The 136,649-nt window shown below is 37.6% G+C and overlaps 1 protein-coding gene across 1 annotated transcript; it reads right to left on the bottom strand.

Moving 5' to 3' along the window:
• Nucleotides 1-48,314: 48,314 nt before the first annotated feature.
• On the bottom strand, nt 48,315-88,970 carry LOC124364136 (protein wingless-like). Its single transcript, XM_046819364.1, is given in 5 exon segments — nt 48,315-49,872; nt 49,875-50,234; nt 54,191-54,492; nt 75,708-75,973; nt 88,745-88,970. Coding segments are annotated over 5 exon segments (1,176 nt in total). The 5' UTR covers nt 88,852-88,970; the 3' UTR covers nt 48,315-49,731.
• Nucleotides 88,971-136,649: the final 47,679 nt, after the last annotated feature.

Genomic DNA, 136,649 nt, shown 5'->3' with positions numbered 1-136,649 from the left:
AAAGTCGTGTACTGCCTTCACATATGCAAGACTGAGCTGTGATTGCTGAAAAATTATTTTCACGAAACGAAATTTCGTTATCCTTCAACTCAGTTGTTCGTACTGATTTGGTCAAGAGATTGGGTGGAATACTAATGATAAATCTCAAGAAAAGAGTAATATGGATGATTCAGAAATAGTTTATACTCTGTTACTATGGCAAGATAAAGTAATTGTGCAACGTAGTATTTTTGGTAGTCCATGTCAAAGGGTATAACAATTTCTACCAAAGATCATGAATCTCAAGAAAAGGGTAATTTGGGTGATTCAGAAATACGTTATATTCTGTTGCTGTGGCAAGATAAAGTAATTCTGCAACATAATATTTCTGGTAGTCCACATCAAAGACTATCACAAATTCTACCAAAGATCATGAATGTCGTCGCTCAAAATTCTGAAAACAGGAAGAAACAACACTTTGATTTTGAAGCATTCAGAATTTTGGGGAATTAGGAATTTCAGTACTTTGAGGTCGTGTACGTACCTTCATATATGCTACACTGATCTGTGATAGTTCAAAAATCATTTTAACGAAAAGACATTTCGTTATCCTTCAACTCAGTTGTTCGTACTGATTTGGTCAAGAGATTGGGCGAAGTACTGATGATAAATCTGAAGAAAAATGGTGATTTCGGTGATTCAGAAATACGTTATACCCTGTTACTGTGGCAGAATAAAGGATTTCTGCATTATAGTATTTCTGTTAGTCAAAAGGGTATCACAAATTCTACCAAAGATCATGAATCTCGTCGCTCAACATTCTGAAATCTTGGGAAAAGACACGAGTTACAAGTCCAGATGGGTCAGAGATATGGTGAGATACAAAGTACTGTCCGTTGTTGAGGAAATTCGCTACAGAGAAGGTAGCCGTTCATCAATGTTCCTTGTTCTGTGTGGAATTAGATTGAAACCGAGGATACAATGTGACGGTGGAGATTGCAGGCAGATTGCGTCAGTCCGGCTCCGGAAGATCACAATCGAGCCAGGACGCCCGAGGGAAGAAGAAGAAGACCAGGACCACTGTGAATGAGATGTTCCACGGAGGGCCGAGGACCATTGCCTAATTAGTTGACCCCCTCCAGCCTGTAAACAAAAGAATTAGTAACACGCGAATTGTTACACAATGTGATTTATTAATCAGCTGGTGGTAACAAAGCCTGTTGGGGCCAGCCATTAATTTATGATTAGTTCCATAATTGGGGCGAGGTGGGACCACACGCAGCTCCATGCCTAATTTATACCTCCTCCACCTCCATAAATAACTCCCAACATATTTATGAATTTCTCTCTAAATAATGTGATCACATTATATAGTATAGATATGTGAGGAAATTATTTAATGCCGCATTGTCAGTGGGCGAGCCGGTCCTTTGCGTGTCCTGAGATACTTGTACCGTCTTACTGTCTGCGAGCATTCATCGATCTGTCATCGATTACAACTCTGCATAACGTTACCAGTAAGCTAATGAAAAGTCTTTGAGACTGGTTTCATTCTTCTATTTAGATTGACTCACAAGAGATTGACTCACATAAGAACATTGCTATAAACACATCAATCTCTTCCGTCAGAAGAATAAAATTTAGATTTTCACAGATCAAAAGTAAGATTTTGCAAATTGATCTTTGAAACACTAAGAAATGTTTTGTGTCCAATTCGTTAATGAACTATTAACCTTAAAATGCTTTCTATTTTAGCTTTCCATGTTTTCGTTGATACACATGACTTCTTGTACCATCGGTCCTTCAACATCTTAAAATGCCAATTCGGGTTTGTGGTGAGCTCATATTGTAACCCCCTTATTGCAAAACATATCAAGTTCGGTTGAATCTTTAAAGGTGGAGATAAATTCTTCTTGGGAATGGTAAACTTCTTATCCTTAGATTCAGTAGTTACATTGACTTAACTGGATCCTTGCGTAGTACTATCCGTCTTGAATATCTTCGTGTTTTTTCCTGACATTCCCCATAAATTACTTGATCTTTCTGAGCAAAAATGATTGTACCCCAGTCTTAGCGCTATCTTCTGTCTGGTTGTTAACTCTCCAGGTGAGTATTGTCAATCAGTGCTGAGAAGCTTTGTAGATATCGAAGGTTAACATCATCTGACCCCCCCCTAATTCCAATTCCTCCTGGATGGTTTAGTAGTCTGAAGGGTTTTTTTTAATTTCGGGTGAAGATACCCAGTAAACTCAGAACTTCAACGGGACACTGGCTTGTTGTAACTAACAGGGCATTATTTGGCAACTTGATTTAGAATTTGGAATGCGACATGCTACTGAAAGCTCTTGCAGGGCAACCCTTTTACCAACCCGGCTGGTTGGATGGCTCAAAAAGAACTTTTTGATGCTGGCGGAAAGTCATGTTGCAAGTCCGGCTGGTGCTCATTTTGAATGCGAAATCTTCCGGTGATACCGTATTGGGCCTTCGACCTCACAAATCTCACCTTACTCTCATATTTTTCCATCTGCCTCAAGTTGTAACAAAAACCACTGATTATTTACCATCTAGGGTTGAAATTCCTATCCAAGTTTGTATAAAGTTCAACACTGGAGATCTTTATATCATGTTGTTCTGTAACTCTTAATCCTCTACAATTGTAAAACCTAGCATACTTAAATTCTAGCAAACTTTTGGTTGGCTCTTCTTAATTGTTATCCCCTGACCAAACTGAATCCCCACGTTTTAGATTGAAGCACCCTTAAGCTCCTGCTACTTGATAGCTGTATTAATAATTAAATATGCAAACAAATAACTGTTTATGTATATGTCGACCGAACCGAAATATTTCAAGAAGATGATTGATATTTTTGATTTAACATCCCATTAATGTGGTCTCCAACTACATTTGAATAAAAAAAAGATGTATCTACAAGCATCCTTTGATAAAATATGGTGGTTTAACTAGAGGGAATTGAAGTGCAAGCACTTCATCCACATAAAACCAACTGTACTTACAAGAACTACGTAAACTGGCAAGTCCAAATTAACCGATTCAGTACGCTTGAGTGGAACTTTATCGACAAACAAACAAATCCTGGAGACCACCGAGGACCTGAATATGAAAATGCGGCAAGGTCAGTGCTGACCTGTACAGAACTAGTTCTCTCCGGTAGTACTCACGGTATTCCGTAAACTTCCCGGCATTCCTCGGTCTAAATAAAGCCACTGCAGACAATAAGACCGCGAACTACCGATATTTTATTTCGACATTCTTACAAAACTACCGGTCCCGCCTGGAGTCGCGATGCCTCCGCTGAGATGGCCGCGGAGAAATCAGCTGTTCTGTTTCCCGCGGTATTCACTAATTACTGGCGGGAATGCGAGCAGCCACTGCGCATGCGCGGTACAGACAGCCGCCGTGCTTGCGCTGTTACGTTCTTCCTTTACCTTCACTTCATCACTTCAAGTGGCTTTAAAATTTAATGTGATAGTGTCTGGTTTTCGCTGACCTGCACCTGCAAGACTTTCAAGTTGTCTGGCTTTAATATACACTGTTGCCTTCACTAAAAACTAGTAAAAAGTATTACTTACTGCAAATTAGTTTAGAGATACAGTTTAAAGTGCGGTGACGTTTACAGCTCTGCGACCATGTTTAGTGTCGTTCTGAAATTCCAGTGTCACCTTCAATTTATTATATTGTAGTTTTAAGACGTTATTTTTATTCATAGATTTAATCTGACATCTCTTGATATATGCACATATCAACTAGTTCTCCCGTACCAGCTATATGTTATCAGCATAGCTCAATAAATTAGGTAAGTCTCGTATACTTACTTTCTACACTGTTTTTGTCGACAAATCTCGTGAAAAAGAGTGAGAAATTTAAGTAAAATAAGTATTAAAATTATCACCTTTAGCAGATATTATAAATAACATTATTAAACGCTATTATAAATGCGTTTAGGTATGAACGTATATTGTTTATTTCTCAAAGGAAACTTAATCTACTAATTTTTAAAACTTGTTCTTCGCACATTTTATTGTATCCGACTTAGAATTATGGCCAGTTTCAGTTAAGATCTGTTGATTAAAATTCCTCTCCATAGCGAGCTCCATACATTCCAAGGATGTAAATTTGGAATGAATTGTTTGATGGATACTGGAATTATCCGGGCATTTTCCATCGTTTGGTGATGCAAAAACATCAGTAACACTACGTTTCGAGATCTGCAATCTGATCTCTTCTTCAGGTAAAAAAACTAACCTAACAAATAATTACAAATAGGTTAAAATAAACAAATCATACCAGAGCATTGTGACACGCGTAAGTCAGGAATCACAACCACCATGTAAAGTTGTGTCGTGTGTCAACTTTACTAACTCTAAAACATGCACTTAGTAAAAACCAAACACAACACTAATTATTAAAACTGAACTACAGATTACAGGCCACAATAGGTCTGCATTCGCCGACCAACCACCTACGACTGTCGATGTTTGAAGAGATCTGATTGCAGATCTCGAAACGTAGTGTTACTGATTTTTTGTATCACTGAACAATGGCAAATGTCCGGAAAATCCAGTTTCCTTCACAATCACAAAGAATATTTTGACGCGGAGTTAACCTAAAACTAAAATTTCTCGTTCGCATACTGTGATAGCCCTTAACAGGTAACATTGGTTAGTCGCCTGTGCAGTATTGATATAAACATAATAGTCCTCTATAAATTTAATCGACAAACTGGTTCTTTGTAACGTCTCATCAAGATATCAACTTCTCATCATAACTGAACATTCTATAAAAATTGTGTCGATTTCCCAAAACGTTTGCTTTGAACACTATACAACAATATATAAATATAAAAAATTTAAGCCTAATTAGCTTGCACCAATTATCGTGTTTTATCAATTTATTTTCCTAAAAATGTCGTTTAATTTTGTCGAGAGTAATTAAAATACTGGAATGTGCATTTGATAAAATATAAAATTTAATATGATAAAATATAAAAATTTGTTAGTTATCAAGTGAGTGAACACGTGTAAATAATACACAACACGGAGGGGCAAACCCAAACCAAATCTTTGCTGGACTCACAGATAAATACAAAGTTTAATTCTATTACAGTTCAGAAGAACTGCAGTAATTGTCAAAAATAGGTTACGGGACCTTGCCTATATTTATGATTTGCTGCAGCTGGCCTTGCAGTTTCCGCATACATCTGAAACCACTGAATCAGTGTACTCTATTATTCATGCATGCATTATAACTGTGTGCATGAAACAGGGTTCAGGAGCTTCTAAGATGACGGACCGTCTGGTAGGGACGAGCTTGGTTTAATTGGCTGCTTCTCCATGCTCTGTATTCTTTCCTCCACAATCTTCAACAATTTCTCAAAAAACGAAAATCTGAGAAAATTTTAACATCCTGCAGCCAGAGTGTGAAGATGTTTCACTGCACTGGATGAAATAATTTAAGCCATAAACGAGACTTTCTTTTCTTTCTTATTTAATGGACTAATATCATCACCTGACGAAGAGGCCATATTCAAATCCTCGAAACGTTGTGTTATACATCGTGTAACCTATACCTATGGACCTTATTATCCTTTCAAACCTTCCATAGTTATTAACAACAGATGCACAAGTTGTTAAAGAGTGCAGCCACAGGAAAAATATGTCTTGAGATTCATTTCTCCCAACCTTGGGTGAGGTAGGCTCTCAGACTTTTCTATTCCTTGAGGAAGTGAATATTGGATTAATCAAGCATACTAGTAGGAGCTCTATATCTTTCTCCACTCACTTTTGTTCAGATATTTCCGAGACGGTTTCTGACATTTTGCCTTCAACGTATCACAAAGTTAAACATCTGAATTGCGATCTCAATGTGTCCACTAAATATATGTTGCATTAATTTCACAGAAACGTCTTTGGTCATAAACTCTTCAACTTCGTTTCTAAATCTAATCAAGTATTCAAAAGCATGCAAGGGCTCACTGAATCGGGAAGGTTTTCCAGAGTATGCAATAAACTCTAGTGAAACCAACCCTTTGATGAGATCTGTATTGTTTAGCAGGAGTGATAAATTAAAAACGATTTCTGTAAGATTTTTACGAAAATGTGTTCCGTTTTGTATTTAGGTTTTACATGCTCTATTATATGCAATACTGTTTCCTTTTTAACTTTCATAGAAAAGCATTGTTTTCGACTGAATGAATAAATGATTCTGATATCATCCTGAAAAAATACCTTAGATGTATATTCGTCGCTCTCCTCTGAGTATCTATACGTTTTTTGATACTCGGTGATACGTGAGTAATCATATGGTGCAATAAACCACGTTAAAGTGTAGTGACGTTGTTTTTGAGGAATTTCAGAGAGTGCTTAACCACTAAGTTCAACGGATACTCAGAAGCGTCATATTGGCACTGGCTACATATTTTGCCTTTCATTCATCCCCTTCTTCAGACAGTGTTATTGATATTGAATTTGTGCCTGTAAAAACCCTGTTAGCATTTTCGATTGTACGGGGATGTCATTCACCAACAATAGAGGAAAAGTTGGGTCAATGTGAAGCCACAATGATATGACATCCAGAGGCTTCAAGTTGCAAAGTTCTTACCAGTGATACAATCCATCCCCTTTGCAGCTACCCTTATTTTTATCTGGTTTGATAGAGTGGATTACATTGGAAAATCATAACTTGTCTTGTCTATGGAGCGTCATATGATTCAGTTATTTATACTCTTAAGTAATCATTAACATGGTTTGCTGATGGCTGGTGGAAATTCTATTATTCTTGAAAGATCCTCAAAATCCTCAACGACACTTTGGGCGACTGTCAAACGATTAACAACAAAATTAAAGAATCGAACCCACCTTATTTTCCAGTAAGGATAAAGACGCAAAGCAAGAGAATCCAGGTACTAAGAAGCTGTTAACTTAAAGTAAACTTGAGTCCATTATCTATCTTGCATCCTTCATAAAATCAGAATCCTTTTTTGTTACTTTATCAAAGATGTGAGTACTTAAATCTAATGAATTTCGGAAAAGATTTCCTGTTTTATATTGTCTACCGTTACGGTTAGATGCGGCCAGAAGGGCGAACGGCGCGGCAATATGCGGCGGCCGGCCACAGGTAGCGGCCTGGGAGGTATTATCCAACCTGGGATATGATTCAATTGTAACATGACACGTTTATGAGAGTGTTTACAAGAAGTAATAGTATCAGAGCCGCAGGGGGCAGGACAGGTCCGGAGAGCAAAGCTGTCCGACCGCCCGCTCCGCCGCTTGGTTCTAGGAGCTCTTCGACCTTTCTTTAAACAGTTTTATTTATCAAATTGTTTCATAACCGGCCCCTGTTAATTCGGATGAACCTGAGGTTTGTGGAAATCTCTTTATGTGGTGTCTTGGAATGGTAAATCTATTTAGAAACATTAGAATAATTAAGGAATACTTATTATTCCTAATAAATATCTGATTTCTAAAAGAATATTAGCAGAGGAACTGATTATTTTCAATTTTCGAAATGGATCTTAATTTATTCTTCAACTCTTTAAAACAACCAATACTCGAATATCATTTAAAAAAATCAATGTTTGAAGTCATTTTGGAATAAACACTAATACATTTTTAATTAAATGCCTAAGAAACCCAGATATCATACAACAAAACACGTTTTTCTATTATCGAATAAAAGGATTTATTGATTAGAAGTGAATAAGAACTACAGTAGAGAGTCGATTATCCGAAACAATTGGTACAGGGAGGTTTTCAGATAAGCGAACATCACTTTAAAAAATTTCCAGCTATTTTTGAGTACAGCGGAATGGGTTGGACAGCTAAAAACACGTTTTTGGACTAGTAAACACAACAGCACCTTATAATATTACACGAAAGTATAAAATGTTATGTGAAGTTCACACGTAAAGTACAATTTTGGCTCAGTAGCTCAATGGATATCACAGAAACAGTACAACATTTATTTAAAATAAGATAAAATAGGAACAGTAGAAAATCAACCAAAAATTAGATTCAATTTATAAAACAGTAGAAAACAACCTAAAAGAAAAAGTTAAATTTCGGCGGGACTTGGCTTTCGGTTAACCGACGTTTCGGATGACCGACCTTCGGATAATCGACGCTCTACTGTAATAACCATTAAATTTAAAATAAGAAAGTCTTAGACCTATAGATAAAAGATTTTAGGAATATTCTTCTAAGGTCGTACAAATTCAATAATTCATTTAACTTTGTCTTTAACTTTTAACTTGTAACTAAGAAACCAAGTTTCATTGAAACTAGTGCTGTAGTGTTAGCTAGACTTTTTTACACTCGATGCCTTCGATCAGTACACCTCTCATGCAAATTCTACGATTTCAACCTGCATACGATTAGCCGTGTACGATTAAACGTACAGACAATGACAACTATACAGGGAGTGACTTGGATACAACCTCCCCAAGAGCTGTACAAATTACAAACATTCATTTCAACAACATTCAAATTTGCTTGAAATAAATCAAAGAACTGTTTTTCTTTGTATTAAGCAAATCTAATTTATTCAAATTTAAATGTATTAATGCCCCCCCCCCATAGTTTACTCTTCAATCACACTGATCCCCCTTCCTAGTTACGACACTGGTATCGACAAGTTTTATAAATACAGTCAGTATACCAATCTGCATATTCACAATCAAAAGTTAAGTAAAACCATGGGAAAAGACCAGTGCACTTGGTTACAATCAGCCACATTGGACAATACAGAGACGCTTTGCATAGCACTAGATTTTCCCTTGAAGGACATTAAAGTCACAAAGATGGCAGATCTTAATCGCTGATATTGATGTCTCATTATTATCTTGTTTCCTAATAGATAGACATCCCTTATTTAAGTAAATCGGGCGACGAATTCATAAGGGATGCCAATAATCGTGGCGACGAGCCAATACTTAATCGTAAACGATGAGGAGAAGAACAGAGAGGAACGTCATATATATGAAACTCTGCTCGAGAAAGACTAATGGCAAAAAATCGAAGCTAATGGTCAATTTGGATCGTCTTAATCATGAGTTGGACAGAAAAACCGAGTGCCAATTGGACAGAAACATCTCACTGTACGAGAAAACAACAATCGCTAAATATAACAAGATATTTTCATCAAGGATCCGTCATACGAGGAGTAATGAACAGGTTATTGCGAGTATCAATGGGCGGGAGGCTATAAAGTTGATGAAGCAGGAGGGTTCCTCAGGGTCCGAGGTGTTACCACCGCTCTGATGGGACTTCTCGGAAACCGCTGACCCGCAGCTAATACGTACTTAAGTACAAAACCCACCATTGCTCTTTTGCGATTGGTCGATAGTTTTACGAGTGTACAGTTACGATTGTTCTCAGGTACATCTCTGTCTGGCAGCAAAAAAGATATGATCAAATCCATCCTGCTGTCTTTCCGCCAGGAGACTTTAACGCTGTCGGTAAGGTGGCGTCGATACCTTCTGATTTGTTATAGAGACACGCGATCTCTTCGCAGCATAAAGATTCCTCGATGTTCTTCATTACGGCCTGCGATCGCTTTAATATGTGGGAAAAACATATGCAATATTTTATGCAACCGGTAGAGAAATGTTCTCCTAACTGAACACTAAAACTACGTACACATGTAAAGACCTTCCAGGCTGATATTAAATACTAATTTACGATCCAATAACTCGAACGTATAGTAAAAATTTTAATTCGGTTTACCGGAAAATTACGTTGCCCCTGATAAAATGGTCCATGCAATTCACAACCGGTTTCTACTTTTATTAAGTCTCATCGAGTGGATCTAGGCGAGGCTAAAAAAGGAGGTAAAAGTAAAGTAAAGGATGTCTTACTTTACCACGCGAAGTGAGTGCTAGAAAGCCCTCTCTAACACTTAATCTGGGGACCAACGGCTTAAAGATGACTTCCGAACCACAACCAACGGCCGGGCAGGCGAGCTGCTTGCAAGGGCAGGATCGCTCAGCGGTCACCCATCCAAGCAGCGGCCACGCTCAAATTTGTTTGATTCGGTTATCTTGCAATAACCGCTCTGTCCCATCACATTGTGCTATTGACAACCTTGGAAGTTAATGATAGCAGAAATCATTAATCCAAGGGCAGTTTTTAATTTAATTCCGTTCCCATAAGAGCTGTGATGTTTCGTCACAGTCTAATGGTCTTGTTAGCAAACAATGTTAAGAACAGTGGTATAATTAAATTTTACCCAAAAATTAATTGTTTTAGAAGAATTAATATAATATTTATTAATAGAGTATAAGTGGAAATAACGCATTATTTAGTGATAATAGGGTTGTTAAAGCCTAAGAAGTGTCAAAATTTAATATATTTTTTCATTTTTAGATTAACTAATTTTTGCATCTTTAAATGTTACAGAATAAGGAACAGTAGTTCAATAATATCAAAGTGGCTTACCAACAATCATTTTATAGTACAAATAATCCTTCCTCGATGTAGAATATTTAAAATAAATAGTAAATACTCCTTGCTTTGTAACGTCATTTGTTTAAAATGTTTGAAAAGACTTAGAGTAAAATAACAGTTTTAAATCCACTATAATTCCAAATAATAAGAGCCTTTTCTTTAGTTCCAGTGATATTCCGGTGCCACCAATTTCAAAGAGTCTAGAACAATATTATTTATAAAGCAAACTCTTCCTGTTTTAAACTGGCCATTCCAATATCCTTCTGGAATCTTACTGGAAATGGTAAACAGCCTGTGGCTGTGGAGATAAGGCTTAATAAAAGATGATTTTCACAATATCTCTAGCTGCGGTCGATATTCTGGACAGTCAGAGATTCAATAAGAATCTAGATATTGTGTGAATTTCGTGATTATTGAGGATTGTATGTGGCTGCCACATATGTCCTTCCAAAACTTACCACCCTGGCGCCTCATATTATTCCATCATCCATACCAGTTCGTGTTTAAATATCAGTATGGTTTTAAATACCCAGCAGGGATCACTTTTGGCTGGTTTATACCTTCCAGTTGCACCTACCACTGGGCACAGCAAAAACCGATGTGTCATTTAAATCTGGGCAACCTCATGGATGTCAAGGAGCGGCACATCATTAACCGCAAATGTCGAGATTCTGGGGTTCAAGGGCAATTCTATAGGTCTAGTCTACTGAGGGAGATGACTTGGATTTGGTGGGGTTTGTTCCCGTACCTCAAAGATTCTTGCTAGCCTCAAAAAGGATGTGCCACCCCCTGCCTACTTTGACTAGAGAGGCTGGTTCAGAGCTGGCCTTCCTTTTTCCGAGGGGACATGACTTTGAGATTAGTGCCCTAATTCTTCCACATGGATCTCGATAGGAGGCGGCCCCTACCCCTTAACCTTATTCATCCTGAATATCCTGTCACTCCGGAAGCAGCGCTAAGGTTCTTATAGGACTAAGCGCAATTTATAAGCTTCTTGTCAGATACAATGTGGAATAGTTCAAGGAAAAATTCTCTCTCATAAGTCGTTATGTTTGAATCCTGATGGAGAATTCGAGTGATGTTATGCTTTCGAAAGGTTTCCTAGTTGAAAGTAAGAGGAGTATAAAGTTCCTTTCATTGGAGTTTCACAGTGGATTATGATCATTTAAGCACGCCTTCTTGAATTGGAAACCTTAGTGTACGTCATACTTTTATCGACGTAATGACAGTGATACAAGTCTACTCGATATATACTTTAACTTCCAAAGGATGCCAAAACTTCTTCTTGAAGATGACGGTGATAAAAATCTACTCGATATACACTTTAAGTTACTATCATTTACTTCCAAAGGATGCCAAAACTTCTTAAAGATGACGGTGATAAAGTTTACTCGATATATATTTTAAGTCACTTTCATTTACTTCCAAAGGATGCTAAAACTCCTTCATAAAGATGTTTATCTACATCACACGGGTATCAACACTTTCCATAATTTTCCATTATACCACTAATATGTCTCACAGCTTGATAGTTCCCAATGATATTAATGCCTGTGACAATCAATAGGTATGAACACGTATTCACTTCCGTATGTTAGGCATTCAAAGATAATCTTGTGTCAGTTGCATTGGTCGGTGAAGTATTCAAGATTGGTGTCATATTTGGATCATTCAGCCATCGCAACAGAATTTCCAAATGATGGCATTTATCTTTTGAATTAGTGGTGAGTTGGTCAGACCACTCAGAGACACCAAAGATGGAGAGAGGGGTTGTAGAGGAGATTATTGCTCTGCTTATCTTCTTAAAACTACCACCCTGCTTGAAGTGACCTGTGATACGGAAGCAGTTGGAATAACCCCCTAAGAGTGAATAAGACGAAGATGACGGCTACAGCACGCGAAAAATGATAATAAGAAGAGAAAGAGAGACAGGGAATAGTCAGATGCATGCATTGTGCATGCTGACACGAATATAAATCATAGCTACATGCAAATATACTCGAGTGGCCAACCTTACAACACTAATAATTCATTTAGTTATGTTTTCAGACACGATGACTTCAGGACGGGTGATTTAGCCCCGTGTTCGTGGTCAGATTGATATGTGCACCATTTTACAGCCTCTTCCATAAATATCTCGGACAAGGCGGCCTCACAGTGTATTACCTCGGGGTTTATTAGTGCTGTCATGCTTCTCAACCTCTCACATCACTGACCGTCCTAATATACCAGCTCTGTTTTATTGTGCGTTAAACGTCTACAAGGATGCTACTTTGAATTCCTAGTTGGAATCTTGGATTTGTATCGTTTCCCAAAAGTCTAACATGAAGAATTACGATCAGATCATTGTAATAGATAAAGACTACCATTGAAGGTTTTGGGTGGATTGAAATCAGTTCAAGAACAGAGGAAAGAAAAGTAGGATTCTTTCGGGATTTCGGTGGTTTTCTTTTCAGCATATAAACATTTGTTCCAGTTTGCTCAGTTACGTAAACTTTAATGTTCATATGAAATTTAACAGCTGGCTGAATTTTTAGGTTGTTAGTTATATTATATTTAAACAATTTTACTATATTAATATTTCGGGTAAATCTGTTAACAATATGCTTTTCGATGGTTTCCGTTCAAATTACAAACTAAACCAGATATTATGCGGACTGTTCAACCACGCAGAGGTTTTAAAATTTAAGACATTTAATAATTTCGCGGCATTATATTTAGAATTGAGATGAGTAGTCTTGTATAAAAATGAATACTGGATGTCATCCACGAAATTTGAGACCATTTCAAATTATTTAGACATTTCTAAATAAGTAGTACCGATATGTTTCAAGTTGTCTAAAAATGCACTCGGAAAAACTAAATTGGGTAAGTGTGACCTGAAAGATGATCTAAAAACAGTATTCTAACAAAGTTGTAGAGGTGGTAGGATTACCTGAACCCTCACAGTCTCTGCAACTTCCACATCCTGAAGTCCATGAGACCCCAGATAACCCTATTTATGATTCCTTTAAGCGCAGACCTTAGATCCAAAAGTTGCAAAGAAATCTGTGCCCACAATTCGTTCAGTCTCGTGTCAAATGAATGTGCCAAAGAGAAGATGGTGTTATTGATCCAGACAGAGACATCCGCAATGATGTAATATCACTGTTATCAACTGGTTACATTCGCGGTCACTTGCAAACCACTCCTCATAAAAACTCTCCTTACAGTCTGAGAGTTCATGATTCTAGACTTCTTTTACAAGTCCTACCAGGGATAAGTCCTTCATCCTTATCGAATAAAATTGCCCCTGCCGGTAGCAACTCTGTACCACGTGACACAACTCCAGTTCCCCTTGTTCCCCTTCCCCTCTTGGGTGAACTGAATATCAAAAAGACTCTGATTTCAAGGGGAAAAGTATACGCCCATTCAGTCAAGGAGAAATTTTCGAACACATCCTAAATTTAAAGGAGTCCATCGAACTGTGAAGTTCCATTAATGGCGGAACTCTAACACCACACTGAAGGAAGTTCCAATGTCAGACAATTCGCTAAGCCACTTGGAATTATACACCTGCAAAATGCCCGTGGTTAGTTAGCTTTTCTGCCGAAAATCGTCAAAGAAGGTTGGCAAACCCAGGAAGAAAAAACCTTGTCGGCAGCCGCAGGATGGCTTAGTACCACAAGCACATCCTTCCACAACTGCAATAGCCGCCGAAAACAAGAATGTACAAAACGGTTAAGTGATCTCAACTTTTCAAACTTTTCTCTACGAAAGCTAAAATAGTGATAAAAATTTATATCTATGACAAAAGTTCAAGCACTATAGGAATTCAAAACCTGTTCCTATTCCATAGGGCCTTCTGTTCCTGTTCAGTCTTGAAGTCAAAACCAAGATAACCCTAACCACGGAAGATAACATACAGGAATTCAAAACGTCTTCTCGCAAAGTGTACATACATTTGACTTCTCAGCTTTGCGGATGGGACAACAGCCCAAAGTTTGGTTGATTGGGGGTTGTATTGTTATGGACTGGGTTCCACTTACAGCAAATTTCAACCGTCGGAAATCAACTTATTCGACTATTATTAGTGTGCACAGACAGAAAGACAAATCAGATAAATTTCAAATTTTATACATTGCAGTGTGACCAATTTACCACTTGTATTCCAAGTGTAAATAGTCAGGTAAAGATGAATAAAATCTTTAACAAAATTCACACTATAATACTGTATTACCGATCACTGTTTCATGCATTCTACAGGTTTAGACAACTACCATGCAATCGACCCATTCTTACGATTACTTAGCAACAGATCACAGTACAATTTACTGATCCCAGCGGCTTGTCACGAATTTATCAACAGAACAAAAAACTGCCGACACTAGAAGATTTCTTAATCGAGCCTTGAAAATATTGTTACTTCCCGATTCTTTAATAAATTCCGAGAATTTATTGATTAACTTGTCACCATCACAAGATGGAAGTTGCTCATGAGCACAAGTTCCCTAGTATTGTATTCATGAACGGCATTGCCCTAAGGCAACACACATTTTTATCGTCAATACAGAGCCATTTTCACAATGTAGAGGCAGGGTAAAGTCACTAACTCCAAACTTCCAGAAGCATCTCCACACGACTCTATTGAAATTGAGTTTAGTAATAATTCTGATTGCTTTATTTTGGAGCCTAAAGGCCCTTTCAAATTTTTATTTTGCATATCCAACCCTTATTCCATTAGAAAAGTGCGGGCATATAAGACCAAATAGGCCAAGTTCAGGACAGTCGAAGACAATAATACTGTTGGAGACCCAGGATCGAACTAATTCGATATAACCTGTAGTGGGAAGTGTTGGTTCAATGTGAATCTTGAGTTTAGATCTCCAGTTCACCTTCCTGTTATTGCAGCGTTTGAACGACGCAAGGAGTTTGTTTTGAGCTTTTGAGTTTTGAAGTCGGACTTTCGAGTCAAGTCAGATTTCAGACGCTGCACTAAGAGGAAGGTGAACTGGATCTAAACTCAGGATTCACATTAAATCAAGATGATCACTCATGTCATACCTCTATCGGGATTCATTCTCAGGAATGTGGTAGAATCAGCTGCCAGTAGATTATCATTAGAGACTTCATTAAACATTCAGCCAGTGAAGGGGTCAAGGTATTTCGTGTACCTCAGGTGTTGCAGTGGTTGATATTGAAATGTTTAAGGCTGGTTTCACGGAAAATTCTGAAGCTGATGTTTCCTAGAGAAAACATATGAGATAAAATCAATGGCTGTGTAAAGTTAGTAATTTTTTTTGAACATCGAGATGTGAGAACCTAAAAATTCTTAAGGTTTGTAACATGAAATAATTTTTTTCAAAGGTCTACAGAATTCGGTTCAGTAGTTTTTGAAATGCAATGATCATCCCCGTGGGGTGGTCTCTTTTAACCCCACCTAAAAGTAATTATTTGCTTTCCTAGATGTATCTATTACTGAATAGTATTTTAAAACTGACGCAATCAATTTTGGTTATGGTATATATGGTGTTAAACGCGTAGTCCTTTAATATAACTTCGCTGAGAATAAAAAAGATGACAATGGTTTTTAACACTCGATGTAAAAATATAGGCATCTAAATAAAAAAATGCAAGGAGATAAGAATGTAACATTTTTCAACACGTTTCTTAAATTATATTTAAACAGGGAAATATAATTGTATTTAGTTATTAATTAATAACAGCATATCACTAACTGGAGTTATAACTCGTGTAAACGCCGTAAAATATTTAACTTTTTCAGTTCAAAAGATTTCGTTATCACTTTTCAAAATATTGCTTGTGAATGTGAATTAAGCAATATCTTAAATTTCAAATTGCATCAAACTACAACAATTAATTATTAACCTTTCAACCATGAAACATGTTCAACCATCTAAAGCTAAATTTACCACTTCAGCCTAAGAAAAAACAGAAGGACTCTCCCCTTGTAGTAATTCCTAAAGCAGACGACTGGGACTCTCCCCCTGTAGTAATTCCTAAAGCAAACGACTGGACTCTCCCCTTGTAGACTTTCCTAAAGCAGACGACTGGGACTTTCCCCTTGTAGTCATTCCTAAAGCAGACGACTGGGACTCTCTTAGTCATTCCTAAAGCAGACGACTGGGACTCTCCCCTTGTAGTCATTCCTAAAGCAGACGACTGGGACTCTCTCCCCTTGTAGTCATTCCTAAAGCAGACGACTGGGACTCTCCCCTTGTAGTCATTCCTAAAGCAGACGACTGGGACTCTCCCCTTGTATCCTATTCCTAAAGCAGACGACTGGGACTCTCCCCTTGTAGTCATTCCTAAAGCAGACGACTGGGACTCTCCCCTTGTAGTCATTCCTAAAGCAGACGACTGGGACTCTCCCCTTGTAGACTTTCCTAAAGCAGACGACTGGGACTCTCCCCTTGTAGTCATTCCTAAAGCAGACGACTGGGACTCTCTCCTTGTATTCATTGCTAAAGCAGACGACTGGGACTCTCCCCTTGCAGTCATTCCTAAAGCAGACGACTGGGACTCTCCCCTTGTAGTCGTTCCTTAAGCAGACGACTAGGACTCTCCCCTTGTAGTCATTCCTAAAGCAGACGACTGGGACTCTCTCCTTGTATTCATTGCTAAAACAGACGACTGGGACTCTCCCCTTGTAGTCATTCTTAAAGCAGACGACTAGGACTCTCCCCTTGTAGTCGTTCCTAAAGCGGACGGCGGAGTGCGTCTCTATGGCGACTATAAGGTAGGAATGAACGAAAGATTGGCAAACTCCCACTGTCCAATCAAGAAAGCAGAACTTCTACTAAACAAACTATGATACTCCAAATACTTGGAGTCAGTTCATTTAAAGTAAGTAATTTAAGCAATTGTTTAATCAGGGTAAAAGATGGCTGAAAATAAAATAATGATATTTTCATATTACTTACTGTTATAAAAGGGTTATCTAGAAAGTCGATTACTTTTTGTTTTGTCTGATAACGTAATCTACTTTCTGGATATCCCTCGTATATGGCTCCAGGGAGTACACGTTTTTCACGTATAAACAAATTTAATTCCGTTAAAAAAATACTAAAACGTGTCTTTTTTTAAATAAATTTTCATTAATAAACCACTGTGAAGGAAACAGGATTTTTTTCAGACATCTGCCATCGTTCAGTGATACAGAAAATTAGTAACACTACGTTTCGAAATTTGTAATCTGATCACTTCTTCAGGTGAATAACTGATCTAGCGCATAGTTATGTGCAATCGTAAAAGCAATTTTCTAACAAACCAGAATTTTTATTAGTTAAAAATGATCAAAGATGTCACACCATAAAGTTATCACTCGTATATTTCACACTCAAATTCTACTTTTTCGAATATTATTTTAATTAGCAATGAATCCAACATAAATATTATCCAAAAACGAAATCGATTGCCGTTAGAGGTTTGTGCTGCGAGAGAGACTGCGGTGTCGAAACGCCCCGGCTTATTTATAATGTTGAATGGTACACGCTGCGCGCTGGATGTGGTGGGTGGCCCCAGCTTGCGTGATCCCATAAACCATATCACGGCCCGATTAATATCACCATTGTGCGATCATTAGACACTCGCGTCACGAGGCTATTGCTTCCACTTTATTGAGACAATGCTCACAATTGTACATAATTAAGTGCTCAGGCCTGACAGACGGGCAGGATATTATTTCACGCAGGTTCTCGGCCCTCAGCTGGGGCCATGCCGCGTAGGGCTTCGCGGAGTTCCCGAACCTTCCAGGGGACTTGGTCCTGCAGGAGTCCTGAAGGTAGAGCACTCACAATCGCACCCTTCGCACCATAACATTGTTTGAGTTGCAATACAATCGTCTTAAAAATAAGGATGGATGCAGAAAAAGTAAAAACTTTGATCACTTTATGTGTTAAGAGTTGGAAACGAGTTTTCAATCCCTTAAAGAGGTTGACAAAACGAAAGGGTTTTAGTAGTAAGTAAACTACCGGCCTCAGTTCACACCTTTAAGGAGGTGCAATCGATTTTGAGTTTGGAAAATATTTTTATGCTAAGATCATCCTCTTAAATATGATGATGAATACAGAAAAAGTAGAATTGTTTTGTCACTCTATGTGTTTAGAGTAAACCCCCATTTTTAAATCCTTTAAAGAGTCGTCCTGTTTCGATTTACAACACGGAAAATTTAGTAGTAACTAATTTAATGTCCTCAGATTACACTCTTAAGGTGGTGCAATCAATTGTGGGGTTGAAAAAAGAATTTGCTAAGTTCGTCTTCTTAAGGATGAGGATTAATTCAGGAACAAGTAGGATCACTCTATGTCTTTATAGTTAAAACCCATTTTCCAATTCTTTGAAAGGTTTCCCTGTTTCGTTTACAAATCAATCTAGTAGTAAGTAATTTACCGGCCTTAGTGCAATCGATTTTGTGTTTAGAAAATATATTTATGTTAAATTCCTAGCCCGTTTAATTCATTTCCGTGAATACAAAAAAAGTTGAATTTTTTCTCACTCCATATGATATTATAGGCATTAAAAAAAGAAAATCAAGGTAATTTTTGTACTAAAGCCCAAATAAAATACAGAATTCAGTTCAGATAAACAGGGCCTTAATGGAAGCCTGTGTGAGTGAGTCACTTCCATCCTTGCAAGCTACATTTCAGGCACGTTATTTAATAACAAGTTAACAACCATCTAAAGCAGCGACACCTATTGAATAAATCAACCGACAAATTCCTTCTGCATTCCTGATGGGATTAGCCTAATCTGGACATCTAACTGAGGTATTAGAATTCAAGAGGTAATGGACCAGGTCGAAGTGCAATACTAGACCGACGCTGCCGAAGATGCTTTTATTCGTAAAGAGGTTTTGTGTGGAGTATCCGATCGGTTTTTGGTACTCTGTGAAAGATGAGAATTGTGACCATCGATGTTCGGCCATCGATGGTTGTGACTTTATGGGTAATTCGGGACCGATCCACTGAGTATCAGATCAGTTTTTGGTACTTTGTTAGAGATGAGAGTTGTGACCATCGATGTTCGACCATCGATGGTTGTGACTTGATGAGTAATTCGGGCCGGTCCACCGGCGACGCCGACAGGTTCCGAAGACAACGCCATTGACGCCGCCAACCTCTGCCTCCCGACCCGACTCCAAAGCGACGTGCCCCGCATGCCACGCGGCTCGTGAATGACGGCTCTTTGTCTCTACTTTCGATATGTATTTTTTGGCCGAGTGACCTTCGATTTATCGCCCGATCTATTCAATCACCGTGCTCGACTGACACCTCCTTTTTAGATGACTTTGCCAGTACACGTTCAAACAGGTTTCCTCGCATTCAACACTTTTTACGGTAGTCTGCCCGGGGTATTATCTGATATGGATCTGCTCAATCAGCGACGGTATGCGAGTCTACTGTTGGGTGACAACGTGTTATGTACATATGGACGTACGGTATTGTTGGTCTTTTCATTTTGAAAAACCACAAGTAGCCAGTGTCAAAGATTTGGGGATTTCAATTGTAAAGCTATTGCTGTGAGAGTTTTGGCATATAAAACCCAAGAACGTGATGTCTTTAAAGGCGACTGGTATCGTTCTGGAGTTCCTACTGCCCAATGATATGGGAACTATAGACACGTATGAGTTTAAGTGACAGAGTTCTCCACATATACACCCAAAAACTAGATTACTTTACAAGCTACTGGTAACGTTCTAGAGTTTCCTGCAGTGTAATGCTATGAGAACTTTAGGCACATATGAGTTTAAGTGATAGAGTTCTAGCATGATTACACATATAAACCCAAGAACTCGATGACTTTACAAGCTACCGGTATCTTTCTAGAGTTTCCTGCAGTGTAATGCTATGATAACTATAGACACATATGAGTTTAAGTGACAGAGTTCTAGCATAATTACACATATACACCCAAAAACTAGATTACTTTACAAGCTACTGGTAACGTTTCTAGAGTTTCCTGCAGTGTAATGCTATGATAACTATAGGCACATATGAGTTTAAGTGACAGAGTTCTAGCATAATTACACATATACACCCAAAAAACTAGATTACTTTACAAGCTACTGGTAACGTTCTAGAGTTTCCTGCAGTGTAATGCTATGAGAACTTTAGGCACATATGAGTTTAAGTGATAGAGTTCTAGCATGATTACACATATAAACCCAAGAACTCGATGACTTTACAAGCTACTGGTATCTTTCTAGAGTTTCCTGCAGTGTAATGCTATGATAACTTTAGGCACATATGAGTTTAAGTGATAGAGTTCTAGCATGATTACACATATACACCCAAGAACTAGATTACTTTACAAGCTACTGGTAACTTTCTGGAGTTTCCTGCAGTGTAATGCTATGAGAACTTTAGGCACATATGAGTTTAAGTGATAGAGTTCTAGCATGATTACACATATAAACCCAAGAACTCGATGACTTTACAAGCTACCGGTATCTTTCTAGAGTTTCCTGCAGTGTAATGCTATGAGAACTATAGACACATATGAGTTTAAGTGAGTTAAATAATTTCCTTGATTTTGAAACATCTGTAGAATTCTTCGATCTAATATTAAAGTTAAAGACAAAGAATGTCCTATTTTATTAGGCACAGTCAGGGGTTAAAAAGCCCTCTCTGACACTTAACCTAGAGGACCAACGGTTTAAAGGTGACTTCCGAACAACCATCAATAGCCGGGCAGGCGGGCTGATTGCAAGGACAGGATCACTAAGCGGTCACCCGCGCAAGAAACGACCACTCTCGTTATTACGTTATGTACGTTTCTTGTGAACGATTTGTTTACTTCTTTATCGAAAGTTTATCGTTAAGTACATTTAAAATATAACATCTTTTTAGACATTTGCCGACGTCAATAATAACAGGTAATTAAAAAAAAAACTGGTAAATTAATTCCTACTTTGTTAAAGTAGACTTTCTTGTTAACGTGATGTTATTTATCATTTACGAAAATGATTAAATCGCGCTTCGCATTCCTCTTGAGAATTTTTAAGAACTTTTTAATTTTATCCAAGCGTATACGCTTCTTCCCTCATGTTTCATTTTCAGGCGTTCTATTTATTTAAAGCGGAACAATAAAATCAATGAAACTATAATAGTCTATACGCAATGTGTACATCAGCTTTTTTCAGACCAGCTGGTATATTTAAAACGGATTATTTAAAAAACCACAGTAGTAATTCAAATTCACTTTGAAAATGTGACTACAATTCAGACAATTTATTCATCAATGCATTTCTTCTGGAGAATTATTAAAATTTAGAGGACAGTGGAGCGGAGAGAGAGAGAGAGAGAGAGAGAGAGAGAGAGAGAGAGAGAGAGAGAGAGAGAGAGAGAGAGAGACAAAAAATGTGCAATACGTTTAAACATACATAAACAAAAACTAATTAATTTGTGACAATGAACTAGTTTAAACCATGGTTGACAACATGCAATGTTTATAACAGTAAAGGTGGCAAATGGCTGAAAACCTGTTATACCTCTAGTGACTGAAATTGGTCCAATTTATTGTTACGTAAAATTTGCTATTTGTAAGGAATGGTAGATGATTTATATCCCGATAATCAAAGGAAACCAGAAGATCCATGTAACGTAACGTTAAATCCAAACTATTTTTATTCCAGCTTTTTTATTGTTATGTTACTGGTAGTCTACTGAAATCTATTAAGCTCATAGTAGGAATTTAAAAGATACGAACATTACGTTACGAGAGTATGAACGTTTCCTCTTCCTTGGGTTTAAAAATTAACGCATAAGGTTAAACATACTTAAAATACAATAAAAACTAATTAATTTGTTACAATAAACTGGTCTAAACCATGGTTTACAACATTTAATGTTGATAACTGCAAAAATGGCAAATTACTCGAAACCTGTTATACCTCTAGAAACTGAAATTAGTCCAATCTTATTCTTAACTAAAATTTCCTATTTCTAAGGAATTATATGAATGATTAATATCTCACACAACTATTGTGATTCTGGCATAGTTATACTGGTAGTCTACTGAAATCTATTAAGCTAATAGTAGGAATTGAAAAGGATAGGAAAATTACGTTATCAGAGTTTGAACGTATCCTCTTCCTTGGGTTAAAACATTTAGGCATAAGGTTAAGCATACTTAAAACACAACAAAAACTAATTAATTTGTGATAATGAACTGGTCTAGACAATGTTTGACAATATTCAATGTTGGGAACTGCAAAAATGGCAAATGACTCGAAACTTGTTATACCTCTAGTGGCTGAAATTAGTCCAATCTTTTTTTAGCTAAAATTTGCTATTTCTAAAGAATGATGTGAATGATTAATATCTCACAAAACTATTTTTAATCTGGCTTAGTTATATTGGTAGTCTGCTGAAATCTATTTCCAAATTTGGAATTTTACCGCCCAAGACTCCGGCATAGTGTACGGAAGATTACACCAGGTTACACGGTCGGTAGGGCGGGACACAATGACGCCTCCTCAACAGTGACTTGCATACGTCTCTTGACGGCTTCTTCAAAATGACTTCTGGCCCGTCTTATGATATACATTAATTTCTGGACAATAGAGAAAGCGGTCACAATGAACGTTCTACTCCGGTGTTCTGTTCGCACTGCCTGCCGGGTTGTGTGATTAATGTGGGGACAGGCCTCTGGAGCGGCCGCTGCCCGTAGTTCGCCGCTACTTCATTTACAAACAACGCTCCGCCACCTCTAGTCTCATCTATAAACCATCCATTACATCCACCCCCTCCCCCCCATCACGTGTCATCACCCGCGTCATGTTATGTTGACTTTACTTTCGGTTTAAGTGTGCGTGGATTCATGCATTGATTGTTATCTTTTGCATTTTTTTTCAGTCGACTCATCATTGCACAACGTGATGAAAATTCTGAACGGTTTTCAATTACCATAAGCATTCATAGGAATCTTTGTCTGTTTAATAGTGAAATTCATTTGTGTTTCTACACATAACGTAGAGATGGTAGGAAGGGTTAATTCAAGTTGAATGTGAGTTTAGCTCCAGTTCTCCTTCCTTTTGATTGCAGCATCGGGTATCTGGTGCTGTCTCAGACTTTACTCCTGGAATCTAGAGTCATGTTCGTTCATGTTTCTACCATCTCGAGTGATAGCATTCGCTAACGCTCAGCCAAATCCCATGGAGTGATTTGCACCATCTTCAAACTAGCCGTTGCTTATATAGAAATTAAGCTTTTTCAAAATTTCAAATCTGTAGGTTAGTTCGTTTTAGAGATATCGTGCAGACAGACAACTAGAGAGATATGAAGTTTTTCTACCTTCTCGAGTGATAGTCTTCGCTAACGCTCAGCCAATCACGTTTTTTTACTATTTTCAAACATATTTATCAGTATGTTTAAAAGTAGTAAACATTCAGATAAAATCAGATTTGTAAACATAAGTGATGCGTAGTTGTTCGCATGATAAGGTTTTATATTAAAATATATCGACGTGGATGGTTTCGCGGAATGTGTCCTCCACTGTGGAGGCGCGGTGGAGGAATGCACGGGGAGGAGGGACCGTGGGTCCGCGCGCGCTGTTGGATTAAATACGTAAAGACAAGTGAGCTGGATCGTGGAGTTCCGCCATAAAGTGATAGGGGCCACGCTACGCCAAAGTAGCTTTATACCTCTGGAACTGATTTTTGTGACGTGTCCGTTTCCCACGGTGCAGGCGGTGGCTGTGGCGGGAGCGCTGAAGAATGTGGCCCCGGTGGCAGTCCGGACCCGTTCGAGTACCGGGGAGTCGAGGTGGATGTCGTTTCCAACGATAAACCCATTGTCACTGCCTTAGACCCTCGGGAACATCGATGTTCGCAGTCAACAGAATGCTTCGGTACTACATGAGGTCTTCGATTGCATCAATTTTAAAAAGAACATTTTAAAAATATATTTTTATCCACTCATAAGAAGATTTAAAGGAACCTTAGCAATCTTAAAATCGTACACATTTTACAGTGCATTTTGAAGCTTGTTGTACAAGTTTGTTGAAGTTCGTCAAAGTACACACACACACAATTTGTAAATCCATATTCCCATAAAACACCGATCTCTTCAGTCATATTCACTGTAAAAAGTGCAAAAATTATGATACATTTTTCAATGAGCCTAGTTACAACTTCCAAAAGATGAATGAATACTCAACTCCAAACCGCGATCCTAGTAAAGCATAAACCGAAGTGGCCTTTTAAAAACTGAACGTTTATGCAAAAGTGTTTCATAATAAGACATAATCTCGGTTTCCATAATAGACAACTTTTTAATTGTCTCTTAAAATTTGAAAGGACCGTTTAATTTTAAAATCGCTTGATACAACTTATTTGCAATTTATCAACTCTTTATTTTGCGAGTATATTAAAGAGGAACCAGACTATTAAGAGTAGACATAGTCACAATGATGTTTATACAGGGTGTAAAAAGTTCCCCACAGGCTTGATAAATCCCGAACGATCATAGGTAAAGCAATAACACTCGGTACATCATTACTGAACCTATAAATATACTTTTTGAAGTAACTATCATTTTTTTTCCCGCCAAGGAGATGACCCGCAAGGAGTCAGAAGGAAATCTTAAATTGAGGATAGGTCGAGAAGTACATCAAATTAAAGGTCTCTATTAGTAGAGTACAACGACCTGAAAAGGTCCACTCTTTAAAATATTGCTCTGGTTTAAAGTTTGAAACATTTACAATTTCGGTCCTGTTCTACAAGGTTTAATATTCTTGTCTTTGCTCAAGTTGTGAAAGATAAACTTAGTGAATGAATACTGGTCTAACAATTCCCCCCCCCCCCCAACTCCTTTTAGACCATCCTCCATTGTATATGAAGAGTCACTAACCACCTTAAAAACTATTTCTTAAGTCCAGTATTCATTTACTAAGTTTAACTTTTACAACTTGAGCAAAGACAAGTATATTAAACCATCTAGAACAGGGCTTACATTGTAAATGTTTCGAACTTTAAACCAACGTAATTTTTTAAGGAGTGAATCTTTTCAGATCGGATTTACAGCATGGCACTCTACTAATAAAGACCTTTAATTTGATGTACTACTCGACCTATGCTCTCATTTAAGATTTCTTCTGACTCCTGATGGGCCATCCCACTGACGTTATTTTAAAAAGTAGATTTATAGGTGTAAAAAGTTTTATTACTTTACCTGTAATCGTTCGCGAATTATCAAGCCCGTGCAGGACTTTTTTACACCGTGTACATGGGTAAATGTCATGTAAAGTTTTTACAATGTATTATTATAATAAAGTTGTGTAAGTCATATAATCAAATAAAGAATATAAGATAGTGATTTCCGTTATTGTACCACTAATATTTTATAACTGTTACTTATAGGTCTATAAAATAGTGAAATATTTTAACTATGTGAAAATTCTTCTTCTCCGGCTACTAGTCGGTCACTGGTGGCAGGGGTTGGGGGGGGGGGGGGGGGGAGCAGGTGATTAATGGTCAATTGTTCCGGGCAGCAGCCGATTTGTCCGTCAAATAAACTGTTACAAATGGAGGGTACAGGGATAGGCCGACCAGCAGGGGGCAAGGATAGTGTTCCCAGTTGTGTCATCACTACGGATATGTACGTGTTCGGTACCGGTCAGGGCCAGGTCACTGTTGGGCAATCTATACTCGGAGTTTTTAAATTTCATCAACAATCCTCTAACAGGTTTAGTTGTAATTATTATTTCAACCAGTGGCGTACCGAGATGGTGGGGTAGAACCCCTGACTCCAAGATGCCTTTAAATTATACAATTTTCACATGAAACCAATCCAGCTTGTCTAACACGGAGGACTGTTTTAGATGTATTCAATTTTATTCCATACCACCCATTGTGGGTGCTCTTCAATCTTCCCCCCAAAGCCAAGTCCTAGTTACGGCACTGATTTGAACCCACTTTTGACGTATTACCCTCGAAAAAAGGATACGTGTACTTTTAAAAATGTAACTCAATACTTTTTCATATTTTTTTAAAAACTGTTAAATACCTATTGGTCTATAATCTCCCTGTAAGGTTTGACTGATAGTGCAATAACAACTAATAAGTATAGGGATGAATAATTACATATTTTTATAATTAAAAATTAAGGTAAATATTCGAAGCTTGAATCAGGGTCATTATTATTTAAGCCTACTTTGTAAGTATTTATCTGCTTGAAGGGTATCCAAAATATGTAATAAATAGGTAATTCTATAATTTTCGAAATACTTTCCTTGGAAAGGTTGTTTAAAATACCTATACCTCTATAGTCACCTTCTCAGGTTTGAGTGAGAGTGATAAAGTGTAACAACTAAGAACTAGCAAGGGATGAATCGCTCTATATTTTAGAAACTCACAGAGATGCGAGGCTAGAACAGTTAAAACTTAAGAAAACACGAAGCTTGTATCAAGGTAATTATCATTTGCAAGTATTTATCTCTGTAAAGGGTGACCAGATGCCTTATAAATAGTTTATTCGATTTTTCTACATCTTAGAAAAGTTATGTAAAATACCTATTGGTCTATAACCAACTTACTAGGTTTTAGTGTTACATGGATAATGACAGAAAGAAAATTTAGCAATAAAGAGTCTTACAGTACCTTACTTGGTTATTAGGAATTAAGAAAGTTAAAAATTATGATGAAGACGGTAAGTAAATAGGAAAGCTATGATAATCCTCCTGATTTGACTAAGCTTATAGTCCTTGCTCTAAAATATGTTATATGAGGAGGAAGGTCAAGTTAAAAGTAATGGAAAATGGGTTACTTTATAATGAATCTGGAGAGAATTCGTTTTCAGAATTAACGCATGTATTTTATTGCAGCTACTATTGAAAGCAGAAGTTGACTTTTGAACCCTGAATTGCGTCACTCGCCTCAAAGATGCCGATGACGCAACCGCGTACGCATGTCGTAATAAACGTACGAACTAAAAAACGAGTTCTCGTACAGTTTAATGGCAGAAAACTGAATAGAAAACTTGGTCTTTTCTTATTACTCGTGGAGGGGAAGTAAATAGAATCATTTTATCGACTAATGAATAACACTAAGGTAAGATCCAAATTTTAACGATTCACTGTAAAGATACACCCTTGGGCTTCATTAAAAACTGAAGAATCCGATTGGGTGAGAAGAAAGGTTATAGAAATTGTATGGCGCATTTAAAGGGTTTTAATATTTATCGACTGTGCTAGAATGTAGTAATGGTATACACGACAATAGGTGAATTTTATTCAGAAAATTATTACTTGTATTGAAGAATTTCTTAAACATTTTAACATAGCGGGGTTTTAAAAGCGGTGTGTTATTGACGGTTTGGGTTCCCATAACTTTCTACCCGGGCAATCAGACCCCGCGACGTTGGCTATCATTTATGAAGATATTAAGATCAATTAAAACGTCCGCAGAGGCAATGCCGGAGCTCAATCACATCTCTGGATGGCCGGAGTATTTGTATTGAAATGTAATAACAGTTTAGCAGTAATTATAAACTGCCGGGATGCCCCGCATACCTCGCCGGTGGGAACCGATTCAGGAATCCAACACACAGTTCTTTCGCAAATATTTCAACCAAACTCTCGGAACCAGGAAGTTTATAAGGTACAGAACATTCTTTTATACGCGAAATAATTTCTCCAAAGACAGATTGTAAAGTATCCACTTGTTAATTTAGAATTCCCGCATTCCCGGTAAAGTTGCCCCCCTCCCCCCCCCCGGCCGTTAATCTTAATCGTATTCGGGGTTAGTGCTCCGGCCGCGTTTAAAATGCCATTCTGGTGGCCACATAAAATCTGTAAGTGCATTTTGGAATGTTAATGTACCCACTAATCACCCCAACATTCTCGGGATCACAATAAAACCGGATTAGATTAATTTAAGCGGTGCGATAACATCGATTGTTGCTCTGGTCGATATTATTCGTGACCTTTTTCGATTGAAGGAAGCTGAAGTCGAAGTTACGTATTCCGCCAGATTTAAGGGTGTTAAACCTTTTCCCCGTTGTCGATCAAAAGTAGGCCAGCAGCCGTAAGCCAATCTGCTTTGTAAAGCACACAACCCTGGGTTACTTGAAATCGATACAAGCATTACCCCTAATACAGAGATCGATCGTCAGCCGTGATTGTTTGTTGTAGGTCAAAAAGAGAAGGTATTAAAAGGGTTAAAATATGAAAATTATATTTTTTCTCGCCCTACACACTTTTAATGTTAAATAAGCACCTTCCTTAAAGTGTTGACTTCCAGTCTTCTTGTCTAGCCCTCTGACGGTGGCGTATGTTACTTACGTGTCTGGCCGTTAGTTTAAGTTTGCAGCTAGCGAATATTTCGTCTAATAAATATCTTTACATATGTTTAACCTTTTTGATACCCTCCTATTTCGACCTCCACCAAAACTAGCGTTGCTGACGATCTTTTTTTGTTTTTTGAGCATATTCTTTTATTGATTTGAAAAAACCTCAGGTTGCGTGCTTAAACAGGGCTAATTCGCTCCTCGACTGAAAGTAATAGATTGTAAAAATTAAAAATTTGATATAATGAGGTATATTTTTAGAGTGGCAGAACGAGTGCGAACTCGGCCCTCCATGTCCATCGTTTAGCAAAGGGCAGTTAAACTCTCCATCTAAGATGGAACATCAGTTAGACTGTGGATGTGTACTGGACAAGGAACAATGGATGAGTCAGTGAAGTAGTGAGTGACAGAAGGAGTGCGACCTCGGCCCTCCATGTCCATCATTTAACAGGGCAGTTAAACTCCCCATCTAAGATGGAACATCAGTTAGACTATGGATGTGTACTGGACAAGGAACAATGGATGAGTCAGTGAAGTAGTGAGTGACAGAAGGAGTGCGACCTCGGCCTTCATGTCCATTATTTAGCGAGGCTGACAAACTCCCCATCTAAGACGGAACATCAGTTGAAGTATGGATGTGTACTGGACAAGGAACAATGGATGAGTCAGTGAAGTGGTGAGTGACAGAACGAGTGCGAACTTGGTCCTCCATGTCCATCATTTAACAGGGCAGTTAAACTCTCCATCTAAGATGGAACATCAGTTGAAGTATGGATGTGTAGCCTACTGGACAACGAACAATGGATGAGTCAGGGAAGTGGTGAGTGATAGAACGAGTGCAAACTCGGTCCTCCATGTCCATCATTTAACAGGGCAGTTAAACTCCACATCTAAGATGGAACATCAGTTGAACTATGGATATGTACTGGACAAGGAACAATGGATGAGGCAGTGAAGTAGTGAGTGACAGAAGGAGTGCGACCTCAGCCCTTCATGTCCATCATTTAGCGAGACAGATAAACTCCCCATCTAAGCATGAGCATATTCTTTTATTGATTTGAAAAAACCTCAGGTTGCGTGCTTAAACAGGGCTAATTCGCTCCTCGACTGAAAAGTAATAGATTGTAAAAATTAAAAATTTGATATAATGAGGTATATTTTTTAGAGTGGCAGAACGAGTGCGAACTCGGCCCTCCATGTCCATCGTTTAGCAGGGCAGTTAAACTCTCCATCTAAGATGGAACATCAGTTAGACTGTGGATGTGTACTGGACAAGGAACAATGGATGAGTCAGTGAAGTAGTGAGTGACAGAAGGAGTGCGACCTCGGCCCTCCATGTCCATCATTTAGCAGGGCGGGTTAAACTCTCCATCTAATATGGAACATCAGTTAGACTATGGATATGTACTGGACAAGGAACAATGGATGAGTCAGTGAAGTAGTGAGTGACAGAAGGAGTGCGACCTCGGCCTTCATGTCCATTATTTAGCGAGGCTGACAAACTCCCCATCTAAGACGGAACATCAGTTGAAGTATGGATGTGTACTGGACAAGGAACAATGGATGAGTCAGTGAAGTAGTGAGTGACAGAGTATGAGTGCGATCTCGGCCCTCCATGTCCATCATTTAGCAGGGCAGTTAAACTCTCCATCTAAGACGGAACATCAGTTGAACTATGGATGTGTACTGGACAAGGAACAATGGATGAGTCAGTGAAGTAGTGAGTGACAGAAAGAGTGCGAACTCGGCCCTCCATGTCCATTCATTTAGCGAGGGCAGTGATAAACTCCCCATCTAAGACGGAACATCAGTAGAAGTATGGATGTGTACTGGACAACGAACAATGGATGAGTCAGTGAAGTAGTGAGTGACAGAAGGAGTGCGACCTCGGCCCTTCATGTCCATCATTTAGCGGGTCAATTATCCTCTCTATTGTGCCGATTGATTCTTGTACCTAATTAGATCTTTGGACCATTCAGCCCCTCCCTCGACATTCCTTTATGTCGCCGATGGCGAATGAGTAGTAGACACCAACCTACTCAGGCACTTGTCAGACACTTAAATTTCACAAATACTTTAGGCGAACACGATCGAATATACATTCTTCACGATCTCTGTGTGGTTTATAATAGAGTTAATCGGGTTTAGATCATGATTTTATCCCTTATTAGTCTTTTGATAGAGCTGAGAGTTGCTTATTTGTTATTTAATCACATAAGCACACATTATGGAATTTTTGAAATCGTAGAGGGAGGTTTTCTATGAAATAGCCACACACTAATACTGGTGGACGTCGAAATGGAAGGGTATATGAAGGAATTAATTACTTTTCACTTTTCCTATCTATATATATACTTAAAAAAGATCGATTAAACCTGTAATAAAAGTTACTTATTCGTCACAGAATTAGGTAAAAAAAGACTGAGTCGCCATTTAATGTTTATTTACGTGGCTGGCAGTGGGTTTTAATTATGCCAATTAAAGAAAAATATTATGAAAGAATATATTATAATTACATATTTTATCCCTTTTAGTACGTTCCCATTACGACCTCCATCCAAAGTTAGCGCCGGTGCCCATATATTTTTCTTAAAAAAAATTTCTCTATTGCCTTGAAGATAAAATACGGTTGTGTGCAATGCAAATCGGCTGTGGGGTCCTGAACTATTTTATTTAAGACCAATAACGTCTCAATCGACTGCTATGAAATCTTACAGTTTATTAATATCCATATTCCACAGGGAACTTGTCTGATCCAGACATCTGCCAAGCATCACCATCTCAATGTTTATGCTTCCCACTGTAAAATGCTGCTCAGCATGAGCGTCTTGGGCTGGCACTTCAGCATCTTCTTCATCCGTTATCATCTTCAGCAAGCAAGTCCGTTTTGTCTGACCTAATTTATATCAAGGTTCGTGTATTTTTATTATTGCCTTTGTTATAATGGTTTTCCATTGGGATTATTAATTATTATTAATTAAGACATTGTTTATTATTGATTAAAATTATGCTGTCAATAACAAGTTGGTTATTACTGATCATTCCACACACATAATGAGAATGTCTGAAGAGGAGTAGTTGAAGAGCTAGATTACACTATGATTTTATATTTTGTCATCTAGATGTCTCTGAAGTCGAAACGATGTAAAGGTTCATTTTAAGCTTCTTCGTGGACGATTTTAAGCTTTTGGATCTCTTCAGACGAACATGACTCCAGATTCCAGGAGTCAAGTCGGCGTCGGGTTTTAGACTGCATTAAGAGGAAGGTGAACTGGAGCAAAACTCAAAATTCATATTGATTTTTATTATAAGTATCCTTTTAGCAAGTTACTATTGCTTCTTACTTGACATTTGGAAAGTTTTATGTATTATCGTTGAAAATAGATAAATAATTTTTTATATCCTCACCCTTACTAAAATGACTTTAGTAACACCACCCAACTCTGGCCATTAGGCTTTGGACCCATTAGTACAACATAAAATATGAGTATTGTACTACTAATTAAGATAAGGGCTGCGTAAGATAGGTAAAAAGGAAGGTTATGAGAACCACTTCATCTGCTATCGAAAGAAGTACAAAAAGTTGTTAAACTGCACTAATGTACAGCTACTTTGATATATAGAGAGCGATCGAAATCTAAAGGTCATATTTCACTTTCCTTGTAGTAATATATGGGGGATAATACGTAATTTTCGGTAACAGATAGAAGCTTCAAGAAGTTTTTCAGATGGCCAAGTACTTTCTTGGTCACGTTGCAAGATACATAACTTGCAGAAACAGAATAGGAATAGCATGCTCCAATTCCAATGACTGTACAGATTGATGAAATTCACTGCGTCTAATATACACAGCTCTGAGGTATTTCGACATTTTTCTTGGTATTTTTACTTTAAAGAGAAAAGCTTACTTAGTCACCAGCTAGCTTATCACCTTTGCCACGTCTTCACCAGACTACAAGAGGTTAACATCTCATTTATATATCATTCAAGCTCGTTTATTACGATTACAAATTTTTATAATTTTTTCTGTCAGTTATAACGATTTTCTAGTCTATTACAAGGTAAGATTGCGCCTCACTACGCGTTAGAGGATTTTGCTGAGGTTTCCCACAAAATATCAAGTCTACAGTCTACATTTCATTAGGCTACGTGAGTTACTTCATACGACTGAAATTTATTTATTCTGTTATTTTCTCTTTGCTATCATGGACCCATAAGACCAAGGTAAAAATATTCGCTAACGCTCAGCCAGATCCCATGTAATGACAAGCACCATCATCGAAATCAATGTTGCCCAATTTGTTTTTGAGATACGTGCGGACAGACAGACAGACAAAAACGAGTGATTATTAAGCAAATTAATTAAAAGCAAATGCTTTGAAAGCCACTGTTCACTCTAAACCTTAGTACAGTGGTAAGTATAAGAGGCGGTGTCAGAGGGAGACGGTAATTATGTGTGAGAACCAATCAGCTCAATAGTGTGGATAATTAACAACCCACGTGACTCGACATGAAGTGGACAAGGGTGTCTGATCGTAGGCTCTCTTCAGCTTACGTACGGATAGAGCTTACGACCGACTGTCTCACACTTTCACTAATAAGCTTCATGGTAGCCATCTCTCGCTTTCAATATATCTCAAACTACGATAAAAGTAACATTACATAGTATTTACAAACAGTCCTACGTAGGAAACAGGATTTTTCTGGACATTTGCCATCGTCCAATGAAACAAAAAATCAGTAACACTACGTTTCGAGATCTACAATCTGATCTCTTCTTCAGGTAAATAACTAACCTAACACATAATTACAAACTAGGCAAAAATAAACAAATCCTAAAATAAATTTGCTTACTATAGCCTAGTTTGTATTTATGTATTAGGTTAGTTATTTACCTGAAGGAGAGATCAGATTGCAGATCTCGAAACATAGTGTTACTGATTTTTTGATTCACTAAACGATGGAAAATGTCCAGAAAAAATCCTGTTGCCTTCAAAATCCTTCCATCGTCAAAAATAAACTTCAAACAAAGAATCCAACGAAAATAAACAAATCCTAAAATAAACAAAATAAATTTGTTTATTATAGCCTAGTTTCTAAATACGTATTAGGTTAGTTATTTACTTGAAGAAGAGATCAGATTGCAGATCTCGAAACGTAGTGTTACTGATTTTTTGTTTCACTAAACGATGGTGAATGTCCGGAAAAATCCTGTTTCCTTCAAAATCCTTCCATCGCCAAAAATAAACTTCAAACAAGGAATCCTACGAAAATTGTGCTACTGCGGTGAAATTATACATAATTAACATGCACTGTGTACAAATAATCTTCAAAATATAGGTTACTGGTTACCCGCGGCTTCGAACGCAATTTCGTAGGTTTTGCACCTGTGTGAGCATTTCTGGTTCGAGTTAATTATGTTTCCGACGCCAATGTTGACACGATCAAGAAAATAAAGTTGATAATTGTGGCGATTGTAAATTACTTCGGTCCATAATTTTATTCCATAGTTGGTTTTGTTTTGTTTCCCGATCAAGAAAATACTTATCACAGATCAGAGAACCCTACTTCTGAAAATTAAGAAATAATATGTCCTTAAATTTATAGTAAACATTTTTTGATATTTTAGAAAATTTGGATCTGGAATTGGTACATCAAATTTATTTTATATTTGATTTTGGTTTGTTTCCCGATCAAGAAATATTTATCACAAATCAGAGAACCCTACTTCTGAAAATTTAGAAATAATGTCTTTAAATGTATAGTAAAATTTTTTGATATTTTAGTAAATTTGGATCTGGAATTGGTATATTAGTTCAAATTGTCCTGCGAAATTTCATCTAACATAGTTCTTGTCGACTGCTTCAAAGGAAGTGTTCGGAGTCAAATTCTGACCTTATGTTTTAGGACTTTTTCTAAGATAAAATCGCAGTTCGCTGAAATCTAGAACTGCACAAAAAATTATGGTTACTATTTAGAAAACTTACTCACAATAAATGTAAACAAATAGAAAATAATAAGCAATGTTTATACAGAATAGTTGATTATGTTTGAGGGGCTCAATCAATTAATCCACAACTTTGGAGACCAATATGGGATTTTCGCTACTTTAAATACCATTGGGGAGAACCTGGAGAGATTTTCGAAATAAGAATAGACCTATATTCATTCCAGGAACCGTAAGAATGCCCATGTAAATTTTAGGTAGAATCGGTTGAGTAGTGTACGCGTGAAAACGAAACAAACAAACAAAGGCACTTTCGCATTTATAATATTACGATGTTCCAGGTTCTTGTATTTCATAAAAATGTATTCAATCTACTTTTTCTATATTTATATTCATGGTTGCAGTGTAACCTTTATTGGGGCATATTTTCTCAAAATGAAAGATATAAAAAATGTCATATATGTATTATGAATAGTGTTATTACAATTTACCCTGATGCATTTATATCAGATATTTTCATTATTGGTTTGCTTATGTTTACAGGGCGAAAAGCACAATACAAGCCCTTAAAAGAATTCCCTTTTCCTTTAATGACCAGTCCATATTTTACCACAGAAATACTGCAGGGATTAATTTACGGTGTACTCCTTAAAACACATTTCTAGCGGAGTGGTGTGAAAGAATGATAAGCATAAAGTGAAAATATTCCAGTAATCTATAAATAAGGTGGGTACGTCGTTCAATGACGACAACACTTAATGTAAAGGTTGTTCTGTCAACATTTATAACTCGTAGGTTGTCCCGCACACGAGTTATCGCCAAGCGAGTTAATTAATTCAAGTTAATTACACGAATTACTGGTAAATATTTGTGGTCTGGACAACATTCAGTAATTTCCCTTCGGCGTTTCATCGCCCCTATTTATGTTAATTAATTCAGAAGAATGTATCAGTTTTAAGAGCAGTGGGATGTTCCATCAGACCAAGTCTTACCAGAGAACGAATCTTGACCGGACCTATCGTATCAACAAGCACTCGTTAACGCTGTGACTCATTGTTTGTTTACCTCTACACATTCTGCTTATTCTGATTGCTTTAATTTCTCAGAAAGGCGTCACTCACTGGTATGGATGGATGATTAAGGCACAATCATGTATTTATGCACTGAGACAATTGTCAAGGGTTTGTAGTTTGCAAACTTTACGGTCCATATATTCTTCTTTAGTGCGTTCACACTTATGATATGAAATAAGCGTCTATGGCGGAACAACAAAAAGGAATCTGGATCAGTTACTAGCCCAACAAAAGACTGTGTTAAACAATTATTTACAGAAAATGGAATTTTAACGGTATACAGTTTATATATTTATGAAACATTTAGCTTTGCGAAACAAGAAGAAAACAACACTCCAATTCTAGTTAATAGTCATCGATACAACAAAAGGCATAACGGAAATGTCCCACAACATAATCTTGAATTTTCAAAAAGAAAACTGATTTTATGGTTCATAAGTTCTTAAAAAAACCGGTGTGTGTGTTTTTTTGTTGTCTTAATATAATTAATTAATTGGTACTTCAACAGCAAATTTGTGTTTTATTTAATTATTTATTTACATTCCCACGGTATAACCATTTTGCAAAATTACAATACTTAAGATGACTAAAACAGTAATAAATTCTCATAAAAAAAAATTATGGTTGCCTGTAAATTCGGTTTTACGGGCGAAGATTTTACGTGACAACGTCTTTTTCTCGGTAGAATATTTATTGATATGAATATTATTAAATTGCACAATAGGAACAAGGAATTGAATGAAAATAAGAATTGCACAAATTTTAACTATAGAAATATATTTTGTTTACTAAAAACATTGTACATAATTTGAAATTAATTAAAATTTGTTATTGTAAATGGTAAAGTTGAATAAAACATTTACTAAAATTGGAATTTGAAATTCTTGCTAAACACAGTTAAATTCTAACTCCGCGCGTGGTGATTGGTCGGTTTTAGTTCGTTTGTTTGGTCGCACTGTTATGACAGGTTAGAGGTTATAATTTGTTATTTTAAATGTTTGACTAGCAATACGCGCTGTTTCTTCTCAATCGACTGAATTACGATTGATTGCAGAGTGATTTAAACTAATAATTTACTTAACACTATCAACATTTGTCAATAGTATGACATAACCTATAAACTCAGTTTCTCAACTTTTGTGTCAATCTAACAATTAATCAATCAATCATAGTTTACGATAATGAAATATCAGTGTACAATTATTTACCTTTATTGTTGTAGTTGTTGTAAATGACGAATCTAAGCACTCCACATTTTCACGAATAAACATAGTTATCTGCTTTATCCCGTGCGGCGGACCCACAGTTATCTGCTTTATCCCGTGCGGATCCCGTGCGGCGGATCCACTGGACGGGCATCGTAACGTTACCGGGCGTTACACTTTTTCATGAGTGACTCCGAGCCGCAACCTAATTTAAGACGTTGTCACGTCAAAAGTACAGTATGAAAACACACAGTATTCACACACACAGTATTCTTATTATGTTATGTACATGATGTGCATTTCACGAACAAAGGCATTTTGAATCTTGAATCTTGAATGTGCTATTTCCTCTGGGGAAAACTCTTTACTTAGGACAAGGCTGTGGAAACCCTTGTTGAACGTAGTCCTGGAGGACCTTTGCGCTTCCTCTGTTCCAGCTTTTTCCAGGACTGACTCGCGTGTCAGGAACCACACCCACCATGTTGTGTGTCAACTTGACTTAGGCGTGTCACAACGCTCTGGTATGATTTGTTTATTTTGACCTAGTTTGCAATTATGTGTCAGGTTAGATATTTACCTGAGAAGAGATCAGACTGCAGATCTCGCAACGTAGTGTTACTGATTTTCTGTGTAACGATGGCAGATGTCCGGCAAAATCATGTTTCCTTCACAACAGTCAAAAACAAATTTCTAACAAAATATGCTTTTTTGGCGGGATAAGTTTGATTATAATTTTAGAGCATATACAGTATACGAATCCCTTTAATACTTAGCCTTTACACCTTAATTAGCAATAAAATTTTGTTATGGTATAATTTAAAAAGTAATAAAATAAAAGCAAAATGTATAGTTGCTTAACAGGCGGAAACTGGAAAACATTATTGTTCATTTTTATCTTAGGTTCAGCATGATTCTTAGATGGCACAAAAACTTTTAATGATTTCCAGGCTTTTACTTATGAGTTGTAAAGAAATCAAGTTTGGAGTCAAAAAGGTATTTTTGCACCCAAGAAATATAGCAAAGACCACAATTTCCATTATTGGTAATAAACGAGACAATGAAAAACTTCTGGATTGCTTTTCAATATTTGGATACAAAATTAATACCAACCACTTCACAAAATTGCACCTCAAACAACTTGTATTTAGTTACATGAGAGTTTCAAGAAGACTTTGGGGTTTATTTAAAATTATTGTATTCTAAATAAAATTGTGGCGGGGTAAGTTTAGCCATAATTTTAGAGCGTATACGAATCCCTTTAATACTTAGCCTTTACACCTTAATTAACAATAAAATTTTTTATGGTGCAATTTAAAAAGTAACAAAATAGGGGGCAGATGTTTGGAAAAATCCTGTTTTGTTAGGTATTAGGGCTATTTTCGAGTGGTGGTGCAAAGGACACGCCCAAACGTACCTAAACAAGGATCAAGCCGCGCTAATACGAGAAGAGATCCTGGCCGAGAGGCGAGAGGTCCGACCTGGACTAATGAGTGGGGGCTGTATTAGCGTCTGAGTCCGCATTACCGCATGAATAAGTTATATTGTTTAAGCCCAATATTTCTCGGTGAAGTCGTGACGGGCGAGAGCGGCCGCGGGAGGGTCGGCAACATCTCAATCGATTACGGACACTTTGAGTCCAGACCTGCCGCCCGTGTGGTCCCGGGATCCACCTACCGCCGCCGAGCTACAGTGGAGGGGCCTCTCTGGTGGTGAGTGCCATCCGCAGCCGCAGCCGCAGCTTCAGCCGCAGCTCTAGCCTACAATGTGCAGAATACACAAACTAGTATACCTCATACATTTCAGAATACTCGATTCGCAGCCAAACTATTGCCTACAATATGGAGAGTACGCAATCTAGTTATACCTCATACATTTCAGAATACTCGATTCGCAGCCAAGCTATTGCCTACAATGTGAAGAATACAAAATCCAATGTTACTGTGCAACCATAAATACTCAATTTGCATCCTAAGATTTACCTACAACATGAAGAAACAAAATCCAATGCAATACAACCAAAATCCAATACAACCGGGAATACTCGATTTGCAGCCATCTACAAAGTGGAGAATATCAATCCAACGTACCTTAGATAATTCTAAATACTCAGTTTGTAGACTAAGCTTGACCTACAATATGAAGAAACAAAATCCAATGTAACTATGCAACCAGAAATACTCACAATTTGTAGCTTACAATTTACCTAAAATATGAAGAAACAAAATCCAATTAAATACAACAAAAATCCAATGCAACCAGAAATACTCGATTTGCAGCCATATACAAAGTGGTAAATATTCAATCCAATGTAACTTACACAACTCGAAATACTCAAATTGCAGCCTAAGTTTTACCTACTATATGAAGAAACAAATTCCAATGTAACTATACAACCAGAAATACTCAGTTTGCAGCAATCTACGAAGTGGAGAATATTCAATCCAATGTACCTTACACAACTCGAAATACTCAATTTGCAGCCTAAGCTTGACCTACAATATGAAGAAACAAAATCCAATGAAATACAACCAGAGGACAGTTACCTCGCTGGTTCTGACAGCCTCGGCTCTCCAAGTAGGCTTTTCCTATCTCACCAGCCTCACCTTCAATAGTAGTGATCTAGTTTTTCATCAGGGAAGAATGATCTCTGGAAGAAGGATAAGCAAATTATTTTACTTCATTAGCCTCTCTTCACTAGAAGTAGCAACTACTCAGTTATGCTGCTCAGAGTAGGAGAATCCATGATCCTGACACTTTGCAGAATGATGTTTGCCCATCAATGTACTTTAGCACAACCACCTCCTTAGCATTAAAGTCACTTAGAGCGGCAGATACTCAGGTACCTTCCACAGGCTAAGAGAATGCATGATAATGACACTTTGCAGAAGGATATTTGCCCATCTATGTACACCACCTCCTTACCACTTAGTGCGCCAGATATTCAGTTACCCTCCACATGCTAAAAGAATAGATGATCTTGACACTTTGCAGAATGATGTTTGCCCATCCAAGTACACCACCTCCTTAGCATTAAACTCACTTAAGGCGGCAGATACTCAGGTACCCTCCACAGGCTAAGAGAATCCATGATCTTGACACTTTGCAGAAGGATGTTTGCCCATCCAAGTACACCACCTCCTTAGCATTAAAGTCACTTGAAGCGGCAGATACTCAGGTACCCTCCACAGGCTAAGAGAATCCATGATCTTGACACTTTGCAGAAGGATGTTTGCCCATCCAAGTACACCACCTCCTTAGCATTAAAGTCACTTGAAGCGGCAGATACTCAGGTACCCTCCACAGGCTAAGAGAATGCATGATAATGACACTTTGCAGAAGGATGTTTGCCCATCCAAGTACACCACCTCCTTAGCATTAAAGTCACTTAAGGCGGCAGATACTCAGGTACCCTCCACAGGCTAAGAGAATGCATGATAATGACACTTTGCAGAAGGATGTTTGCCCATCCAATTACACCAGCTCCTTAGCATTAAAGTCACTTGAAGCGCCAGATACTCAGGTACCCTCCACAGGCTAAGAGAATGCATGATAATGACACTTTGCAGAAGGATGTTTGCCCATCCAATTACACCAGCTCCTTAGCATTAAAGTCACTTAAGCGGCCAGATACTCAGTTACCCTTCACAGGCTAAGAGAATGCATGATAATGACACTTTGCAGAAGGATGTTTGCCCATCCAATTACACCAGCTCCTTAGCATTAAAGTCACTTAGTGTGCCAGATACTCAGTTACCCTTCACAGGCTAAGAGAATGCATGATAATGACACTTTGCAGAAGGATGTTTGCCCATCCAAGTACACCACCTCCTTAGCATTAAAGTCACTTAGTGTGCCAGATACTCAGGTACCCTTCACAGGCTAAGAGAATGCATGATAATGACACTTTGCAGAAGGATGTTTGCCCATCCAAGTACACCACCTCCTTAGCATTAAAGTCACTTAGTGCGCCAGATACTCAGGTACCCTCCACAGGCTAAGAGAATGCATGATAATGACACTTTGCAGAAGGATGTTTGCCCATCCAAGTACACCACCTCCTTAGCATTAAAGTCACTTAAAGCGGCAGATACTCAGGTACCCTCCACAGGCTAAGAGAATCCATGATAATGACACTTTGCAGAAGGATGTTTGCCCATCCAAGTACACCACCTCCTTAGCATTAAAGTCACTTGAAGCGGCAGATACTCAGGTACCCTTCACAGGCTAAGAGAATACATGATAATGACACTTTGCAGAAGGATGTTTGCCCATCCAAGTACACCACCTCCTTAGCATTAAAGTCACTTAGTGCGCCAGATACTCAGGTACCCTTCACAGGCTAAGAGAATGCATGATAATGACACTTTGCAGAAGGATGTTTGCCCATCCAAGTACACCACCTCCTTAGCATTAAAGTCACTTAGTGTGCCAGATACTCAGGTACCCTTCACAGGCTAAGAGAATGCATGATAATGACACTTTGCAGAAGGATGTTTGCCCATCCAAGTACACCACCTCCTTAGCATTAAAGTCACTTGAAGCGGCAGATACTCAGGTACCCTTCACAGGCTAAGAGAATGCATGATAATGACACTTTGCAGAAGGATGTTTGCCCATCCAAGTACACCACCTCCTTAGCATTAAAGTCACTTGAAAGCGGCAGATACTCAGGTACCCTTCACTGGCTAAGAGAATCCATGATCTTGACACTTTGCAGAAGGTTGTTTGCCCATCCAAGTACACCACCTCCTTAGCATTAAAGTCACTTAAAGCGGCAGATACTCAGGTACCCTCTTCACAGGCTAAGAGAATGCATGATAATGACACTTTGCAGAAGGATGTTTGCCCATCCAAGTACACCACCTCCTTAGCATTAAAGTCACTTGAAGCGGCAGATACTCAGGTACCCTCCACAGGCTAAGAGAATCCATGATAATGACACTTTGCAGAAGGTTGTTTGCACATCCAAGTACACCACCTCCTTAGCATTAAAGTCACTTGAAGCGGCAGATACTCAGGTACCCTTCACAGGCTAAGAGAATACATGATAATGACACTTTGCAGAAGGATGTTTGCACATCCACGTACACCACCTCCTTAGCAGTTAAAGTAACTTAACGGCAGATACTCAGTTACCCTCCTCTGCACTAAGAGAATCCATGATCTTGACACTTTGCAGAAGGATGTTTGCCCATCCAATTACACCACCTCCTTAGCATTAAAGTCACTTAAAGCGCCAGATACTCAGTTACCCTTCACAGGCTAAGAGAATACATGATAATGACACTTTGCAGAAGGATGTTTGCACATCCACGTACACCACCTCCTTAGAGTTAAAGTCACTAACGACAGATACTCAGTTACCCTCCTCTGCACAAGAGAATCTATGATCTTGACACTTTGCAGAAGGATGATTGCGCATCCAAGTACACCACCTCCTTAGCCTTAAAGTCACTAAAAGCGGCCGATACTTTTGGGTTTTAACTCTTGCAAAATCATTATTGTAGGTTAATTGATATTTAAACATGTAATTGCGTACTTCAAATAGTTTTATTATACTTAATTGTTTCAGAACGTCCTATAATAAACGTCAAAAAGGACCAAGTATGACACAGGAGCTCTAGAAAATGCTGTAAGAGATGTGAAAAATGGGTTGTCAAAAAAAGCAGCCTCTTAAAAATACGCAGCCCCACGAGCCACCATTCAATTTTACCTGAGTACAAAATTAATTACGGCTTCATGTGGACCAACACGTATGACGTCACATCTGACGAGGAAAATCTGTTGGGAAAGTGGATCTCAGAATGTAAACGCAAATGATTTCCCTGGAGAAAAGACGATATTTTCATTAGTGTTCAAAGACGATATTTGCACTAGTGGTACAAGAATTTCCCAGAGGACAAGGATTTCCCAGAAGAAAATACTATATTGTCCATTAGTGTACAAGGATTTTCCAGGAGAAAAGACGATATTTTCATTAGTGTTCAAAGACGATATTTGCACTAGTGGTACAAGAATTTCCCAGAGGAAAAGACGATATTTCCATTAGTGTACAAGGATTTCCCATAAGAAAATACTATATTGTCATTAGTGTACAAGGATTTCCCAGGAGAAAAGACGATATTTTCATTAGTGTACAAGAATTCTTGGTGAAAAGTGGAAGAGGCACATAGGGAGAGCGAGTATGTTACTAGGGCCAGTGCCTGCCTTAGTAAAAAAGACATCAGGGAGTGGTTTAAGGACACATAAAAGTACTTGGAAAAAGGTAATTTCATTGATATTCTTAGTGATCCTACCCATATTTACAATGGATATGAGACAAATCTTGTTATATGTTCCAAAACAAGTCCGTTAGTTGCTATCTGAGGAACACTAAATGTTTGTGAGATGTAACTAGAGATGTAAAAGAAAGTGAAAGCCATACAAATGCCTCATCTATAGTGCATGAAAAAGGAAACAACAGTTTCAAGTATTGGCTCAACGAGGATGCTCAACGAAATCGACCTATCCATCGAACTAGATAAGCATTGAAAATAGTTCTACAACTACTGAACTGAGTTACAAATGTTGAGTTAATTTCAAACTAGAAGACAGTAAAACCAAACTTGAATGTTACCTATGTGCCAAATATTGCACACAAAAAATGTCTTAACGATATAAATTTTGAAGAAAGTATACACCGATATATATATATATCTGTAAGGACTGCATTAAATTTACGATGATATTGCTTATAATCTCCATTTTTAAAGATATTTAAAAAGCGTTATCCTAAGTACAAATAACCCATTGTGCCTAAACCATTTCGCGTATGACCTACTCTATACTAAAGTATACTTTAACTGGGTTAGCTTTAAATAATTTTTTTTAATACAATTTCATAAATTTATAATTTTGTGCTGTGCCGATATTTGCAAAATATCTTGTGCACTTGTTAAATGATACGCCAAGCAACAGCAGCAATAAAGGGTGCCAATAACTGGATGTCTCTTGCTCCAAACACTACATTATAGGGTACCAATAACTGGATGTCTCTTAGTGCCAATAACTACAGTATGGGGTGCCAATAACTGGATGTCTCTTAGTGCCAATAACTACAGTATGGGGTGCCAATAACTGAATGTCTCTTGCTGCCAATAACTACAGTATGGGGTGCCAATAACTGAATGTCTCTTGCTGCTAATAACTACAGTATGGGGGTGCCAATAACTGAACGTCTCTTGCTGCTAATAACTACAGTACGGGGTGCCAATAACTGAATGTCTCTTGCTGCTAATAACTACAGTATGGAGTGCCAATAACTGGATGTCTCTTATTGCTAATAACTACAGTATAGGGTGCCAATAACTGGGATGTCTCTTATTGCTAATAACTACAGTATAGGGTGCCAATAACTGGAATGTCTCTTGCTCCAAACACTACATTATAGGGTACCAATAACTGGATGTCTCTTAGTGCCAATAACTACAGTATGGGGTGCCAATAACTGAATGTCTCTTGCTGCTAATAACTACAGTATGGGGTGCCAATAACTGAATGTCTCTTGCTGCTAATAACTACAGTATGGAGTGCCAATAACTGGATGTCTCTTATTGCTAATAACTACAGTATAGGGTGCCAATAACTGAATGTCTCTTGCTGCCAATAACTACAGTATGGGGTGCCAATAACTGGATTTCTCTTGCTGCCAATAACTACAGTATGGGGTGCCAATAACTGAATGTCTCTTGCTGCCAATAACTACAGTACGGGGTGCCATTAACTACTGATCTAAGTTAATTTTTTTATAAATATTAAATCGCTATATCGAATAAGGTGTCGATTTTATATCATTATCATGTATTATGTACCACCATTACTCTTAACAAAAACGTTACTAAATAATTTAAGTTTTCATGTACAGTGTAGATAAAATTTAATGAACATACACAGATTGCTAAAATTGCCAATAACTGGCGATTTACTCTACAAAACCTTCCGTAAAATAGTTATGTATTAACAGATTTTTACAAATTATGTATCCTTGGAAAGTAAAAGTTATTTAAAAACTTTTTTGTGTTTTATTAAATTTTGATGATTTCATAAACTAAAACTTAAATGGTCGCCATCTTGAAAATATTGAAATGATTTTTTAATATTTTTTCTCACATAATACCTTCTGAAATAGACCCGTTTACCAAGTTTTGTAACAATCGTTAAGATAAACAATAAAGATAAAATTGTTTTAATAAAACAAAAAACAAAATGTATAGTTGTTTAACAAGCGGAAACTGGAAAACATTATTGTTCATTTTTATCTTAGGTTCAGCATGATTCTTAGATGGCACGAAAACTTTTAATGATTTCCAGGCTTTTACTTATGAGTTGTAAAGAAATCAAGTTAAGAGTCAAAAGGGTATTTTGGCATCCAAGAAATATAGCAAAGACCACAACTTCAACTGTTGGTAATAAACGAAACAATGAAGGACTTCTGGATTGCTTTTTAATATTTGGATAGAAAATTAATACCATCTACGAAGACGCATTTCACAAAATTGCACCTCAAACAACTTGTATTTAGTTACATGAGAGTTTCAAGTTAAGAATTTTGGGTTTATTTAAAATTATCATATTCCAAATAAAATTGTGAACGTCAGATCTGCCTTACAGATTTACTATACGGAACAAAAACAAAATTTTAGATGATCCAGCTAGATAATTACTAGAAACGAATTTGTAGAGCTACAATAAAGGGTGTTTCATCAATCTTTAGCTTGTGTAATTCTAAATTAAGATCTATAAAACAGATCATTTACAAATAATAACTTCCAGTTATTATGGCGATAACAACAAAAAGGTATAAAAACATTTTTTTAGGTTAAACAGACTTAAAAATTAATTTCTCCCTCAAGTCTCGTTTAAGGTGGTGAGAAAAAACGTGCCATAAGTTTTAAATTTACGTTTTGACTCTAAATTTCGTCAGATCTCGTGAACACTTGTGAGGATAATGGAATGTAGTTTAATTATAGTAATTACATTCACAGTGGAATCCACTTAGAGATTTAACAGTGCAAGTGCGTCTAAGGAAAATTTTATTTTTGGTAGACCTTATACACAAAATCAGTTTATTTCCTTGACAACTTGGTAGCACTTAGAGAAATAACTTCACGGAACGTGGCCCTCAGAGCCCAAAACCACCCCTCGTTCGAAAGTTTACACATACAACTAGTGGGAACTATAACTCCCCCCCCCCCCCCCAAACAACCCAAACAAGATGAAGTCTTGTACAAATTTGAGCAAGTAAACATCTCGTTATAAAAAAGTTTCTTTCGTCAGCTCAACTAACATGGCGAACATTAAAATCTTCAAAATTCACAATACGTTAGTTATGAACCTATAGAAAAATTAAAATGTGTTCAGAAATTCTAATGCATTTTCTAAAATTGTAATAATAAACTAATTTCTTTGTTGATACAATTTTTAAGTCTTGATTACGTGTGATTTACAAAAGTATAATTTGTTAAGGAAACAGGAACAGCTTCTTCAGGTAGATTAGATTGCAGATCTCGAAACGTAGTGTTACTGATTTTTTGTTTCACGGAACGATGGAAAATGTCCGGAAAAATCGTGTTTCTTTCACAATCCTTTCATCGTCAAAAATAAACTTCAAACAGTCATTTGTATTTCATCTGCCAGAAAATTTACGTACTTCTCCCAACTGATCTGGAGTGGCTACTTAAATCAAACTCTATAGTATACATTGAATAATCTCCTGAAACAATGCATAATATGTTTAAATAAATAATAGGTTAGTTATTTTTATTTCTGTTCTGTTAAATTTTACCTCTTTTAAAATTTTTATAAACCTGTATTCTGATATATTTTAGTTACGGGCCTAAAAATTGTTATAGTACTGGTCATTATACAAATTTCAGGTCTTATTTTAGAATTTAACTGCCCCAATAGTTATAAATACTGTTTTAGCACTAGATAAAATATTTAAAAAATTGTTATGAATGGTTATTGGTGTTAAATTTTAACTCCCTTCTTTAAATTATCAATTCAGAGATTCACGTAAGTGCTAAGTTGGTTCATTGATAGAAATGGAGCCCCTGAAATAGGGGTGGATGTGGGCAAGGTTGCAAGCGTGTATTGAACTTGCCAAATTATTTTGAAGGCTCCCTTGCATACATTGCGAAAATTGCGAGTGATTAACTTTCGCAAATACATTTAAACATTACATTTTGACTTTTAAAACTTTTAATTTTGTGGTTATAAATTCACGTTTGTTAAATTTTTACGCAGTAGTTATATAAACTAAATGTAGTAAAAGTGTGTACGAATAACGTACCTTTCATGGGAAGGGTTGATTCAATGTGAAAAAGTTTAGTGTTAAGATTTTATATAATTATTATAAAAAGCAATGAAAACCCTTAACAATGCCATATAGTTTCCTAATATTTGTGTAATCCGTAGATTTTTGTACCCTTATTATGCATTAATTCACAAGTTTCTATGCAAATAATAATATTGGATATACTTAGCCATTAATTATTTATCAAGATTTCGTGGTTTTAATAAAATCATCTGTTCCCAAAGTAGGAAACAAGTGATGATTATATTTAAAACCCAAAATTATATATGTTCCCACTTACCATATTTGATAGTAAATATCATCAATTATTAATGCTGATTTTCAGTTTGCAACCTTTACTTCTTACATATAAAATAATAAAGTTAAAACTCCCACCCGCCTTTATGAAGGAAGGCATTCAATGATTTACAAAGTAAATAATTAACATGCATCAGATTTTTATGTATTTTCACTTTCTCTCTTCTTTATTCACTACATTCACAATAAGCCTCGATGATTTTTATTGTTTATCGACCACTTTCGACACTTCAAGAACTAATAATTTAGTATTTATCTACGTCGTTATAAACATTGAATAGCGAAATATTACCAAGCTAAAATAAATCATTCAAGTCTGTATGCACTAATATTCATTCACTAGAATTTTTAGTTGCGTAAACAGGATAGCAATATTGTTGTTTAACAAGGTGTATAATGGTATTTGATTAAGTTCAAAGGATGTTTCAATTAAATTGAGCAACATCGTATTTACGTACATTTGCATATAAATATTTCAATTATTACATTGCAATTGTCATTATACCAAATCCAGTCAAAAACAGTTCATTGCATTGGAATTTTAATAATTTTTTACTTCAATAGCTGTTTTATTTTGTCTAGTTTGTAAGCTATTCGATTGAAATATCAAATTTTATTTCTATACAAGTTCTAGTTTCAGAATAGTTGAAGTAGATTTGTAAATCTAACTGGGAGGAAAACAGGTGTGAAGTCATAATAAGTATCCAAACATGCTAGTCAGACTTTTGTATTTTATATAAATACCATCGTCATAAAACAAAGAACAATATCTACAATAAATGGAAAGGAAATTTAAACGTGCTAGCAAGTTTTCTAGGACTCGAAACGTTCAACTCTTAAAAGTACAGGCAACATAAGAAAGTTCACTTCCTCGATACAATTAATAATTAAAGCATTTTGTTCATCATAAAGCCCACTTGAGTAACAAGGTCAGTCTATTTAGTTAAAGTATTAACACTTCTGAAACCTTAGTCAGAACTTCCTGTTTAGGTTTAAAAGACAGTTACATTTAAGAATGTTATTTCATATTCCATAAATTTAGTTTAAGTATACAACACAGTAAAAATAAAAGTACGTAATTAAAGAACATTAAAGCTGTTGCGCTATCTTAAAGCTATAAATAATGTGCAATTTCTGTATTTATATCGTTGTCATTGTAAACTATTATGAAAAAAATTGAAAGAATTTTTGCCTGTATTGTCTATTATGTAAAAGGATTTTGTTCACTTTTAAAGAGAAAAAGTAACAAATTTGTTTAAGAAATCTTATTTTTACTAAATGACTTACGCAAATATATAATTGTTTATAGTAATTTCATTTAATGCTAGAGTACTAAATTGTATTTCTATTAATACGACATTTAGTTTCACTTTTATTTGATGCAATGCACCGTTGAAAATTGTAAAATAGTGATCACAAATAATAACAACATTTACAATACAATTATGTTGAACTGTAATGTACTCAGGTAACGACATTTTCGTTCAAGCTTTCAATACTAAGTTTATTGAGCATACGACTATAAAAATACTGTTATTCTTTCTCCATGGCAGAACCATTCAATATAATATAAAATACTCATTATAAAAAACTACTTAACCTATGATTACGTATATCTATATTAAAATAATACTGATAATTTACATACACAAATATTACATCATTCACTTTATACACTGCTTGCATGATAATACTTACAAAAGCCGCTAAAAAACTTCACAAATATTTATACAACATTACAAACAATTTACAAAATAAATAGAATAAATTAATTTAGGAAGACGACTGCGTTGACAGATAAGGACATTTGTACATAGACTAACGAATATACATCACGTGACTCTAACCTACTTTACTCTTGGACTTTTTGGTTCAAAGTTCAAAAGCATTGTCCGACCGTCTCCAGGACGGTTTTTGTTGGGTGGGACACAAGGACTTAAGGTGATAGCGAGGACTAATCGTTACTTGACCAATTCCACTTTGTGTCAGAAGGAACGGTGAATTCAAAAATTCTGTCGTTCCTTGGAATCGGCAAGGAAAGGCACAACCTGTTAGCGTACGCTAAGTTCAGTCTTTGTACAACTCAGGGGGAAGTATGTATAGGGGTAAGTATGTAAGTATCTAGTGTCTACAGGCAAGTATGGATGGTCTTTTTGGTCCTGCACAGTTTGCACTTGACTTCACAGCACCAGTGGAAGGTGCACGAACACCGCTCCACCACCACGATCTCCTGTGTCCTGTACCCGCGGCCACAGCACATGAGGTCACACACCCGTCCACCCCGATACTGGTGTCGTTACACTGTCTCCCGTGCGTCCCTTGGATGCCCAGCTTGGGGTTGCGCTCGCAGAACATCGGCGAAGGCTCCAAGTACACGAGGTCCTTCACTCCGGGAGGCTTGTGCTCGGGGTTGTAAGGCTTCAGCTGGAAGTTGTACTTCCCCTTCTTGCCGCCTCCTCCACGGAGACTCCCGGCGTTGCTCACCATGACCCTGGAGGCTCCGTCGAAGCGGTCCTTCAGGTTGTCCCCGACCACGCGGAAGCTGGGGAGTCGCATCCAGCACGTCTTCACGGTGCAGGACCCGGACATTCCGTGGCACTTGCACTCCTGCCGCATCTCGGCCGCGACGTGCTGTAATGAACGTGATCACGTTAGACAAAGACAGTGGAAGACGTGAAAATTAGACAGGAATACCATGCAAATGTTCTCAATCAAACTTCTACATTGAAGGAGGAGCTCTTCTTATTGGAAAAATTATTTTCTATAAAAAAAATTCACAGTTGTCTAATAATTTTAATTAGACCTTTCGACATGTAAGACTCCATCGTCAGGTGAAAATCAACAATTGGAAATAGTATAAGTGTTTTACAATTTAAAACAATTGTAAGCTGAATAAATCTTAATGCGAGATTGTATAATCAAAAGTAAAACTAAATAAATAATTTTAAAAATTAAAATTATTGGACAATTATGAGTGTTCTTTTATAGGAAATGATAGAAAACAATTCTACATGTGTATATCAATAAATTTTCAATTTGATCAAATAACTGATAATGGACGTATGAATAACGTATTATTATTTGTTATTCTTCATTTCAGAATCTATAGTTGAGAAATAATCTAAATAAGACATAGGGATTAGCTACATTTTCTCACATAACTCTTAATAGACGTAAGAGCGTTTATTATTTGTTCAGATTCCATATTTGAGAAATAATCTAAACAAGACGTACGAATAGACTTTAATTATATTGTATTTAATTTTTGGTAATTTTAAACTGTCACAAACATATTCTTTCTTCTATTAAAATGTTTTACTGCCCAAAAAAATATTGAAATTGTAAACAAACCCCTAGTTGAATATTAGTAGTTATTAACTGTATTTAAAGTTTTACGGTTATTTGTACTAATATTTAAGTTTATTACACATTTATTTTTTCACTTTGTAAATTTTGTCCATCGGACCGAATATTTTATAACGTGGTCAAAACCGCTCTAGTAACATAGGAATTGGATGAATAAGAAAAAGAACACGAACTACAATTTTCAGATCATTAATTATCTCAAAGAGCTCAATAATCGAATATTTCAGTTGGGAAGATATTGCGTAATTGTGTAAATATACGAAAGGAACTGAGCGAAACAATTGTGTCAGTACGTGTGAGGTGGGAGAAGATGGAGTTGTTTGTGTCGGACAGTCAGTGGGGTAGTGGGGGGGGGAGCATCTGCCCGAGAACACTTTGGCCACGGCGAATTTCAATGGTAATTTGTCATTAAAAAAGAAATTCCTCGAGAGGGGAAAGGAGATTAGTTCCCGAGAGTGGAGGTGTCGTTCTTTGTACCTTTGAGATGCGTAACGAACGAGCGCCTCTGTTACCGACCTGGGTGGCAGGTCTGGACCTCCCTTCTCAACCTTACACCTATTTCCCTACATCTCCCATTTGTATGCTTGTCTCCCGTTTGTTCACTCGACCACAAATCGTTCCGTGCTTTTGTTTCCTTTCTTGTCTCGCAATGGACGCCCTCTTTCTCAGCTAGCCTCGAAACCAGCCGCTTCTTCACCTCGTTTCTCTTCCAAACTCATTTTTCCGGAAGAACCACAGGGAATTCGGTTACAAGTTGCTATTTTTATAGCAAAACCACTAAAGTTTATAATTCACAATGAAAGCATGGCAGGATCATCAAAAATATTTAAATCACTTTTTCTAAAACACTTGTGACCCCATAACAATTATTAGGCCTAAGGGTTCTCCAATCTCCAGCCTCCATCATACCACTCACTAAGCCCACAGTCTTTAAAAGCAGAAAACCATATTCTACGGTGACCTCCACTTTAACATTCCTGGCCGTACATAAAGCACGCTCTCAAGGTGAAAGAGCTCTCCTGTTGCTGCCAAGGAAAGCCGTGAAAGATGAGACAAAGGGTTAGGGGTTGCGCAAGCATTGTTGTAGGCCATATGCATAAATACCGTAGTGATAGACAGAACAATCGAGGTGCTGCTGACTGCTTCATCAGCCTGTCCGACTATCAATTACCCGAGCAATTACAGCTTCTTGTCCATTCCACTCCCTCGACTGTTGTAAATCATTTATATGGACCGTGTGCAACCTGCTAACGATCCCTCGTTTTTGTCTATGCACTCGACTTCATTGCAGTTTAGTGCTTCGTTACCAGGGGAAGCCTGTGTTTTACTGGCAGCAGAGCTCTCAATCTGCGACACTTTCTTGACTCACGAGAATGATTTTCCAGTGGGGTACGCTGGGTTCGTTGTGGATTCTAGAACAAAAAGATCCACACACTGGAAGTGTTCTCGTGTACTTTGCCTCCAAGAGCAATTCTCGCAAATAAATTTGAGCACAAAATCGACACTCCAGAATACCAGAACTTCCACCTCGACGCCTCCTGGCCCGGACGTGGGCGCTGCCGAGTTGAGATCACCGCGTTTCATCACCCGGACCATACCTGGTTGCACAACGCCATGACTAATGTCCACGAGCAAACTCATTTGTTTCCCGTCCAAAAGGTAGAGATCATTTTTTGCTCGGTGGGCTGTAATTGTTAGGGTTATTAGCAGTCGGAGGCGTGATAATGGAGGGAAATGCCATCACTGGAGCGCCACGCCATCTATCTGCTGCGGTCACTAAATGAACCGTTTATCCTTAATCGCTAGCCAGAGCGGACCCGGCGAAGCGAGGCACGTCCACGCCATGTCGCTTCTGCGGTGTCCAGCCAGAACATTGGCTTTCTTCTAGTTCTACTTCATTTCTTCACAGACCGACAGTCTGCTTCGATGGAACCCCTCTTGAAATGTCCAGTCGGTAATTTCTTCTCGGATCTACTCCCTTTTTACAGACTGTTTGTTGCAGAAGGAGTTGCGAAATGCCATCCAAAAACATCTTGGGGCTAATCGTAACAGAAATCATTACTTGTGTCATTGTCAACTATGACAATTAAGAAAATCAAGGCAGTACTGCCCATTCTCACCTTCACGTGCTTCTGAGTTTTAAATTATCATGAAATGTTTTGATGAAAATAACGCTTGCCACCAACTCCATCCTCAATTCTCCTTCATGCATACAGGCTGTGCCGGAACTAGTTCGGCCAAAACTGCACATTTGGGTAAAAAAAGACTTTTCTTCCGCTCTAGAAACGTCTTACAAAAGTATCTGTACTTAAAACGGCATTGTTGAACGCCTACTGTCGCAGCTGTAGAACAAAGCTCGGCTCCTCGCTGAGCAGATAATATCGGGAAAAAGAACTGAACGCTACAATTACGGCACAAAGGCACAGTAGCGGGCCGTACAATCGACATAAGTGATTGTAAATAACTGGTTAGAGCTGTGAAGTGAAATGTCACGGGATGGAAGTAACTGAAAAGGTGAACAAGACGTCAGGTGTGCAGTTCGTCACGGCCCCATGTCGATGCCCCGCTGTGCGTCTTTCCACGCATTACAGTAGCCTGACGTGCAACTGTCACCGTTTAGCCCTGATTCCATCCATAACTGCCCCCCGTGTTGGCCTCGCCGAGCCTCGGACTGACCGCCGGTGTCACAGCGAGACTTGACAAACTGGGCTGCGATCATCTGTGGCCTACCCGGCTGCAGAGGTCGCGACCCTTTCTGGTCAAGCCTTTGGTGGCAGTGCCTACTAGGAGAATTGTATATTGGAAGAGGATCGTTCTAGCGAAATGAAAAGGAGATGTATTTACGTGGAGGTTAGATCTCGACTGGATCTCAAAAGTCAATTGATTAAAACAAACAATTTAAAGACCTTTTCTCGGGTATCGCAAAAAATGTTACATTCCCTTTCAAGATCTATATATTGTTTTGCCAAATTAGGTGTTCTCTAGTGGCTAAGAAGATAACTGTTCTCGGGTATCGCCAAAAATACTTATATTCCTTTTCAAGATCTATGTATTGCTTTGCCAAAATAAGTGTTCTGTCGTGGCTAAGAAGATAACTGTTCTCGGGTATCGCCAAAAATACTTATATTCCTTTTCAAGATCTATGTATTGCTTTGCCAAAATACGTGTTCTCTAGTGGCTAAGGATATTTTGGATGGTAAAGTGCTTCTAAGGATCCTTACCGCTCTCCCAGCCTCGTTGTTGTGGAGATTCATCATCTCCCTGAGGGTCCTCCCTCTCTCTCCCGTGTCGACGAACTCTCGGGAGAACTTGTACCCGAAGCCGATGTTGTCGGAGCAGCCACCCCATTCCCAATCCCGCACTCCTGTGGCGCTGTTGGGCCCCGCGGTGTTGGGTCCTCCACGGGCTTGGTGGCTGTAGTCGCAGGTACAGGACTCTATGGTGCCTTCGCTGCAGGAGCGGGCCACGGCGTGAGTCACAGCCGCAGAAGTGATTGCGTAAATAAACGCCGTCTCTCGGCAACCTGCAAATAAACAAAGAGGGTGAAATATCTCCATCGTGTTTTCGTTCGTTTCAAAAATACCCAACAATCCTAAGTATGACTGATGGTCAGTATATTTAATGATATGATAGTAAGTTGCAAATCAGAGAGTTATGTTAAGAAAAAAGATTGTGCATAAGAGGGTACATTGAAGGACCCCCGAAAGAGAAACGATTGATGGCCGTTATGAACGACTAGATTGACAGCAATATTTGGTATTTAAAATTTTAAAATAATTTATTTTAGGGGTCAAAAAAACACAGATAAACAAGTGATTACAGTTAAGAACGACTAGATTAACAACGATATTTGGTCGTTTAAAATGTTATAATCATTTATTTTTAAGAATAGTATTAAAACACGAGAAAAATAAGGAGTAAAATAAATTAACATGATAAGCAATCAAACTGTGTGGACGCACACATAAAATTGTATACTCAAATTAAAATACGTAATGTTCACACACGTCCCCATCTACTAATAACATTAAAACTACTAATTTTAATGGAGGAACTAATATTTAATATTAATAATTACAATTCAATCGTAGCATCTTCTTATGATTACCATACTTAAAATATTTGGTACAGTTCTTGAGTTTATAAACAGATACTATTAGCATTAGTAAATAAATAAATAATATTTTGAAATAAGAATATTGAAAACGATCACACTGACCTTGTTCAACAATCCCAATAATGGTGCAGAAAAACGTTACCCGACAAAGGCGTTGACAAAGTAAGCTAATATTGAAAACGTGTTTTAACACTTTCCTATATTGTTTATTTTGGCCGTGACCTTTCGACACCAAAGGTTTCATCTTAAGGCGGCTCCACAAATAAATGTCTTCAAAGCTTTTAATTATTACGATTAATATTAAAATCCCATATGGCGTAAGTATGCAGACTCAAAAATTTGGAAATATTTCTGCCAGAATGAAGAATTAGATAGGACTACAGTTTACTTTTTTTTAATAAATTGAGTAGAAAGTAGAATGCAATTTCCAACAGAGCTTTCTTCATTGTATATCAGTTTTTTATTCCTTTGTGTGTAATGGTTCCCGAGTATTTAAGTTGGTTTTGTTACTACTTTTATTAATTTTATATGTTTATATGATATTGTAAGTCCTGATTCAATGCAGTGCTTGGCTACACCATATGTTTCAACACTTCTATCTTGTGTGTGTGATAAATGCTTTTTGGAAATTTGTTAATTGGTCTTCTTGTTTGCGGAATATACATTTTGTCACAGTCATTGCATCCAATTGCATAAATACCTGGTTTATGTTTATTTGAAATTTTATTTTTAGGGGTTCCTAATATTTGGGATAGTTTGTTGCTTGTTCTGTGACTAACAAGTAAGATTTAGTAACTACTATTTTTAAATGTTTACAATTGATCAAGGGTCTTCAATAGTAAGCTAACCCTCAAACATGCAACTAATCAGATTACATATAAAGCAACGACAGCATTACTTAACTTACTGAGTTAAAATCCATTTAGTATGTGAACGGCTGTTTTCAATCTTTTGCAAAAAAGACTATTATTAACAGGTTACTTTAACAAGAACAAGTAGGCCTACGGTAAGTTTACTTCTTTCATAGTATGTTCTGCATCTTAGTATTACCCATTTAAAGATCAACGCGAATTTTCGCGCATTTTCAACGCAAATGCATTAGTTTTTATAATTTTTATTGTTTTTAATATAATAGGCCATTTTTTTATAAAGTTTCACTACAAACAAGCTGTATAAACAAATATAATAATGCATATACCATAGTAATCTGTACTCTATTTTTACTTGCCAATGTAACTATTTACAAAGGTATATTATTTTATCTGTTTACTCTACTTTAACATTGAATTTATTTTGTTTTCATAGCGGTTATAAAGCTGATTGCTAGTAGCTGATCGTTTTATCACTTAAGGAACTGGAGAATTTTTATTTCTGTTTGTCTGCACGATATAATGAACAATATTCGAAATTTTATATGAAGCTTCATTTCTATATAGGCAACATCAAGTTTGATGATGGTGCATGCCACTTCATGGAATTTGGCTGAGCGTTAGCGAACATTTTTACATCGCTCTTATGATGGAACGGTCTCATCTTAACACGGCGGCAACGAGAAAGTTGCGATATAAATAAATTTGTAAACAAATCGAGTACAATATTGTGAAATTTTATCATGTGACAAATAAAACGTGTAGCCTAATGAAATGAACTATAAACTTGAAATTTTGTTTTGTACAAACCGAACTTTTAAATTTGCAATTAATAGAAAAACGTTTCGCACAATTGAGATCTCCATAAAACGTAGAGCTTTAGAGAATGATTCTTCAACGAGGGTCAACGAAATGACTTCAAAACTAGCGTGTTCCCTCGGCTTTGTTCAAAAGGACTCTGGCACATGCCTTTGTACTAATAAGTAATTGGAGTGGACCAAGGGGACAAATTTGGAGGACCGGTACCGTATTACGAAACCACCCTCCGATTGAACCCTTTGACTGGACATTTCTCCAGATAATCGGAGCAGTGACTGGGGTGTATTAGCCGGGTGACTCGCTAGGGCGGGTGACAGAGGATCGCCCTACCCCTGGACAAGGGCGGGTCTCCATAGACGAGCCGTCTCCAGTGACACGCTCAATGAGGGTGAACTACCCCACTGACCGCTCTAGACAATCCTCATGCGAAACCACCTCTGTTCAACCCTTTGTGGGCCTGACAAGAAATTATTTTTTAATAATTATGGACCTCTTTTGTGCGCCCTGAAAGGAGAACCGGGGAGGGGTGCTTTGTACACCCTCCGTTGTTGTCAGATCGGAAATCGTTACCTGCTAATTATCCACTAATACAGGACCTAACTCGTCTTTTTCTTTTACGGAAACTTGTTTTCCGGTTACGCCCCTCCAAACCGCAAACCGAACCTATCCTCTTACCCTCCCTCCCCCTCGGGCACTTTCTTCCGGTCCCGTTTTCCAGATTTCACGTTACCGGCGCGCCCCGGATACGCGGCTATTGAAGAATCCAGCAGCCGCCGTCCTTGTAATTCAAGATTGGAACCAGAAGAAATCTTGGCAATTTCCAACACGAAGGGATTGTACTTTTGTTATTACTTGTCGTCGAGAACAAGTCTATTTTGCCTGTGTTCAGTCCCTCATCTCACAGTAATTGTAATTGTTTGGAGTAATTCCGACGGATCAATCAAGGACTTCGGGGTATAAAAGAGGATCATCAGGAGGATTCTTGTAAACGTCTTTTTCAATCCCTTATCATATTGACTCTGTCTTCATTGTATATCTTCGAGTAAGTGCCTTCAGTACGCTAAGCAATACCTTGATAAGTTTATGTCCAGAAACCTTACCCACACTACAAGGAATACGTCACTTCTGCAATATCATATCCATAGAACATTTTATGTAGAATCCCCATACTACTCTTGTATTACTAATCATCTGCCACTCCAATTGAAAAAAGAGCAATAGTATAAAAAGTTCAAGAAACTTCTCTTGCAATATCCTGTCAATGAATGTCTCTACTGTGTTTCACAATACACGACTTCGCCAGATCGTCCTGTAAGTCACTTTAGACTTATAATAGTCGGGGGCTATGTATGTTCTTCCTTCTTAGTATCTTAGTGATTCTGACTTGTGCAGATTCAATTTGCATGCAATTTTATCAATATGATGCTCGCCTTTATAATACAGTGACTTTGATAGAACTAGTGCTGCTGCTTGCTAAATGTGTTTCATACTTGTTCTTGTGCTTAACGATTCACGCGTGCTTGATGACGTAAATAAATAAATTAAATTTCATCGCTTAGCACTTGCTAACGAAAGGTCTTTGTTTACAATTAATGCATCAAAGTCGGTTGAATGTTGTAATTAAACCATGTTTGGGCATCATCGTTTTAATTATAGTTGTCAATATTCCCTGGGTGTATTGACACTCGACTGAGCTTGGTAATTTATCCGATGACTGTGTTTACAAACACAGCACAGTACAGGAATCCGTGACTGCACGAAGCGCCGTTGCACAGCTCGACCCTGCGCTGTGAACAAGTAACTCAACCTGACCTTATACAGGTGGCATTAGCCTTGCTGCCCATTATGGTGAAACCGTTTCCGAGTGATTCATCACGGTGATTAGCCGAAAGCGGAATCATCGCAAGTCATCTCATTTAAGATCACTCTGGAAAGACAATTGTGTTGTCGACGAGTCATCGATAATTTCCGGATTCTCTCCGGACAGAGTGTCTTCTGCCAGTTATTTTGTACTAATAGGAGTTCCGGCAAGAAGGGATGATTCAACTGGAAATCCGGCAGGAGTACTGTAACGAGAAGTCAGAAGGAATCTTTTGAAGGTCATAGCAGTGTCATCAGCAATGTCCGCTCGGACCTTGTAGAAGTGATAACCCACCGGCGCCCCTAGAAACTTCTAGTCTTCTCCTGCTGCTCCCCGTGCGACTGTCCGGTCCGGTTGACCTCCGCTCGGACCTTTCAGAAGTGGTAACCCACCGGCGCCCCTAGAAACTTCTAGTCTTCTCCTGCTGCTCCCCGTGCGACTGTCCGGTCCGGTTGACCTCCGCTCGGACCTTGTAGAAGTGATAACCCACCGGCGCCCCTAGAAACTTCTAGTCTTCTCCTGCTGCTCCCCGTGCGACTGTCCGGTCCGGTTGACCTCCGCTCGGACCTTTCAGAAGTGGTAACCCACCGGCGCCCCTAGAAACTTCTAGTCTTCTCCTGCTGCTCCCCGTGCGACTGTCCGGTCTGGTTGACCTCCGCTCGGACCTTTCAGAAGTGGTAACCCACCGGCGCCCCCAGAAACTTCTAGTCTTCTTCTGCTGCTCCCCGTGCGACCGTCCGGTCCGGTTGACATCCGCTCGGACCTTGCAGAAGTGGTAATCCACCGGCGCCCCCAGAAACTTCTAGTCTTCTTCTGCTGCTCCCCGTGCGACCGTCCGGTCCGCTTGACATCCGCTCGGACCTTGCAGAAGTGGTAATCCACCGGCGCCCCCAGAAACTTCTAGTCTTCTTCTGCTGCTCCCCGTGCGACCGTCCGGTCCGCTTGACATCCGCTCGGACCTTGCAGAAGTGGTAATCCACCGGCGCCCCCAGAAACTTCTAGTCTTCTTCTGCTGCTCCCCGTGCGACCGTCCGGTCCGCTTGACATCCGCTCGGACCTTGCAGAAGTGGTAATCCACCGGCGCCCCCAGAAACGTCTAGTCTTCTCCTGCTGTTCCCCGTGCGACCGTCCGGTCCGCTTGACATCCGCTCGGACCTTGCAGAAGTGGTAATCCACCGGCACCTCCAGAAACTTCTAGTCTTCTTCTGCTGCTCCCCGTGCGACCGTCCGGTCCGGTTGACCTCCGCTCGGACCTTTCAGAAGTGGTAACCCAACGGCGCCCCCAGAAACGTCTAGTCTTCTCCTGCTGTTCCCCGTGCGACCGTCCGGTCCGGTTGACCTCCGCTCGGACGCAATCATTCGCGTTACTTTGTAAATCTATTAATTCCGTCAGCAATAATTAAATCGTGCCCGAAAGACCGGTTCTGGATCCGGCCACTTTCGTTTTCTCGCCATTCACCGACGGCGGCTGCGGTTCGCTTGTGCGGTTCCTGAAATGTTAATTTTTTGTGATGGCCTTTTATGCTCTATTACATAACTCAGCAGTCTGTAATGAATTTGTCTGCTGTCGCCGTGCGGTTTATCGCTTTACGCCCGCGCCGGCTACCTAGGCCTGGAATTCTAATGAACGACCTCACTGTTTCCCACCGAACAGATGCGCTCGTAAAACGAATGGTTCGCTCATGATCGCTGAGATGTTCTCGAGCTTTCCGACCGAATGCGTGTTTGATTGATGTTGAAAGCTTTTTAATACTTTACGGTGACACTCTCTAAAACTGCAAACTTATCTGTGGGATGTTGTCTAGTCTAAGCCTAAGCGTGATATACCTAGCTGAGCTGTGATAACCGTATTTCGGAAATAAAATATAAAAGATTTTGTAAAGTAAGTTTAGCGTGACTGATTTCAAAATAAAATCCTTAAGGCAGATCACTTCTAGAGCTTGTTTCCAGAACTTTGTAAAAAGTCCGTCCTCATATCGTCCAACTTCTTTCTCTCCTGCAGTGAATTTTTCCCAAATATTCCCAAAACAAAAAATTGTTGTCTACTTATTCTGAAATAATAATTGTTGACTTATAGCGTTTAACTGCGATAGCTTAAGACAAGAATAGATATTACTGTACCGACGAATTTGGAATTTTACAACATTCCTAGCACTTTTTAATTTATCACGGTTGATATTCACAAACAATGGCAAATTCACGGATTTTCTGCAGTCATTCAGTCTTGCACTTATGTAAAAATAGCTTGTGTTGTAATAGCGTTAAGGGATTTGCAGGCCGTGAGAGCAGCAATATATTAAGAGTAACTGAGATGGGTTATGTGATGGAAATAGACTGTTAACTTAGTGAACAATTCATTAACACATGGTGCACATCACGTATGTTTGGGGATTATGTAAACGTAATGTGAACTGTATAGCAGGTACCAGAGCTGCGGGTGCTACTCAAGGTATCGCGTGGTTTGCCACATTTTCACATGAGGCTCGATTAATCGAGGTGATGCAATCGACTTTAGGGCTGGAAATACTTTTATGTTAAATTAATAGTTTTAATATGCACTACTTCTCTGAACACAAAAAAAGCAAAACCTTCTTGTGACATTACAAGTATGTCAAATAGGCAATTTTAATTTAAGACCAAAACGTGCATTTCATTTTTTGTCAACGAAATTTTAGTTTTATAACTAAATAAACATATCATTGTCTGCAGCTATAACTCAAATTAACTTATATAAATTTCAGATTTTTATCTTCAGCCACGATATTCAGCCATTTTTATTTAGCCACGATAATAAAATGGCCTAACTCGTCTACTTTAAATGCATGTAAGTTTTCACTGAGAATGATAAAAATTTTCCAAACCCAAAATTGATTGTATCGCTTTAAAAACGCTAAAACATGGAAATCAACATCCTGCAATTCTTCCAAATCCTAACTTTATTGCATTCACTGAGAATGATAAAAAGTTTTCCAAACCCCAAATCGAATATACCACTTTAAAAACGCTAAAACATGGAAATCGACTTCCTGCAATTCTTCCAAATTCTACCTTTATCGCATCGTTTACGTAGAAGGCAGTTAAGAAACCCCTTAGGTCTGCTCCTCCTCTCGTTGTATTAAAATAAGAACGATGGTACTCGTTTGTTTTCCAACGATCGCCAAGAAAGAGCAAAGATGAGCAAGTGACTCTACCACACGAGGGATTCCAAGCCCTTGAACACCTGTTATAGAAGACGGAGGGCCGCCCCTTTGTCTGTTATCAACCCAAATAGCGTTATCATATCTCGCCAGTTCCAGGAACACGGGGCAACACGCGTGTTCGGGTTGAGTACACCTTGTTTGCTAACGATAGCTGGAAATATATTCATCTAATATTTTGATACCATAAAGCGATAACGACACAACTATGTGAGTGTGGACCGAACGGCCCCTTCCCTTCCCACACAATCTGGGACCGTTATTCACGAGAACTCCTAGATTTATCAGAAAACGCTAAATCCCTCCTCCTCCTCCTAGTTGGGATATTTTGTTGTATTTCTAACGATAAATCTGTCAACACCGATCACAGAATGATTAACACAGATCTCAGTGTTGTGATGCCATATTCGTATAAGTAAAGGTACGTTTACACTAGTAAACACAAATGAGAAATGTGCAACATACTTGTTCGATTCGAAAACATTTGCTTACTCAAAAATTCAATATTTTGTGTGACCTTCAACATTATCTAATGCTCTTTTAGTGAATAAAGTTTTCATAAACATTGGCTTGTGTGAGGTGATAACTGAAGCTTGTGTGATTTATACAATACATTTTGTAGGTGTTTAAGTTTTGTTTTTATTGTGTTTAAATTGTGTTAGTAATTTTTATAACTTTTAATTTTTGTTGCTATTGAATTCGACTGGAGTCGATAAACAATACTGCAACTCTTTGCTTTAGTGTATTATACTTTACTTAAGTATATTTAAACTGTTAATACTTTTTTCTCTTTTTGCTGTCCCTATACTGGATAATTGGGTAGCATTTTTTTTCTAATAAGTACAATTAAACTTCTCTGCTAAAGAGATTAAGGTCAGATGTCATACTGTTAAAAAGCTATTTTCCTCTCTGTTGCTCTTTTCTTCAAAATCCTCCAAGAGTTATTATATTTACTTGGGCAAAGTTTAAAGTTTCTCAATATTCCAAGTCCAAATCGATTCTTGCTTAAAGGAATGCTTGGGTCAGTGATGTCGTTCAGTTTTATATTATAATAATGTATTATTTGACAGAACATACAATATTAAACTGAGAAATAACTTTGCCTCTTGTGAGGAATGATATTCTTTCCCGTACAATATGCACTCATTGCATATAAAGCTACTAAAGTTCTTGTACCAAAATTATAAATACATAATTGTACTAAAAGTATAAATCTTAGATGTTTTACAAGGAGCAAACATCAACAGTGATATCACAAACATATTGTGTAGTGTTATGTATGTAGTCATTCCCTGCAGTGATTTTGTACACAAACATATTGTCTTATTCGAACATTACTTTATTTTAGATTCTGAATAATCATCTCCCAAATTACCGTATTGGTTACATAGTTTAATTATTTATTGTATGAACCAATGTACCATAACACCCTGCCACGTATTAGATATGTAGCCTCGAAAAGTGTTTGATAAATATGTATACAATAATAAAACCTTTTAACACTTTTTTATGTATTTTTATTTTGTAAGATGTACATTTCAAATTCTAAGAATTTATCTTCAGGTACTAATTTTCATAGTATACCTTAACCTAATAGTACCTGAAGATGAATTCTTAGAATTTGAAATGTACATTGTACGAAAAAAAAATTAAAATACATCAAAAATTGTTAAAAAGGTTTATTATTGTATACACACCCTGTTACAGTTTTAACGGCCCTTTCCTAAGGGCCTAGAAAGAACAACAGCTCCCAAATTCAATTATAATAACTATACAAATCCTGTAAACTTGTAATGTATAAATAAATAATGTATATACTCCAAAATGCACATCACGATTACATTTTCATTATTTGAAATGTGTTTTTATTGACATCCACAAATACAGAATTTCAGCACCGGAGTTCTGATAGCTTCTGAGATGAAGGGACGTAAATTGATTTATGCGGGATAGGACTATAAGGAATTGATTGACAAAGAGTGAACTCCTGGCACGGTGAATATATGGATACATCGACCCTATCAAAATAATTTCAAGGAGATGTTGAAGTCTCCCGGATGGGTCGAGCAGTAGCTCTGACGTGATGTCATTATCTAAAATATTATCTTGTCCTGTCCGGGCCAGTCTGCAGTGACAGAGCCCGAATCCGAGCAACACGCTCTCGGATCTGACAAGAACTGTTTGAGCGTGCTTTTAACATTACAGATCGAATCTGGCACTCGGCCTCGCTGACAGCAATGTGTTCATTAGCTCGCCGCATAATGCTTTTATGTGCGTAGCGGCAGAAGACACGGAGAGAAAATAATAAAAGAGTGAGACGGGGTCAGAGGTTAGACGAGGAGCGAAGTTGTGGCGCCCTCACACCCAGGAGGCGGCTCTAACTGGCCGCTCGCCGTCCGCTGTTCTCGGAACAATACTACATATTACACTCCCTAGGTACGATACTACCATATTACACTCCCTAGATACAATACTACCATATTACACTCCCCAGGTACTGGTGGCCTACAAGAGAGTAATAATAATTCCCAAAAACACATTCTCAAGCGCTCATGATCTTACTGCGTATGCTGCACATTATTTAAAACATGGAAAGATCAGTGGGTCTAAAACTGACACTTGGAGGACTCCATAGTAATAATAGTTTTAAAGTAATTGGTGAGCCACATTTTAAATTTTGACACGGCTTTGGATATTTAGTGCAGAAATAACAATAAGTTATTTGGATTAAGTGGAATTGTTACTACCATGTTACACTCCCTAGGTACGATACTACCATGTTACACTCTCTAGGTCTGATACTACCGTATCACACTCCCTAGGTACGATACTACCATATTACACTCCTAGGTCTACAAGAGAATAATAACAATTCCGAATAACACATCCTCAAGTGCATTGATCTTACTGCGTATGCTACACATTATTTAAAACATGGAAAGATCAGTGGGTCTAAAACTGACACTTGGAGGACTCCATAGTTTTAAAGTAATTGGTGAGCCACATTTTAAACTTTGACACGGCTTTGGATATTTAGTGCAGAAATAACAATAAGTTATTTGGATTAAGTGGAACTGTTATACAGTTTTATAATACAAAGGGCGTTTATCAACTCTTTTCAATATACAACATTTGTGTTTGACACAAGACCACTGCATATTCTTTCACGTTCGTAGTACACACTTTTGGACGATACTGAAATGTAAATACACTCTTTATTCTAAATAAAGTCTATGATGCGGCTTTACTACCTAATTAATGTTGATCTTTTCCCCAATTATTTTCATACGTATTCCAATCATTTTCTGTGTTGCACGTATACACGTTTTGGTTACTCTAATTCAGTTTCAAATCCTAATAATCGTTTGTTGATAAAACGCAAGGATACTGCATATACGCAATTAGGTATTTGTATTTAGGTCGTCTTTATTTTTTATTTTGCGATCTGGTGAATTTGAATACAAGTATGGTACATCTTACGAAAGTAATTTTAGAGAACTGAACAAATAATACAAACAGAATTTAATGTAAGGATAACAAATCTTAAATAACAAATCTTAAATAACAAAACAAATATATATTTGCTTCGGTCAGTGCTTGGATAAAATAACATACCATGGTAGTCGTTGAGAGTGAAAGAATATATAATTAGGTTAAATATACTTAAAATGAAATAGTTTTTAATGTAAATAAAATCTGTTTCAGGTATTGTCGTACAAATAAATAAGTTTTTGTTACTCGAGTAACGGAACCTTTATATCTATAACTTCTTCACAAGCAATCTTTATGTGCACAAACTAGCATTAAATGTTTAATTTCCAGCATTATGCCAATATGTGACAAATAATTTTATTTTGAAACGTTAAGTTAATTTCATGCGTGTACAATTTGTTCAAAATTAACCAAACTGCGATTTCCGCAAATCAAAGCAGACATAATTACATTCCGTTACTCAATAGCACGAGCTGGAAGTTTAACGGGCCTTAAAAACCCTGGGATGAAACATCATTACTTTTGGAATTATTAATTTCATTTTTAAATTTTCGCCAATCACAGCACGAGCTAGCATTCTAGCAGGTCTTCAAAAAGGCCTGGGTGAAAGAAAGATGCGTGTTTCCTCAGAAAGGGTTTCTTCAGGTAAAGCTCGTTCTGATCTTTTTCAGCGAAAATTGACAGTTTGGGCCTGAGCGGTAGCGCATTACACCAGCACAATGACCGTTAACCGAGCCTAGGATGATCCAGGAAAAGACCACTCAAGTGCACTTGTACAATGCGATCACTGCCACGCTCGTCCTGCCTGCCTGCCTGCCTGCATTCACGCCGCCCATCCTCCGGAGTGTATCAGGGACCTTCATTAGGGACCTTTCTCGCACAATGACTATTTACTTACACCTCGGCATCTTTGTCTGCGGACCACCCGGCGGCCCATTGTCGTCCTCTCAACACCACTAACTTAAACATCACCACTACAAATGTGTCCTCTATTTTATCTCCACTGTGATATATAGACCATGAATTCGGAATTAGGACGACCCGAGTGCCCGGTGGACGCGACCCCCCGGGGGGGCCTGCGGTAGTTCCCGGAGACGTTTATGTGCCCCGCCCCCCCTGACAGGGAGAATCTTCAAGCTTGATTAAGCCACTTGTTAATGCGTATTGGATAAATGAATCCTAAAACTGTGTATTTACATAAATTTGATTATCTTTTGAACTGCCTTTGCTTCCTTACCTCCTACACCCAAAATTTTTGATGAACTTTCGCTATTAACTCGTACCATCTTTTTAGTCCATTCTACCTTTCACAGTATTAGTATACATCATTCAGATTGACGAGGTATGTAGAGGTCTGGAGGGTTATTTCGGTTAGTTCCGAGGTCCAACGCTAGGGCCGCACTACGCAACATTGTAGTCACTCGTTATTTAATTAAATAAACTACTTTGAATTATTTAAAAGCTATATATCGGCCTTTTCAGTGCTTTAGTTGTGGGTCCAACCAGAGGGACGAGCACATTGGTTGTAAAGGGTTTAACTCAAATAGTTTCGTGTGTTTTGAAATTTTGTACTTTTCAATTTTATAATGTTTTTAATTTATTTTATATACTTTTCATTCCGTTGCTCCTACTTTGCTGAGCGTTAGCGAAGCACTTGCCTGGTGGAGCCAAAACTATTTCCACATGACGTCTCGAGAACGAACTAAAAACTGTGCCCTGAAATTTTGTACGAAGCTTAATTTATATATAACCAACATCGATTTAGGCTGAGCGTTAGCGAACATTTTTACATTGTTCTTTTGAGTAATCACGGTGGATATGAAAAAATTATAGAATCAATAATTTTTTGAAGAAACCGACTACATTAATGTGACATGGTAAGAAATGCAGTTCCATGAAAAAAGCTAGACTTGAAATTTCGCATGGTACCTGAGAGAAGCCTATTTACTCTACACGTGGTGGAGCGTACTCCTAGTATTAAGCAGTGGTGCCAACGTACCGAGTCCAAATTACTGTTTGTAAAATTTACTTAGAGAAATATAATTTGTAAGCAAAACCGGTTACTCCTCAAAACATAGAAGGAGGTATTACTTTTCATGTGGTCCTCTACTGATTCCTAAAAGCTATCAAGTAATTCAGTGGCTGATAAAATCATAGCGCAAACTCTAATAAAAATAAACTTACAGATTTCTTAATTATAACACAATTTAGTTCATTATGCATTCATACATTTCCAATGTTTGCCATTAAAACTGTTTTGGTTACATTTTTAACTGACAAAAATATCATATTAATTTCATTACTTGCCTTTTTGATGTGCATATAATATGAGTTAATGTAGTTGTTGTTTGTTGTTTCGTAAAAATTAACTAACCACGAGAAAGTATTCCTTATTCTATTTCCTTAAAAAAAGAAAGTTATATGTATTTTTATTCCATGATTCTAGAAACGAAATCTTGCTTCCAGCCTTATAGCGCTATCTTTGGAAGGATATGCTAGCTTCAAAAGTCTTTGCAGTTTAAAAGTTGAGCAAAACAATTTATTCGACAAGATCGACCGAGCGTTTTAAAGAGAGTACAACATTACAAAATATTTCTTCGGTACTAAAAGCAGGAGACGGGTTTATTATTATGTTATTACAAATCTACATAAAATATTAATAGCACGACTATAAAATTATATAGCACGCTTGCATTGTTGGACTGTGTATGTCATCAGGAAAATAGAGTAGATAATGATCCTTCGATGGTAGACAAGTTGAATAACTATGCGTAGCCTAAACTAAGGCGGATGTGGTAGCTTACACATACCGCATTGTGGCGTATGTGTGCGCATGTGTGTGTGTGTGTGTGTGTGTGTGTGTGTGTGTGTGTGTGTGTGTGTGTGTGTGTGTGTGTGTGTGTGTGTGTGTGTGTGTGTGTGTGTGTGTGAGAGAGAGAGAGAGAGAGAGAGCCACGGCCTTGTAATTGCACTACGGTATGTTCCAACAATCCTATTATTGGCGGAGTAATAAATCCCTGCCTTGGTTGCCATCATTCTTCCCATCCGTGTCATTCGCGGATTATCCCCCCCTCCTCCCCCTCAAGAATGCCGGGAGAAATCACAATATTTACGCTTATTATTATCTGCGCGATGAGTTGAAAATCGCCTATTTAAATGGACAACTATGTGCTTTCCCAGCGGGAATGCAATTTTCTGACCTCAATTCCTAACTATCAGAATTACGAAGAGTTCGAATCAAAATTTGTTCGCAAATATACACGCAATTTTGAGGAAATTAAAGTTGTAAAAATCAAATTTATACGAAGACTTCGGTTTTCATCATACAAGGTCGTGTAACAGGCTTCGCCGAGGTCATATATACAATTTTAAGTCAACAAATTTTACTGTTTGTTTACAAATTTATTTATTCTGTAATTTCTCGTTTGAACACCAGTGTAAAAATGTTCACTAACGCTCAGCCAAATCGCATGAAGTGACATGCTCCATTGTCGAACTGGATGTTATTAAATAGAAATTAAGCTTCCTGCAAAAAGTCGAGTCTACACATTACGTTTTCGAAATATAATGTAGACAGACAAGAAATTTTTCCAGGTCCTCGATTGATGAATAAAGCAATCAAGATATGGGTGCCGCGAATTGAAGTAAACAATTGGAATTGATCAGCAAAATGAATAACTCACTTGTAGGCTAACGGAGAGTTTGCGCTTAGTTAAGGCACTTTGTCACTCACCTAGGTTTTTTTACAAAAGGGAGAGACCGATACCCTTTTAAGCATTATTCTGTCCGTCCTCATGGGCCACTGGACTGTGCGAGGATCTTATCAAAGAGAATAAGGAGGAGAGTCGGTACAGTACAAGGTCGATGTACTGATAATAAGTGCAACGGTCAGAGACAGGATTTGAACCTGCGCTATCTCTAACTTACGTAGACCTAAAGTCCAACGTCTTAGAACGCTCGGCCATCGGCACTCCCAAAGGAGGGTTTATGACCCTTGCCTAAATCTAACCGGGCCCTAAGATTTTAAAAATGGTTTTGGAATATATCCAGCAGGCCAGTACTAACGGCATTCAGAGCCAGTTCAACACTCTGGGACCCTCAATCCCATCCTCAATGGGTTAGGCTGGAGTGACAAGCTGAGGGTGAGTGTGGGTGGGGGGAGGGGGGACAGCGAGAGTGTCGGAACCTTGGACGGAAATACCCGGTAATGCAAGGTAGTCATCACGGGCTGATACGGCTCGACATCCTCATGACAAAACACTTTTTGGCCACAGCTCCCTGCATTAGCAGCGTAGTCAAAATATACCTTAATCTATAGACATTTATTACGAGATCTTGGCAGGGGGCCGGGCGGGCGTCGAGCGCTTCTGCTGGGCAACCCGGGACTCTGCCTCGCCTGTGCTTGAATGGATACTCTCGGCTTCTCTTTCTCTATGGGATTTCAGCCAAGGTAGTTCTGTCAGTCCTACTTGTGTAACTGAACAATGATATTTCATAGAAACTGTTGTAACTATCAATGAGAAAATATGTTTCTTTCTGCGGACTTCAAGTAAATCTGAAATAATATTTATACGTTCAATCTTAAAAAAAACTGATAAACTCAATATGATGAAGGATTTAAAATATGAACCATTTGGCATGAGTAAAAAAGTAATTTTGTTTGACGCGTCTTTTTTGTAAGTGTTAACACCACCAATATTCAGAACGAAGAAAAGTTATTGCCCTCAACATATATCAACAGTAGAAGAAACCCGTAAACTTTTTTGAAGGATTAAACATATTAACGGTTCTATCTGACATGATTAAAAATGAAATTTAGTTTGACGTGTTTTTGTTTTTTTTTTTGTTTTTTTTTTATAGTGTTAACACCACCAATATTCGGAACGAAGAAAAGTCGTTCCCCTCAACATAATATATAAATAGTAGAAACCCGTAAACGTTTTTGAAGGATTAAAAATATTAACTGTTCCATCTGACATGATTAAAAAGGAAATTTTGTTTGACGCGTTTTTTTATTATAAGTGTTAAGACCACCAATATTCGGAACGAAGAAAAGTTATTGCCCTCAACACATATCAACAGTAGAAACCCGAAAACCTTTTTGAGTAATAAAAAACATTAACGGTTTATCTGACATGATTAAAAAAGAAATTTTGTTTGATACTTTTTTTGTAAGTATTAACACCACCAATATTCGGAACGAAGAAAAGTTATTTCCCTCAACATATATCAACAGTAGAAACCCGTAACTGTTTTGAAGAATTAAAAATATTAACTGTTCCATCTGACATGATTAAAAAGGAAATTTAGTTCGAAGCTTTTATTTGGGTTTTTTTTGTAAGTATTAACACCACTAATATTCGGAACGAAGAAAAGTTATTTCCCTCAACATATATCAGCAGTAGAAACCCGTAACTGTTTTGAAGAATTAAAAATATTAACTGTTCCATCTGACATGATTAAAAAGGAAATTTAGTTCGAAGCTTTTATTTGGGTTTTTTTTTGTAAGTATTAACACCACTAATATTCGGAACGAAGAAAAGTTATTTCCCTCAACATATATCAGCAGTAGAAACCCGTAACTGTTTTGAAGAATTAAAAATATTAACTGTTCCATCTGACATGATTAAAAAGGAAATTTAGTTTGACGTGTTTTTTTAGTTTTTTGTTCTTTTTTTTGTAAGTGTTAAAACCACCAATATTCAGAGCGAAGAAGAACGAAGAAAATTTGTTGCCCTCAACAAACATCAACAGTAAAAACCCGTTAAAACTTGGTTAATTAATAAATAAATCATTTTTTAAAACTCAACTTGAATATTCATATTGTAACTACATTTGGCTACAGAGTTGCGGACGTGCTCCAACTGCTTTCACTAATGGGGGGGGGCTTCCTGTTGCATGATAAATTGAATAAGGAAGCAAATAAATCTGTGGACAGGGCAAATGCGGGTCCGGCGCGGGCAGAAGAGAGCGAGCGGCCGCCACAGCGCGATCCAGCGGTCGGTGAAGTGTTGGCAAGCGATGTAATGATGATGTTTAGGCAGGTAGCGTCCTAATGACAAGGTACCTCAGCCGCTCGCCCGCCTGCGTCTGTGTGGTCCCTCCCCACCTAGCCACCGGCAATCCTACAAATTATATACCACATTAATTAATTAAACCCCCAAATATGTAATAAAAATATTCACTTCCCAATATTATTATGGTAATGCGCCGGCGGCCGGTCGGCCAGAATTACAATCGATCATGACACCGACGCCCTCTATTACTGTAATTTTGTAACTGCCGTTCATCACACCTCTGGTAATTTTCGGCCCGGAATTTATTGGTTCTCGCGGTTGAATACAAATGTTTGTTTCAACAACTTGTGCATTCTCTCGACGAAGAACGAGCGGACGATGACGCCATTTTGGGATTGCCGCCCACAAATCAACAGTTTTCCTTGATGGTATTGCCCAAAAAAGATTAACCTTGAAAAACATCAATTTTTTGTTCTATTTATTTTTCTCCTCCTAATAGAAACTCTTGTCAGTCACATTTACATACACCAATTCACAAAATGTTTCTCCGAACCTCTGCAATCCCGGCAGTGTCCCCCAAAAGAGTCCACTTCTGGCAGGTTTACACCTTCCAGTTGAAGCTGCACCTGGTACAGCAAAACCCGATGTGTCACTTTCATCTGGATAACCATTTGGATGTCCAGGAGCGACATAACTAACCGCAAATACACTGGTAGGCCTCATGGTGTGCTTCCAGGGTGCGCAAAAGGCCCTTGAAGCTTAGTGCATGGCAATAGGCCACCCCTTAGAAGAAGAAGAATCGCAAATATTTGGGTTAAACATTATTTGGGTTATCTTACTGAGGTTGATCGACAGGTTAGGTTACTGAGGTTTATCGACAAGTTAGCTTACTGAGGTTTATCGATAGTTTAGGTTACTTAGGTTGATCGATAGGTTAGGTTATTGAGGTTGATTGGCAGGTTAGCTTACTAAGGAGGAAAACTGTTACACCAGAGTGGGCTTCCTTGGCGATAAAGGTTTTTGAAAAATTAAACATGAGAGAAGATCCTATCCTGCCTGCCTTGACTGGATGAGGTTGAAAAAGAGAATCATTTCTTCCATTCTAACATAACGCAGATACCGTTATCGCTCCCCATGATGGATGTAACTTTGGTAGCGCCTATCCCAATTTTACCCATCTGGATTGTCCTGTTACTCCGGAAGAAGTGCAAAATTCGTTTTTTAGGACAAAGTGCAATGGGAGGTCTCCTCAAGTTCTTGTCCCTGGGTGAACAGACCAGAATCCCCGCGGTGGATTAACAAATCTTTATTCGTCCCTAAAGTTTGGATTTGCTGTTGTTACGATATTTTCCCTGACAAGGGAAAAGTCACTTTGGAGTCCAACAAGATCGTTAAAGGCGGAACTGTGTGGACTTTGTTTTCAGAGCTCGAGATGTCCACAATCGAGGTGCAGAGATGATGGACGATGTTGACAAGAACCGCCGGCCGGGGGACAGCCCCGGGAAGCTGGAAGTGTTTGCTCCGTCTGTTTTTGTTTGCAGCTAGCCCAACATAACATTTCAATAAAGGTGTTTTAGTACTACAAACACTGGACGGCCTCTCGACTCGAAACTGGCACCAGCATCTAGCTCTAATCCGGTATTTACACTAGCTTGGCCTATCCTCTCTATTTTCGTCCAGTTGGTTCTCATTAATTATTTTGAAAACTGTGCCGCAGCAGGGGTTTTTATTCGGTATATCACTTCGGTTAGTGATTTCGGTATGTCATTTAGATAAATAGTGGTATAAATGTATCAATACGTTGACGCCTGCACAGATCAAAGAGTATCAACAAAATGTTCTCCAAGGAAAGGTTAAGGAGGAATGGTTAAGGCTAACCATTAAAACATTAGGCACTAAAAAAATTGATAAATTGATAGCACTTCAATTAAAATAATGTACTGAAGAAACATCAATCTGCTAAACAACTAGAGACAGGTTGTGCATTCAGCAATTTCACTTCACTGACTCTAGAGATAACGGATTTTCTAGGGATCCTGGAGGTATAGATTCTATTGCTTCTACTTCATTAAATAGCAATGCGTTATTTCAATTTCTCTCTTACCCAGAAATAGAATAGCGACATTTGGTTTTATCATACAACACTTGTTTTATTTATTTCAGGTCATTAAATAAGTTTCTATAGAGTATAACTGCAACTAGAGACAGATTGTGCATTCAGCAATTTCACTTCACTGTCTCTAGAGATAACGGATGTTTCTAGGGATCCTGGAGGTATAGATTGTACCGTTTCTACTCGATTAGATAACAATACGTTATTACAACTCTTACCCAGAAGTTGAATAGCAACATATGGTTCTCTCATACAACACTTGTTTTATTTACTCTAGGTCTTTAAATAAGTATAGAGTATTAATGCAAAGGTTATTTGATAGAGTCCACACTCGACTTGTCATGTCCTGCAACCCCTTCGATAATCTGTATCTCCCAATCTACAAAGAGCATTACCCCGCCTGTCAACACGATCACAAAGGGAGGACTAGGACGCTAAGATCGTATCTGCATGACAATAAAGGTACAATTGCGATTTGTTTAAATTAACTGGGAGCAGCGATAATCCCGGTGTAATTGGCCGAGCACGTGTGCCGGCCCAGGGGATGATAACTGTAAATAAACAAGTCCGCCAGGTGCTCCCCACCCCTGGGACATTTGCATGACAAGATATCACTGTCAGCTCAGCCCCCCTCGGGCTCTCGGAGATCTCTATCGCGGGGACAAATTGAAAAATAATAGTGAATCCAGCGGCTCCAGTGGCAAGTCTGATACGATGCTAATCTTCCCGGAATGTAGTGGGCCCCGCCGCGCCGCGACGTATCTCCTCGCTACCAACCCTTTATCCGACAATCTTACTTGACCGTTTATTGCATTTCCAACGGGTTCCCACTCTTTTCGTACTGCAGATGAGAGTTTTAGAATTAACGTACCCCGTGATGGTTACTCTAGGCTAGCCAGGCTGTGGAAGATAATTGAATTTTATTTCCGTGGAATGTTTCAATTTTCCTAGCTAATGTAACAATATTTTGATCAAACATAACCTCAAAAATTTCTTATTATGGTTTCCTGGAAAATTAGTAAAAAACACAAATTTAAAAACTACGACACGTATTTATTTACTAATACAAAAGCGTATACGACTGCTCCACTACTAATTCGGAAATAAAAAAATTACAACACCACATTATTACTGATTATATACACCGATTATAACACCCGTGTCAATCATTGAGAATTTATTAGACTACACAACGTGTTATTGATGACTGAGAAATTACTAGACTACACAACGGGTTATTGATAACTGAGAAATTACTAGACTACTCAACGTGTTATTGATAACTGAGAAATTACTAGACTACACAACGTGTTATTGATGACTAAGAAATTACTAGACTACACAACGTGTTATTGATAACTAAGAAATTATTAGACTACACAACGTGTTATTGATAACTGAGAAATTACTAGAATATACAACGTGTTATTGATAACCAAGAAATTACTAGACTACACAACGTGTTATTGATAACTAAGAAATTACTAGGCTACACAACGTGTTATTGATAACTGAGAAATTACTAGGCTACACAACGTGTTATTGATAACTAAGAAATTACTAGACTACACAACGTGTTATTGATAACTGAGAAATTACTAGAATATACAACGTGTTATTTATAACCAAGAAATTACTAGACTACATAACGTGTTATTGATAACTGAGAAATTACTAGATTTCAACTTGATAATATCACTGAGAACTAAGATTCCGCCACTGTTGATTAATCACTGCATAATTACAAGACTACTCTGCCTGCTAACCGATGACAACTCATTAGATAAAGCAAATTACTAGTTAATGAGATTGCATTAGACTACACCACGTGTTATTTATTTATCACCGTGAACTTAAAAAATTACCTACGAGGTTTTTATCACTGAAAACTCCCATTACAGACCACCTGTTATTAATCACTGAGAGCTACAAGATTACACGTTGAGTAATTAATCACTGAGTAGGCTAAATGCAGCATTGCATCACTAATGCTTCTTCCTGTTTTGTTTAGCCTAAGTGAATTTTTAAGAAGGACATTGTGCATGATTTGATGGCATTCATGTTTATGATGAACAAACTGAAAAGTATCAAACATTTGTAGAAACTCTTCTCGGTTGAATTTATATTGAATGATTTAAGAAAATTTGTACCTATATAAGTTTTTCTGAATTATTCTCATTATTGAAGAAAATCAGCCTAGTCATTATTAAGAGTCCACTTAATCTCTATGACATTTCAAGATATTTGACTTACCTCTATCGACTATCTTGCCGAAGAGATTCTTGCCTCTAAGGAAGTTCTTTGTGGAGCAGTTCCACCTCCTGTTCCTGAACTGGAATTGACACTCTTTGATGGCTTCGTTGGCACCTTTCGACACAGCGACCAAGACCCCGAGATTCTCGCGGGCCAATCTCCTCTGCTTGCGCCTCAGGTTGGCGTACATGGCTGGGTCAATTGTAGACAGCATACCGTTACTCAAAGGTAACAGGTTGTTGGGCTCACCGACCTTCGCGATCTTCCTGGAATCAGAGGGTATCCGTGAAATTCCATACGGTTAAAGGTGCTCTGGAATATATGTCATGGTTAAAGAAATGCACCTACCTGATGAAGAGGGTGGATTTCAATCGTCGAAACGTTACATTATGCATTTATTAAATGATTACACTCTATAAATTATAACCCTTAAGCTATATTCTTTGTGGAGTTTTTACCGAAAAGAAGCCACTTATTCTTTCTTTTCTAATTCCCTGATGTTCAGAATGAATTAGGAGTTTTGTTTCCTTAGCCTTATTTTCCCTTTAAACCTTTTAAAAGGAACCTTCGTCTTGTATTTCAACCTTCTGTTATAAAATAGAATGAGGAGGTAGTGTGAATGTCAAATCTTATCGGTCCACTAAATCTGGTGTCCGATTTGAACATTAGTTTATGGTGTAATTTTATAAAGGCTATTAATAATCCCATGTGCTACAGAATGGTCTATGGTGTAAGCTAAACATAGCAGTTATTATTATTATAATTTCTTAACTTAGACCTTACGGCGGTAAAACAATTATTATTTTGTGCTAAAATGGAGTTCATTTTAAAATGTTGATTTTTATACTAGCGCGTAAAGATATTTTGTATCCGACTTTAACAAATTGTTTATCGCTTCAATTCGTAATCAATTCGATATTAAACTAAATAAAATAGTCCCATTACTATATATCCTAAAAAATATTTTTTTACGTCATCGCTTAGTTAAAATTTATTGGGAAACCCATAGCGGTGAAGCTTTCTTATTTTACGATGTGTACTGAAAGGTGTGAATTTGAAACAAATAAAAGAGTATGTAGATAACAAAACCTTGATTGCAAACGCAGTAGGGTTTACTGTTAAGGTGGGCTTGGTAAACATTATGTAGCCTTTCTGGACTTTTATAGCCACGGACGGAGAAGCTCGGGCCCAAGTCAGAGGAGACCCCGGTTCCCGTGCCGTGCCAGTCCAGATAACATTCCCGGCGTCCTACAAGGTTTACCGATTTCACCCTGAGGACCGTGGGAGCCGTCCGGCATCCCGCTATCCCTCATCCTCTCCATTCATGTCCTGGCCAATATCGGGTCAGGAATGCCGTCTGAATTATGGAATTAGTCCGTAAACGACGGCCAGCGACGGGTATCAGCGCGGAGAATGTAGACATTAGAATTGTCGAGTTGCCTTCCATTCCGGACCCCGCTCCTGCTGACCCTCCGGAGTCTGGTCGTTCCCCGGAGTTGATGACAGGCCGCCGCGCTAAATATTCTACAGCTATATTACATTTGTCGACCGCCTGTTGCATAATGATATCGGTTTTCTACTTATATATTGTGTAAACGTTAATGGTATATGAAATAATATATTGAGTGTCCAATACTATTTAATTTTTTGTAATTATGCAACAAAATTATTAGTAGAGTACTTTTTAAAATATTAGATTAATCAATCACCTCAATGTTGCCAGCACAAAAGTAGTTCTAGTATTACAATTCAATTTTTAACGTTATATTTGGTACTGTAACTTCGGTAATAAAGTACGAGAAAATCAAGGTTGCCTGACGTTGTATAGTTTCTAAATATTTTCCATTAATAAAATACTGGCGAAAAATTCGTATAAAATCATTTTGAATTGTTTTTGACGTGAAGTGATTGTTTCAAAAACATCTTCAAAAGTTAAAAATCATACTTTATTACAGTTTTTGTAATAACATTTTTTTCAGTTATTTGTTTTGAAACATGGGTTTCAAAACAAATAAAGGTTTTAAACATGGGGTTCATGTATTGTTACTTGTAAATTGTCACGCTGTATCTTGGATAAAAGTTATAGGCTACCGTGGAAAATATCAATGTTTACTTGCCTGATAACTTACAACTTAGTTCAATATGGCTTACGTATAAGCACTTTTATGCTTTTATTTTAACTTTTTGATTTAATAAAAGATAAAAAAGTTTCAAATTTTATATTTTATTGTTAGAATAGGATTAATAACTTACATAATACATTTTTACTGTTGAAATAAACAAAAAACATTAAATAACAGTTTAATTACAAAAGGAGCAATTATTCCTTCCTATTATTGGTTACAGGCCTAAAAATACAGTTCGGAATAAAACTCGTATTTGCGTTTATGAAAACATTTATGGTGACATAAGCAAGTACTGCCTCACTGAAATGTCAGAATAATAATTACTAAAATTGTTTGAAAAGTATCAAATTTGTATTTAGTATCGCCTCACTTATATTTCTTCTAACTTCCAAAATACTAGAATGACACGCAACGCGTTCGCTTGAAGGACAAGAATGAAACAGCTGATTCCGAGAGATGTCCCGAAGTGGGGGTAACGTGAAGAGGCAGGTTCGGCTGGTGGAAATAAAATGTAGTGTTATTTTAGTGAAGAGCGGTAGATCGGCTGATAAGGTAAGTGACGCTGTGTCGTCGACAGAGGTCCTGCTCCAGCGCTCCCAGGACTAGAGCTACCGGGCCCTTGGTTTATAGCTTCGGGCATCGGTATATCTCCGCGGTGACCATCAACAAGATAAAACTTCAGTGAACAAAGTAGCTCGCCTCCACTGTCAGAAACAGTCTTCGGAACATTCCTTGATTTGTTTTTATAACCCGGGTCTAGAAAGTCTCCATTCATTCACCGAACAAACTATAAAAACTTGAAGACGAATTTGCGTAATGATCCTTTTACCAAAAGTCCTGCAAAAATGTAGTATGTGAAGTACTACTGGGAAGAAAAATATTCTTGAACTGAGCATTGCGTACTTGATTGATCGTTGAATGATTACTTTTCAGAATGATAGGATCAAAGAAAAGGTTTCATGATCATCCAAGAATATGATATGACAATGATTATTAGCAACCCAGTAATCAACAGTTCGCCCAATCCGAAAAACTCCAACACATCGGATTGGAAAGACTAGTGGGTCCCTGCTGCATTCTTGGATTTCATGGTCATCTGGAAAAGTTCATACTGTAGGACCATAAAGTTCAAATTTCAGCAGTTTTGATTTTGTTTACCCATAGAGAAATTATTTATTTATCGTATACCCCTTAATTCTGTCGAAATAAATAATGGAAATTCCGGAAATTCCCTAATGCCGCCGGACGGTGGGCGAAAAAGACCGAATCAAAAATTCACTTTAGTTCCAAATCATCTTCGAATCCCTATTTACAAAGCCCATCAACCATTGTCAACTATTAAGATCCGGATACCTTAGAAAGTTATAAATACGAAATCCTATTAGCATATTTGTCAACTCATTCCTTTATCTGCTAATAACTAATTACTTCAGGAGACTGTTGATCCACACTCGTGGGTAAATACTGTAAGTACGGTTGTATAAAGTGGCTGCCGAGCTATCAGCTGTAATCCTTATCAGTACCAAGATCCAGTTATATTCTTCTGACATCAGCCGATAACTTATCAGCTACAAAGACTGATGTTATTGTGTTGTTAACCGAACTGTACAGAATCTAACTCTTGGAACACTATCTTATCGTCAGTCAGTTACCTAATCCGTTGGCTTTGTCGTTACTGCCCTTACTGTCATTCAAGATTGTACTTACTATTTTGAAAAATCAGCACAACTTTATTTTATTCATGAGACCCCAAGAAATGCTTCTTTCTACTCAACAGGGAAGAGTTTTTCAGTAAATCTGTTCAAGTAATTTCTTTAGTAACTTTCCGTACATATTATCTTGTTTGATCTAGGACCTAGACCATATTAAGGATTGAAAGTTATTTTTGAAAATGCTCAAAGTTTGGGGTCACCAACCAACTTCTGATTGCTCTTGTTACCGGATTTTTAATATTCCCAAATCTTCTATGACCTTTCAAAAGAAAAACGCTAGAGGGCTCAGCAACATCGTTAAAGTAAGCGAGGGAAGCGACTACAGAGAGAAAGTAGCACGAGAACAATCGAACCCAAGACCGGTTCTATACTAGTAGTGCAAGCAATTGGCCGGATGGGTCATCGAGTCCGGAGGGTTCCAAGAAGTAAACTGCCAATTGGTGTTTACGATAGTGAGTCGTCTCCCACATGCCTCCCTTCCCATGGTCGTGAAGATGAATTGGACCGTTGTGGAAGAGTCTGGATAGAAGAACAGCTCCAAGGAAGGTCAGTTTAAGGAAATCATTATTACCTAAATAATTAAATTATAAATGTGTTGAAACTGTCTTAATAGTAAACACAATTCAAACTCGGATTCATTGCTTATCTTTATAAGAACCCTGACAAAACAAGGAACGATTTAGGCCAGACGAGCAATAACTGTGATATCTCTTATCAAAGCCGACAGTTGGTAACTGCTAATCCCCCGGCTACACCCGCAGGCGCCAGCCCACCATTGAAGCCGTTGCCGTAGTATTCTTCGTGGGAGACGGATCTTTCACAGTTTTCTCGATAGTGATGGTGAATCCAAGTCATGTAAACCACCGGACAACTAGAAGGCCCTCGCGGGCAAGCACTAATGCTAATCGGAAGAGTTAAACCCACCGAACGTCTCGTACCTCGGGAAGGCAATAGGCTCCAATCAAAACGTCAATGGGGCAGAGGCTGACGTGTGGTAACAAAATCAGATAATGGAATGCGAACAGAACAGAAGAGAACAGAGGAGATTAAGGTGAGTGTAAGATGTTGACCTGTGACCCCGACCACGCTCTCACGCTGGTCCCGCAGTCACTTTCTACCTGTCATCCACATCTTCTGACGGCAGTGACTGGACTTGCCTCCTGACATGCCACTTCAGCCTTCTCTCCGGCATATCTTTGCCTCCAGTGCTGTTACTGGTGTTGCTGTTCGTGTCACTTTTGTCAGTGTTTTGGACCCTCTTTGGGTTTGTTTTCCTCCTCCGAGAGAAAAGACACTTTTGTTGGGCCTTTTTGAACTTTTAGATGAGAGCATCCGGAGATCTGGCAAGTCATCGAGCCACATTGGTGGAGATGTAAAAGTATAGGGTTGTTATGAAATCCAAAAGAAGGACTAATGAAATGTTATAAATATGCTCTCTTGTTAAAGAATTTAATTCTTTTAAGAATATTAGATCATTAAAGTAAACACAGATAGAGCAAAACACAATTTCAAAATATTTTAAGCGATACGACTGTCGAAATGTGTAACCGAAGAATTAGTAGAAAAATTAAAACATTGTGTACTAAAAAGAAATGATAACACGCTATAAGTAAATTAATGTGAATAACGGAATAAAAATTGATTTTACTTAAGATAACTTAAGTATTATGTAGGAGTGTAGAATGCGTACCCGATTTGTATCAGTCGTTGTCACTGCTAACAAATCGTCCACTGCTCGTTTCGAGAGTAGTTTGTTCTATTCCCAGACACAAACAGTGAAAACAATCCCTTTTGATTGTAATAGAATATTTCTTTAATATAGTTAGGGCTTACTATTTCAACTATATTAGTATATTATTTATCTGCAAATTTGATAGATCTCCAATTGCAAAATTCATCATCCAAATATAAATCTTATAAAGAAATATCTAAAGTGATTGTTTGAAAGAATTAAATTTGCCCTCAACATTGATAACGAAAATCAGAATGAGAAATCGCTCTTCTATTACTGTTTCTTCATATATTGTTCACTCTCTACCATAAATCCTGATCAAAAATAGATAACTTATCATCAACATAAACCCAACTGTAACTTTTTAAATGGTAAAACTTCACAAAGTAACAATAAAACAATAAAAAACTGCATCAGGGAATGAATAAAGCGGGCAGAGACAAAGTGCTAAAGCAAAGGAAAGGCCTGAGGAGAGATGACAGTTGACTGTTTATATTTAGCAGTTAAATATAATCGCGCTGGCTCTTGGAGTGAGGAAAGTGTTTTGAGATCTCAGAGTGTTTATCACTGCTGTTTTGATAAAGAATGGCAACAGGCGGAGACGCTGGTCTTGACCTTCCCCAATCTGGCCAGAGTCCAGCCCGGCGAGCCGTCGTCACTGCTCCCGCTACTCCTTCGGGATCTTCCCCTTGTCTACGTTTGTGATCACAATCCAGCAACGCTTAATCGCAAATAAAAAGTGAAAGTAGACATTTTTGGCGATTGTAATCCGTAGATCTCTTGCAAAAATTAGGGGTTGATCAATCCAGCATTTCTACTCCTAGATCATAACTTCACCATCAGCTGTTCTAATTTCATTCATCAAATTCATCATCTTCTCAGGCAGTCGTAGGTTGTTGGTCAACGAATGCAGAGGTATTGTGACCTGTATTCTGTAGTTCTGTTTTAATAATAATTAGTGTTGTGTTTAGTTTTTTATTAAGTGCATGTTTCAGAGTTAGTGAAGTTAACAAACAACATGGTGGTTGTGATTCCTGACTCCTGACCAACGCTCTGGTATGATTAGTTTATTTTAACCTAGTTTGTAATTATGTGTCAGGTTAGTAATTCAAGGTTAGTAAAGAAGAGATCAGATTGCAGATCTCGAAACGTATTGTGATTGATTTTTTGTTTCACTGAACGATGTTAAATGTCCGGAAAAATCCTGTTTCCTTCATTATCTTCTGTTCCACGTCGATTGCCGAAGATACACTCATTGTCTTCCTTTCGTCTACATTACTGCACTGTCTGTAGGCAAGTTGAACGTAGATTCATATTTCTCGATTTTAAATTCGCTCAGTTATGGTCAGTCAAAGATTTCAACTCCTTGGTTCGCAAATCCAACCTTTCGCCACCACCATGATATGTGCCACATCAAAGTTGCACCTTCATCAATCAGTCTTACTCCACCATTATCATCCATCAAATTTCAATATATTGGATCCATCCATCAAATTTTCACCTCAGCTTATTTGGAACAAGCCATAGCAGAAGATTTCCATGTTGTTGAACACGAACAAACTGTACCCTTCATCGTGACCGTGGACTGAGCAAGATACCGTATGCCTGACCTAACCTCCTGGTACAGACAGGGTGGCTTATAAGGCTCTATGAATAATGGAACCAAGGAAGTGACTGCCCAGTTGACAAATTGCTCCTTCGCTCATTGCTAGGTGCTGCACGGTCGCTGGTTTATTAGCTTATTGAATGCTAATCGATGGAAATAAATTGAGAGTCGATCGCTATAAAATCGACCGGTCAGGCTGTGTTTTCATCGATCGTGGTTTTTCCACTAGCTGTTGTGTATGACGTGGACTACAAGAAATAAATAACCAGCTGGACCGCGCACTCCTCATGGCCTATTGAGGCGTTTTGGATTCCAGTTTGCAGAAATTGGATTTGTAAGTCCGATTAGCTCAAAATGCTTTTGTCGTGGCATCTATTTAAATCTTTTGATTATTATAACGATTATTTCTTTTTTTAATAATCAAATATCCTAAAAATAGCTGTTTATTTATCAATAACAGCTCAAAGCTCCAAAACTAATAAAATTAACGTTTTTCTTTCCTTGCTGCCTTCTTTCCAAAACAACTTAATAACTGTTGCTTGTAAAGTTATAGGCATAACAATCACAATAAACGCTAAACAATGTCGAAAATGAATAACTAATTTCCTACATTCGTTATCTTTCTTACACATAATTATTTATATTATTTTCAACGTCACCTGTTCATATTCGTGAAGGCAGTGTGTAGGGAAATGAATGACCACGCAGAAATGTAACAATAATACAACTTTTTGCACAGTATCTATCTTATAACGACGACTCCTCTTTGCTTCATTTGTTGTTATTCCGTCTGTTGTTTAAAATAGTGAATATAGAAATATTAAACACTATTATGAATACATTTTGGAAATATTTATGTTTGTGGTGATTTCGTTTAGATTGAGATTGAAAGCAATACAGCAGGTATTGGTCTTAAAATTAATTATATGTGCTTATAGGCTACACATCGAATTTTTTTAATAACAATATTTACGTAAAATTGGTTCCAAAACTTTCTGCTGTTCCAATTGAAATGTCAAATATTTTAGTTTTGCGAGGTTTATAAAAAAATTAAGTATGAAATACAGTTTTTCAAAAACATATGTCGTTAATATGTATGCTTGTTTATTGTGTCATCTGATTTTAGTTTTAACAGATTTTGTCCTTTTCTATAGTACGCGTTTTTCAACATCAATAACAGTTTTGTTGTTATTTCTTCCTCTTTGAATAGCCGAAAGTTTTCTTTGCGAAGCAGATAACGTCGCCACTCTCTGCCAGTGCCACCAATCCTAAGTGACGACGCTATCACGATAGCAGTGACGCAACTGCTTACTCTGTGTATCAGCTGTTGTCCTGTCTGTTTAGCGGGCCCGCGCTAACTTCTCTCTTCCTTCCTCTATGTCGCCTTCTCCCCACGGCCGCTATCTACTTCCTACTTCGACTCTCTAAACATCGCAATTAAACTCCTTGCGTAACCCTGGCGCTGCGCTGCGGCGAGGAAGGCACGATGCTGTGTCAAATTTAAATGTCACTTTCTCGCTTACAAGAGTAGTTTGAAACCCCACTTTTATTAGTTCTCGCGATTTGATCAATATTAACCGTGGACAATTTTATAAATTGGCTTACGTTTCCCTTTTCCTTCTTGCAGTTTGGTACATAAGTTTGTTAATTTTTGTCAAAACCCCTCTAAATACCTTTTGAGGGCGGTAAATTCATTAAAACACACTAGCTGAGTGTCATATTTAAAAATACAAATAATTGCACTCCTGTTTCCGACTATAATGGATTGCATTTCAGGTATCAAATCCGAATTTCTCGAATAAGTTGTTTTCGCTCAGATCTTTCTTTCATCAAATGTTGATTGAGAGTAAAGGATGTAATTTTTAAATTCGTCACAAACAACTTCTGGAAAGACCAGAGAGAAGAATAAAAATTTTAACATAGAAATACTATTTAAACTGGACAAGACAATTTCTTTGGACAACATTTTAACTATTTCAGGCTCACACTGACTGAACTATTGAAAATATTGGGGCTTCTATTAGACTAAAAAAGTAAATTATTTAAAGTCTGCTTAGAAGAACTGAATAAGTGTATAGTATTCAATTCAGAAGATACATATTGTTATATTTTGGGAAGCTGTATGTAAGAGTTAAGTATTCTTACAAGTCGGTATTAAAAGATAAAGCGTGAACTGGAGATTATTTTATTTGGTTATATCGCTGAGGGACGAATAACTATTCAAACTCGGCATATTTTTAATTTAATTTAAACAGGGTTTAAAAGTTTCTCGCGAATAATTCGTTATTATTTGAGCTGAACAATGCTTCAACAGTTGAATTTGTGTTGTGTGAACCCATGTGTGTTAGAATGTTCACTTTAGTTCTTTTCATCTGATCTACCATCTACCTAAAATTTTCTTTAAATAATTACGAGTGCGAAATGTGAAGAATTTTTTTCTCTTTACACGCATAAAGTTGAATCTACCTCGATTTTATTTCTCAGTTTTCGATAACGTCATGTGGTTTCGAAAGACATTGGAATCCTTACATTAAATATTGTAATAAACATTTACAGTATATATCCTAATATACGTGTTTTAGTTGTCCACCAGCCACCTAATACAAGCACTTTGGTATTTTAAAGGTTAAAATTTTATACATGTGTTTGTAATTAGGGGACCCAAAATTGGGAATTTGTACGTGTTTCAAAATGGCCGTCTCTTCGAATATTTCAAGTCGAATACTTTTTATGCATTTAAATGTTAAAATGTAAAACGGTATAAATCCACATTACAATGGAACAGTTGGTTCCTATAATCTCTAAAATCGAACAAAAACCCCACTTCTACTGACTAAAAAAATTAATTGTTTGAAGGATTAAATTGTTAGTAAAAAAATTAAGTGTCCTTGTTGGCAAGAAGTGATTTTCATTGATTAAACATATAGGTAAAATGGTATATAAATCCACATTACAATGGAACAGTTGGTTCCTTTAATCTCTAAAGTCGAACCCAAAACCCCACTTCTACTAATAAAAAATAAACAATTAAAAAATTAATTGTTTGAACGATTAAATTGTTATTAAAATAATTAAGTGTATCTTGTTGGCAAGAAGTGATTTTCCTTGACTAAACGTACAATTTACTTTCGTCGTTACAACGACATTAACGGAATTTCCAGATGCATTTAGGTTTGTAGTGATTAATATAACTTATATAACCTTATCATTACCATTTTATAAAACTCATTAATATTTTTTGAGCACGAAATAGAAGTGTTCAGTTATTTTGATTTGCAAATTTGAAACGGTTGCTACTTTGAAATCTATTTATTTAAAACCCAAGTATTTCCTACAAATTTCGCTCCGTTTTCGCGACCAACTTTTAATTTGTTACGATGTTTCAAGGTATGAATTTTGAATATAAGAAAGACAGAATACGTTAATACGGAGAACATATTTATGAATTGTGAAGATTTTTTCCTGTGATTTTTTTTCTGAAATTTAATTCTGCATGGACTGCCATCCTTATCAGAGCAAACCACGCGATCATTTAACGACAAACGCATCCATAAATACCTTAGCAGCGTGTGAAAGTACTAAGGACAGTACATTACTAGATGAGCGCCCCCAGTGTAACCCAGAGAACAAATCAACCTTATCAGTTCCATCTGTAGAGAACAATCCTTCTCCCCACCCCCCACCCCGTCATTACTCTCTGACCAGTTTATCCCATTGCCCAACACCCTCTATTACAGACGGCCCCTAAGGGATATCCTGACAGCCCTTACTTGTACGGAAAATAAAAATAATTGTATTGTGTTTTTTTTGTGTACGTGCAGTAGAGCGGATATGCGTTGAACACTCGCCTGAATAAACCATTCTGCATCGTATTCCTACCTTCGCGCGTAGTTCTGCTTCCATCGAGTCAAAAATGTTTCAAAATTATTTGAAATTTTGTGCAGACAGATAATATTTTCTGCTTGCTCACTTCTCTAAATCTTGATGGTGGGACATTATTACGTGAAGTTGGTAGGTAACAAATAAAAGGATCGACGTTTATGTAAAGGATTTAATTTGATGTGAACGGTTCATTTTAGGACACAATTTATGGAGTATCTAGCCTATTCCAGGATCTTAACTTTTATTATTTTTTAACTATACTTATTTACTTACTTTGGTGATTCGCTAATTTACTTATTAACTAATTAAGAAAACATGTTCAGACGCGTTAGTGGATTTTTCTTTGTAAGAAAACAGCATTACGCAAATCGAACTATTGTTGTAATATATCAGAAGTTAATATTACGTAATTTCAATGTGGAGTTAGCTAAGCTATAATGCAAACGTGTATTGTTTTAGTAGGTTTTTAACTACATATAATTTTACCACAGCTCTTTTACAAAGCTATAGTATATAATGTTAATTAATTACAATTAAAATTAATTCTTAATCGAAGCGGACGCGCTCTCTGCCTAAACGCACGCACGCAAATATACGTACAACGTGGTGTAATGCGCGTCTTTGAAATAATCAAAAACACATTAAATTTTACTTTTGAGTTTTTATAATCTACATTTTTTATCAGTTTACTGATAAAAGACATATTTTTAATATTTTAACATTTGTAATTAAATTTCAAGTTTGACTTACGGTTATATAAAGTGACATTACTTAGTTTTTTATGAGAGCTTTTATGGATGCATTTTACAGATGGATTGTGCAACCAGATTAAGGTGCTCACAACGTTTACTTCCACTGAAAACATTATCCTTAAAATCCTTATCTTAATCTTTCACAAAATGTATAATAGTTTCTAATTCCTATCCTTCAGCTAAGGTCATTTGGGGCACATAAATGTATATAAATGATCGTGAGCAACAGAGTACTAATAAAAATATATGGTATAACTTGCTCAATAAAGTTGACTATAATAGAATTAATGTGTTTACTTAAAAACCTGACATATCTACATTTATATTTATTCGTTACCAAGGTCTACAACTTTTTCTAAATAAAATATATCATTTACGTGACATTGTACACAATGACAGCTTTCTTTAACTTTACATCAAAATTTGTAACACTTAACTTGGTTTTAAAGAAATGTTTGATACATACAGTAATAGTTAAGGCAATAACATAATTATTACTAAGGTAAAAAAAAAACAAATAGAATAATAATGATTCTTCACTTTGCGCATGCGTTGTAAAATCAGAAAAACGCGCGTGACAAGTAACTGTGCAATCATTATTTGTAAATTATTTTGTTGGAATATATATTAATTGTATTTAAAGCGTAACCTAATTTTAAAAATGTAATATATCATTTTTTACACTGACGCAATATTAACAAACAATACTGATAATGTTTTTCAAACCTTTATCATACATAAATGTAATTATAAATTATACTCTAAATATTTTATTGACGATTATCACTTATATGTTATCGTCTTTGACAACATAACAATTTTTAAGCACGCGCCATAACAATTCATTCTATATCGATTTTGGACTGAACAGATTGTAATAAATATTTCGTTCAAACCGTTTACGAACCTCGCAATGAAATTATACAAAATAAAATGCGATCAGAATTGATACACGGATAAAAATACTTAGATCAAGCTGAAAAACTACAAAGTAAGACATTTGTTTTAATAAAAACCGTAAATTATTGCTCACGTTTAAAAATTTTCGAACACTGAAATCTAAATCATATTTCTAACTTTAAAAATATATATTTAGTAAAGTATCTTGAATCGACTGTGACGTCATGGCGCTTAACTGAAGTACAGCCGTGCAGGAGCGCGGCGTGCAGATACCAACAGAGCAATTAATTTGTTTAATGAGACATAATTGAGGAAAAGTTAACTCACCACCAGTTAGGTCCTCTTCCTCTACCGGGCTTGTGCTTGCTCTGTACTTGGGCTAGAACGGCCAAGGACATGAGGGCTAGGAGCACCATAGGCGCAGGCGACCACATCTTGGACTACATGAGACACGCACACGCACACGCACCGCACACGCACACGCACAAGGCACACGCACAACTCGACGGCGACAGTAGACGGCCAGACGAGCGTTCCAACGGAATCAACGACAGAAAATATATTAAGAAATTCCAACAATAAGTGGAGGCTAATGGGACACAGTGGCTCCCCACTCCGGACAGTGGAGGGGTGGGGGCGTGGCCTCTCTGGACCAATCGGAGCGCTCGCTCCGCCCCCCCACGTGCTCACCGCCTCCCACGGGTAACCTCCGGCTCCATTAAAATACCGGCCCAACTACCCGGCCGTGATACAAATAAATAAACCGGGCAGGCATTCGTCCCACCGGATGGCAGTAATTGATCACGGCCCTCATTCACCCGGTTGGGCTCCTCTTGTTTATCCGATCGTGTTCCCCGAGATTTACCGGATAAATGATAATTCTCCCCCAGAACCGGGAAGGTCGACGCCTCTACATGAGCTTCATGAATAGGGCACCAACTATGATCCATTTGACCTCCTTAAGTCTTTGAAATTCTACAATTGTCTCAATGCTAAGTATCTGTTGAATTTCCTCCTTTGACATTTCATCAGTTGATGATTGTTAAGTTCTTTAAGGTAGGAAGGAATAAAAAGGGCCAATACATGTTTTTGGAACATTTTAAGGTCTTTGAAATCCCACAATTCTCTTCATCAGTTGATCATTGTTAGGTTTGAGGTCTTTAATTGAGGAAGGAATATAAATTGAACAATACATGTTTTTGGAACATTTGAAGGTCTTTGAAATTCTACAATTTTGTCTCAATGCTACGCAATAAACGAAGTAACTATTGAATTTTCTCCTTTGACATTTCATCAGTTGATGATTGTTAAGGTGTTTAAGGTAGGAAGGAATAAAAAAGGACAATCCAAGTTTTTGGAACATTTGAAGGTCTTTGAAATCCTACAATTGTCTCAGTTTTAACCAACTGTTGAATTTTCTCCTTTGAGCCATTTCATCAGTTGATCATTGTTAGGTTTGAGGTCTTTAAGGCAGAAAGGAATAGAAATGAAAAATACATGTTTTTGAACATTTGAAGGTCTTTGAAATTCTACAATTATCTAAATGCTACATAATAAACGAAGTAACTATCGAATTTTCTCCTATGGCATTTCATCAGTTGATGGTTTTAAGGTCCTTAAGGCAGGAAGGAATAAAAAGGGATAATACATGTTTTTGGAACATTTTAAGGTTTTTCATATCCTACAATTGTCTCAATGGTACGGTATAAACGAAGTAACTGTTGAATTTTCTCCTTTGACATTTTATCAGTAGAAGATTGTTAAGGTCCTTAAGGCAGGAAGGATTAAACAGTTACAATAAATATTTTTGGAACATTTTAAGGTCTTTTATATCCTACAATTATCTTAATGCTACGTAATAAAGGAAGAAACTATTGAATTTTCTCCTATGAAATTTCATCAGTTGATCATTATTAAATTTGAGGTCTTTAAGGCAAGAAGGAATAGAAAGGAACAACACATGTTTTTGGAACATTTTAAGGTCTTTGTAATTCTACAATAGTCTCAATTCTAAGTAAGTATTGAATTTTCTCCTTTGACATTTCATCACTTGATCATTCATTGTTAAGGTCTTTAAGGCAGGAAGGAATAAAAAGGCACAATACATGTTTTTGGAACATTTTAAGGTCTTTGAAATCCCACAATTCTCTTCATCAGTTGATCATTGTTAGGTTTGAGGTCTTTAATTGAGGAAGGAATATAAATTGAACAATACATGTTTTTGGAACATTTGAAGGTCTTTGAAATTCTACAATTTTGTCTCAATGCTACGCAATAAACGAAGTAACTATTGAATTTTCTCCTTTGACATTTCATCAGTTGATGATTGTTAAGGTGTTTAAGGTAGGAAGGAATAAAAAAGGACAATCCAAGTTTTTGGAACATTTGAAGGTCTTTGAAATCCTACAATTGTCTCAGTTTTAACCAACTGTTGAATTTTCTCCTTAGCCATTTCATCAGTTGATGATTGTTAGGTTTGAGGTCTTTAAGGCAGAAAGGAATAGAAATGAAAAATACATGTTTTTGAACATTTGAAGGTCTTTGAAATTCTACAATTATCTAAATGCTACATAATAAACGAAGTAACTATCGAATTTTCTCCTATGGCATTTCATCAGTTGATGGTTTTAAGGTCCTTAAGGCAGGAAGGAATAAAAAGGGATAATACATGTTTTTGGAACATTTTAAGGTTTTTCATATCCTACAATTGTCTCAATGGTACGGTATAAACGAAGTAACTGTTGAATTTTCTCCTTTGACATTTTATCAGTAGAAGATTGTTAAGGTCCTTAAGGCAGGAAGGATTAAACAGTTACAATAAATATTTTTGGAACATTTTAAGGTCTTTTATATCCTACAATTATCTTAATGCTACGTAATAAAGGAAGAAACTATTGAATTTTCTCCTATGAAATTTCATCAGTTGATCATTATTAAATTTGAGGTCTTTAAGGCAAGAAGGAATAGAAAGGAACAACACATGTTTTTGGAACATTTTAAGGTCTTTGTAATTCTACAATAGTCCTCAATTCTAAGTAAGTATTGAATTTTCTCCTTTGACATTTCATCACTTGATCATTCATTGTTAAGGTCTTTAAGGCAGGAAGGAATAAAAAGGCACAATACATGTTTTTGGAACATTTTAAGGTCATTGAAATTCTACAATTGTCTCAATGCTACGAAATAAACGAAGCAACTATTGAATTGTCTTCTATGACATTTCATCAGTGTTGATCATTGTTAAGTTTGAGGTCTTTAAAACAGGAAAGAATAAAAGGGGACAATAAATGTTTTTGGAACATTTTAAAACCATATCACAATCCTGTTTCCAACCCATAACCACATGCCCTTAATGATAATAATCCAATTCCATGGAGTGTCAAAGGGCTTGACAGTTCGTAACAAAAGTCTTGCCCAGCAAATGCAACAAAGTAACTTCATCAATGTGTTACTGTAACACGTTAAATTTCACTTTCTTGTACTGGGTTTGTTTATTCTAGGATTTCCTCGTTCAATCATGGTCACCCATAAAATGTTGTAATTTTATCTTAACCTGTGTTCTTTCTTGGATATAGTAGAACCTATGTACCAAGTGTCAAGTTTCTAGGATATTTCTGTCAAAAGTTATTGACAGACGGACAGAAAACGACGCGATTTGAAGAAGACTCGGCCGGGTCCTTAATTAATTATTCAAAATGGTAGGAAACTATAAAGTATTCTGAACAACTAATACAAAGGATGAGTACCAGTATAAACATAAAATAATTATAAGCCAATTCATTACATCTAAGTACAATTCTAGAAAAAAGGCTTAAACAATATCTTCACAAAATGATTGCATCATTCAATTGGGTGCAGAATTGTACCTCAATACAATATACAGTATTACTTTAATCAGTTCATAGTGGGATAAAAATTTATAAATGACAGTTACGTTAATTTTTTAGTTTTATGTACATAACACCGAATTTGAAACACATTGTGACCTTAGTATTAAAGTAACAACTAAACAAAAACAAGTTTCAAAGCCTAGCCTGAACTTTATTGTTACTTCTTGGTGGTAGTAACGCACAAACTGATCTCGATAGAAGACTTCAACTCAAGAAGAATAGAAAGAAATAGAAGTAGTTTCACTACTATTGGATTCAAAATATTACTTCCAGATGTTATTTCGGTTATGTTTGTTTTTAATGAAGTTTATCATCGAAAAATGTTAGGATTACCTGAAAACTCTCTTTTCCAAGTACTTATTATAGAAATTGTATCGTCAAATTATCTAGGCTAGGTAGTTTTTTTTATTTATATTAAAGAGTATTAATAGATAAATGGACTTTTTATCTTGAGAGAAAACAACTTCGTGAGATACATTTTTTTTTAAATCACGGTATGTCTTAGATTTTATGTCGTCAATACTGTACCGAAATTGCTTAAACGGGTGATCTAACTACAATTCTAGTTATTCAGCGTAACTTGGTAAAAATTATTACGAACCCTCAGATATAAATTCGTCTTATCACACTCTAGGTGCGTAATAACGCCCATTACAACACTAGTGTAATAATAGTCCGACTTCTTTGATGACAGCCAATCTGCGATCAGAGGATTCTTCCAGAGTCAGGTTCCCCGGTGAATGTTTGTTTTTTGTTATTGTTCTATTATTGTTATTATTCTTTTATTATATACTAGCAAAATTTTGTATTCATACTAGTATAATTGTTGCTAATTTGCTATTTATCGTTATTGCATTCACATTAGCATTTATTCTTGTTAATTATTTGCTATATCGTTGTTGTTTTTGATATTATTATTGTTGTTTTCTTTAATATTATTATTATTGTTGTTGTTTTTTTTTCTATATTACTATTATATTGTTATTGATATTGTCTGTATTGATGCGTAAACTCTCTGTCTTTGATCATGTACTGAGATAATATATTGTGGCAAATCTAAATGTAGCAAATCAACATAATTTTGTGTTCTGCTGCCATAATATTGTATTAGTTTTAAACGTTGATGTTGTCTTAGATTATGATCACTTTTTTTGTGTCAGCCTTAGTTTTGTACTTATCTGTAAAATGGAGTTCTCCGTATATAAATAAATAAATAAAATTTACGATACTCTACGCTTCAAACAGCTGATCAATGTTATTAGCTGCAATAATAGATCTCTAAATGTGAAAATTACACAGCAATTATACCCTGACGTCAGAAGAGGACAGTCTGTGGTGACAATTTGAACTCGGGCTGATCAGCAAAAAGTAGTCCTACATGTTTTCTAAACATAATCTCGACCATTACATGTAACAAAATGAAAAAGTAGTCTCGTTTTTGGGATACCTCAAAATAGAATAATGATTGTATCAATTTTTTTAAATCTTTGTACAGCAATAAATTATTACTTTGCCAATGGCGTAGTGTAGCGGGTACAACGGTTATCGCAAGATAATCGGATCAAGCAACGTCGAGCGTGGCTGCTGCTTGGATGGGTGACCGCTGAGCGACCCTGTCCTTGCAAGCAGCCCGCCTGCCCGGCCGTTGGTGGTGGTTCGGAAGTCACCTTTAAGCCGTTGGTCTGCTGAGTAAGTGTTAGAGAGGGCTTCTTAGCCCTAACTTCGCCTGGTAAAATAAGACATTCTTTAACTTTTTTAAGCTGAAATCTGCTGCTTTTACACCCATTGTCTGAGGAGGCGAGTCGAGGTCGAAACAGGCCACAACACAAAAATCCTCAAGAGCTTGCATGCATCAGAACTTTTCGCCAAAGATTGCGTCAGAGCAAAGTTGGAAAAGTTGAAGACCCAGATTGCATGATTCTGTTTTTTTCCTTCGGAACTCATCTGCTTGGCGAAGAAGCCACGGAACTTGGACGGTTGTCTACGCCATCGTACTTGAGAGGTGTTAATTCATCAAACAAGATGTTTGGCAAAATGAAATATCAGTGGTTGTGGTGTTTTCTTACCATCACCATCCTGTCTAAATGTAGAGGACTAGGGGACTAGGTTAGTCACTGCAATGAGGATTCACTGTATTGCATAACGTTAGTTAATATTATTGCAATTGCGTAACTCGATTGATAAACGCGTTTTTTTTTTAAATAAGGTTTTGTCACCTACATTTTCAGTGAGATATATGGGAATTAAAAAATACTACGAAGGAGGCTATGGAAAAGCAAAAAGGCTTATAAATTGATGTTCAATAATTACGTTTGCTTCAAATAATTAGTTTTTTTATAAAATACTTTTCCGTTTAAAAGAACTGAACAATAAGATATATTTGTTTATTTAAACTAAAATGTAGTCCCTGGTAATAATGTAAATTGCTTTTTCTCTGTGGAAAAAATACTGACGATAATTTTTAATAGGCTACTATTTTCAACTCACTTTGACAGAATATGATTTGAAAATAAAAATTAAAGGAGAAATAGTTTTATTCAAAAATGTAATAATGAATAATGTGAGCTTTATGTCAGGAGGCAGACTAATCAATATTGTGTGCCTTCGAAAATCACAGAAGGTTTGGACTCAACGTAGAAGATTAGGACGTAACGAATACAATTTGGCAAAATATATTGTTTTGAACTCATGTTATCTTTCTAATATTTAGAAATGTTTAGTATCAGGAGAACAATCGGATAACGTAAATTGTCAACCACGTTTCAATTCAGGAATCCAAAAGTGCTCTAGAAAATCTTGTCAGGTTTCATTATTGAACTAACTTGAGAGATTTCCAAAAGGCTCAAGAGCATTTCAGCAGGAGCTTGGAAGTACCTAGGTCTGACCGTCAAATCGCGCCGCGGGCTGTGTCACAGCTACACTTTTGTGTTTGATCTTTTGTCTGTTGTTCCTTTATTTCGGACAAAGCGGTTTTTCGGCTTCAGCGAACACGTCTAATTATTTTTGAACCTGTAAGCACAAAGAATGTATTGACTTCATGAAGTGCCCTACTTTCTGCACCTTGTAATGTCAAAGATACCTGAAGTACAAATTCACACAACATCATTTGAAGTTGAGTTTTTCGGAAAATCGCGCACGCCTATTGGGGCATACGTGATAATGGGAATACCCCACATAAAAAGGGAATTAAGCTGTTCGTCACGTCTCTTCCAGGGAATCGAAAGCCCATCTTCTCTGAAGTACTGATATTTACCCAGCATTACAGCGCCTCCTACAGAGCACCGGTGCTACCTGAAGACCCTCCACTTTCACGTGCCTTTATGGCCACTTCCATTAACATGGACTCGCTATGGACCTCCCGGGCGTCACACCTCCATTCACCTCCTGCATCCGGCCACCTCCCCCGCCTCCACGATGGTATTTTTGTCGCAAAAACATGATTTATGCCCATTTATGACAGCACCGAGAGGAAAGTCATTCATGGAATCCTAGGTGAAATCATCAATGGAATTTTCTCACCATTCCATTCCCCACTCTTGAGCGTGAGATGTGTTTTTGTGTATTACAAATGTTATGGACAACCGCTTCCTTTTAAATTGCTCCAAATTTCTTGGATGCATCTCAAACCGAAAATCTTGAGACTGTTCTTGCAATTTTTATTGCTTTTGTTCCATTGACACTAATGTTTGTGATTTCCTAAGATAACATGTTTTAATTTCAAATTATCTTCAGGTTGAATCAAAATCCCATCATTTCTGGGATCGAAGAAATGGATAAAAGTGTTTCATTCAGATGTCACATTTTCTAGTCAATTAAATAATGTACCACCATACTATTTGGTATTGTATTCAGAATTCAAGTTTAGTACCAGTAATCTCAAAAAGATACTAAGTTAATATTTGGCAAATAAATACCATCAGATTTGACCACGTTAAAAAATTAATGCTTCGTTTTGACCTTAAACTTCTTAATTACTGGTACCAAGTTTCTTACAGATTTCCTTTCCTTGAAACTACTCTTTTGATTACCTAAGATAACATGTTTTTAATTTCACATTATCTACAGTTTGAATCGAAAGACCATCTTCTCTGGGATCGAAGAAATATTTCTTTCAGATGTCACATTTTCTAGTCAATTAAATAATGTACCACCACACCATTTGGTACTGTATTCAGTATTCAAGTTTAGTCCAGTAATATCTAACATCACTATTCAAAAAGAAATTAATAGTTAGTAAATAAATGCCTGATTTGACCACCTTCAAAAATTATTATCTATTTCGACCCTGGACTTTTTAATTACTGGTACCAATTTTATAAGCAATATATTCTTAACTTTATCAAGTAAAAGTGTAAAGGGAATTCAGACGGCTTTGCTTTTCCGTTCTTTAAAGAGAATTAGTCGAAGAGGCATTGGATTACTAATAGACCGGTGCCATTTCAGTGTTGCAGCTCATTTTTATTTATTTCCCTATGTTTGAATTAGATAGAATAGTTTTATTACTTGGCAAATATAATTTATTGTGATATATATACTATGGAAATCTACACTTACTCAAAAAAGAGTATTCTTTATTATTTATTTCCAACGGCTTAAATCGCCGCAATTTCGAGATCAATTACCATACCACATTTGCAAAACTAAGAATAAAGAAGCAACAGCAACAAATTTAATTTAATTTTGAACATACTGTTAATTCATAGTCAGTAATAACAAATTATAGGAACTAAAATACTTTTATATGTATCTAGATATTAAAGACAACAACAATGTAAACTAGGTTTAGTCCAGAGTAGGCTAAATAATGTTGAATAATAACAAGGATACATATTTGCGTGCATAAAAACAATGAATAGAATAACAACCCAATTAGTAAAATACAATAATTACAATACAAATATGTGACATGACCCTTAAATAATAACTAATTTTAAGAACTAAACAAAACAAAGTAAATAAAATAAATAAGAGGTGACAACTACATAGTGATAATAATGAATGCCAATCTTTTCAGTTAATGTGTTAACGCTTAAGAATATTCTAAATGCTTTGACAAGAGATAATTATGGTTTTAACTTAATAGAATGTTACAGTGTTTACCGAAAGATTTCCATGCGAGTGATCTTCATAAAATTAAATATCGATCGATATACATCATTCATATAACAATCGATATAAGCGATTCGAACGTATCTTTCGGTATATCGATTCAATCTTATATTCGGTCGAGAACGAGTTATAAGTAAAACTGTGCATCCAGTGTGCGATAAAATTAATTAAATTTTATTTCACAACAAATAAAACCTATTTTGTTTAATATTGGCGTTTACATGTTTTACAAATGGGTAAATTAAAACACAATCGAACACATATTAAGTACACTTAAAAAGACCTATTCAAAGTGACCATCACAAACTGCAGCGAAACTATCTCTGTTTCGTTGGTTCCAAACTTAGAAAACTCAAAAAGGTACCTGTAATGTATTTCTGAAAACTTAATTTTCACGTCTTTTCCAATAACACATGTTGTTTCAGGTTACTGAGGCTATGTCCTTGCAACCAGTTTAATAAAAAAACGTTGTCATTTTTTAATACAAATATGTGTTTATGATAAGTGAATGCAACATTTTTATCAGCAATCAATTTGGGATTTTAATATTTATCTCATGTATAGCCTATAATTTGAGAAAATCACCACATTTATAAGTGTTAAAAATGTCATTGGAAATGTAACTTCCATTTGACATCTACCTTGGTTAGAGCTACCGTAATCGATTATTATATCTCGAAATGATCTAATACATATATCGATAGTTAGAAGTGTTTCTCATTGAAATTAAAGTTGCTCTTATGTACAAATGTTAATGTTAAAAACTGGCATGATTAAGAGGGGTGATTTCAATGGTGTTATTTCTTTGAAAAAATTAGCATTGACTACAATTTGGATTGTGTACGTGGATTTTAAGTTATAACATGTCATATTCTATTAGTCACTTGATTTTCGTGACCACACTTATTTCACAATTCTTTTCTTTTCCTTCATTCATTATTACGGGCGAGTGTGTTATAAAAATTAGACATCCACAATATTTTCAAGTCTACCTGTCAACAAAAATCAGAGTTGCACACCAGAAGAAAACTGTCAATTAAAACTCTAATTGAAAAGTTACTATTACCGTATGAGAAAGCCAATATAGTTGAGATAAACATTTCCACTTCATCAACTGTTAGTGTTAGTTACCTGAGCATAACAAGTTATGGAATATGTACCAAGGTTCACACAACCTTATTTATCAGAGAAATATGGCAACTTCCGCAAAATTCTTGACTGAAATTATGATATTGGTTTTGGAGCCCCTGAAAGCGATTGTTTCTTAGTTTGAAGGTGGAGAAATAAATTAAATGAAATACACTTATGAACAGCTCTACAAAACATTATAGCTGATGTCTTTTTAAAAGACGTACGTAAAGATATTGAAAGTGAGATATCTTTAAGCTGTAACTATATGTACTAATATTTATTTAAACTATAAGATATAACCATATATGATTTTGCACAACTATTTATTGAATAAAAATACGATTTTATCCCAGCTACGAATGTATTTCAACGAGACGCTTTTGATATTTCAGATACTCTTGCAGATATTGTATGACGTTTCTCAAGCCTTTTCTAGTTATCTCGCGGTTTACGCAAGTCACAACATGAGATAATCCAGAAATAGGTCAAGGTATGTGAAATTATTGCATTAGACACTTTCATATTCCAGAACGATCTTGTGCTCTTAGGTTAGGAACACGTCTAACTTAAAACCTTGCTTACTTATAGCGATATTTGTATTATACACTAAAGTTGGTAGTGTGACAACCATTTCATTTTTGTTATTTCCTTATTTTCATTTATCCAGATTTTTATGCTCAGAAAATGTATTTGCCCTGGGGAAAATATATTATTAATCCGCTGTCTTTACAGAGGAACAATAATATGTTAATTGTATGAAGTAACGCATGTTCCCTGGAGCAAATGCGCAATCACCGAACCCGATGCTGCATACACAAAAAAGATCTGATGTATCAGTGAAACATGATGCCGTAGTTTATTAAAGCAACCAGAATGAGAATCTTTCATTTTTGTGATTCTCTTGACGCGGTAGATTTTCAGGTACATTGTTTTTGTTATTAACTTTGACTTCAGTATGCTCATCACTATTCTGTTCATTAATCTACGTTTGCGGGCTTAAACTTATTGTTTATTAGTATCTGACCCTTGAGGATGAGAGCTGATACGAATTCTCGAAACGTTGTCATATCGTGTAATGTTAAAATATGATAAAAATCGTGCTACCTACATTGTTCTTCCAGCATCAAAGAACGATTAGGATTCAAAACCACCATCGAGTTTTCCATCACCAAACAACGGTACTATATCCAACGTTTCTTAGAGACGAACAAGAGTGAAAATTGTAATACCTAATTAAACCATAATTTTCGCTACAAGATCCAACTGCTATTGAGTTTTTTATCGACAAAGAACTATACAAGATCTGAATATGCCATAAAATCTCCATCTTAAAGAACAGTGGTCCAACAATGCCAAGCAACTATCCAACATCAAATGATAGAAGAGCCAATAGTGCGTTCTAAGTTTTAATTATAAAACAAACTAATGTGTATGATCAAAAATGGCCATCAACTTTTCAGGCGTTAAAGAACATTGCAAGTTCTAATACTCCATTACAGTTTAAAGACAAGCTTCTGCATTGAATCGAATTTCCTTGTGAAACAATGGTGCAAGACCTTTCATTTCCACAGAATCTTAAAAAATCATACATTATTGCAAAAGCCTATTCTACCATCGAAATTTTCACACCAAGCAAAGATCTGATATTGACATCGATTTTCCATGCATGAAACAACAGTGCAAGAGAAAATACTTACATTAAGAAATTCAGTCTCAAAATAAGAAGCTACATCAAACAGTAACGCTAAAGCCAATTGTACCATCGAAATTTTCACCCCAAGATATGATGTGATATTGCCATCGATTTACATGCGTGAAACAACAGTGCAAGAGACAATACTTATATTACGAAATTTAGAATCAAAGTAAGAAGCTACATCAAACAATAACGCGAAAGCCAATTCTACCATCGAAATCCTCACCCCAAGCAATGATCTGATATTGCCATCGATTTTTCAAGCATGAAACAACAGTGCAAGAGCCAATACTTACATTAAGAGATTTAGAATCAAAGTAAGAACCTACATCAAACAATAACGCGAATGCCAATTGTACCATCGAAATTTACACCCCAAGCAATGATCTGATATTGCCATCGATTTTTCAAGAATGAAACAACAGTGCAAGAGACAATACTTACATTAAGAGATTTAGAATCAAAGTAAGAAGCTACATCAAACAATAACGCGAAAGCCAATTGTACCATCGAAATTTTCACCCCAAGCAAAGATCTGATATTGCCACCGACTTTTCAAGCATGAAACAACAATGCAAGAGCCAATACTTTCATTATGAGATATAGAATCAAAGTAAGATGATGCATCAAACAATAATATGAAGCCTATTCTGCTATGAAACTTGTTGTGTCAAATAAATACTTGGTATTGCCATCAAACTGTGAAGCGTTAGAGAATAACGCAATATTCAGTATTGGCATCCAGTTTTCTAGCGCCAAAAACAACGAAGAGCCATTATTACCTTGGAATGTACCGATCTCGTCTAGACGGCGAGGCGAGGCGCGAAGCTCAGACGACTGGAATAGTACAATAGATAGTCTGGATGTAGTGTGTAGCTCGGACCCAATTACGAGAGATGATGCATGCGATATTCCCGGCGACAATGTGTCAACTGCGGGACAGGTGCGGAGCTATGTGTGTATGTGTGAGCTATGTGTTTAGTGGAGTCGTGGGCTCGCGGCCCCTGGACCACGTCCAACCGCTGTCTCATCAGCTGTACACTGTAAACAACAGGGGTACCAACCGTACTCCGAGCACGACAAAAAAATATTAAATCCTTTTTAAAATGATATATGTATCAGTGTTTTACCAAAAATTTGGCGGGCGGAAATAGGATGTCACATTAAATGTAAAATTAGCGACGACTTGATTCCTGGAACCTGGAGTCCTTGCTTGTCTCTGAAAGTCAAAAAGTGGGGAGCAAGACTTTGAAAACGAACTCGGCAGAAGACCAATGGCTGGTTCTCCCCGCAGCCGTTCAATGTAATCTAGATAATATAGAGATGTTCTCATTGTCTCATCAGGAGCACAATTGAGTGTGATACGATTTTTAGACACGACCCCAAAGCACGGCGGAGTCTGTTGAGGCAACGATGCAAAGAGATCGTTATGAACTTCAAACGGACGTGAATTCCAAATACTGAGAGTTGAGTTTCTGGCTGTGTCGAATTTCAGACGCTGCACTTTGCGGAAGGTAAAATAGCGCTAAACGTAACATTCGCTGAGGAAACTTAGTTAAATTTTATTCAGCCGTCATGAGAAAGTCAACACCAGACAAGTAACATTAGAGGAATCAACAATATGCATCCTTTTTTTAAGCAACTGAAAGTTCATAAAGGCAAAAGGATTTCGATAATAGCCATTTTAAAAGTGATAAAAAATTAACAAAGTTTCGAAATCTGCAATCCGATCTCTTCCTCAGGAGGATAACTAACCTAAAACATAACTAACGTCTAGGTTAAAATGAATAAAGCGTTGCAATACGCATAAATGAGGACTTACAACAAACCTGTTGGTTGTCAACTCCATGCACTTAAAAAAATAATAAAAACAGTTAAAATTAATATCGTAAGATCCGACAGAACGTAATGAAAAGGTAGCCTACACACAGACAGGTGGAAGTAATATTCTTTTGCCTTTTGACCCTAAAATCAGTTGGGTTGTTCTTGGACCAAGAGGGGGTACCAAGTTTAAAGTATCCGTTCTTTCAAGTCATCATACAAACGACAGACGGACAGACAACGCACAATAAGACTCGTGTCCTTTATAACAGGTCACAATGTGTCAGTGACTACTGACCAGTAGCTACATCATCACGGCAGACATAAGTTAGCTGCACACATCTAGGACAATAAGACTCGGGTCCTCTATAACAGGTCACAGTGTGTCTGTGACTACTGACCAGTAGCTACATCATCCACGGCAGACTAACGTTAGCTGCACACATCTAGGACAATAAGACGTCGGTCCTCTGTAACAGGTTCACAGTGTGTCTGTGACTACTGACCATTAGCTTACATCAATCACGGCAGACAATACGTTAGCTGCACACATCTAGGAACAATAAGACGCGGTCCTCTGTAACAGGACATAGTGTGTTTGTGACTACTTGACTAGTAGCTACATCATCACGCAGACATAAGTTAGCTGCACACATCTAGGAACAATAAGACACGGGTCCTCTGTAACAGGTCACAGTGTGGTCTGTGACTACTGAACCTAGTAGCTACATCATCACGGGCCAGGACATAATTTAGCTGCACACATCTTGGACAATAAGAAAGACTCGGGTCCTCTGGTAAACAGGTCACAGTGTGTTTGTGACTACTGACTACGTAGCTACATCATCACAGGCAGACATAAGTTATAGCTGCCAACACATCTAGGACAATAAGACTCGGGTCACTCTGTAAACAGGTGTCACAGTGTGTCTAGTGAATAACTGACTCTGTAAGCTAACATCATCACGGCAGACCATAAGTTAGCTGCAAACACATCTCAGGACAATAAGACTCGGGTTCCTCTGTAACAGGGTCACTAGTGTGTCTGTGACTACTGGAATAGTAGCTACATCTTCAACGGCCAGACCTACGTTAGCTGCACCACATCTAGGAACAATAAGACTCGGGTCCTCTGTAACAGGTTCCACAGAGTGTCTGTGACTACTGACCAGAGCTACATCATCACGGCAGACATAAGTGAGCTGCACACATCTAGGGGTCAATAAGACTCGGGTGCCTCTATAACAGGTTCAACATAGCTGTGTCCTGTGACTATTGACTAGTAGCTCAACATCATCACGGCAGACAAAAGTTAGCTGCACACAATCTAGGACAATAAGATTCTGGTCCTTGTAACAGGTTCACAATATGTCCTGTGACTATCCTGGACCAGTAGCTACAGTCATCACACTCACGGCAGACATAAGTTAGCTGCAACACATTCTAGGAAAATAAGATTCGGGTCCTCTATAACAGGTCACAATGTGTCAGTGACATTACTGACTAGTAGCTACAATCATCCCCACCCACCCCCAACGGCAGGACATAAAGTTAGCTGCACCACATCTAGGACCAATAAGATTAGGAGCGTCATCTATAACAGTTCACAGTGGTGTGCCTGTGACTACTGGGGGCACTAGTAGCTTACAATCATCACCAGGGGGGGTCCAGACATAAAGTTAGCTGCACAAATCTAGGACAATAAGAATTGGGTCCTCTCTAACCGGTCACAAATGTGTCAGTGACTACTGGACTAGTAGCTACATCTTACACGGCAGATCATAAATTTTAGCTTGCACACTATTAGGACAATAAGACTTCCGGGTCCTCTGTATAACAGCGTTTCACAAGTGTGTCTGTGACTAACTGACCAGTAGCTTACATCATCACGGCAGACATAAGTTAGGCTCTGCACACCTCATAGGACAAAATAGGACTTCGGGTCCCTCTGTAAAACAGGTCACAGTGTGTCTGTGACTACTGACCAGTTAGCTACACATTCATCACGGCAGACATAAGTTAGGCTGCAACACATTTCTTGGACAATAAGAACTTCGGGTCCTCTAATAACAGGTCACCACTGTATGGGCCTGTGACTACTGACTAGTAGCTTACTTCAATCACGGCAGACATAAGTTAGCCTGCACACATCTAGGGACAATAAGACTTTTTTAGGGTTCCTCTGTAAACAGGTCACATCCGATTAGTGTGTCTGGCGTAGACTAAATGACCAGTAGCTACATCATCACGGCAGACCAGACTAAGTTATTCTGCACACATCTAGGACAATAAGACTCGGTTCCTCTGTAAACCAGGTCAAACAGTGTGTTCTGTGACTTACTGACTATAGTAGCATACAACTTCACGGCAGACTATAAGGTATAGCTGCACACATCCTAGGACCAATAAGACTCGGGTCCTCTGGAACAGGTCACAGTGTTTCTGTTGTACTACTGACCCAGTAAGCTACATCATCCCCGGCAGACATAAGTTAGCTGCACACAATCTAGGAAAAACAATAAGGACTCGGGTCCTCTGTAACAGAATCCACAGTGTGTCTGTGGACACTGAGCTAGTTGCTACATCAACACGGCAGACATAAGTTAGCTGCACACAATCTATAGGACAATAAGGACCTCGGGTCCTCTTGTAACAGGTCACACGTGTTGTCTGTGACATAATGACTAGTAGTACATTCAATCACGGCAGACATTTAAGTTAGCTGCACACATCCTAGGGACAATAAAGACTCGGGTCCTCCTGTATCATGAAACAGTGTTGTATGTGACTACTGACTAGTACTAGTAGCTACATCATCAACGGCAGGACATAAGTTAGCTGCACACATCTAGGACAATAAAGACTCGGCTGTCCCTCTGTAACAGGTCACAATATGATCAGTTGACTACTAGACCAGTAGTTACAACATTCACGGGCAGCGACATGAAGTTTAGCTGCACACATCTAGGATAATAAGACCGGGTCCTCCGACGCTGGAACAGGTGTCACAGTGTGTCCCTGTGACTACTGAATAGTAGCTACATCATCGACGCCTGCCGACATAAAGTTAGCTGCACACACATCTAGGACAATAAGATCTCGGGTCCCTTCTGTAACAGGTCAACAAAATATGTCTAGTGAATACTGACTAGTAGTTACAACATCATCACGGCAGTCATAAGTTAGCTGCTGCTCACTATCTAGGATAAGAAGATACCTGGTTCCTCTTATAACAGGCTCCCAGTGTGTCTTTTCTGTTGTGACTACTGACCAGTAGGGCTACATCTATCACGGCCGACATTAAGTTAATTTGCACACAATCTAGGACAATAAGACTCGGGTCCTCTATTAACAGGGTCACAATATGTCAGTGGACTACGTGAACTAGTAGCTTACATCAATCACGGCATGACCTAAGTTAGCTGCACACATCTAGGACAATAAGATTCGGGGTTCCTCTATAACAGTTCACAATGTGTCGTGCTGTGACTACAGGACTGACTAGCTAGCTAAATCATTCATCACGGCAGACATAAATTAGCTGCTACACATCTATGGGACAATAAGACTTTTCTCGGGTTCCTCTATTAATCAGGCTCACAATATGTCAGGGGTACTACTGACCAGTAGCTACAACATCACGGCAAGACATAATGTTACGCTGCACACATCTAGGGACAATAAGATTCGGGTACCTCTATAACAGGAGTCACAATGTGTCCTGTGACTACTGCTACTAGTAGCTACATCAGTCCATAGGCAGACATAAATTAGGCTTTTTTTTGTGGCACACATCTAGGGACAATAAGACTACGGGTTCCTCTGTAACAGGTTTCACAGTGTGTCTGTGACTACTGACTAGTAGCTACATCATCCACGGCATGAACATAAGTTAGCTGCAAAACTATCTAGGAACACATAAGAACTCGGGGTCCTCTGTAAAAGGTCACAGTGTGTCTAGTGACTACTGACTAGTCAGCTACATCATCCACGGCAGACCATAAGTTGAGCTGCACACATTCTAGGACAATTTAAGACTCGGCGTCTCCTATTGGTAACAGGTTCACAGTGTGCCTGTGACCTACTGACCTAGTAGCTACATCATCACGGCAGACATAAGTTAGCATGCACACATCTAGGACAATAAGGGGACCTCGGGTCCTCTGTGAAAACAGGTCCACAGTGTGTCCTGTGACTACTGACCAGTTAGCTACATACATAGGGCAGGACATAAGTTAGGCTGCACACAGCTAGGACAATAAGGACTCGGGTCCTCTGTAACAGGTCACAGTGTGTCTGTGACTACTGAACTAGTAGCTACATCATCACTGCAGACATAAGTTAGCTGCACCACATCCTAGGACATCAGACTCGGGTCTTCTGTAACAGGTCACAGTGTGTCCTGTGACTACTGACTAGTAGCTACATCATCACGGCAGACATAAGTTAGCTGCACACAGACTAGGACAATAAAGACTCGGGTCCTCTGTAACAGATCACAGTGTCGTCCTGTGACTACTGACTAGTAGCATACATCATCACGGCAGACATAAGGTTAGCTGCACACAATCTAGGACAATAAGACTCGGGTCCTCTGTAACAGGTCACAGTGTGTCTGTGACTACTGACCAGTAGCTACATCATCACGGCAGACATAAGTTAGCTGCACACATCTAGGACAATAAGACTCGGGTCCTCTGTAACAGGTCACAATGTGTCTGTGACTACTGACCAGTAGCTACATCATCACGGCAGACATAAGTTAGCTGCACACATCTAGGACAATAAGACTCGGGTCCTCTATAACAGGTCACAGTGTGTCTGTGACTACTGACCAGTAGCTACATCATCACGGCAGACATAAGTTAGCTGCACACATCTAGGACAATAAGACTCGGGTCCTCTATAACAGGTCACAATGTGTCTGTGACTACTGACCAGTAGCTACATCATCACGGCAGACATAAGTTAGCTGCACACATCTAGGACAATAAGACTCGGGTCCTCTATAACAGGTCACAGTGTGTCTGTGACTACTGACTAGTAGCTACATCATCACGGCAGACATAAGTTAGCTGCACACATCTAGGACAATAAGATTCGGGTCCTCTATAACAGGTCACAGTGTGTCTGTGACTACTGACTAGTAGCTACATCATCACGGCAGACATAAGTTAGCTGCACACATCTAGGACAATAAGACTCGGGTCCTCTATAACAGGTCACAATGTGTCAGTGACTACTGACCAGTAGCTACATCATCACGGCAGACATAAGTTAGCTGCACACATCTAGGACAATAAGACTCGGGTCCTCTATAACAGGTCACAGTGTGTCTGTGACTACTGACCAGTAGCTACATCATCACGGCAGACATAAGTTAGCTGCACACATCTAGGACAATAAGACTCGGGTCCTCTGTAACAGGTCACAGTGTGTCTGTGACTACTGACCAGTAGCTACATCATCACGGCAGACATAAGTTAGCTGCACACATCTAGGACAATAAGATTCGGGTCCTCTATAACAGGTCACAATGTGTCTGTGACTACTGACTAGTAGCTACATCATCACGGCAGACATAAGTTAGCTGCACACATCTAGGACAATAAGACTCGGGTCCTCTGTAACAGGTCACAGTGTGTCTGTGACTACTGACCAGTAGCTACATCATCACGGCAGACATAAGTTAGCTGCACACATCTAGGACAATAAGACTCGGGTCCTCTGTAACAGGTCACAGTGTGTCTGTGACTACTGACCAGTAGCTACATCATCACGGCAGACATAAGTTAGCTGCACACATCTAGGACAATAAGACTCGGGTCCTCTGTAACAGGTCACAGTGTGTCTGTGACTACTGACCAGTAGCTACATCATCACGGCAGACATAAGTTAGCTGCACACATCTAGGACAATAAGACTCGGGTCCTCTGTAACAGGTCACAGTGTGTCTGTGACTACTGACCAGTAGCTACATCATCACGGCAGACATAAGTTAGCTGCACACATCTAGGACAATAAGACTCGGGTCCTCTGTAACAGGTCACAGTGTGTCTGTGACTACTGACTAGTAGCTACATCATCACGGCAGACATAAGTTAGCTGCACACATCTAGGACAATAAGACTCGGGTCCTCTGTAACAGGTCACAGTGTGTCTGTGACTACTGACTAGTAGCTACATCATCACGGCAGACATAAGTTAGCTGCACACATCTAGGACAATAAGACTCGGGTCCTCTGTAACAGGTCACAGTGTGTCTGTGACTACTGACCAGTAGCTACATCATCACGGCAGACATAAGTTAGCTGCACACATCTAGGACAATAAGACTCGGGTCCTCTGTAACAGGTCACAGTGTGTCTGTGACTACTGACCAGTAGCTACATCATCACGGCAGACATAAGTTAGCTGCACACATCTAGGACAATAAGACTCGGGTCCTCTGTAACAGGTCACAGTGTGTCTGTGACTACTGACTAGTAGCTACATCATCACGGCAGACATAAGTTAGCTGCACACATCTAGGACAATAAGACTCGGGTCCTCTATAACAGGTCACAATATGTGTCTGTGACTACTGACCAGTAGTTACAACATCACGGCAGACATAAGTTAGCTGCACACATCTAGGACAATAAGATTCGGGTCCTCTATAACAGGTCACAGTGTGTCTGTGACTACTGACCAGTAGCTACATCATCACGGCAGACATAAGTTAGTTGCACACATCTAGGACAATAAGACTCGGGTCCTCTATAACAGGTCACAATGTGTCTGTGACTACTGACTAGTAGCTACATCATCACGGCAGACATAAGTTAGCTGCACACATCTAGGACAATAAGATTCGGGTCCTCTATAACAGTTCACAGTGTGCCTGTGACTACTGACTAGTAGCTACATCATCACGGCAGACATAAGTTAGCTGCACACATCTAGGACAATAAGATTCGGGTCCTCTATAACAGGTCACAATGTGTCAGTGACTACTGACTAGTAGCTACATCATCACGGCAGACATAAGTTAGCTGCACACATCTAGGACAATAAGATTCGGGTCCTCTATAACAGGTCACAATGTGTCAGTGACTACTGACTAGTAGCTACATCATCACGGCAGACATAAGTTAGCTGCACACATCTAGTACAATAAGACTCGGGTCCTCTGTAACAGGTCACAATATGTCAGTGACTACTGACCAGTAGTTACAACATCACGGCAGACATAACTTAGCTGCACACATCTAGGATAATAAGATTCGGGTCCTCTATAACAGGTCACAGTGTGTCTGTGACTACTGACTAGTAGCTACATCATCACGGCAGACATAAGTTAGCTGCACACATCTAGGACAATAAGATTCGGGTCCTCTATAACAGGTCACAATGTGTCAGTGACTACTGACCAGTAGCTACAACATCACGGCAAACATGAGTTAGCTGCACACATCTAGGACAATAAGATTTGGGTCCTCTATAACAGGTCACAATGTGTCAGTGACTACTGACCAGTAGCTACAACATCACGGCAAACATGAGTTAGCTGCACACATCTAGGACAATAAGACTCGGGTCATCTATAACAGGTCACAGTGTGTCTGTGACTACTGACCAGTAGCTACATCATCACGGCAGACATAACTTAGTTGCACACATCTTGGACCAGATGTGGACATTTTTTTATTGTTGGGTCATTCAAGACGAACATTTTAAACTATACTGTACTAGAGAATATAGTTCTGGAGGTTTAATTTTATTCTATTTTGTAGTATTATCATTATAAATATGTAATTTTGAACCATAGAGAAAGTAACCATATACTATGTAAAACCTTTTTTTTTTTTTTTTTTTAAAAAATACTGGTTAATGAAAGCCATTAAAATTTATTTAAATATTAAAAAATTTTACAACATTAAAAAAATTATCAATTTTATTTAAAAACGATGCTGCGTCTTCTCTGGCAATCAAGCCATCACAATAATTACAAGTGCACTCTCCATTCTGTTTGCTTCTTTAGGTTTAATTTTTACTTTATTTTTTAGTATTATCATTATGAATATGTAATTATGAACCGCTGGGAAGTATGTAAACATAAACCATGTAAAACCAATGTTTATTTCTAAAATTAAAGATTAATGACAGCCATTTATAAAAAAATTATTTATAAACTAAAAAATCGTGAACACTAAAAAACTAAAACTAAAAAAACACTAAAACAATACCTAAATTCATATAACTACAAAACAAAAACTAATAAATACTAAAAAAACTAACTAAACAAACTAACTACAAAACGAAATAAAAAATTTTAATTTTAATTATAAACGATGCTGCCATCACAATTTAGACGTGAACTCTTTTTTATTCTGTTTGTTTCTTTAGGTTTAAGTTTTTGTTTTTTTCTTTTTTTTTTTTATCTTCATTATGTATATCTAGTTATGAATCGTAAAGAAGTAAACATAAACCAGGTAAATCCAATTTTTTGTAAAGTTACAGAATAATGAATAATGATAGCCAATTATAAACAAATTTTCCAAATTAAAAAATAAGAAATTGTAACAACTTTAATTGGAAAACGAAACAGCGTGTTCTCCGGTTATCCACCCATAGCGTGGGCAATTTGTGTGCGTGTGCTAATCTTACTCATCGGCGAGCAAACTACAGTTCGCTATTCTGCTCCGATCGGCTATTTGCCAACCGTATCTAACAGATAGGAGCAAATGGGGTGAAAGTCGGAGCGAGTGGACCTTGCCACCATTAGCTTATTATACCATGCCATTAGACGCGGTCTGTGACAGTCGGGGTACATGGGTGCTGAGTAACCACGAGACACACACTTCACCACCCCTGGGGTTATCGTCGAGGGATGTTTGGACCATTTTATATGTTCCCTTTATCGAGCAGTCTAATATTGTTTCAGTCCAAATCTGACATTGACGTAGTTTGCATACCGTTCTAGTTGTATCACATTGGTGCAGTTGGTCTTTGGTTGGGTTAGTTTTTTTTAACATAGCCCTTTAAGTACGCTTTTCAGAATACAAAAAAATCCCTTGGTCAGCAATCAAAAAATTATATTTTTTTAGAAAGACTTGTTTCGATATTACCACATCGTTTTCAAAGCAGTACTGAAGACCTGAAAATGTTTCAGGATATGGCATCTTTACAAATGAAAAACACAAGCAGAGACCGTTCCGGTACGGCTGTGGAAAGCAGAGACTGCCAAAACATTTAAACTAATTTAGTTCTGCTTTGGCAATGATTTTGTAGCATCGAAAAGCGTAAGATCAATATTGTTTTTGGATTGCTTACTAAAGTATCTAAAACGTTATTTAAATACTGATATATTATAATCAGACCAAAAAATGGATAAGGGAAGAAAATGCAATTTTATTAATAATGCATAATTAGAGGATTAGAGGAATTTTTATTCATAAATATAGGATTTCCATACTTTGTTAAAAATAGGTTATTTTTAATTAACTCAAATGAAATATAATTACCTTCAGTTAAGTTTTAAATGACTTAAAACACATTAATCCCTGAAATAATAAATAATATACATACTGTAAAATTCAAATTTTCATATTCAACCATTTTTATTTCGACTGGTTACAAAACTACCTGCATTGAATGCCTATAATTATTCCTCGAGAAATTGACAAAGATTTAATCCTGTTTTTCTGTTTTCAACAAAGTTGTTTTTAAACGATTTGACTTCGTAATTCAAAAACTCCTACTACTATTGCACCACCTGGAATAAACCAAGTCATAAAAATTATATTCACAATAGTTTTGTGATTAAATCAAATGGTTTTACAGTTTTAGAAAGGTTATCTGTAAATAAACAGTTCTAAATATAGTTTATTTATACATTTGTTTGAAATTTGTTCTTTTAGACAAGAAATTTTTAACAAATAACTTATACTGTTTATTTAGTATATAATACATTTCTAGATGAGTTGTTAAGCTTAAATCTTAATCTACAATTGATAACATTTGGATAACCATTATTTTTTTTTTTTAAATTTTTTTGGCAACGTTTTTATCAAATCTTGACGTTTAAAAATAACGTCAATGCAATTTTATTATAGTTGCAATTATTTGTTTTACTTATTTTTACTCTATTGCGTCTGTTTTGTCATACGGCGGAACTAATAAAATGTTACTACTGATGACTAAATGATAAAAATTCCTCTATAAATTATAAATATTTATATTCTTAAGGTATCTCTTGCTGATTCCTTTCTTCCGATGACACATCAGTTCTGGTCAAAGATGGAATGTATTGATAGAATATATTACATAGATGTACGCAATTTTATTATAATCCTGTATTTTTACAAAGGAGATGTCTATGGCATACATTGCAAAAATTGTATGACAGGCTTTGGGTAACAGCTAGTTACCCAAAGGGCAACACACAGCTGTTATCTACCTCAGGGTAAGGTAGATTGCCCTTGCAGCTATCGCACTAACTTAAATAAGTCTGACTTTTTTATAAGTTTGGAATATTCACTAAGAAAGTGCCCTTACTACACTTTTACAAAAAGAATATTTCAATAATAAGCTTGGAACAAATTTAAGCTCTTCCAAATTGAGGCTGACACATTACCTAAGTTTAAAGGCATATTTTGAGACGTTGTGGTACACTCTGTAAATACGGTTAAAGAAGATAAACTTTTGTTTTACCAGTGTAAATAGACCTTTACATTAACGAATCAACCAACTCGTGTATCCAAAATTCCCGAAAAAGCACCCCACCTCCCAAATTGGACCTTTTTGAGACATTTTACAAAACTGAAAATCATTTCAAATCATTCATTGGAATCCGCCAGGTAGTTAGTGTTGTAACTGCACATACTGCACATCTGGTCTACCTCAGCCTATATAATACATGCAAATTTCAAAGAAGGATATTGAACCGTAGAAGTCGACGCTAGCAATAGAATCACCACCCTCTCGCAGAACCTTTGGTACATCCTTGTAAGCATATGTTGTAGAAGAGATCTACGCTGAAAGACTATCTTCTAGTACCTACTGGAACATCAACATCAATCATGATAAGGATCTTCCAGGAAAACATTACCCACTGACACACTCGAGAAATGGGTAGTTTGCGTCCTTAACGAAGAGCCTGGATTCTTACGCGAATGAATGGTATTTTAAAACAGTTGAAAGGAATGTTCATAATCATTTCAATTCCAATTTACTAACAGCTTTGTCAACTCATTATGAATACCCCACCGAAGCTTTAATAAAAACTAATACAGTAATCTTCAAAAAATAGGTTATATGAGTAAATTCTATTTCCAAAAACATGCCAGGAGGAATGTACTCCGTTCATTAAAGGCATCGAAATACCACTTTTGATCAACATTTTTCATCAGTCCTGGTGGATGCTTGTTGCGGTGTACGAACATTTTCCAACAACCAGAATCCTTGGAGGACTCCCAAACGGATCTTTCAACTGAAGACCCAAAATCTAGTTGGCCCACCAAAGCACTTTCTCCAGTGCTTTGTAGAGCAGAAAGTAAAAATGCTCCGCTCCGAAAGTTCATCAGTTACGAAGCGTTGTCTTTTTCCACTGGAGTGTGTCTTTATCTGGGTTAACTCCTCCTTCTCGTGTCAGGGTGGAGGCCGTGGGAACAAGCCGCCGCCGACGCGACTGGAAGCGGAATGTTGCACAATCGCTCCTGTCCAAAAAAGTCAACGGCCGTATTCGTCAGTAGCCTGTGTGAAATTCTCTGCCGACATGATCTGCGATGTAAATAAGCATTCCGGAGATGTCTGGATCGAGCGGGTTCCCTGCCGCAGCAGTCTCCACTGGTGATGGATCTATCTGACCAACATGGCAACGAGTTCTCGCGGAGAGGTTACATGATGGGTGAAAAACCACGGCACACTATTGTACCGAATGGACAATACACAAGGGGTTGGATACCGCTGAGGTCGTAGTAATGAATACTCGAAATTCGAAGTTTACGTATATGTATTAGCAATTAAGCGTAAAAGCACCACTTTTGCCACGTTGCTGTCAAATGAAATGAAATGAAAAATGCCTTTATTTACAGACGCGAAGTTAGGACTTAAAAGTCCTCTCTACCACTCAAATAGAGTATGAATGAACTAAAATATGATACCATGGGATGGGCCTAAATATTCAAATGTTCTATGGATTGTACCTACTTAATTAATAATTATTACAACTTTAAAAATAACTTCCCTTTACGATGGACTTGACTCACAAACGCGAGCGTCAGCATTCTTGGCTCGAAAATGTAGCTGTAGTCGGAAAAGGGGAAGATTAGTAGACTGGAAGTCTTAAACATGAAGTATTTGGGCTTGAACTCAAGAAGTGAGATCGAAGATCGAACTGCAACTCGCCTAAAACTTAATCGCACCGGTATTAGCCATTTATCGAGACAACTTATAATCACGACAACGTGGTCTCATCAGAAGGAAATCGCCACAAATGTTATCCAAGTTGATCTGGAAAATAAAACACATTCAATGTAAGTTACATTACAAGTTATAATTTTACTTTACATTACATTCAAATTATATGTCTCGCATGAAAGGGCTAACTTATGATACGAAAATAAAAAGTTTTATTTGCGGACACGGCGCGCGAGGTGTTGCTTCGGTAGCGAGGTTCGGCAGCTACAAAGTTCCCAAAAGAAATAATTAATACGCGTGCCAATTAGGTCATCAATCAGCCGAGAATTTAGTTCCAAGAACATCGGATGTAACTTATACTAACCAGTAACTAGTAACTATGTTATGAAAATATGTATTATATGAAGTAAAACTAAATAACGGTACGAAATCAAAACTTATGATTGGTAAGATTGGGGAGAATGACTAATCAATTGAAAATTTCGAAAGGTAGCTCACCAAATAGCGTTTTAAGTCGAATAAAGAAAAGATGTAAAACTAAATTTCATTTTGAAGGAAACACGATTTTCCGGACATTTGCCATCGTTCAGTGAAAACAAAAAATCAGTAACACTACGTTTCAAGATCTGCAATCTAATATCTTCTTCAGGTAGGTAAAAAACTAAGCACAACCCTAATTATTAAAACAGAACTACAGAATACAGTCACAGTACGTGTGCATTCGTCGACCAACCACCTACAACTTTTGTTTCAAATCATCTTCCTGTTTCCTTCACAATCCTTTCATCGTCAAAAATAAACTTCAAACAAAATATTAAATTTAATTTACTTTACTTCTCAGCAGGGATAGTTTTCTGCAGGTGGCTTCAACCATTAACAGAACCATTGCGTTACTTTGAAACCCTAAATCACTGCAATTTCGAAATTCGTAAACTGGTGACATCCATACCTCCGATGTCAAATTCTTCCCCCTCATCTGGAGCCCCTTGATGAAGCTCCATTCCATCTATAGTTTTAGTTAGGACGTAACTTTCACTGATATTTGGTCTATGTATTGAAATCTTTTCCACCTTCTTGGGTCCGCCTAACAAGATCACGCTACATAAAAACACTGCCTTCAGTGTATTTGGGAAGAAATCGTTACTGGAGTGAGATAAGAAATTAGTAAAACTAGCTCCAAAATACCAGATTGCGTTCGAACTGTACCTTACAGCAAAGTAAAAATACTCCACATTACGTGTCATATAAAAGGTTCGCTGAGGATGCATGCAAAAGTTCAAGTCTTTACTCATTTGTGTTGCTATGTCGCATGTGTAATGATTGTACTCAGTTTTGCTCCACATTTATTTTTTCTGTAATTTTTCCGTTGCTATCATAATTTCCCATAGGATCAATGTAAACATCTTTATAATGTTCAGCCAAATCCATGAAGAGACATGCACCATCATCAAACTCTATGTTGCCTAAATGAACATGAAGCATCATTCAAAATTCCCAAAAAAATATATATTATTATTATTTATTTATTTATTTTATTTTTTTATAGATTTGTTCGTGCTCAAGGTATTGTGGGACAGACAGACATGATATTTGTCCAGCCCCTCAAGTGACAGGCTTCACTACAGCTCAGACAACTATTTTAGATCAGTGAGCAGTCATCAGATTACTGTTTCCACACCCTGTATATCACCAACAAATTCGTTTAAATAAAGGCTTTTTCTTTCTCAAGTATGCTCTTAGTAGGACCCCGAGAGTTCCTAATAACGGCTGGAAGAGACAGCTGCTGGAATGGTGACGAATGTTTGGCAGAGGTCTTCGCAGTCAAAACAAAGATGTCACTCTCGGCAGCTCTAAACAAAACCCTCAAGGCACACTTCAACCTGTAAACACATGACAGTCAACCGTGTTGAGAGATCCTCCCTTCTTAGAAGATTGATTCAAGTGCCAATCCAAGAAAGTTTTATTGGCGTCACAACATGAGTCATACGGTTAGTTGAAGAGAATAATCATATTATTGCGTAATACTATGTTTTGTTGCGTATCATAACCGTCAAAGAGATGATGTACTAAAATTTTAATCTCATTCATAAATAAAATTTTATATTCACAACAATTCCCATTCATTGTGAATTTTACCCACATTTCAACGTGGTGTTTAGAGGAATTTTAAGTACCTTGAGCATCGCAGTGTTTCTGATAGAATCGGGCAATTGGTTGACAAATCGAACTCCTGCCTGAAAAGGCAAACGTTCATAACTTAACGTTCTGAACCTCCCAGTTCGGAACTTATCTCTGGCTCTAGTGCCAGAACTTATCTTATATGAGGCACGGAAATGTTGGTACAGTGAGTGAAACAAGCAATTTAAGAGTATAACAATTTTATTTTGTTATTTTACCAAAAAAATTGCCAAAAGCCACTGAAAAACGGTAACTAAAGATTCAGTCCTTTGCATTTCAAAATCTGTGTAACCACTGTTGAGATTAATCACATTACGGTTACTTCAATTCAAAATTTTTGTACTTTCGTGTTATAATATCATAGAATTGTGTTGACTCAAACATGGTGATCAAAGTATAGTCTATAATATCATGTTCACAATACTCACTTTTCCTACAGACTACAGATATTGTTTGCCATGTCATAGTCTATCTCTCGAGGACCACTTTGCATTGTACAAGCAGACGTCTACGTTGAGTACACTTGTAGTCTGATGCTGACATAAATATTAGGTGCCTAATGGTCTGTTTGGAATAAATGAAGTGAAGAAAAATATAATCTGAATAGTAGATTATCATTTCATGTTTTTAACCCCTTTGGCTTTCAAACCACACGAAACTAGCATTGCCGATAGTTAATTTTTGTCTTAGAGGGAATTTACCAATCCATTTCACGAAAATCTAGGTTATGTATTAGGCTACAAGGCTCTTAGATCACAGCCTAGTGGAGGTATCCTCCATCTGACGAAGAGGAGAGATTCCAATCCTCGAAACGTTGAGTTATACCTTTTGTTACCTATAACGATGGCAATTGTCCGAAATCCTGTTATCCTTTCAAACCTTAAATCGTCACTAGCAAAGTATTAGATCGTATTATTCTAGTCTGAGCTCAAGCGGCTGTAGTAAAGTGTAAATTAAATCACCCCGAAGGATTTCACAGTCGGGACGGATGCTCACCGGCTAGAAGTGGAAGAGGAAGCACTTAAAGAGGTAACAGCTGGGTCTGCATTAACCTGGTTTATTTCTGCTGGAGTCACAACACAGACTCCAGCAGTCGCGTGCTCCGTAGTCCGGAAGTCCTGAGTGCAAACGCTTGTCCTGCGGATCACTTCCTCCAGAAGGACCCGCCCGGCGGCGGCCAGCTGGTCCTGGAGAGCAAGGTGTTATGTCCTTGTCTGCAACACCACAACCCGGGTGGCTGTAGCAGATCCTTCGATCAGGAAAAGTCGTCTATATGCAAAACGCATTTGAAGGAACAGCCAAAGTTATAGGAACGCATTTGAAAACAATGTTTCATCTTATTTCCCAGATTTATTCTCTTACTCAATTATTTTAGTACCATCTTTTTTGTTATCCTTGACATCCTTGATTCGTAGAAAAATTAATATGTAACAGAAACCCTAATATTTTTCAGCGTCTTAAAAACCATACAAATATTCACATTAAAATATAATTAAAAAAAACATTTAAAAAATAGAAAGAAAATCAGTTTCTACACATTGCCATTTTCATCGAAGTCAACCTTGCACTTCGGACTCGATCAGTTTTATAATTCAAATTTTTTAAAGACAAACATTAATTTTTATTCATCACAGTCTATTATTGTTACGTAATAGGGATTATATTAATTGAATAACCCAGTTATGCACTGCGGGGTATCAAAAACCTGTTTAAAAACATCACTGGTAAAAGATTATACACATCGAGTTCTAAACGTGTCCGTAATAATTCAGAGGTTAAGAGACAGCTGTAATGAAATGACCTTCTATTTCACCCCATTAGGACAGTGGTAAGCCTGAATATTTAAACGATGAAGTACAAAAAGTTTAGTCTTTCTGAATAACAAGTAAAAATATCGAATAAAAAATGTTTTAAAATGATTTTGAGTGCGTATTAGTTATATATTAAAATGAGGCATGTTCCGTAATTCCATGAGTGATCCTAAGGTGTGATGTTTAACACTGTTCCTATGAGGTTACAATCAAGATAAGGGCATTAGAGCCGGTGTCTTAGTGAGCTAGGTCTTCTTTAACACGCAATAAAAGAATCGTCCACTGAGCAAAGAAGTGGTCAGCGGTCACCCGTCCAGAGAGTAACCACGCTCGGCGTTGCTTGACCTAGAAGATCGATCGAGAACAACTGTACGTATGATCCAATGCCTCAGTAGCCCAGGAGGTGGCTGCTCACACGGTGGGTGACACAGGGGAGGGGGCGTGGTCGATTGACACGACCCCAGGTAGTTTGTTGTAACTCTGTAATTATGTTAAATGGTGAGCAGTTCACAGGTCGCGAACCATTAGGCGGCTTCTTTACCTCGCGAAGGAGGATGGCACAGATTGTAGGGGCCTTCGCAAATTGAGAGCGCTGGGTGGCCCGGGCCGACACCAATCCACCCCGGTGCTAAAAAGAGGGAGTTCCTATTCTGAAACATCTTAATAGACAATGGCTCTCAGCCGTCGGGATGAATAGATCGGCTTTTTGCGGCTTTCTTTTCCAAAATCGGTCCGCTACGCTGCCGCTGCGGATTTTTTCTGGTATTTATCAAACCGCTGCAGAGCCACTCTGTAATTTTCATCTGAAATACGGGTGACATTTTCGCCACAAATTATAAGCCTGGAATGTGTTATTGTAGATCTGCCACGAAAAACAGTCATTACCTGAGGGCGCTGAGTTATCTATCTGGAAATAAAGGCGATCCTTTGGAATGCACAGAACTTGACAATTTCGTTTAACTCACTTTTTTATATAATCGGAACCCGATATATTTTTAACAAATATGTATTACATTTTTCATAAAATATTATTTAATTGAATAACACTAGTTTGTCCACATTAGAACCCTGAACTTTACGGTCAACTGGGATGTTTTGACAGTTACGCAGATCTAAAACGACAAAAAAGTGCTAATTGTTTTTAACTATACAATCCATTTTATTATTGTATGTGAAAACACTAATGTTCTTTTAAAACAATTCTCACGGTCTGTTCATAAATAGCTTAGCGAACACACTGAACACAAAACACTAATGGAAAACACGAAACAGAACACAAAAGGACTGGCTTTCTCGTCTTGCTGTGTTTATAATGCAGTTTTATCTACTTTCATATATTTCTAAAATATTTAGTAGTGATGAAGTTTAATGATAACACAATAACTAGCTAACCCGGTACAGCCTTTAGTACAAACGTTAACACAATAGGGCTAATCATTTTATTTATGTGCACATTATAGGAATGTTATTGCAATGGCATTAAATTAGACACATATAAGTGTCATAACTAACAGCTAATATTAATCTACAGTAAAATTGTACAGTATACCGCAATAAAACAGACGTGCCTTATAGTGTGTACACCGCAATATAACAGACGTGCCTTATAGTGTGTACACCGCAATATAACAGACGTGCCTTATAGTGTGTACACCGCACATAACAACAGACGTGCCTTATAGTGTGTACACCGCAATATAACAACAGACGTGCCTTATAGTGTGTACACCGCAATATAACAGACGTGCCTTATAGTGTGTACACCGCAATATAACAGACGTGCCTTATAGTGTGTACACCGCAATACAACAGACGTGCCTTATAGTGTGTACACCGCAATATAACAGACGTGCCTTATAGTGTGTACACCGCAATACAACAGACGTGCCTTATAGTGTGTACACCGCAATACAACAGACGTGCCTTATAGTGTGTACACCGCAATACAACAGACGTGCCTTATAGTGTGTACACCGCAATACAACAGACGTGCCTTATAGTGTGTACACCGCAATACAACAGACGTGCCTTATAGTGTGTACACCGCAATATAACAGACGTGCCTTATAGTGTGTACACCGCAATACAACAGACGTGCCTTATAGTGTGTACACCGCAATACAACAGACGTGCCTTATAGTGTGTACACCGCAATATAACAGACGTGCCTTATAGTGTGTACACCGCAATACAACAGACGTGCCTTATAGTGTGTACACCGCAATACAACAGACGTGCCTTATAGTGTGTACACCACAATACAACAGACGTGCCTTATAGTGTGTACACCGCAATACAACAGACGTGCCTTATAGTGTGTACACCGCAATACAACAGACGTGCCTTATAGTGTGTACACCGCAATACAACAGACGTGCCTTATAGTGTGTACACCGCAATACAACAGACGTGCCTTATACTGTGTACACCACAATATAACAGACGTGCCTTATAGTGTGTACACCGCAATATAACAGACGTGCCTTATAGTGTGTACACCACAATATAACAGACGTGCCTTATAGTGTGTACACCACAATATAACAGACGTGCCTTATAGTGTGTACACCACAATATAACAGACGTGCCTTATAGTGTGTACACCGCAATATAACAGACGTGCCTTATAGTGTGTACACCACAATATAACAGACGTGCCTTATAGTGTGTACACCGCAATATAACAGACGTGCCTTATAGTGTGTACACCGCAATATAACAGACGTGCCTTATAGTGTGTACACCGCAATATAACAGACGTGCCTTATAGTGTGTACACCACAATATAACAGACGTGCCTTATACTGTGTACACCACAATATAACAGACGTGCCTTATAGTGTGTACACCACAATATAACAGACGTGCCTTATAGTGTGTACACCGCAATATAACAGACGTGCCTTATAGTGTGTACACCGCAATACAACAGACGTGCCTTATAGTGTGTACACCGCAATATAACAGACGTGCCTTATAGTGTGTACACCGCAATATAACAGACGTGCCTTATAGTGTGTACACCGCAATATAACAGACGTGCCTTATAGTGTGTACACCGCAATATAACAGACGTGCCTTATAGTGTGTACACCGCAATATAACAGACGTGCCTTATAGTGTGTACACCACAATATAACAGACGTGCCTTATAGTGTGTACACCGCAATATAACAGACGTGCCTTATAGTGTGTACACCGCAATACAACAGACGTGCCTTATAGTGTGTACACCGCAATATAACAGACGTGCCTTATAGTGTGTACACCGCAATATAACAGACGTGCCTTATAGTGTGTACACCGCAATATAACAGACGTGCCTTATAGTGTGTACACCACAATATAACAGACGTGCCTTATAGTGTGTACACCGCAATATAACAGACGTGCCTTATAGTGTGTACACCGCAATATAACAGACGTGCCTTATAGTGTGTACACCGCAATACAACAGACGTGCCTTATAGTGTGTACACCGCAATATAACAGACGTGCCTTATAGTGTGTACACCGCAATACAACAGACGTGCCTTATACTGTGTACACCACAATATAACAGACGTGCCTTATAGTGTGTACACCGCAATATAACAGACGTGCCTTATACTGTGTACACCACAATATAACAGACGTGCCTTATAGTGTGTACACCACAATATAACAGACGTGCCTTATACTGTGTACACCGCAATATAACAGACGTGCCTTATAGTGTGTACACCACAATATAACAGACGTGCCTTATAGTGTGTACACCGCAATATAACAGACGTGCCTTATACTGTGTACACCACAATATAACAGACGTGCCTTATACTGTGTACACCACCATTTAACAATATATACAGACGTGCCTTATACTGTGTACACCACAATATAACAGACGTGTAGTGTGTACCACCGCAATATAACAGACGTTATACTGTGTACACCACAAGTACAGTACGTGCCTTATATTGTGTATACCGCAATATTAACTCAGACGTGCCTTATATGTGTGTACACAGCACCGCAATACAACAGACCGTGCCTTATAGTGTGTACACACGCAATATAAACAGACCGGTTGACCATTATAACTGTGTACACCACAATTATAACAGACGTGCCTTATAGTGTGTAACACCACAATATAACAGACGTGCCTTATAGTGTGTACACCGCAATATAACAGACGTGCCTTATACTGTGTACACCACAATATAACAGACGTGCCTGATTACTTGTGGTGTACACCTACAATGATAAACATTAGGTATTTATAGTATGTACATCGCAATATAACAAACGTGCCTTATAGTGTTGTACACCGCAATATAACAGACGTGCCTTATACTGTGTACACCACAATATAACAGACGTGCCTTATAGCTGTGTACACCACAATATAACAGTACGTGCCTTATACTGTGTACACCACAATATAAACATTAGGCTATTTATAGTATGTACAATCGCAATATAACTCAGACGTGCCTTATACTAGTGTACATCCACAATATAACAGACGTGCCTACTACTGTGTACACCACAATATAACAGACGTGCCTTATACTGTTGTTACCGACCACAATATAAACCATAGGCCCGTTATTATAGTAGTATGTTACACCGCAATATAACAAACGTGCCTTATAGTGTGTACACCCGCAATATAAAACAGACGCGTGCCTTATACTGTGGTACACCACAATATAACAGACATGCCTTATAACTGTGTACACCACACAATATAACATAGGTCATTTATTAGTATGTGTACATCACCACTATAATATAAACAGACGTGCTCTTATAGTGTGTATTACCGCAATATATAACAGTGACGTGCCCCGTATTGGTGTGTACACCACAATAGTAACAGACGTGCCTTATAATCTGTGGTACACCACAATATAACATAGGCTACATATTGATTGATAAGGTATGGTTACATCGCAATATAACAGACGTGTCCTCCTATAGTGGTGTACACTCAAACAATATAACTCAGACGTGCCGTATAGTGTGTACACCACATATAACAAGACGTGCCTCATTTCTGTGTACACGCGCAATGTAACAGACGCGATTTTATAGTCGTGTACACCTCATTTTTTAACAGACGCGCTATATAGAATGTGTACACCACAATATAACAGACGTGCCTTATACTGTGTACACCGCATATCATATAACATAGGCTATTTATAGTAATGTACATCGCAATATAACATGACGTGCCTTTATAGTGTGTACACCCACCATATTTTAAAGACGGGCCTTAATACTGTGTTACACCACACCAAATATTAAATCAGGCTATTTATAGTTTGTATGTACATCGCAATATAACAAACGTGCCTTATTACTGTGTACACCACAAATATAACAGACGTGCCTTATACTTTGTACACCACAATTATAGAACATTTGGGATATTTTATAGTATGTACATCGCAATATAACAAAACGTGCCTTATACTGTGTGTACAACCACACTATATAACAGACGTGCCCTTATTAGTGTGATACACTCCACAACTATAACACAGCGAGTGCCTTATACTGTGTACACCGCTAAGTTAACAGACGCGATTTATAGTGTGTACACACCACAATATAACAGACGTGCCTTTATACTACTGTGTACACCACAATATAACATAGGCCTATTTATTTACTGTATGTACATCGCAAATATAACAACGACGTGCCTTTTTTATAGTGTGTACACCGCATTATATACAGAACGTTGCCTTATATGTGTGTACACCACCATATAACAGACGTGGCCTTATATTGTACATAACACAATATAACATAGACGTGCTATTTATAGTATGTACATCGCCAATATAACAGACGTGCCTTTATACTGTGTACACCACAATATAACATACGTGCTATTTATAGTATGTACATTCGCAATATAACAGACGTGCATGTAATACTGTGTACACCACAAAATAAACAGACGTGCCTTATACTGTGTACACCACAATATAACAGACATGCCTTATACTGTGTACACCACAATATAAACATAGGCTATTTATAGTATGTACATTCGCCGACTAAATATATCACGACGTGCATTATAGTGTGTACACCGCTTTATAAACTCCAGACGTGCCTTATACTGTGTACACCCACAATATAACAGAGTCGTGCCTTATACTGTGTACACCACAATATAACATACGGCTTATAGTTGTTATGTACATCGCAATATAACAGGACGTGCCTCATAGTGTGTACACCACAATATAACAGACGTGCCTTATAGTGTGTACACCACAATATATAACAGACGTGTGCCTTATAGGTGTGTACACCGCAATATAACATAGGCTATGTATAGTCTAGTATGTACATCGCAATATAACAGACGTGCCTTATAGTGTGTATACCGCCACAATATAACAGACGTGCCATAGTGTACACCGACAAATATAACAGACGTGCCACCTTATAGTGTGTACACCACAATATAACAGACGTGCCTTATATGTGTGTACACCACAATATAACAGGGACGTGCCTTATACTGTGTACACCGCTATGTAAGCTCATAGGATATTTATAGTATGTGTACAATCGCAATATAACAATCGTGCCTTAAACTGTGTACACCCACAATTTAACAGACGTGCCTTAGTAGTGTGGTACACCGACAATATAACAGACGTGCCTTATACATGTGTACAACTCCGCAATAGTCATAAACTCAGACGCGATTTATAGTGTGTACACCACACTATAACAGGACGCCGCTTTATAAATTGTGTACACCACAATATAACAGACGTGCCTTATACTGTGTACACCACAATATAACATAGGCTACGTGCCTAGATATGTGTACATCGCAACTATAACAGAGGACGTGCCTTATAGTGTGTACACCACAATATATACTCAGACGTGCCTTAATAATATCTGGTGTACACCACAATATAACATAGGCCTTATACAGTATGTACATCGCACAATATAACAGACGTGCCATTATACTGTGTTTGTACACCACAATATAACAGGGACGTGCCTTATTCTGTGTGTACACCACAATATAAACTCAGGCGTCTATTTATAGTATGTTGTATCGCAATATAACAAGCGACGTGCCTCATACTGTGTGTACACCACAATATAAAACAGACGTGCTTTTATAGTGTGTACACCACAATATAAAAGACGTTGCCTTATACTGTGTACACCGCAATTATAACCAGACGCGATTATAGTGTGCACACCACAATATAATCAGACGTGCGCTATATATCTGTGTTTTACACCACAATATAACAGACGGTGCCTTATACTGTGTACACCGGCACTATATAACATAGGCTATTGTATAGTTATGTTTTATCGCAATATAACTCAAAACGTGCCTTAATATAGTGTGTACACCATCAATATAACAGACGTGCTTTATAGTGTGTACACCACCAAAATACAACAGACGTGCCTTATACTGTGTACACCGCAATGTAACAGACCGCGATTTTATAGTGTGCACACCACATATTAACAGACGCGCTATATAATGTGTACACCACAATATAACAGACGTGCCTTATACTGTGTTACACCACAATATAACATAGGCTATTTATAGTATGTACATCGCAATATAACAGACGTGCCTTATAGTGTGTACACCGCAATATAACAGACGTGCCTTATACTGTGTTTTACACCACAATATAACAGACGTTGCCTTATACTGTGTACACCACAATATAACATAGGCTATTTATAGTATGTACATCGCAATATTAACACCCCCCCCCCCCCCCCCCCCCCCCCCCCCCCCCCCCCCCCCCCCCCCGATATACACCGCTAACAGACGTGCCTTATACTGTGTAACACCACAATAATAACATAGGCTATTTATAGTATGTACATCGCAATATAACAGGGGACGTGCCTTGTATGGTGTGTACACCACAATATAAACAGACGTGCCTTATAAGGCTGTTTACACCACAATATAAACAGACGTGCCTTATAGTGTGTTACACCACGCAATATAAACATAGGCTATTTATAGTGATGTACATCGCAATATAACAGGACGTGCCTTATAGTGTGTACTACCGCAATATAACAGACGTTTTCCTGTATAGTGTGTATTCCGCAATATACATTAGGGCTATTTATAGTTATGTTACATGCAATATAACAGACGTTCCTTATAGTGTGTATACACCGCAAAAGCAGACGCGACACGGGTAATATTCTAAAAGGACCCGATTTAAAGTGTCTACACCACAATATAACATACGCGCTATATAATTTTATGGTACACGGAAATATAACAGACACGATTTAACATTCCGAGGCGCATATATACTCCAACTGTTTAACAAAAAAATACTAAGAAATGACAAAGAAGTTAGTTCAGGTATATCATACTTCTTCTCTCGTCAAAAATTATGCAATGATCTAATACTACTGAAGTATGTTTTTGGTATATACGAGTAGTTTTGTCTATTAGGATTATACTTTAATTGAATTTCTTTTGGCCAGAGGTTTATTTGAAAGCAAACATCGCAAACTGTCATTATTAAAGATACCGTAATTTATTTGTGAATATATTCGTTGCACTGATTGTATAGTAATTAATATCAGTAAACATAACTTATTAGTTTGTGATAGTTTCTGTTAATGGTGGTACTCATGCAACTTCCATATGTATTGGTGGTCTTTATATTTAACATTGTTTGTATTATAAAAGTTTTGAGGAAGATAGTCAGAACAATCTTTGATAGAAATGCTTGAAGAAGTATCTAAATGTATATAACTGAATATTCATACATACAAATATTGGTAAACCGTTTACATGTAAGAAGAAATTCAGAATTCTTTTCTTTAAAATGTCATAGTTGGGCAACGAAGGTTACGTGGTGAAGTGGGGTAATAAAATATCAATGACCTACTAAGACTTGACGTTGAGTGGGGGGGAATGAATTTGGTTGAAAAAAAACACCACACCGGGGCAGGGTGTGGAATATATCTCAATACATATAAATTCAAATAAATTATATAAGCCTAATTGTAGGCTTTACAATTGTAAATCATGTGAAATGCACGTTAAATTTCTCTATACTTTTTATTGTTAGAACTTTTGGGGGAATTTTATCCCCCTCATTCCCCCCACTAGTGCCGCCACTGGCTCGATCACGTTTAAGTATCATTGAAGAGATTCAGGATCAGGAGAAGAGCCGTGAGTTGGATGGCTTAGTGAAGAGGGTTTGTACAAACAAAACGACTTTTGGGTGGGTTTTTTTCCATTCATTTCCCCCCACTAGTGCCGCCACTGGCTCGCACACATTTAAGTACCTTTGGCAGATTCAGGATCAGGAGAAGAGCCGTGAGTTTGAAGGCTTGGTGAAGAGGGTTTGCACAAACAAAACAGCTTTTGGGTGGGATTGTATCCCCCTCTTTCCCCCCACTAGTGCCGCCACTGACTCGATCACGTTTAAGTACCATTGGAGAGATTCAGGATCAGAAGAAGAGCCGTAAGTTGGAAGGTTTAATGAAGAGGGTTTGTACAAACAAAATGACTTTTGGGTAGGATTTTCTCCCCCTCATTCTCCCCACTAGTGCCGCCACTGGCTCGGACACTTATAAATACCATTGGAGAGATTCAGGATCAGAAGAAGAGCCGAGAGTTTGAAGGCTTAGTGAGGATTTGCACAATCAAAAACAACTTTTGGGTGGGATTTTATCCCCCTCATTCTCCCCACTAGTGCCGCCACTGGGTTGGTCACGTTTAAGTACCATTGGAGAGATTCAGGATCAGGAGAAGAGCCGTGAGTTGAAGGCTTAGTGAACAGGGTTTGCACAAACAAAACGACTCATGGGGGGAAATGTTATCCCCCTCATATTCCCCCACTAGTGCCGCCACTGGGCTGGTCACGTTTAAGTACCATTGGCGAGTTTCAGGATCAGAAGAAGACCCGTGAGTTGGAAGGCTTAGTCAAGAGGGTTTGCACAAACACAAGACGAACACCCAGACCGCAGAAGGCAGCAGCAGCTGCCCCGCTGTAGCGAATCGCTCATTCATGCCTTTGCTCACCGTACAATACACGTACCATTCATACCGGTATGTCTACACGCCCACGACAACCACCGGCGACGTGGCCAGAGGGAGGATCGCATATCCGTCTTTCTCCAGGTTTATAGAATCCAGTCATCTGCTACCGTTCCTCAATGTCTAAGCTGAACAAAATCAGCGCATTCATTAGAGTGTTGATGGGCCTTGGACCCTTGCGTTAAATGTAACTTCAGCCTTCTGTTGGATTTTAGTGAACAAGCAGAGCTATAACCTTGAATTTCTGTTTTTACTTTTATTTTATATTAGGAACTATAAAATGTTATAAAACATCTAAATTGATCAGCTAACAAAGATGGTGAAAGATTTAAATGGGATTAGTTCCCAATGGAACGATACCGTGGATGATGAATAGTTCATTTCAAGTTCCCGTTTCTTTTACTCCTTAACCTACGGCGAAAACACAACTCTCATGTAACTAATGTAACTTCAGCCTTCTGTTGGACATTTAGTGAACAAGTAGAGCTATAAACTAGAATTTCTATTTTTACTTTTATTTTATATTAGGAACTATAAAATATTATAAAACATCTAAATTGATCAGCAAACAAAGATGGTGAAAAATTTAAATGTGGATAATGACTAGTTCATTTCAAGTTCCCGTACCTTCTTCTCCTTAACCTACGACGAAGATACAGCTCTCGTCTTGATTGGCAGAGACCTATAGGGTTAGGATGGCCATTTGTCTTTTTGTAGAATTGTTAGTAGTGTCTCTTAACTATTTAATTTAGAAATGATATTTTGAGGCCTTTATATGGTGGCTAACACAAGGAGAAACCACTGTTACAAGCCTTAACACTTTTGAGCGAAGGTCTTGAAATTTATTTAAATTACTTTTCTTTGCTGATCCAAATATTTGAATCCCATAAGTCCAGATTTGTCTTAGGAAGCTTCTAAAATGATAATGTTCTGCTTCAGTTCTACAGGGGTTTTTGGTTTAGTACGCGGAAAATATGTTTGAGGCAAGTATTTAATGCCAATTTTCTGGACTTGGTGATCCAGGTCAACCGTAGATCCAGATGGCGAACTTTAGTATTGGGGCGTTGTTACAATATGTAGGAGAACATGTTTGTAACCACGAAATCTTGCACGAAACTCCAATTCTTCATGAACGAATTCCATGACGATACTTGTTCCTCAGTGGGATTGCTGAGCGTCAGCGAAGCCTTTTACTTTAGCGGCTTGCGAAATTTTTCTTCTGTGTATAAATCTGTCTTTCTACAGGTGTCTCGATAAAAACCAACTGTACACTTGGTATATTGTATAAAATTTGACATCTACATTGGCAAGATTGAAGTCTATTACCATGAATTTTTCATCATGGTGTGTCCCAGCCTATTATGCAACACGTGGTCTGGCTTCCTCCTGGCTTGTAACCAAAATTTACTCTCGCGTTTCCAATTACATCGGTGCATTACATTAAATTTTCGTTATCTGGCGTAAAATCGCCTTTCTGCAACAATATTTCTGCACCAGAAGCGCAGTCCAGGACGTCGAAGAACGTCAGTAACAGGCGACCTTCAACAAGAAGGATGCCTTATTGCCTTATTCGAGGATGCTTATTAGAGCACCCTCGATGTCCTTTTTGAGAACATCATTGGGAATCCTATATCCTGCATCTTAATTTTCAATCCTCAATATCTTTTATTTTATAACAAATGTTAAAGAAATTGTTAAAACAATCTAAATTTGCATAAATATTAACATAAATTTCGTTTATATTTCATAAGTGAGGCCAGATGCATTTTAACACACTTGTAGTTGTGGCCTTGATATGTGTATGTACACTCACGATCTATGCCTACCTTGAATTTAGTTATGACTGACTCCTAACAATATGTCCTCACTGAGGTTTAAGACCATTGGAGATCAATGGTGTTCTTCCGGTCTAGAGGTAAACGTGGTTATTCACTTTCAAATTAATGGTTCTCAAGACAGAGCGTAGGTAGGCAGAAACGAATTTTAACCATTCTGAATTAGTAGTAGCTTAGGCTTTGCTCATCAGTAAGGGTCATTTCACGACCTGAACGCTACTGTAATCCAACCAAGGTTACATCTCCGAATAGAAACTGAGTCACTCCAATAACGAAATTCACTTCTTAAAGCTTAAGAATTGCTACCTACAACTTGTTGGGGTTATGAACAACATAGTAATCTAGAGAGAAATGTTACAAAAGTAATTTACTTTTTACTGATAACAGAACAAAGCTGGAAGAAGAGTTATTTCTTATTCTTCACTGCAAAAAGGTTCTAATCATTGCATTCATATAGTAAATTGTGACTGAAATACTTCACAGATACAAGAAGAATGGATTCAAGTTTTGGAAATTCAAAAAGTGACTTACTTGAAACCGAGGGTTGGCTTTGTCTTTCTTGGAATTTCAGTCGGGTAAAAAAAAAAAAGGACTGGTCTGATTAGTTGCCGGTGCTCATTGCTAATCGTAATAAAATAGCCATCAAGAGTATCCAAGAAGGTATTACAATGTCAGGTAGTTCACCCACTTTTGTCATTAGTACGGTTAAGATTAATCAAAAGAGAATATGTTGTTAGTAAACAGTGTAACCATAATATTAAAATTTGTTATTACCAAACGTGGAGATTTTTAAACGTGTTTGTCTAGGTTGTTTGCTTTGTATAAACAGAAACTAATTAACCTGTTTACTGAACTCCCAGGGTCTTTGAAACCCTGCAGGCGATCCCTGCTCAAGGGTGGCATGGCGCTATCACCCTCTTCAAAATCCTCTTTGAGGACTTTTTCCCAACGGTGAAATCAGCTAAACACCGGAAGTTACTCTAATGTTCCCCAAACAACAGCGCAGTGTTACAAAGAAGGCCTATTCCGCCGTCCCTGCTCCCGACAAAACCCCGAGAAGATACTATCGTATCCATCTCAAAGGATGTTACACGGCTAATGAAGAGCCCACAGCAGCTGAATGGACCCCGGACTCCTGTATTAGTAAGGACACGTCAAAACTACTTGGCTCTCTCGTGTGCCAAAATGTCAGGGTGGATTCCTCATTACCCTTTTTTCTAGGGGATGACCGCGACCACCCTGCCTCTGGGCCCCCACGGCGCCTTTGATGCCGGTACCTTTCACCACCGTACCTGCCGCCCCTCACAGACCGTTCCCACACCCGGGCAGTTTATTACCGGTGTTTACACCCCCCCCCCCCCACCGGCACCTCACTGCATCGGTGCTATGTTGCCTCTGTGATTTATTGTGGTGTCATTTATTCACAACTCCGGCCTCTCGCGAATATTCCCAGCCTTGAGGTGTTGGAGAGCCTTGGAGAATTTATGATGCACAGCGTCGCCGCTCCACTTTACCTATCTCATTTTTTGCAATCTAGATCATTTTCGTCCAACAGGAATATTTCCATAAAATATTTTAAAAAGTCCTTTGGAAATGCGAATTATACTACGAGTTCCAAATACGAATCTCCAATGGGAACTTGGCAATGATAAGGCTGAAAGAAGATTAAACATTCTGTGAACTATTGTTTTGTCGGTATGCTCTCACGCACTCTCTCTAGAACCGAGTCCTTTATCCGATCATGAGTTCAAATTCCGTTTGCATCCATGAATTGATCAAAACTCTTCATAGATCCCTTCTAACTATCTAATATTCCTACAAGTCTAATTCCTTCGTACTTATTATGGATAAATTAGTACGTTTTGAGCCTAATTTTTAATATTTCAGTGTTATGAAATGGTAAATAGCCTGATAGCTGGTAGCCTAACTCCGGTTGTGATGTCGAAACGATGTAAAGAGTTCGTTTTGAGCTCCCTCTGAGGAGAACATGCTTCCGGATTCCAGGAGTCAAGTCTGTGACAGCTTCCAAGATGCTGCACCAAGAGAAGGGTGAACCCAACATTCACAATAACAGTTTGTAATGGAAGTCAGTTACGAGCTGCACAAATATAACTGTAAAAGGAAAAGCTATTCAAAATAACGCGTGTGTTGGTGAGGAAAGGTCGCCCTTGAACCGTAATTACAATCCGCCATATTGTCAGGTCAATGGGTGATATATTTGGGTGACGACAACGACATAGGAGGCGACGAGGGCGACATGTCTGAAGGCGACCTCCCAGCAAGTTCTGTCCTGTTCTATCTTGCCGCACTAGCACAAATATGATTTTATAATTATCCTTCTTTTAGCCTTCCACATTATGCACCATGCTGTTTAACCACTTTCTAGTGATATATTTTAGACCAATATAACTTTTAAGGCATGTTTTATGATGCTGAACCTATTTTCCGGAGAGTTTACTGAAGTGTGGGTCATATTTCGGCAGAACTATGTTGGTTATTCATAATGGCTGCAAACCATGACCACAGATAAGACATACTTCCAAGGATTGTGCTTTAATTCATGTTACCTATCTAGATATTAGAGTTTATCCCAGTTTAACTATGATTTAGTTGAATACCTCTAAAGTAGCATGACTTAAAATACAACAGACAACAATTTAGGTCTCGATTCTTTGGCTACCTCAGAAAATGTAAGCCCCAGAAACGTTTAGTGTTTCACTTATTATAACAATGCATATTTTCTAAGGAGATGTTAGGATTTCTGGCCTATTTTGTTCATTCGCAAAGATTGGGTGTGGCCCCAAAAAATGTATGCCATTCTCCTTTCTATGCATTCGTCTTTAAAATCGAATTGAGCCTGAACAAGATCTTAACTATTTTTTATCGTTCCTTCCAAATTCTATTAATGATTAACTCTATTTATTATTCATTCTCATGTTCTTAATTTAATCTTAATTAAGTAATCTTTGTAACATCTATATTGCATAAATCGATGATTCGGGTTTAGTTTAGAAAGCACTCTAGTAATAGGAGTACTTTTGATTTTTTTCAATGGCCGGCACTTTTGAACTTAACCTCCCCAGATGCCTTCTCTGTATTTTAACAATGTTAGTTGCATTGGGCAATGTAAAAGCGTCGAGTTTAACATGTGACTTAGTAACAAAAGTAACTAAAGATTTGAAATGTTGCATGCAAGCCTGTTACGCGTCATGTGGTGTGTCAAACTACTCATAACTTGTAACAAACTATTTACATACAAAGTTTTATAAAGTTACCAACGATATTTATCTATCTCACTAGCTAGTATCACGGCTTCGCATGAAATTTTCAAAATCGAAGTCGTTATGCAACTTATTAAAGCTCTATGGTAGAGTCCTATGAAAGTTAAAACCTAAGGTACATATTATTTAACTTCAATCTATTTTCGGTATAAGGGGAAATACCTTTTAAGTTCATGCAACATTTCAAAATAATTATTTATAAGGTTTTGCGTTGTAGAAGCCTAGTTGTTTTTCAGACTGTAGTCTGGGAAGAATAGATCATTCAGTCATGCATTGCAATGCATTATTTGTCCGTGGTGCAACATCGAGTAAAAATATATATTAACTATGTCTTTGCTATCTGAATTATATTGCTGATCAAGCACTGTATACTTAATATTTGTATGAGACGTAAATAGATGTTCAACCATTCTGTCGAACTTCAGTTGAAAATTTCAAGAGCTGTTTAGCGTTTGTTACTCTTTGATCATGAAACATAAAATTTATCATTTTTTTCCGGATTCCAAAATGTATCAGGCATCTTTCCAATCTTCCTCTTAATATAAACATTCCTCGGAATATTTTATATATTTTTTTATTATTTTTATAATATATATCGTATATTTTTCCTCGAATATTCTACAAAAAGAATTAGCTTAATTGGTCTAGTCGTTCTTGAGATTAGCCCTTAACAATATCTCTTGTGATTTGTCTGTATTTGTACACAACGGCTTTGAATTACTGTCTTGTTCTTTACCGCTTTTTCCTTCACCACTCACTAAACACGTTATTAGTAGACTATTCTATTATTGATAAATTATTAAAGACTAATGACACTAATGAACATACGATATAGATCGCAACTGACAGTTACTTGAAATTTAGTTCATTTAATATGAATCTGTATTTAATTAGCTCCATCTGTATCATCCTTAAGGCAGCAGGTCTGGTTAGATTTAGTAAAACTAGGATTTAAATTGATTCTGCAGCTAATTAGTATGATCTTTATCATTCTTAACGCAGCAGGTCTGGTTAGATTTAGTAAAACTAGGATTTAAATTGATTCTGCAGCTAATTAGTATGGTCTTTATCATCCTTAACGCAGCAGGTCTGGTTAGATTTAGTAAAACTAGGATTTAAATTGATTCTGCAGCTAATTAGTATGATCTTTATCATCCTTAACGCAGCAGGTCTGGTTAGATTTAGTAAAACTAGGATTTAAATTGATTCTGCAGCTAATTAGTATGATCTTTATCATCCTTAACGCAGCAGGTCTGGTTAGATTTAGTAAAACTAGGATTTAAATTGATTCTGCAGCTAATTAGTATGATCTTTATCATCCTTAACGCAGTAGGTCTGGTTAGATTTAGTAAAACTAGGATTTAAATTGATTCTGCAGCTAATTAGTATGATCTTTATCATCCTTAACGCAGCAGGTCTGGTTAGATTTAATAAAACAAGGATTTAAATTGATTCTGCAGCTAATTAGTATGATCTTTATCATCCTTAACGCAGTAGGTCTGGTTAGATTTAGTAAATAAGGATTTAATATGATTCTGCAGTTAATTAGTATCATCTTTATCATCCTTAACGCAGTAGGTCTTGTTAGATTTAGTAAAACGAAGATTAAATATGATTCTGCAGTTAATCACTATCATCTTTATCATACTTAACGCAGTAGGTCTTGTTAGATTTAGTAAAACTAAGATTAAATATGATTCAGCAGTTAATCACTATCATCTTTATCACCCTTAACGCAGCAGGTCTTGTTAGATTTAGTAAAACGAAGATTAAATATGATTCTGCAGTTAATCACTATCATCTTTATCATCCTTAACGCAGCAGGTCTGGTTAGATTTAGTAAAACGAAAATTAAATATGTGGTCAGCAGTTAATCACTATCATCTTTATCATCCTTAACGCAGCAGGTCTGGTTAGATTTAGTAAAACTAGGATTTAAATTGATTCTGCAGCTAATTAGTATGATCTTTATCATCCTTAACGCAGCAGGTCTGGTTAGATTTAGTAAAACTAGGATTTAAATTGATTCTGCAGCTAATTAGTATGATCTTTATCATCCTTAACGCAGCAGGTCTGGTTAGATTTAGTAAAACTAGGATTTAAATTGATTCTGCAGCTAATTAGTATGATCTTTATCATCCTTAACGCAGTAGGTCTGGTTAGATTTAATAAAACAAGGATTTAAATTGATTCTGCAGTTAATTAGTATGATCTTTATCATCCTTAACGCAGTAGGTCTTGTTAGATTTAGTAAAACGAAGATTAAATATGATTCTGCAGTTAATCACTATCATCTTTATCGTACTTAACGCAGCAGGTCTGGTTAGATTTAGTAAAACTAAGATTAAATATGATTCAGCAGTTAATCACTATCATCTTTATCACCCTTAACGCAGCAGGTCTTGTTAGATTTAGTAAAACGAAGATTAAATATGATTCTGCAGTTAATCACTATCATTTTATCATCCTTAACGCAGCAGGTCTGGTTAGATTTAGTAAAACGAAAATTAAATATGTGGTCAGCAGTTAATCACTATCATCTTTATCATCCTTAACGCAGCAGGTCTGGTTAGATTTAGTAAAACTAAGATTAAATATGATTCAGCAGTTAATCACTATCATCTTTATCATCCTTAACGCAGCAGGTCTGGTTAGATTTAGTAAAACTAAGATTAAATATGATTATGCAGCTAATTAGTATCATCTTTTATATAGATATATATGATACAAGAATTGCTCGTTTAAAGGTATTAGATGTGTTAATATGTCACATGTTAAAATCGCATAAATAAAAAATGTATTCTGGTATTTTCTTGTTGCCAAGATGGATACCCAAAAGACCAATGTAAAATATTTGCTAATGCTCTGCCCAATCGCATTGGACGACGTGCACCACCAAACTCAGTGTTGCCATACATAAAATCACGTTAAATTTCAAGTCAACAGGTCAGTTCGTTTTTGACATATCGTGCGGACAGACAAACAGAC

The sequence above is a fragment of the Homalodisca vitripennis genome, chromosome 6 (assembly GCF_021130785.1).
Source record: "Homalodisca vitripennis isolate AUS2020 chromosome 6, UT_GWSS_2.1, whole genome shotgun sequence".
Taxonomy (NCBI): domain Eukaryota; kingdom Metazoa; phylum Arthropoda; class Insecta; order Hemiptera; family Cicadellidae; genus Homalodisca; species Homalodisca vitripennis.
This window is presented reverse-complemented; position numbering and strand designations above follow the sequence as displayed.